Source organism: Glycine soja, chromosome 5 (genome assembly GCF_004193775.1).
Source record: "Glycine soja cultivar W05 chromosome 5, ASM419377v2, whole genome shotgun sequence".
In the NCBI taxonomy this organism is placed as follows: domain Eukaryota; kingdom Viridiplantae; phylum Streptophyta; class Magnoliopsida; order Fabales; family Fabaceae; genus Glycine; species Glycine soja.
In genome coordinates, this window is record NC_041006.1 from 35,758,446 (window position 1) to 35,877,204 (window position 118,759).

At 33.6% G+C, this 118,759-nt stretch overlaps 10 protein-coding genes and 5 pseudogenes across 13 annotated transcripts; 11 read left to right on the plus strand and 4 right to left on the minus strand.

The window, feature by feature from the left end:
* Window positions 1–1,288: 1,288 nt before the first annotated feature.
* LOC114412799 (two-component response regulator ARR11-like) lies at window positions 1,289–6,122 on the plus strand. 3 transcript variants are annotated; one of them, XM_028376850.1, is made up of 5 exons: window positions 1,289–1,517; window positions 3,449–3,601; window positions 3,724–4,116; window positions 4,241–4,314; window positions 4,861–6,122. In XM_028376850.1, exons 1-5 carry the CDS (start codon window positions 1,388–1,390, stop codon window positions 5,860–5,862), a joined length of 1,752 nt encoding a protein of 583 aa, XP_028232651.1. In that variant the 5' UTR covers window positions 1,289–1,387; the 3' UTR covers window positions 5,863–6,122. The 3 variants fall into 3 exon arrangements, with proteins under 3 accessions (XP_028232651.1, XP_028232650.1, XP_028232652.1); XM_028376849.1 differs by having other exon boundaries at window positions 1,293–1,517; window positions 4,238–4,314; XM_028376851.1 differs by lacking the exon at window positions 1,289–1,517 and adding an exon at window positions 3,154–3,212 and having other exon boundaries at window positions 4,238–4,314.
* A 2,092-nt stretch (window positions 6,123–8,214) lies between these two features.
* LOC114412800 lies at window positions 8,215–10,164 on the minus strand (annotated as a pseudogene).
* Window positions 10,165–13,742: 3,578 nt separating this feature from the next.
* LOC114412801 (signal recognition particle subunit SRP72-like) lies at window positions 13,743–19,495 on the plus strand. Its single transcript, XM_028376852.1, has 6 exons — window positions 13,743–14,003; window positions 14,087–14,223; window positions 15,761–16,113; window positions 17,518–17,614; window positions 17,692–17,973; window positions 18,092–19,495. Exons 1-6 carry the CDS (start codon window positions 13,874–13,876, stop codon window positions 19,079–19,081), a joined length of 1,989 nt encoding a protein of 662 aa, XP_028232653.1. The 5' UTR covers window positions 13,743–13,873; the 3' UTR covers window positions 19,082–19,495.
* Window positions 19,496–26,646: 7,151 nt separating this feature from the next.
* LOC114412802 (F-box protein SKIP14-like) lies at window positions 26,647–30,523 on the plus strand. The gene is made up of 2 exons (XM_028376853.1): window positions 26,647–28,218; window positions 29,282–30,523. Exons 1-2 carry the CDS (start codon window positions 27,361–27,363, stop codon window positions 29,813–29,815), a joined length of 1,392 nt encoding a protein of 463 aa, XP_028232654.1. The 5' UTR covers window positions 26,647–27,360; the 3' UTR covers window positions 29,816–30,523.
* A 3,580-nt stretch (window positions 30,524–34,103) lies between these two features.
* Window positions 34,104–36,289, plus strand: LOC114411350 (annotated as a pseudogene).
* Window positions 36,290–36,609: 320 nt separating this feature from the next.
* Window positions 36,610–38,593, minus strand: LOC114412803 (annotated as a pseudogene).
* A 5,397-nt stretch (window positions 38,594–43,990) lies between these two features.
* On the minus strand, window positions 43,991–45,016 carry LOC114412804 (zinc finger BED domain-containing protein DAYSLEEPER-like). The gene is made up of 3 exons (XM_028376855.1): window positions 44,430–45,016; window positions 44,258–44,326; window positions 43,991–44,184 (listed from the first exon to the last, which is right to left on the minus strand). Exons 1-3 carry the CDS (start codon window positions 44,974–44,976, stop codon window positions 44,108–44,110), a joined length of 693 nt encoding a protein of 230 aa, XP_028232656.1. The 5' UTR covers window positions 44,977–45,016; the 3' UTR covers window positions 43,991–44,107.
* A 12,904-nt stretch (window positions 45,017–57,920) lies between these two features.
* Window positions 57,921–64,373, plus strand: LOC114412805 (putative ABC transporter C family member 15). Of its 2 annotated transcripts, none has more exons than XR_003666826.1 (11): window positions 57,921–58,047; window positions 58,199–59,092; window positions 59,219–60,648; window positions 60,742–60,828; window positions 60,914–61,507; window positions 61,609–61,773; window positions 61,975–62,269; window positions 62,675–62,894; window positions 63,137–63,195; window positions 63,272–63,335; window positions 63,465–63,542. XR_003666826.1 is itself a non-coding variant. In XM_028376856.1 (11 exons), exons 2-11 carry the CDS (start codon window positions 58,249–58,251, stop codon window positions 64,038–64,040), a joined length of 4,359 nt encoding a protein of 1,452 aa, XP_028232657.1. In that variant the 5' UTR covers window positions 57,921–58,047; window positions 58,199–58,248; the 3' UTR covers window positions 64,041–64,373. The 2 variants fall into 2 exon arrangements, 1 of the variants encoding a protein (XP_028232657.1); XM_028376856.1 differs by adding an exon at window positions 63,922–64,373 and having other exon boundaries at window positions 62,675–63,195; window positions 63,465–63,704.
* Window positions 64,374–67,496: 3,123 nt separating this feature from the next.
* On the plus strand, window positions 67,497–70,966 carry LOC114411351. The gene is made up of 5 exons (XM_028375056.1): window positions 67,497–69,111; window positions 69,180–69,283; window positions 69,347–69,433; window positions 69,513–69,857; window positions 69,938–70,966. The coding sequence occupies exons 1-5, from the start codon at window positions 67,497–67,499 to the stop codon at window positions 70,964–70,966; spliced, it is 3,180 nt and encodes a 1,059-aa protein (XP_028230857.1).
* Window positions 70,967–71,089: 123 nt separating this feature from the next.
* LOC114411352 (uncharacterized protein K02A2.6-like) lies at window positions 71,090–72,100 on the minus strand. The gene has a single exon (XM_028375057.1). The coding sequence runs from the start codon at window positions 72,098–72,100 to the stop codon at window positions 71,090–71,092; it is 1,011 nt and encodes a 336-aa protein (XP_028230858.1).
* Window positions 72,101–86,232: 14,132 nt separating this feature from the next.
* On the plus strand, window positions 86,233–89,605 carry LOC114412806. Its single transcript, XM_028376857.1, has 2 exons — window positions 86,233–87,370; window positions 88,179–89,605. The coding sequence occupies exons 1-2, from the start codon at window positions 86,654–86,656 to the stop codon at window positions 89,484–89,486; spliced, it is 2,025 nt and encodes a 674-aa protein (XP_028232658.1). The 5' UTR covers window positions 86,233–86,653; the 3' UTR covers window positions 89,487–89,605.
* A 2,658-nt stretch (window positions 89,606–92,263) lies between these two features.
* On the plus strand, window positions 92,264–93,999 carry LOC114411539 (annotated as a pseudogene).
* Window positions 94,000–95,701: 1,702 nt separating this feature from the next.
* On the plus strand, window positions 95,702–102,902 carry LOC114412807 (annotated as a pseudogene).
* Window positions 102,903–105,777: 2,875 nt separating this feature from the next.
* Window positions 105,778–109,158, plus strand: LOC114412808 (ATP-dependent DNA helicase Q-like 5). Its single transcript, XM_028376858.1, has 7 exons — window positions 105,778–106,114; window positions 106,339–106,441; window positions 107,188–107,316; window positions 107,622–107,791; window positions 107,902–107,926; window positions 108,016–108,131; window positions 108,462–109,158. The coding sequence occupies exons 2-7, from the start codon at window positions 106,394–106,396 to the stop codon at window positions 108,547–108,549; spliced, it is 576 nt and encodes a 191-aa protein (XP_028232659.1). The 5' UTR covers window positions 105,778–106,114; window positions 106,339–106,393; the 3' UTR covers window positions 108,550–109,158.
* Window positions 109,159–109,853: 695 nt separating this feature from the next.
* Window positions 109,854–111,990, plus strand: LOC114412809 (uncharacterized membrane protein YuiD-like). The gene is made up of 4 exons (XM_028376859.1): window positions 109,854–110,162; window positions 110,482–110,646; window positions 110,911–110,961; window positions 111,611–111,990. Exons 1-4 carry the CDS (start codon window positions 110,061–110,063, stop codon window positions 111,677–111,679), a joined length of 387 nt encoding a protein of 128 aa, XP_028232660.1. The 5' UTR covers window positions 109,854–110,060; the 3' UTR covers window positions 111,680–111,990.
* Window positions 111,991–118,759: the final 6,769 nt, after the last annotated feature.

Consider the following 118,759-nt stretch of genomic DNA (forward strand, 5'->3'; position numbering starts at 1 on the left):
CAATCACTTTCTTAATTATAATCTCATAGTATGTTTCATAAGTTTTATTTCATTGTAATTTATAAAATTCTAAATACTTCTCTTTGTTTAAAATTGGTTCTTACTCTACTCATATTTTTTAAGACCTCAAAATCCCATTAAATATTCACCCAAACAAATAACACTTTGTTCTTTTACACCTTACGCTGTGAATTTTGAAAACTGACCACAGTTAAAAGTAGATAAAAAAATTTAAACGCATAATTACATTATTATTATTTTTTTCAATGATGACTTATTTCATCAACTTCAAATTTTAGTTTATGAGGGGGGAACCCTAAAATAACTCCTACATATTTTGAAAATTATTCTGATAACCATTCCTAAATTATAAATTACTTTTGCAAGTGTTCATAAAAATAAATTAAATTAAAGAAACATAAATATAAACTGATCATGTTAACTTGGGTTCCAATTAATGTCTTGGCTTGTCTAACCATATTCTCTTGTCTCTAGAATGCATTCCACGTGCCTTTCCACAACGGTTTATCTTCTTATTTTTCCTTTTCACAAAGATACTACTAACAGACAACATAGAGGTGATGTTTTCTTTATGTATATATCTTGTCCCCTTTTCTGATAAATTCCTATCTCCAAACATCTTTTTTCATAAAGAATACGGCTTGATACTTGTTTTGTTCTTGCTCTTGCAATTTAAACCGTATATCACCCACTTCAACCTCATTAACAAATATGTAAAGAAACAGAAACCAACCCGTTAGCTATTATAAATATTATAAACTTACCTCTTGAAAATTAGAATAGACCTTATTATAGATACAGTTTGCAGAAAAACCATAACCGCTAATAAAAACACACTCTATTTTCACACCATTTTCGCAAAAATGAGCCTTTTTTTATTGCATTTTAAAAAGCATGACTCTGTCTTTTTTCTCCTGAGATAACTTTTTCAATTGAACAATCTTGTCATCTAACTTTTTTGTTTATTTTTAATATTAGTATCGCAAAGCAAAAACCAACCCAATATTTTCTTCTAATTCTCATCATCTTTGTACATTGAATTTGCCATCTTTTCATAAAATTTAATCTCATCCTCACCATGCTTTTTTCTTTTTTATGTCTTTACTCCTTGTTACTCAAAACAACTTCCTTGTTCCTAGTACAGTACTATTCTTTTCAGCACAAAGATTGGAAGACCATAACGTGCGCCACTGGGACCGTTAATATTCGTTAGTGCTTTTTGTCAGTGCATGAAAATATATACATATATAAATATACATATATTCCCTTCACCTTAAATTTTAATTAAAACCCAATCAAGCCAACCCCATTTTTCTCTTGAACTCACAAGCAGTGATCCACAGGACTCGTCTCTCTAACTAACAACATGGACAATGGTTGCTTCTCTTCTCCACGCCACGATGCTTTTCCAGCTGGTTTGCGAGTTCTTGTTGTTGATGATGATCCAACATGGTTGAGGATCCTTGAAAAGATGCTCAAGAAGTGCTTATATGAAGGTTGGTTTGTTTTACTTCTGTTGTGGTATTGTTTTGTTGCCCAAAAAAAGGAGTTTGAAATCTATACTATGACTGTTGCTTTATTCTATATATCTTCTATAATTGGTTGCTGGTTTTTGATTTATTTGTTCTGAATTTTGAGTGTGTGATGAGATGTGCTCGTGTTGAGTTGTATTATGATGGTTGCATGCGTTTTGGCAGCTTATTTGCTTTGGTCAGTTGTTTCTTTGTGGTTTTAAACTTAGTGTTTCTCAAAGTAGGAAGCTTTTCTTTTCAGTTTTCAATTAAGAGAAAAAAGCTGGGAAGTTTGGATGATAAAACTTATTAAGGTTGAAGGGTGTTATATACTTATAATAAAAGTATCAAAACTTGGGGGGTTTTCTGTTGCCATGAGGCTTCGGCAACATATGGTTCCCAGTGAAGTTTTAAGGAACAAATTGCCCCTACGAAAAGCCATAGAGGGGAAAAATGAAGTCTATGGATCGGGCCGTAGGGTCCGCAGTTCGTGTGGGATCAATTGTTTTAAAAAATTCATGATTATACAGGATTTTAGGTCCGCCCCGCAGGATATGCAGGTTTGGTCCATGGGATTTGTGGATTGGCCCGTAAACCTATAACCACCCGTTAAATCCAACCCAAACCCAATTAATCTTAAAAGTTTAATCCAAAATTTCTTTGCATTTATGTTGAAAATTTATTTGATTGTGTTAAAACTTTTGTAATTAAGTATTTGTTAGAGATTTATTAAGAATTTTTTTAAAAAATATATATATAATTGAGTGTAATTGGCTATCTTTTTAAGAAAAAAAAATATTTATTTTAAAATTATATTTTTTTTTTATAAAAAAATACGTCCGTGGATCCGTCTGTTTGGCCCACGGAGTCCACAGGACGGGAACGATCCAATATTTTAAATCCATGTAAGAGTGCGGGGTGGACTGACTCGGTCTACTGCCAATGCGAGCTTACATAGGTGGGCCTTACGCGGAACGGCCCAGCCGCTTATCCACCCCTAGCATTGTATCGGTGAAAGGATAGTTGTGCACAAGTAGTGGCATTTGAGATTAGTTCTTACGAAATACTAGCAAGTAACTGAATTAATCTGAACAAACAAAACTTTGTGTACACTTTTTGTGGCGGTTAGAAATCCCGAATACTTATGTGTGCAATATAATTGTGGAAAGACCGAGCATCTGTCCTCTGTAGTTGAGTTTGAAATCTCCTGTCTTTAAATGGCAGGTGGAGAAATTCAGCCTTGTGTTGACTTTTATTCATTATGCACCTTTGCACTTCGGGTTCAATTACTTGCACGGATAAGTTGCGCTGAGCTTCAATACTTAGCCTCCTTAATTAGAGAATGGAAATCAAGGATAAGGTTTCTTCTCAATTGCTACCTTTATGGGTACCTTGTAAGATGATAAATTAATGAACCGAAGTTACCAACGTGAAGCGAATGTTTTAATTTGACTGGCCACAATTAAGCAGTAGAAACTGATTTACAAGCACATACTATATATGACACATAAAAACCCCATGCCACTTGAAACATTATCCAATCAGTGATGTGACCTCTAGAGAATGAATGATTTAGAAACCATTGCTTGAGTGTTATGTCAGTCAAGCACTCAAGCTGTTCATGAAGTTGGATTGGGTTGGACTATCCAAAAGCCTGAGCTCAAGAAACTGAGGCTACATGTAATTAAATAATAAGATGGAGGTGTTTCATGCTTTTTATTCGGTGGACGTCTTTAGTAACTTCCAAATTCAAATCCTCCTTCTACCTCTCCTTTTGTTGTTGTTACTATGTTCATGTTAGCAAATTTTCATGAAATTAGCAAATTTTGGAAGCAAGCACATCTTGTGTCTCTTACGTATGCTCTTGTTATGACAACAATTGTTTCCTTCTGACTCATTTCTATTATATGCTTCAGTGACTACATGTTGTTTAGCAACAGAGGCCCTGAAAAAACTTCGTGAAAGGAAAGATGCATATGACATAGTGATCAGCGATGTGAACATGCCTGACATGGATGGTTTCAAACTTCTGGAGCAAGTTGGACTTGAGATGGATCTTCCTGTTATCAGTCAGTTCTCTTTTAATAATACATTCAACTTTTTCTTTAAATGATATCACTATAATTTATTCTTTTATCAAATTGACTTAAAAAGTTCATGCTGACAAGTCACACTTGGCAATGTTATACAGTGATGTCTGTTGATGGAGAAACAAGCAGGGTGATGAAAGGTGTTCAACATGGAGCATGTGATTATCTCCTTAAGCCTATAAGGATGAAAGAACTGCGAAACATATGGCAACATGTCTTTAGAAAAAGGATGCATGAGGCAAGAGATTTTGAAAGTCACGAGGGTTTTGACTTTGAGGGCATTCACTTAATGAGAAATGGATCAGATCACTCTGATGATGGTAACCTGTTTGCTGTAGAAGAAATTACCTCAATTAAGAAAAGAAAAGATGCAGATAACAAACATGATGACAAAGAATTTGGAGATCATTCTCCCATGAAGAAAGCTAGAGTAGTTTGGTCTGTGGATCTTCATCAGAAGTTTGTCAAAGCAGTGAATCAAATTGGATTTGATAGTAAGTTTACTATCAACCTTCCCTACAAAGTATAATTGTGAATTGTGATCATACTGTTTTTGTTAATGTTAACCATCTTATCTTCTATGTACAAGAATATAACAGAATTTCTTTTTGGCAGAAGTTGGTCCCAAGAAAATTCTAGATCTGATGAATGTTCCGTGGTTGACTAGAGAAAATGTTGCTAGTCACTTGCAGGTATATCACTAACTCATATGCGTTGCTTAAGTGATACTATATTAACAGTCCTCAACTATTATGATTGAAAGACTGCCAAATAGGACACTTCAGTCATAATCTTTATTTCAATAAACAGGGCATCTTAATACTCCATATTGTGAGTGATCATTTCTGATTTGCTGTTTCTGTTAGACCTTGAATCATTACGTAGATTCATTCTAAGATACTGTGTGGTTGGAAGAGAAATAAAAGGGAAGGATATGGGAGAGATTTTGATAAAATTTCCTTGTTTGGTTTAGAAGTTTGGAGGGGAGGGGAAGGAAACTCCCCTCTCCAACTTTTGCTGCTACTATAATGTTTGGAAGAATTTATTTTCTTCTTCTCCCTTCCCTTCCTCTGAGTCAATTGGTATATGTTTGTTAGATTCAGAAATATTACAACATAGATGCTGACCCTCATTAAATTAAATGTGAAGAAAGAGAAATAGGAGAGGAAAAACTGTTTAGTGGTCTTTTAACTTTGAAATTCTTGGGGTTCCTTGATAAGAAAAAAATTGTCCTGCAGAAATACAGGCTCTACTTGAGTAGGTTGCAAAAGGAGAATGATCAGAAATCTTCCTCAAGTGGAATAAAGCATTCGGATTCACCTTCAAAAGATCCAGGAAGTTTTAGTATTCTAGACACTGCAAACAAGCAACAAAATGATGTTGCCATTGACAGCTTCAGTTATTCAGATGGAAGTTTACTACTTCAGATGGATGCCACTAGTCATGAAGGTAATCTCAAGGGAATTGTGTCAGAGCCTACAACAGAAAAAAGAAGAGGTTCCACTGGTGACATTCCTGACCCCAAGATACAAAAAAGTTCACAGAAGAGCCTCAATCAACCTTTTACATCTGTAGAGTCATCAGAAGCAAACCATGCAGTCTTTGATTGCACCATACCAACACAGTACTCTTGGAGTGAGTTTCCAAAAGGGCCACTCAAAGAAGAACAGAAGACACTTGTTCAATTAGAGGATAGCCTCAGCCAGTTGCCATTGCATGGTAATGGTACACAGCATCACATTCACGTTGATCAGTCACAATCAATTGCCTCAATTAATTCCAATCCCTCTATAACAGAAGAAGAGGTTGCTGCCAAATTAGAGACCAAACCGTTGTATGCTGGTTACGAGAGTGATTATGTGAGTCCTGTGAGTTCAATAGGATCTGCAGTTGAAGTCTTTCCTAGTCAATCCAAAAGCCTTATGGTGAATGATCAATCTTCAGAGCCCACTTTCACCTCAAACTTGAGCTTGAAGGCTCAGGGATTTAATCGAGATTGCATTTCTGATCTGGATTTTTACCAAAGAAACCTATTATTGGGTGGTGAGGTAGCTTCTGCACCTTTGGAGGAGGACCTGAATTTCTTTTTGCTACAAACTGAATGCTACAACATGAATTTTGGCCTGCAGAATATAGATATGTCAGAGTATTATGATCCAAGGCTTATTGCTGAAGTCCCTAGCCACTTTTATGATTCAGCAGATTATTCATCAGTAGATCAAAGTCTATTCATAGCATGATTGGTCTTGCCCTGCCCTTTTCTGCATCTTCAACAAAAATCCAACTAAATGCACGAAAGGACGATTTACTGTTACTATTTGAACTTTTCTTTTCTTCGTTTCCAAGAAAATCAACTTTAGGGGGCTGGGGTATTCTTTTTTCCAATTAGAAAGGATTTTGATATTTAAGCACAGATAAAAGCGGATGATGTGTGATGACAAACATTAAGCTTATCAATAAGCTTGCTTCCTTTAATAATAACTGAATATTTGGAGAAGCATTTTCTTGTGTTTGTAAGCCCACAGTGGTTCTCAGCAAAGAGTTGAAGGTAATTTTATCCTTGAAAATGCAAAGTAATGCAACTAAAGATCGTTATATATATGTTCCTATATCCTTTGCATAATCAGATGAAACCTAGTTCAGTTGCCGAATTTGTTCAAATTTGGAAATACTCCTTTCCTATGACAAAACTTATTGAAGCCTAGATGTAATTTGTATTTGAGAAGAAAATAGGTCCACAAAATTTTCATTTGAATTTGCATTTTGCCGAGAGTCTGAGTACTTGAGTAGACATTCTAGAACAGGTGTGTTAGTAAACGTGATATTACCTGAAGCTCGTTAATACCTGAGTTTTCTTCAACTAACTTAAAATGTTTAGGACATAGAGGAATTTACTATTTTTTAGATTCATTTTGAAAGATAAAAATGCTTCCAACTTCATAACACTGTCTAAATCTCTTTGATCAACTAGCTTAACTGATGGTTTTTCGCTTCTGTTGCAGTTCATAGTTCATAGTTCAATGCATATTTTCATGATTCCTAATAAGCAGTCAGTTCCTGCCATAGAAAGCTCTGGTGATCCTAATCAAATGGTTGTCCTATGCTCACCATAATTGAAAGATCCTTTTACCACTTCCAGAATAAGAATCCCTGAAATTATAATTGCAGATGGTTATGCACTTATTCGCTGACTTTTTATCCTTCATTAACTTAATTTTACTAAACATGGTTTGATTTAATTTTTTTTATTAGCATTACTTTAACATGACTAAAGCTTAGAAACACACCATAAGTTGGGGTTTCCTTAGCAGAGATAGGGATCTAGTACCAAATGAACTGTTTCACAGATTTGGATTCTTCCATCTTGTTAAATAAAAAAATATGGTCATGAATAAAAAAATACGATTCTTTATCAAGAAAAACTAATGATTAGTTGTAAGACCTACGAAATTACATGTGATAGTAAAAATTATGTTTTTCTCTAACATGACCATAACTTTTTGATAGACCAAATTCTTAATTCATTATTTGTGCACATTGCAATCCAAGGATTTGTAAACTCTTTCTTAGTTACTTTATGAGTTTAATAGTTACGTACTATCATTGATCATTACATTATTATTTAATAATAAATCATCATTGTTATAATTTTTAAAAATAATTATTATAAAAGTCAACAAATATCATCTAAATGAATACTGATTAAATGACAAGATTTTACAGACCTGAATCCTCTCCGGCTCATTCTTTCCAACTCTCTCCAGCCCCTCTATCTCTCTCTACTTTCTCCTAATCTCTCTCTCATCCATTTATTTTTTCTTCCGTTTTCAATTTTTTTTCTGGAGAGGAGGGAATATGACTGTTTGAAAAAAATGGAGAAATAAAATCATTGATACAAGTTTCAACGAAGTGGAATAATCGATCTTGATCTCAGCTGAAACAGGACCAAACGGATTGTTTAACATATTTGGACTCTTTCATGTTGTTAAATAATACTACTAGTATAATATGGTCATGAAGAGAGAGGCACATTTTCTTATCAAGTAAAGACACAATATGATTAGTTGTAAAACCAACAAATTAGTAATCCTAAATAGTTCAGACAAGTGTCTTTAAACTTAGATATACCTTTTTACTTCAACAATGTCAAAGTTAATCCAATATATATACCGAGGTTATTTGGGCAAAAAAAAAAAAAAAGACTTGATTCTTAAAAAATCTACTCTTACACGACAAATGAATAGAGTTATCCATGACAAAATTGCTAGATGAGATACTTGCAAGCTGTGATCTCATTTCTTTTTTTTAATAGATCCAAATTGACCCCTTGATTAACGCATCTGACATCTGTTCAAATTAACATCAATTATGTAAATTTCGGCTTCAACGTACCAAAAACAAAACCCACTTATGCGTGCAGTTAATTGATCAATTTTTTTTCTGTTTTAATTCACTGTAAAGAGAGAAAAGCGTAGCTGCAGGTAAAGGAAAAGATTTTTCAATTTCTTTAGAAAAATGCATTGATCAATCTCATCCTTTAATTTTTTTAGTGCCACATGCATAGAGGCCTAGGTGAGTCAGGTCAAACTCTCTTAACAAGTAATAAAAAATTAACAATAGCATAAACAATATTTCTCCAACTTAACAGACCAAATTCTTCTTTAATTATTCGGGTACACGTTACGTTGCATTGCAGAGATCTCCGATCTCTTTCCTATAATGACTTTACCAGGGCTAATTAAAGAGGTGTTTGGGTTGCCGGTAAGCACATTCCAACTTCACGTTTTCAAAAGTAAAGAATAAGACGTACGTTTGGATCCAAAGTACGTTCGATCAGTGTCTTAGCACCGGTTTTTCAAACATACACTAAGTGTCAAATATTGAGTGCATGTTTGAAAATTCAATGAAAATTTCCTTTTGAGATAAATTTTTTTTTTCATTTTATTTTTAGTGGTTGGATCTGCATTGAAAGTGCGTCAAACACGCAGTAGATCGTAACCTTAACTACCATGTCCAACCGCAGGATTAAGAGAAGCATATTGAAGAAGCTCCACGTCACGCTCAAACCTAATCATGTCTTGCTCCTCCATGTTCACAAGCGCTTCAATCCCACCTCCATCTCTCGTATCCATCAAAACAATGCTATTGGACTCACTAGTGGTGAACCACACCGGTTTTCCCCACCCAAAATCCGCTTCGTACATCGGAAACCTGCACCAACTCGCACAACAAAACATAGTTACTATTTGACTCTCCTCATCATCCGAACCACCAGCCTCGGGAACCGAAGCAGCCTGCTTCAGACACTCCGAGACGAACGGCATGTCCTTATCCTTCGCTCCAAAACTTCTTCGCGTACGTGCCACAAAACTCTCCCAACTCTTGCTTCATTTTGAGCACCTACTCATGCAGCTCCGCTTCCGAAGGGTTAAGCACTAACAGGAACCAAACCAAGTTCCCCAGGCTCTTCTCCGGGAGCGGCGGAACCGTTCTATTGCGGAGGTTCACGGCGGTGCGGAACGACGTCGTCTTGAAACTCAACCCTAGAGCGGAAACCGCGCGCTTGTAGATCAACGCGCTGACAACTTCCACGCGCGTGGGGTTTGGAACGTTGTGGGAGGACACTATGGCTTTGAGGGAGTCGATCTCGGAGGCCTCGAAGACAAACCTTCTGCAAACGGCGTCGTTTTCCACGAACAAAACTTCTGAGAAAACAGGTAAGTTTTCTTGCGGGAAGAGTGAAGCCCCGGGAACTGGGAAGGCAAATAATGACTTAGCTTGTTTAAACAGAAATAATTTTAAAATTAGTGTTTCTTAAAAAAAAAAAGATAAAATTTGTCTAAAAAAAATTACTTATTTTAAATTAAAGTGGTTTAATTTAGACAAATAAATCAGAAAAAAAATTATTTGAACAACTCACATTAGAAAAGAAGTTTATCTTATTAAAAAACTATTTTCTTAAAAGAAAAATAAATTTAAACAAACTCACTCAATGTTTCTGTTTCTTCTTGTTCTTTTTCGCGGTTGAGTGGCCCAGTCATTGATGAAGTTTGAAAGACTGACACATGCACACGCTTATTGCTATTCCTCCGCATGCAAAACAGTTTATTTGAATGGCTACTATAGTTGAAGTTGTGTTCTTCATAGGCTTCCACTGTAGTTCATCGGGGAACAAAGGGTTCAACGATGCTCCCGTGGGGTTCTGGAGAATTGATGATAGTTTGCATCTCAGCCTTGCGACTAGAAAGGACACTCCTTGGTCGTTGCAGTCGATGGAAACTTGATCTCTGTGTTTGCCTGCAAAAGGGTAGTACCGGGACAAGACTTGGGATAAGGATTTCTTGAGATTTGATATTTTGGATGTTTGGCCATGGTTTGTGGAGGAGTTGTAAAAGAAAAGTAAGGGGATGTAGTTGCGAAAAACGATGTGATCTATGAAGGACAGGGGATGAAGGGTTTGATTGTTTCTCTTGATATCAACTCCATTTCCATGCTTTGTATGACTAAAATGACTATGGTATATCAATGGATGCTTTGCCTGCAACAAGGATAACTACTGCTATATATATATATATATTACTACTATCATTAGAATTATATCAATCATCTTAATATTATAATGAAGCAAAGGTAGCTGCATCTTAATATTAATTTTTTAATTATAAATAAATAAATAATGTCTGGTTTGGACCTTTGTTTTTGTTCGTTTCTCGAAGAACCTTCTGTAAGTCGAATCGACATTATTTTCCAAGGCTCGAAACAGAAGAGTGTTGTTAAACTAAATACTAGGATAATTATGTTTAGTTGTTTAAAGTTTAAACACTCCTAGCATATGGCTGTTAAGAAAGGGGAGAAATAAAAAGAAGAAAAAAATTGATACAATAGAGTGGAGAATGAGATGAAGAAATACAAAGAGATCGAGAGATGAAGATGAATGTAGAAAAATTGGGATGCATTTTCTTGTCATTTTTTGTATTGATTCATACAAATCATTGTATAACTTTATTAATGAAATTTATAACAAAATTTATATATAATATTATTTTTTAATTCATATGAATAGAAGATAAATATAAAAAATTTTATAATAATTTATGAGCTGAGTTAGACTCCTTCCCTTAATTAGATATAACATTATAGGTATTACTAATATTATCTTTAATTAAATTTGAAAATTAATAACTACAGTACTATAATACTGGTCTCGGTAGTTAAATAAAATACTCAATTTAATTTAAAAAGAACATTGTAAATTATGTACCATTGGCATTAATGTACAAAGAGAACTTCAAATTGACACTGATTATATCCACTTGCACATTTATTAATTACCAATGATTAATCATTAATAAATTATTTAAATAATAATTAATTGAATCAACTGGTCTATTATTCATCCGCAAGTGGACCCAATGAACATGATGAGGGGTGGTAGTTTTTAAGAATAATTTTAAATTCCCCAACAATATTTTTTATTAATTTTTATTATATTTAAATACTAAATATTTATATAATTTTAAGATGATAAATATATTATTTTTTATTCACTTTTTAAAAAAATATTAAGATAAATAAATACAATTGAAACATTGAAAACATGTCTACTCTAAGAGTGCGTTAGTCATTTTTTAAAAACACAAAATAATAAAAAGTTAAAACTGAAAAAATAAGGATACTACAAATAAAATATAATATTCCATTAGAAAATTTAAAATCATAAAAATATATGTAATATAATAGTATTTCATGTCATAATCAACGCTATTTTATAATTTTAAAACGAGCCGGCCTTGTTTTTCTTAATTATTTTACAATTATTAGTAGTAATAATTTTTTTATGGGCAGTAATAAAAATTTAAAACGACTTTAGGATAATCTCAATATATATTTAAATTTTCCTAATAAACATACTTCTTACACTAGAATTGCACAAGAAAGCATTTTTCTTCTGTCTTTATTGACCGAATATTGAAAATAATAACTTTTGCCCCATTATCTGATGCGCCTTATTTAGATGTGCCAAGCTAGGAAGAGTGGTGTACCAAGTTGATGCACCTTATTTGAATGTGCCAAGCTAGCTAGGAAGAGAGGTATACGGTTGCACAAGTGTAATAAAAAAATACATAAAAAGTGTAAAAACAAATAAATTGTGGAGAGTTTTTTTGTCACATAGATTGGAGGAGATGTTAATCTAAATAGAGATTCTTGTTGATAGTTTGTCATGAGAAACATCATTTGGTTAACTGATTTTCACTATGTGCAACTAACTCATCAAGTTGTTAATACTCAATATACGTGTATTTGAGTGTTTGGGGACACCATTTCATAAGGCACTTCAAATTGATGCTACCATTCACTTGAGTTTCTATACTTTAGACATCATTTAGTGGTGCATGTGCCTCTCAATTTCATAAAAGGGGTCAGTAATTGAGTTTTAATCTCACTCAATTTATTTTAATTGTAATACAAGGACCTTTATTTTACATTAATCTGTGTATTTGACTATTTGGGGGTGCCATTTCATAGGGCATGCACCTCAAATTGATGCTATCATTTACTCGAGTTTTTATACATTAGACATCATTTAGTGGTGCATGTGCCTCTCAATTTCATATAAAAGGTGTCACTAATTGAGTTTTAATCTCACTCAATTTATTTTAATCGTAATGCAAGGACTATTATTGAAAGTTTTCATCTACTTTTTTATTGCAATTAAATTAAAAATAATATAAAATGTTTTATTGTATATATTTGAGTGTGTGAGCATCATTTATTCAGTTTCTATACATTAGAATCCATTTATAGCATGTTTGGATCTGCGTTTATCATCTACGTCTTGCTTATTTATACTTCAAGTTTACAGAAAACGTAGAAGCTAGTGTTATTTCTGCGTGAGTAATGAGAGAGTATTATACATGTATTATAAATCTTTTCCAAACATAGACTTAGTGTTGTGCCTCTCAATTTAATTCGCAAAGGTGTTCGTAATTGAGTTTTAATCCCACTCAATTTATTTTAATTGTTATACAAGGACTATCATTGAAAGTTTTCATTTACTTTCTTTTTTATATTGAAACCCTCCATCTCTCTCTCTCCACACGATGCATCATATAAGAATTTTTTTAAAATGATAATGATTAATCTCAATTATTAAATTAAAATAAAATACTATTAAAATACTTACTTAAAAATTAATTAAAATCTCACGACCCTCAAATTTATAAAAGATCTCACTTAATTATAAAAAAATGATCTCAATTATGTAGGAGAAAGACAAACCTTTAGGTTATATGTTTTGTCAATTTAGAGTTTTCTAACCAATTAATCAGTTAAAAAATTGGTGATAAACTAGTCTATTTTTTTTATCATCACTTTTATGCCACACATACCTATTAGAGATGAAAATGAGTCGAGTCGCTTGTCAAGGGCTTATGACTCAGCCTATCTAAGGTTCTGCTCGGCTTGTTTACTATAAAGGTCAAGGTCAAACTTTTTAGAAAGTTTTTTTAGATAAAAAAGTCAAAGTCAAACTATAAAAAAAGATTGTTAAACTTGACAAGCTGACTTTTTAAGTAATAATAATAGTAAGAAGAATAATAATAACTATTATCTATACTATTTTTATGGCATTATGAATAACAGGATGAAGTGACATAAAGTGCTTAGATAGTTCACTTGTGCATGTGCAAAATTTTCAAAAAGAAAAAAACTTAAGTTAAAGGAATAATGCAACCAGATTAATACTTCCAAAGAAAAAAAATATTTTGTAAAGATATTTTCAGACAATTTAAATATTTTTATTTAGCTATATTAATATAAATCATCTCTAATCTATATATTTTTTAATATTATGTTCTTTTTTTTCATTTTCTTTTGATATACTTTATGTTTTAATAACTTAAATTTAATATGATTTTATTTATCAATTATTTTTGAATTTGTACATTACTTATACGAAATTTTGTAACTTTCTTATTTGAAAAAACAGTGGAAGAAAATTAATAATAATACTGATTTATTGCATTTTTTGAAAATTCGAAAATAAAATTTTATTTTTTCATTTTTTTACACAAATGTTAGAATTGAAAGATTAAATTGGATATTAAAAAAAAAAAAGTTAGGCAACACAAAGAAAGCCCCCGCAGCCAAACCCGACCCGTCTTCTTTCCCGACTGAACCACACAACTCAACAGAACGCAAGTCAATTGGCGTTGGCACGATTCAGAGATTTGGTTCGCTGCCTGAAACCTAATGGCTCCGAAGCCCAAACCGGCGCCGTCGCAGCCTGCTCCTCCTCCTGCCCTCGAAGATCTCTTTACCACGCTCAACCGCCACATCCAGGCTTCCGCATACGACAATGCCGTCAGGCTCACGGATCAGAGTCCGTCAATTAATCTCACTTCTCTTCTCAAACGCCTTTCGTTTTTATCATATCCTAAACCTTCCTTTGTTTTCTCATCGCAGTTCTCGCCATTGCTCCCGGCGACGAGGACGCGCTCCGATGCAAGGTCGTCGCGCTGATAAAAAATGACCGCGTCGAGGACACACTCTCCGCCATTCGGTCCTCTAAGAAGCAGCTCGATGATTTTCATTTCCTCAAGGCACGTCAATTTTCCGCTTTTGTTTCTGCTTTTTCGTCGGTTAATTGTCGAAATTGAAAAACGGATCTGACGATGTGCTTATTGCTATATGAGTTTTGTAGATTTCAAATGTTTACGTGTGTTTAGAGGTTAGGGATTGAATTGGAGATAAATAAAATAAAATAAAAAGCTGGTTGAAGTGCAAGAAGCATGGAATTGCGGGATACTGGATGGAAATGGCAAAAAGCATGTTAATAAGTGTTGGGTAATGAACCCTCCGACAAACAAAATTACGCACACCCACAAAGGATCGTGAGAACACAACAAATATTACACCATAGAAATAATAATAACAAACACAAGAATTAACGTGGTTTGACACCTCTTGTCTATGTCCAAGTAACTGTCTCAAAAAGTATTTCACTATCACAAAAATGATTACAAAATTATAACCCACCTAAATAGTGTATCACTCTACAAATCCGAATACCTCACTCAATGGTTACAAGAAATGATAACACTTTCACACAAAACATTTTTCTCTCAACAAAATGACTTTGTTTCACACTCTCTCTTTTCACACAATCTCTCTTCATGTGTTATTTTTCCATTAATTCACTTTTCTATTTATAGTGAAGATTGTTACCAACTATAGTAAATAAGTTATCTTGAAAGTTAAAACAAAAACAACTCTCAATGCACATATTTAAATAATCTTCATCTAGTAAAATACAATCTTTCACTTTGCATTTAAGCCACCTGAACCTTAGTGATAAAAATTTAATTCCCAATATGCATATACCTTATCTTTTGGGTTGAAACTCTACAATAAAAACGGAGGGTTTTAGGTTAGTAGACAAGGAAGGGTTTTACAATTAGGATGGAAAGAGAAAAGGGAATAATAGTGCAGATTATCCTCTAGTGTCATAGTAAGTGTGAACTTGTGACTGCAAGAGAAATTGAGGAAGGAGGAAGGAAAAAGATTTAGGCAGCATTCGTCCAATCAAACTCAAACAAGCAAATTGTTATTAAGTCATTATCAAATGTCTGATACTGAAGTCTGACCTTTTTGTTTTGAGTTTTTTTTTATGAAATTGAACCATTCTGCTGCTGTATGTGGGACTCTTAGCAGCTTTTTCCAACTGATGTTTGTTATTTGGATACTTAGACGAGGAAATTATAAATGAGTGAACTCGATTGTCAAGAAAAATAGTTTGATTTTTAGGTGATTTGTTATTTTTTGCACGTTCGTGTTTGATGTATTTGTTTTCCATTTATTTGATTTACTTAAATTGGTTATATTAATTGTTTCAGTATTTCACTGTGCCTGTATAATTTGTTTTCTTTTTACAAATTCAAGTCCATATGCAGGCTCCACTTCTTTTAAAAGAAAACCATACAGATTCAATTGTTTTGAAAGGTTCATGCACTCAAGCATGTAGATATTTCACAGAAAACTTTGTTTGAGTTCTTCATACCATTGCTTCATGCATGATCTAATAGAAAAGATGAATGCTTACCATTGATTGCTGTTTTTTACTTTGTTGTTTCTAAATAGGCATACTGCTTATACAGACAAAACAAGTTGGATGAAGCTTTGGAGTCTTTGAAAAGACAAGAGAGCAATGATGAAACAATGCTTTTGGAATGTCAGATATTGTATCGTCTTGGGAAAATGGATGCTTGCTTAGATATCTACCGCAAGCTCCAAAATTCCAAGATTGATAACATGGAAATAAATTCTGTTGCTGCTCTAGTTATGTCTGGCAGGTCATCTGAAGTTCAAGGAATGCTGGATTCACTTCGGGTTAAGGCAACAAGCAGCTTTGAATTGGCATACAACACTGCTTGTTCATTAATTGCAAGGAATGAGTACACAGATGCAGAACAACTCTTATTGTCAGGCCGAAGGTGATATGCTATTTTGATTATGGAAATCATGATATTGAAGAAATTTACCTGCATTTTCATGGTTAATATATAATACTAATATACTATAGTATAACAATCTCCTCCCCCCCCCCCCCCCCCCACCCCACCCCCTCTTTGTCACTGGAATGTGAGTGTGGCATGTCTGACTTATCAGTTGCTATATACCATATCTACGGCACTTTTGGAGCTTGTACCTGCGAATTCTAGAACTTTCTTTAGAAATTTAATGCACTTGAAAGTTATGGTACAAACTTACATTTTTTTTATCTTCACCAATAGTAATTAGGTCCTTTAAGTTGGGAAATCAAATATGATTGGAATGTGGGGTGTGAGTAAAGAACTCTCACGTTGGAAAAGCATGGACAAATTGAGGTCCATATAAAGTGAAAAGATCCATGAACATAATGCCTCATGGTTTTGGGTTGAGATATGGTATCTGGCCCATTGCTGTGATCTTGGCAAGCCCACTGGATTCAAATCTCCCTGGTGTTTCTTGAATCTGGATGCCCTCGATCCTAATAAGTGGTATTAGATTTGATGGTTTGACTTGGAAAAAGATTGGATAAACTGTAGTTGATGAATGGTGTTAAAAGTCATGTAGCTTGTTGTGTAGCAACATGTTGATTAAGATGTGGCTCTTGTTAAAAGTGGATTTGATGCTCAGTAAAAGTTGAATACCAGAGGAAAGGCTTCTACTCGAGGGGTAATGTGAAGGACATCTTAGAAGCATTAATGGTGACAGATAAGGTTATGTGTATCTAGTAGTGAGTAGAGAGACCGTAAGTATTTATTTATTGTTTGTGATTTTTGGAAGATAACAATTCCTTCTTCCATTTGATTTTGAGGAGCTTGGTTCTCAAGCTGGATCTGTTATAAATTTCCAAGACATTCATCAAAGTAGAGATTTGTTGAGATTAGGATTAGTTTTGTGTATGGTTAGGTTATCCTTATTAAGTATTGTTGGCGATTTAGGAAATCTAAGGAGGTATTTGGTTTGACTGTTTTCTGTTTTCATTTTCACTGGAAATAGAAAATGATTTGGCTGTTTTCTGTTTTCATTTTCACTTGAAGTTCTATAGTGTTTCTATCTTAATTTTCTTGTTTGACAAGTGTGCGAGTGAGAAACTTTTGACTGTAATTTGGGGGACATCCGTCCAAACAAATTTGTACCAGAGCTCTGATCTGGGAGCTATGGTTCTGGATCCAAAGGTGAAAAATATGGGGAAACTAGAAATGAGGCACAATCTGAATTTCATAGTTGATTGTTTTAATTTAAATTTAAATTTGCTTTGATGTCATTGTTTGTTTTACTTCCTTACTCATTAATTGATAACCTATTAAGTTAAGCCATATACTTATGTTTATTCATATATTTTGGATCAGAATTGGTCAAGAGGTCCTGATGGAAGATAACTTGGCTGATGATGAGATAGAAATTGAATTGTCTCCTATAGCTGTACAATTAGCCTATGTTCAGCAGGTAAAAGTTTATTTCTCCTTCAAACAAGTATTATTTTTTCAAAGAGCTGGAAATATTAATTTATCATGGATGAACAGCTTCTTGGGCGTAAGCAAGATGCTATTGAAGCTTATACAGATGTGATTAAACGAGATATGGCTGATGAATCATCAATTGCGGTGGCCGTGAACAATCTTGTTTCACTGAAAGGTCCAAAAGATGTTTCTGATAGCCTAAGGAAACTTGATCGATTAAAAGACAAGGAGAATCAAAGCTTTCGACTAGCTCCTGGACTAGACTTGAAACTTTCAGCAAAAGAAAAGGAAGCAATATATGCAAATAGGGTTCTTTTACTTCTTCATGCCAATAAGAATGAGCAGGTCTTTCTTCTTTCTCTGTCTTGTCCTTCTTGAATCATCAATTGTGTATCCGTTCTTTCTTTTGAAACTGGGCAAGGGAGCATACTGTTGATCATTACTGTACTATTAAAATTTGTAGGCACGAGAACTTGTTTCTGCATTACCAGACATGTTTCCAGAAAGTGTCATACCAATATTTCTGCAAGCTGCCCTCTTGGTTAGAGAGAACAAAGCTGGAAGGGCTGAGGAAATACTAGCACAGTTTGCTAGTAAGTTCCCTGATAAGTCCAAAGTTGTTCACTTAGCCCGGGCTCAGGTAGCTGCTGCTGCTGGCCACCCACATATTGCGGCCGATTCTCTGACTAAGATATCGGATATCCAACACATGCCTGCTACTGTTGCCACCCTTGTGTCTTTAAAAGAACGAGCTGGTGACATTGATGGTGCAGCTGCTGTGCTTGACAATGCAACTAAATGGTGGTCCAATGCTATGACTGAGGACAATAAGCTCAATACTATAACGCAAGAGGCTGCTTTGTTCAAGCTGAGGCATGGGAAGGAAGAGGAAGCTGCTCAACTCTATGAGCAGCTCGTCAAAAGCCAGGGTAGCATAGAAGCACTAGTTGGGCTGGTAACAACAGTTGCCCGCATGGATGTTGCTAAGGCAGAGCTTTATGAAAAGCAACTGAATGCTCTACCTGGTTTAAAGGGAATTGATGTGGACAGCTTGGAGCGTACTTCTGGAGTGAAACAAGTTGATGCTCCTCGTGTTAGTGTCGCTGAAACATATGAGGAAGGAAAGAATAAAACAAAATCTAAGAAAAAGAGAAAGAGAAAGCCAAGGTATCCTAAAGGTTTTGACCCTGCAAATCCAGGTCCTCCCCCAGATCCAGAAAGGTGGCTTCCCAAGAGGGAGAGATCAACATATAGGCCCAAGAGGAAGGACAAAAGAGCTGCTCAAGTGAGAGGGTCTCAAGGTGCTGTAGTTAGAGATAAGCATGATACTGGTGCCTCATCTAACAGTTCAAATCTAAAATCAAACCAGGGAACCTCCAAAGGAGCTGCGCAGAATGCAGTTTCCGAGCAAACCAAGCCTTCATCCAAGTCAAGAAAGAAATCGAGGAATTAAATAGGATCATGGTTTTTGATGAACTTTTTTATTTGACAATTTGTTAATGCTGTTTTCAATGACTAAGATGAGGGTCCATACATACACTGTGGTCTGTGGGTTCTAATTCAAAACCGTCAGTTTTGGTTCAAGGAATGAGTATATCTGTTAGATGCAAGCATCAATGTGCAAGTTTGTCGTGCGTAGTTTGTTTGAGTTTATGGGAATCATTGAAATATCACCTTTCTGTTGCTGAACGCATTATTTTCTTTGATTTGGCTGTGCTCTTTTCCAATGCCTCCAGACCTCTAGTATATTGTGGGCGTAAACTTGCACTATTCTCTAATTATATATTACAATAATGTATCAAAGTTTGAATACTTAAAGATTGTATATTATAATACTTATAGGATGTCGCATTGATGGTTTGTCAAATGAATGTTATATTCTTTTGCAACATTTTTTTACTAATTATTTTAAGAGTGTAATTTTAATGCACTGAGTAGGGGTAATCATATATTACCGAATTAGTATAAACCTTATCCATACGGCTGAGATCCATATAAGTGACAACCCTAGAAACCCAAAAGGATAGTCTCTTTTTGTGCGCGCCATAAAGAAAAATTACCACTGCTTATCAACTACCTGTGTATTGTTACTCCCTCTATAGAGGTACTACGAATCTCAGGTATTATCACCTTCTCATTGACTCATTTCTTGTGTCCCTGTTTAGTAAGTGTCAAAGTCTGGATTGACTTTATGGGGGCATAGTTGTCGAGACATAGCAACTTTTAATGAATCATCTTGACACTAGATCTTCAAAACTCCATACTGAATTGGTAGCATAATCAGGGTCTCTTGTTTTTATTATTGTTACTGCAATTTTATTGTTATTACTGAATTAGGTAATATAACCTCAATTTTGGTTATGTAGCTTTAATTGGGCTGTATAGCTTTAGGGAGACTTTTGTATCACACTTTTGTAACATGGCATAACTTATGCTATTGCCTATTGTCTAGCTTAATTTGTTCTACTTTTAATGAATTCCAATTTTCATACCATAAAAAAAAGTCAGTGTGTTGTAAATATGCTAGTTCCTCCTTTATCATTCTCTGCTAACTCAAAGTAAAAGAAATTCTTAATAGTTAGTCAATGGAGACGATCGAGGTCATGATCATCTGCTTGTATCAGAATCTACACTCATATCACTAATTATAGAGCAATATATATTTAAAATGTAAATAAGTTGGTTTTTTTAAAAGGTCTAGAATCTCGAACAAACAAATAGAAAGTGTATTCTCCTCATCATAATAAACTAATATAGTTTAAGAAAGAACTTGGTCTACTTTAATATCATTTTTCTCTAGGTCTAATACTAAAGGGTTGTGTATTTTTCTAGAATTAAATCGACTTATGAGTTAACTTTGTACCCCATATTTAAAGATTTATTTGGTTTTGGACCAATAAGTATGTTTGGATGAGCGTGAGAAAAAATTGCTTTTATACGTAATTAATTTTATAAAATTGATTTTGTTTAAAATGAATTTTGTATTGATATGATTTATGTGAAAGTTTTTGGATCTAAATCAATTTCTTAATATGAAAATAAAGATGTGAAAATTTATGTAAAATCACCTACCATATTTTAATATGATTTTAGATAATTTACCGTATGTTCTGGATATATAGTCGATCGGTTATATTATTGGGTTGAAAAATGACCACTTAACATCACTGTCTGAAAAATTAGCATTAGCTTACAAGAGTCATCCATGAATTGAAGTAAGTGACTGTCTTTTGATCCAAGCAAGTATTAAGTAATTACTCCCTTGAGCACTTGACATCCACGAAAGAGGGGAGAATACAATTTTGAACGAGTCAGACATAATGAATCTTCATATCGTCTTCTAATAATCTTCCGTGACAGGAACAGGGAAAAAAAAACTTCTTAATAACAAAATGACATTCTATATATACCCATGAAAGGTATAAAAATAAAAATCGATAATTTCATGTTTGCAATTCATTATCCACACATACCACATTCTAAGCATGCATTTGATTACTCCAAAAAAAAAAAAAAAAGAAGCATGCATTTGATTATCATTTTACTAAGGCCATCTTTCATTGGGGGTGTTTCACAGTTTCTTACATCGAGTTTTCGTGTCCCGACTTCCAACGTGTTGCTACCTTGCCTCTGCAAGCAACCCAAAATGTGGAATACAATAATACATATCATGAACAAAATGTTATTTTCTTTATTAAATTTATAATAAAAGATTAAAACTTAAATTACCAGACATGCTTAAACAATAAAACCAATGTCTTTTTCTTCCATCAATCACGTTATAATCTTAAAATAAACAATTTAAATGTATTCGTGCACGCATTTGATCATCGTTTCACTAAGAGCATAAGGAAGTTTAAATGTGTCTAGTTTTGGTTTAAAGTAAAATCATTGGATATATTATCATTCACCCAAAAGTTGGACTCTTACCTAAACTATTTTTCTAAGGGAAAGATATAAGGCACAAATTTTTTATTCTTAAAAATATGAGTAACATGACGCCATGATTGTCAGGTCTCCTTATGTGGTGGCTCGTGGTCCACAGGTGTACCCCTCGAATCTCCCTAATAATTGATATCAGAACCAATGGTTCAAGTTGATGACCGGCTCAGACGAGTATGCAAGTACCGCAGGTGGCTAGAATGGCTAGCGGTACAGCGTGCCCCGCAGGTGGAGCGGGGTGGCCAGAATGGCTAGCGGGCAGGGCAAGTATCGCAGGTGGCCATGGCTATACTCGTGAATGATAAAAGACTTCCGCTCGAGGGGAGGCTACCATGTGGAAGAGACTCACACTTGAGGGGGAGATGTGTTGGGTTACAAGTGTGAGGTGAAGTCCTACATCGAGTAGAAGTGGAAAGGTTCACACTTGAGGGGGAGATGTGTTGGGTTACAAGTGTGAGGTGAAGTCCCACATCGGGTAGAAGTGGAAAGGTTGAGCACCATATAAGTGAGGAGAAGACCCATAAACCTGAGCCTTAAGGTTTTGGGTTAGAGTGTGGTGTCAGGTCTCCTTATGTGGTGGCTCGTGGTCCACAGGTGTACCCCTCGAACCTCCCAAACAATGATTCCTTCATACTTCTTCTAAAGGGTATTTATATACATTGTGCCTCTGATGAAGAAAAAATACTGAAAATCATTTCTCTATTTCAATCACCAATGAAGTTTGCAAGTCTTTGTCAGCTAAGCCAATTAAGTTTCCTCTCTAATACAATTTGTTAATTAAGCATTCAATGTGGTCACACAGTGATTTTGGAAGTGCAAAGCTACTCATTACATAAGATGGGATGGGAAATGCTTGGGCAATAATATAATGCAATTTATTATAACTTCTTCCTATTCTAAATAACGTCTTTCTCCTTCCAACCTTTAGTTTCTTCTTGACTTTGTCCAACACAAAATCAAACACTTGGTTGGGAAGTCCTAAGTATTTTTTTTCCCCAAATTTTCAACTGCATTTACTCCCAAAACCATCTTCTACTCATTTAATATGGAATTACGCAGTTTATTTTATTTTTTACTTAATTTGTCCATTTGCTCTTTCAAAAGTCTTCTGGATCAAGCCTGTCTAGATTGCCTCTTACTTGGTAGCCCCGGAAAATAATAATACAATCTTCCGCAAAACAACTCACGTGAGATCACGGGAAATTAAGCTTCAATTTTTATTCTATGGAGAGAACCATTTTCTTTCACCTTATTAAACAGTAGTTTTACAGAAGGACACTTTTTTTTTTTTTTATGAAGTACAGAATGACACTTTTAATCACTTTAGAGTAACGTTAATATTATTAACTCAATTGTTTTATTTTTAAAAAATTATATTAATCACTAGGTCTTTAAATTGTTTGCAAATTTTTAATTAAGTTTCTAAATTAAAAGAAAATTGTAATCGGGTCCTTGAGCTTATAAAATTTTATATTTAGATCCTTAAAATTAGATAATAACAACTTGAAAACACTAAAAAGTGTCAATTTGTGATGGTTTTAAATTTTTGGAGACTCAATAATAATAATAATAATAATAATAATAATAATAATAATAATAATAATAATTATTATTATTATTATTATTATTATTATTATTATTATTATTATTATTATTATTATTATTTTGCAAAATCAAGGACTACATTACAAGTAATATCTCCTAAGCTTTAATTAAATCACGTGCAATTTCACCTTTTTTGTTTTCCCTATACTAATCTTGCTTCCTTTAAGTTTGAAAATATTACACAGATACTTCTTAAAAGAGAGATGAATATAATAATTAAAAAACATGTGATACTTATATATATCATTACACAAAATCTAGGAAGCTACTGTAATTTGCTAATTGTATATACTAGTTTATGAATAATATTTCTATTTTTTTGTGTGTCTTGTAAGTCAAGAAAATTTGTCAATAACCACATTAATCATTTACGTATGACAGTATCTTATTTCTTTATAACTTTTTAAAACCTCAAAACATATCAAGTAAGTAAGATTCTTTTAATTGAATCTCTTTAGCACAACAATTCTTTTTAACCCAAAAATAATTTTATTTTTAATTAATTTTTATCAATTTAACTCACGAAAACAAGTAAACAAACAAATAATATTTTTGACAAATAAAATAAAATAAAATAATATTAATTTATACTCAAAATATCATACAAATTTATAATCCTATACATATAAATAAAAATAATTAACTAATAAACTAAAATGAAAAGAATCAGTAAATCACACAAAAATTAGAATAAAAAATAATTAATTTGGTGGAATTTATGTTAAATACACGGACCAGCATTAACTTGCGAATTAAATTTGTATTCATTTATATAATTTTGTTTGAAGAAAGACAAATATATAAACCTTCATTTTTAATATACTTTATTAGTTTTCTATTTTAAATTTAATTACAGGATTGATGATAAAAGATTGCATAATTAACTAACAAACGAACAAGTCGTTCATGATAATAAAAAAACCAACCGGTAGTTAGTTTTTGTGACACTGAATTTAATTTAATTTTCTTAAGTAAAGGGTCGGTTTCAGTCTTTTAAATGAAACAAAATATAATTAAAAGAAAAGATTTCAACAGTGATAATTAAACTTTTTAAAAGAGATTAATCACACTGATAACATCTTAAAAAAAAAATACAGATATCAAATTTTAAAATAGACATGGCATCTGTCTGACTATATGAATTTGTTTAGGAAACTGGTGGGAGTTTTGCATATAATGAATTCGATAATTGAAACCTACCAAACCTTAAAGTTGGAGAAGGTAAGAGACAGACAAAGAATCAACTCCAATACTACAACCTCATAGTGCACCCAATGTGTTTTTCTCGTACCATATTGATTACACTTACACCCACTCCTGTCTCTTAACCATGAGCCTATCCTAACACCTTCTGATATTATGCTTCCAACTTCCACAAACTAATACACGGACCCCAGAAAAACACAAACAAACATACCCCAAATCTCAAATCTAAGACATTTATTCTTTTAATAATACTACATGTTACGAGAATATGAAAATTGGTATCTACAATCTAATCAATTCACAAAATATTACATATAATAAATTTATTAACTTTTATGATATAATTAGCAAGAATGATTTCAAATTAATTGGTAATATAAAATTTTTCAATGCTTGCATGCTTGTTAAATTCTTAATATACATTAATGATAAAGCTTTAATATCAAATTTTAAAACAATGCTAAATGTTGTTAATTTTTCATATACATATAATTAATTATCTTTGCTAGATCACATTCTCGCTTCAATACGAATTTTTTTTATTTGAATTTTTTAAAATGATTTTTTTTATTAAAAATAGGTTTGAAAATATTATAATTTTATGAAAAAATATATGACTAAAAAATAGTATTTTTTATTTAAAATATAAAGAATGAATGTTTTTTTTTATTCATGTTATCATTTTGAGTAAAAACAATTTAAACAAACTTTGTGTCAATGAGAGTAAGGCGGACCCTCACATCGCCCATGACATTTTAAAAAATTACTATTACTTATAAAATCGAATTCAAATATTTTAGATAAATAGCATGCCCTGTTAATGGCCAGAAAAAATATTTTACGATTCAATTTTCATTTTGAAATATTTTAATATACGAATACAATTATACTGAAAATAAAAAATATTTTCTTTTTACATTTTATGATTATTCTTTATTTTTTAAATTGTTTCATGTCGTTTACCAAAAATAATAGTAATACTTAATTGATTTGATTCATTTCAACTTACTAATTTACAAAAATGCAGTCAATGTGTTATTGTAATATTTTATTTATTTTACTTACATTTTAAAATGACACGTTGAGCGATTCTTTTTGTAACTCACTTAATATTAACTTTGCAAAAGTGAAGTTTAATTTAAAGATATTCAAAGAAGGTATAATATTAAATTTAATTGATAAACAAACAAATTAAATTTAAAACATCGACTAAATTCAACCCAATAATAATAATAATAATATCTGCCATTTTAACCGTAGATTTATGTTATTTTGTTTGCAATTACAAAAGTAAGAAGATAGTATTTTAAAATTTTAATTTTGACCTTTTTTATATTTTGTTGAAGTAGAATGAAAGAGCAACACTAACTATAACTTTATGAATAAGTTATTGGTCTGAATAATTTATGATTGATTTCCTTGAATAATGTCTCATATTTGAATTGTGAATAAAAAAAAATATAATTAAAAAAAATATTTCACTAAAAATAATAAAATTGATGAATATTTTATACTAATATCACAATAACAAATATCTTATTTAAAAATTATCAATTTAACTGATTTTATCAGTTTATTTTTATACATTTTACTTATTATCTCTAAAAAACTAAATCAATGACAGTTGTACACATAAAACTATTAAAACATTTTTTTATTCATATAAAAGAGTAGGTTTAACAAATATGCAACACATTAGGAGGAATCCATTTACCTTACAAAAATCAAGTTATCAATTTTTAGAAACATTAAATATCATTTCACAAATAACTACAAAATAAAATATCATTTCACAATATTTGATCTTACAAATTTTCACATTTCAATCAATTATGAATCTTTTCTTTTGGAAGATTATCTTTAATAGATCTTTCAAGCATATATTTTGATTCATAAATTTAAATTTGAGTTATTATTTAAAAAACTGAAACTCAATTCTATTTGAATTTGAACAAAGCACTTGTCGATAATTATTCAAGATTGGCTAATAAGAGGAAAAAAGAAAAGAAAAGAAAAGAAAGATTAGGAGAAGCGTGAAGGTAGCTACAGAAGAAGGGGTATTCCTTCTCCCGCCACATACATAAGAGATGCGAAGAAAGTGTCTAAGCACTCTTCTTTTGCCGCCACGTGTTCCCTCCCACACACCCTTCTAAATCTCCCCGTATTACACTCGACATTTCACCGTTACCCTCTCTCATTTTTTATCTTGGGCCCCACCTTTCTTTCTTTTTTATTCCTCATAATATATATATACTATATTCGTTTTTTCTCTCTCTCTCTCTCTCTCTCTCTCTTTCTCTCTCGCTCGCTACCGCGAACTCGATCGGCATCGGCACCCACCCGAGGGGAAACGCGATTCCCTTTTCCCTTCGCAACTCCTTCTTCAGGATTCCAATTCCATCCCTATAAGCTTTCTTTCTTATTTTCAATTTAGGGTTTCTCTCTTATTTCATCTTCTTCCTTTTCGTTTCGCACGCAAATTCTTTCGTTCTTCTCCTTTTCCCTCCTTATCTTATCTTCTTTTCCCCTTCCCCTTTGAATCTTCAGACCTATCGGTTGTTGACGAGACCAAAAAACAAAAACAAAAAAAGAAGAGAGAGTAGGGATTTCGATTTGTAATTTTATTTTTGTTGTTCTGTGGATATATTCGATTCTATTTTCCGTCCTCTGATTATATTCTAGCTGTTGTTTTTAGGGAAATTATTGTCAATTGGGTTATTCGCAAGAAACTCTGTGAAGTTTTTGGTGCGTCGTTTTAGTTTGCCATCCGAAATCGAGGGTTTTCTTGTTAGATCTCTGCTAGTGCCACACTTTTTTTTTAAATTTTTTTTTAGGTTTTTATATTTTTTTTTCCTTTTCATCTTGTATCCTTCTGTTATTCTGAGAAGGAAAAGAAAAAAAAAAAAGCGTCTCGAAAAAAATTAGGGTTTGTTTATTGATTTAGGGTTGTGTACATAGATAGGTAGATAGATACATGCGATGGCGTTGAATTTCTCGCATCGACCGATTTTTTCTGAGGATAATTTGGTTTCGCCGATGAGGATGGGAATTCCAGAGAAGAGTGTTGTTGACAATTGCTTTGATTATGGGAGAGAGAGGGGTGGTGGTGGTGCGAACCACGATGACATTCTCGATCTTTTGCCTTCGGATCCCTTCGGCATGGACATCAGCACCACCGTCACAGCCATCACCGGGTGGCTCGAGGATTTGGAGATTGTTGATTATGGTGGGTACCGAAGGGATGAGCTTGGGGCGAGTGATGGCAATTACCAGCTTTTTGCTGGGTTGAATTTCATTTGGAACAATGCTATGAGGTTCCATGCTTCTTGTGTTGAGGAGAAGAGAGGGTTTGGCGAGAGTTGTTCTGTGAGAAATGATGGGGCTGCTGCTGCATCGAGCAATTTTGGGTTTGGATCTGTTAATAATTATGATGAAGTGTCGGGTTTGCCTGCTATTAGCAGGTCTGGTGATGTTGTGAGACGGGTTGGAGGAGCAGGCAGGGGTGATGTTGCGAGACCGGATGGAGGAGGAAGTGGGGGTGAGGAGCTTGCTCCTCACCCGGCCTTGAGTTTTTCTCTTGGTTACCTGGGTTTGTCTGATCTGCTTGTTGTTGAAAGGGTGTGTAAATCTTTGCATTCCACGGTTTGTGGGGATCCGCTTTTATGGAGGAGTATTCATGTGGATCCGCCTTTGAATGAGAGGATTACCGATGATGTTCTTTTCCAATTGACCAACAGGGCTCAAGGTCATCTTCAGTGCTTGAGCCTGGTCGAGTGTACCAGGATAACAGATGATGGTTTGAAGCGGGTTCTTCAAAGCAATCCCAAGTTAACCAAGGTGAGCATGCACTAGCAATTTGTGTCTGTTGGTTAATTTCAAATTGAAATTTAGATTCATCTAAAGTATGCAAATGTGGTTTTATGTGTAATTGGATCATGTTAGCTGGTGCTTTTGCTTTATTTTGATTAAATGTTGAATGTTGTTCTATATTTTTATAGCAGATGCTTAAAAGTGTCTTTAGGACATTGGTTAAGGAATCAAACGTGAGAAGATTTTATAAGTGTCATTAATGCTCCTTCACTGTGATTTTCAATACACTAGGGCACTGTAATAATAATTTACAATTTGGTTCCTGATAATAATTTCTATTTATTGATTTTTTTACCCTTAGGGCACTTGTTTGCACGTCTCTTTTATAGTTTGGCATGTCTGTAAATTGTGCGCAGAACATTTGACCTTTACACCATCTTCATTCATAAGTATTTGTTTCTGGATTTCTTTTTCTGTCTTCCATTACAGAAAATCAATTTGGGGTTATTTTAGAGGTATGTAGGTATATGAAATACTTAATTTTAGTCAAAAATAATTAAGCAGTATATGCTTGACTCCAACTGTATGAATGTGTTGGTAATTTGCCGACCTTACTGTTCTAATATTCTATTGTTTTGCTCTTTGTATCAATGAATGCATTGTTAAAAAATGTGCTATACTTTTTTGTGGCTTGTATGGGAAGTAAATCCCCTATTTGAAGGGAAGAATTAATCGTTGATCTAGTTGGGGCAAATTAATTCTTCAACTTGTATAAAAAAAAATTCTTCAACTGTCAACTTTGATTCACACAAGCTTCTTTTACTGCTTAGATGCCATTCAGGTTAAATAATTCTTATGGATTTTACAGATCTTGGATCGTTAAAGTAATTTTGACAATGTTTGTTATAGTTTCATGTATCATGTGATTTATTGTTTCCTTGTTGGTCTGCTTGTTAATCCCTGGCCCGTGTCAACTTTTATTGCAATAACTTCTCTGAGCAATTGAATACTTGAGGAGCTCAGCTCAGGTTTAGATTTTTTTTCTGTACCTATTTTACTACTAAGTAATTTTTCCCACAAAATTATGCAGTTGAGTGTTCCAGGATGCACAAGACTCAGTATTGAGGGTATTGTGGGGATTTTAAAAGCTTACAACTCTATGGGTACCCAAGGGTTGAAGCACTTACACATAGGTGGTCTTTATGGTGTTACGCAAAAGCATTTTGAAGAGCTGAGTTTCTTGTTGGGGGCTGATGGTCCGCTGCTCCAGCACTCTCACAAACCACACTATTATTGCAGGGGCAACTTGTATCTTTCCTGTGATGATGATCGAGTCATAGACATTGAAGTTTGTCCACTATGCCAGAATTTGAGGCTTGTGTATGATTGCCCGGCGGAGAGTTGTCAAGGGGTGGAACACACTACTCAGATTTGCAGGGCATGCACTCTATGCATACCCAGGTGTAGCCAGTGTGGTTGCTGCATCAATGATAGTGAATATGAGGAAACATTTTGTCTGGAATTGCTTTGTTCTTCTTGCTCTAAGCAGCTAGTCAAATGTTCAGAAAGAGAAGATAGGAAGATTGGGTCAGATAAATCAGCTGTTATTCATGAGCAAAGCTAGGTTTGTCATAGTATCTTGTTGAAGAAGTCTTTGAGGAGAAAGTCTCCTATGGAAGTCCTATGAAATGTTGGGTGCTGTTGGAGTTGTGTGGCAATCTGTATTTGGTCTCTTGGAAGTGGGATTCATTCAGGGATTGTTCTCTTGTAGAGAAAGTGGGAAATGCGTTCATTTTTTTTTGTTTCCTGCAGTTACTAGAGTGTAACCTGCAGGAACCAGATGATTACCACGATTATTATTGATCACCTACTGCATACAATGGATTTTCAGTTACGTGGCGCGTTGTGATTATGAGGTTATGAAGGCTGCAGTCGGGGCGTTGTGCTTTGCAACATCACATTCTAATAACATTTGTGATTGGCTCTAATGCATGCATAACCAGTTTGAACACTCTGATCCTTTAGACTTATGGTTACTTTTTCATTAGCTGTATTGATAAATTCACTAATGCCAGGCTGTGGTGTATGTACCTTTATTTTTTATTTTTGCCATCCTTGGAGGAGAAAATAAGGAAAGTGGTATTATGATGTCTTTAGATATCCATGCTTATGTCACTTTTAGCTTTAGCTTGTATCAAGTGAAATTCATTTATGGTGGACTTAAGACCTTAAAATGAATACTATTTATTTTATACTTGAGTATGTTCTGGGAAATTTGTTTCTGTTCCTATTTTCCTGCTCCGTATTGAAAGAGTTTCTTGTTATGTTGGCCTCTATTGTCTCTTAAATAAAGAATGATTTAATATTTTGATTATGAAGTCTAACCTGTTGGGTAATTGTGTTGGACATCTTCAAAAATGGAATGATTCCTGTGTTTACATGTATCCTTTGATTATTTTTATCTAATTTGTATGATATCTAGAATTTCTCTTATAATTACAATCGTGCACCTTGAAATTGACATTTATCCTGATTTATTCTTCCTTAACTATGAGGGATCCATAAGGATAATGACATTTTAACAATTAGCTCTCTTCCTTTTGCCCAAGATGAGTGCATTAAAACAATTAATTGATGCTTTCTGCTGCTAGGGAAAATGGAGAAATAAACTAAGGCATAGCATAAATGAAAAGGTGTGGTAAAAGTCATTCAAAAACCATAAATTACGTTTTTGTTGCCTTGTTTTGGTTGTAAGGTTTTGGGAGGAGTGCTATGAATGTGCATGCTTTCACGTTCAAACCACCTAAAACCTCATTTGCGTTCAAAGATGACCTCAAGTTTTGGTTGCAAACTGAGTTTGGATTCCTTACGCCAAGGAACATCTTGTTATTTTTGTATTAACAAATGGCTTATGTGTTTATTAACAAAAGTATAATTTAGTATCACTGCAACAAAAGATGCTTTTGGAAACATTTAAAAAATATCATAAAATTATGAACAAATATTGTTATCATACTTTTGCGACATTTCACCGAGGTAGGATAAAGCCTAAGTCACTAAAGGCTTTTAGAGACATTTTTGCATATTAATTGCAATATTTTAAAAATGTTACCAATCAAACATTTTGTAACATTTAAAACATGTTGTGAAGTTATTGTAACATTTATAAAAATGTTCTTGTAACATTTTAAAAAGGTTGCCAAGTTATTGCAATATTTATAAAATTATTTTTGTAACATTTTAAAAATGCTGCTAAGTTATTGAACATTTATACATATGTTGCTAAGCTATTATAACATGATAGTGTACATAGTTGAAGGTTCATCTGCTGGCTTATTCTTGCACTCTCCATTCTACACATATCATGAATTCAATGAACAATTTGATGTATGAAAATTGAATAAAAATATAATAAATTATTGGTCAATTGTATAGTGTATGCGTTTGTCTACGAATGATGAAAAATGAAACACTAGCTAGGAGGAGCATAAAAACATGGGCTGTGTTTGATTTAGGATAGAGAAATAGAGACGAATTTTAGACTTTTCATGTTTTTATGTGAGATTTACATCTTTTACAATGTGTTTTAATTATAAAAAAAAAAATCTTCTATTTCTACCATCTAAACCAAACACAAGAGACACAGAGGAGAAAAACGACAAAGGTTAAGTTGAAGAGAAAGGATCTGCTTCTACTTTTTCTGTTTGTATGCTTTCCTACTTTCTATTACAATTTTTTAGCAAAAGGAAAAGTTGCTTGTAAATGTTTTCTAAACCAGCCACTTGTTTGACACTTATTAGGTTTCCGATTTAAAAATATATTTATTGGCTTGAACACTTAAGTCGTTACCTTTACACAACTAATACATTAAAAAAACATAGAAAATTGGTTTAAAAATATGAATATACCATCAATTTAGATATTTGTTATATGTTACTTATATTTCATTTCATTAGAATCTCTTTCTTTGTGTGTGTATGCGGTGTTCCCGTATCCTATATTTTAGACATTACCTATGTCGAAATGTCTGTGTCGTGTCCAGTGTATCTATCTCTATCTGAGTAGTATGCTTTCTATTTTTTGAGCAATTTTGAATGCAGTTTGACCGATTTTACTGATAACTTGTCCTAGAAGGGATCATGGCTTCCTGTATTTGGGTGGCTAATGCAAGCAAATGCAAATGATAACTCCCTCGAAACAACCATGACAGAACCCAATAAAGAGGTTCTGAACAACACTCTATTCCAAATTAAGTGGAGAAACTAAAAAGCACAATTAAAATAATGAGTATTGTGCTAGAAACAAATGCTCCAAATTTAAAAAGATAGAACATTTTCACCAAGTTTTTGCCTTATTTCTTTAAATTCAGTAAACCTTACCAGCTGATATTGTTTGTGCTCATTTGGCTCCAACCAATCGAGGTTTGTTTTGATGGGGTACTTGTGGGAGAGGCCAACTTTCAATCCATGTTGTAGCAGGTGCGATGTGAAGCTACATTAAATAGCGTTCAGATACTGCAGCATTGAGTTTTTATGGCTACATTACCTTGGAGATAAATCAAGTCCTGATACACTAGGTTTGAATCATTGTTAATTTTGCTGCAAGTGTTGTTGCTTCACCAATCACGAGTAATTATTCTAATGATTGATTGTATCAGTTACTCTCTTGGTGTTTTAACAGTAATTTGTTTTTAAACCTCTCATTAGATTTTTCTGCTATACATAATTGAAAGTTGACATTATTGTTTTCCCATCATAATGATGTTTTTTTTTTCAAGAGCAAATTGTTAAGCTGGGAATAAATGTAGTGAGCAGCCCAGCACTCTTGAAGAGGCACTGCAGAGTCAAGAAGTGAAAGCTTAAAAAAGCTTCTTCATGTGAAGGGAGCACTCGATGATATGAACCTTGAACTCGAAAACTCTATAAAGAGGATGCAGGATTTGCCGCTTGAGCTGCAAATTTCAACAAATGAGGCATCGAATTTTGAGGAGCTGCATAAGCAAAGTGGTTCACGATTCACATGCTGAATCTGAGGGAAAGAAGGCCTTAGAATTAGTACTTTTCTTTATTTTACAATTGAATATGTATATCTCTTGGTTTAGTTGCTACTTTATTCACAATGCATCTTAAGATGCAATTACTAAATAAAGTCTTTCTTAGTCAATTATAGTAATCTATTAAACACTTCATTATTCACTACATTTTTAATGTAATTTATATAATTCTTATTTTACATAACAATAAATATTACGGGCTGATGTGTATATTATTGCTATTAATAGCTATGTGATTATCTGTAATGTAATCTCTGATGTATTTTTGGGATAGAAAGGCAAATCAGTATTTGTTTGCTAATTGTTAGGAACATATCAATTTAGCTGCTGATTGATATGCACACATCAATTTGATTATTGAGTAAATATAATATTTGTCATATGATGATCTTTTTTATCTCAGCAAAACATTAATGAGGGTACCAGTGATACCATCAATCAAATAAAGTTATTAGGCACAACTGCCACAGTTAGATAATATTTAATTATTTATATCCAAAAAATGAATACAAAAGTGTACTAACCAAGGAAAAGTGGCCTGATACAGACAGAAACAAGAGATAAAATATGTCTCCCCTTAGCACAATCATTTCCCAATCATGGCCCTTTATACTCCCTGATTGACAGTCACACGTAAGTTGAGCAGCTAGAGCATTTGTATCAATTAATTCCATGCATCCGAATATGTCAACACAGTATATAAAGCACAGCATTAGTTTCCCTTCTTAGAGATTTTCCACCTGATGATGATTGACTGTAATATAATCACGCAGGTTATATATACTCCCTTCCACAACCAGTTTAGTCATAGCAATTTCATTGAGATTTTCTTATTCCCTAACATTTTGGCTACTGTTACTTCTCATATTAAGAAAAATGTCATTTGAGCAACCACAACCAACAAGGGCTCAAGCTCAGGAGAACAATGAACATCCTCAGGAAATCACCAATGAGTTGGTGTTGGATGGTGACTTCCCATTGTGCAAATCACCTTCACATGATGAATTTATAGTTCCTGATATCGTTCTTTCATGTTTGCATTCAATTGTAATGTTACATTTTTAAAGATTAGTTCTTTTCATATAATCCCATGCAAAGTGACGACTAAGACAATTTTTTTTTTCTCTCTCCAAAAAATAGAAATTATTATGGTGAAAGCGAAAGACAAGAATATGTGGAAGAATTCTATCAACAACACAAACTTATGAATTTGTAAGCAAGTTTGATTTCAACAATGTCAAATAATTGTGTGTTTATTTTGTATTTCAGTATGGTATTATCAAATATCAAAACTTAAACTTAATAGCATACACAAATTAATATTTACAATGACTCTTAGGTGATATCTTATATCTTATATGTAACTAAATTATTGCAGGCTAAGAAGATGAGGGAGGAGTATGGGAAATTGAATAGAGTGGAAATGGGTATATTGGAGTGTTGTGAGATGCTTTTGATAAAATTGTGGATGCCAGGGATCCTAATTGAGAAGAATCTCAAATTCAACATGTCTTGCAGACAGCTGAAGCTACTAGAAAGGACTACCCTAATGAAGATTGGTTGCATTTGACTTCTCCCATTCATGGTACCCATCACACATATATAAACTTTATTTAAATACTAATTCTTAATTAATCATATTACTTTCACCTATTTACATTATTTCAAAGAAGCAAAATTTCAACATAAAAAAATGAGAAGAATTTTATCTTGAAAGCAATATTGATCATGACTTGATGGTTTTCGTTGGTTTATAGATCTCGGAAAGGTTCTTCTCCTTCCCAAGCTTCGGTGGACTTCTTCAATGGGCTGTTGTTGGTGAGAGTTGTTCACTAATTAATACTATTCATGATTGACCTTTCAACTTATTTTCTTGACTATGTAAATGGAATTCGTACAAATAAAAAATTCTGAAAATCACACACACACACACACATATATATATATACACACACGTATGTATCGTATGTATCTACTGACAAACCAAAAAAGAAAAATAATCAATTTACCATTTTATATGTTGTAGAAGATTTGTTTCCTCTTGGTTATGCTTTTCATGAAGCTAGCAAATACTTACTTTAAGTTATGTACCTACTAATTTTCTCAATAAAAGAAACCTTATAAATGAAAAATATTTGTGATTATATATTCAGCTAAAAAATATTTCTTTGAATTAATTGTAGTACTTCGAGGACAACCCAGATGGCAAAAATTCAGCTTATAATACAAAAAGTGGTATATAAGCCGAAGGATGCGAACTGGACATGCAATGTGATGATGTCGTGGGAACATGATGAGTACATATATTTGGTGAGTCTATATGAACATGCAAATATTAATCCGACATCCCATACAGATGTTGATGTTATAATAAAAAAAAATGAGACGGAAATGTTATATATTATTCGTGATATAATTTATGCACTTAATAACGCATTGAGATCTATAAGCAGGTTGCTAGGGAAACACCACCACTTTACCGTTCTAAGGCATTGTTCCTTATCCGATATCACTCTTTTCATCATACGTATTTTTACTAAATTCTACTATGAACTAATATAAACCTTCTCAAATATATAACAATATAACATGAAATTTACAATTTATATATATAATCTTGCAACTTTGTACCAGACAGGAGCGTACAAACACCTGTATAGTGAAGATGTTAAGAATTTGAAGTGGCTAGAAATATTTCAGTAAGCTAATTATTTTTCTTTAGGTTTTAGCATATCAATTTATATCTTGTGTTCACCTTAACATGACGACCGAACATATAACTGATTATGTTTCTTATAAATTATGCAATGCAAAACACAACAAATATGATCTCTACAGTAAGAGCAATGTGCAAATTGATGTTGAAAAAGTTAAGCCATACTAATAAAAATAACTATCCTTTATGTTTCTTATAAATTATGCAATGCAAAACACAACAAATATGATCTATACAGTAAGAGCAATGTGCAAATTGATGTTGAAAAAGTTAAGCCATACTATATGTCGCTCATTAGATATTGTTTAATAAAAATAACTATCCTTTGACTGCTAGCTATTTTCAGTACTCATTTCTTTCTTCTTGTGTTTGCAGTATTTCTCGCCAAAGCTCAAATGGTAAAGACAAAGGAATGTGGAGATGCAAGTCAAAAAAATCTCTTTTTTTTCGATAACAGTCAAATTAATCTTTTCACCGGTTTATCTTGAGAGTATTTTTTGTTTAAAAAATATTTTAAAAATTTAGTAATAGTTACACTGTTTTCAAAAAGAGAAAATTTTCAAAATAATAAAACCACTTTAAAAAAAGTTCCTCAAAAAATAAAATAAAAACAAACAACTATATCACAAAAGCTTCACCCAGAAACGTCTTAAGAGTGTAAAATGCCGTTAGCTTTGAAGAACAACACTATACAAATGCTGTTAGCTTTGAAGACAATAGTGTGCCAAAGGCAGTAGCTTAAGCACCAATTCCGTCTCAGATAGCAACTAACACATTGGGAAATGAAAATGTTTTGGATACAAAATGAATGCTTAACCTATTACTTCTGAACTCTAATCAGCTATAAAATTCAACATGGCCTGCAAGTTCTCTGCAAAATAGCTTTGTTTCATGAGCTAATTTTATGCTTTTAGCATTTGCTAATCCTGTCTTTTGGTGAGTAGATGCAGGCTTATATGATTTCACCACTTCTTCACGACCCAACAGTAGAGCTTCTCTCGCCGGAACCACGTTTTCCTACCAAAACTCACGTACCATATCATGTATCAAGTTCCAATAGTCACGTTCCCTAAGCACAGGAAATATAGTACTTCCGTTTGGCATCCAACAATACAAACCAACTCATTCACAATCCATTATTTCCATCTGGCCCTGGACTTGAGGCATGTAGTAGAAAGGCATTCTCAACCAAGGCAAGCCAGCCTCAGGTTTGCCCTTGTTATATGGACAGTTGACTTCCAGTATCCCAAGAACACCATCAGGGGAGGCACCAAGCCAGTAACAAGACTGCTTCAAATGAACTGCAAACCCCATTGAGCTCACCTCATCACCTGTGATCTTTTTATATTGTTCTACAGCTACTGCTTCTTTGAGTGTTCCCCATGCCATGGCATTGTTTGCTTCCATAATTTGTGCCTCCGATGCAAACACTTTCTCTTGCCAGAGCTCAGGGCGACGACTCCCTTTCCAGAAGCCCAATGCAGTGCCAAATGTGCCGGTAGTAAGCTTGTCCTTGCGAAGGGCAAACCACTCCTCTGACCGTTGGGGGTTGGGGGACATCGGCCAGCGAAAGATTGGAAGGCAATACTTGAAGTGAAGGGGAGTGAACAATTATAGGGTCAACTAAAGGAATAAATGGTGAGGCACATATGGTAAAATTTCTCGAGATTCCTTTTGCATGCTTCCTCTTGGGAGATGGTGATACAAATGCTGTCTGGATAATGCCTCTGAATCTAATCATGCTGGAACAACAAACCGAAGTACATAATTTGATTTCAAACTTATGGGAGAAGGTTCAAGTTCAATTCGTTTTATCTTCTTATTTTCTTCTCTTATGTAAGTGTTTACAAATCCAAACAAGACCTAAATTAAAAGAGGAACAACAACACAGCAATGCATAAACTATGAAACATTTGGTACACTAGCTGCTGTTCTCATACTGACACTCACATTCACACAACACAAAATAGAAATGCCAGATTTTGCCACATAAAATGTGCATTTACTTCTGCTCAACTAAAAGCACTTTTGTTTTAATCAGAGTACAAAACAGAAGTATTTATAATTCATCAATTCAGGTTCTCCCCAGACCTACCTATGACCCACCCAAATCTCCTAATTCGCTTAAAATCCTCAACCATGGAAAGCAGAACAATGATAATGGACCCAATTCAACTTCACAACTACGGCAAAATCAGATAATTAGAAACATTAAAAAATCAGAGACGGAAAGAACGATAACAATAATAATGAAAATATATTTCTCATTAGTGAACACACACACAAAAAAAAAATCAACCAGATTTTCGTGGATGCTAACGTAAATCAAATGAAACAAACAAGAGTACCTAGGATTCGTCGAGGTGTAGAAATCCTAGGAATGAGTTACAGAGTAGGTGGGGTTGACTTTTCGTGGGGTATGAAGCAAAGAATTAAGTGATACAGTTCAAATATCAACCCAATCTGTGATCTCTTCCTTTGCTTGAGCCACCGGTAAACCCTTTTTTCCATTGGTCTGGACCAATTAGTCTTGGACTTTTTTTTTCTTTACTGGTTAAGCAAATAATAATATCCATTGTTTCATTTTTGAACCATGGAAACGGTGACACTGCTCTGGCTAAATCTTAGAACACTTTATCTTAATTGGGCATTATCTATTTTTTTTTATATAAGTAATTTTTTAAAAGTCTACTTTGTTTTGAAAAATTATTTGACAGGTTTCCCTTTGTCGTAAAGCCTTTGAAATTTGAATAGATGTATAAATCATGGACCCAAAAAGAGAGAGAGAGAGGCTAAGATCTCATATAAACAATATGATTTTACCCAGATTAAAGACTATGGGACATCTTTCAGGTTTGGGTTTTCTTTTTAGTATTTTGGTTCATATCTAAATTAGTTCTCCCAGCAAAATATTTTTTAAGTATTAAGAAAGATCAAGGTAGAAATAATCTGAGCTAATTTTTCATAGGTAGAAAATACCAGGCAAACTAAATTTTATCCTTTTGAACTTGAGGTGTTTTTCAAACTTAATACGGAAACTTTGAAGTAAGTAACTAAACATCTTACATTTCAAACAAGACTGTTAAGAACATACATAAGTCTTGTACAGGGGAATTTATTTTGTGAAACATATTAAGCAGACACTCACTCATTTCTCATGCATTTATTTGTCCACTAATGATATAAGTTATACTAATTTGTGGACATGTAACCTTACTAAATATAGCCATTACTTATTTGTCAAAAACAAAATATAATCACTACTTAAATCAATTAATTTAAGGGGTATTTTTAAAATAAAATAAATATTTATGATATTATTAATTATAACTAACTGACTTAACTATTTTTATTGATCTTGGTAAATTAATTATTTGTTTCTTATATAAAATATCAAAATATTGGATATTGATACACAATTAAGCTTGGTAAGTTTAATCTCCAATAAGAGATCTTGCAAGGAGATCTTAGCATCAAGACCTGATCTTGTTAAGATCCATTATTGGAGTAGGATGTTAAACCTTTATGTGAAGATTTAGTTCTTATAAAAGAATGGTCAAGATCTACATCCATTTAAAAATAAATAAGTTTTTTAATCTCTTCACAAAATTAATTTGCATCCAATTCTTGTAGGACTTACAAAAAATGATTTAAGATCTTAAAATGAGATTTACTATTAGACTAAAAAATGGAGGAAATCTTAAGAGTGGTGTGGGACCGTGGAATCCACCAAAAAGGTAGTTAAGATCTCAAAATAAAATATTCTATTAGAGATGATTTAAGAGATAAAAGAAGTTAAAATTTCTCTCAAAATTCTATATATTTCTCTCAATTTTTGTACAACCAAATAAGAGGAAATAAAAAATAAGTTTCTTTTCTTTCACTTTTTTCCTTTGTAAACAACTTATAAAATCATCCCATTTTATCACACTCCTACTCCTCTCCTCCCCTTTTATGTTATCTCCTAAATCAAACATAACATAAGGTTTGAAAGAAATTAAATTAAACCTTACAAAATATACATTGAATTTACAAGTAAAAGTTGATTCTTTAGGACCTGTTTGGAGGTTGTTGTAAGTTTTTTATTTTTTTAATTTCCAAATATAATTTTCAAACAAAACATGTTTGGCTAAAATAAAGATAAAATGATTTTTAACTCAATTGTAAAATATTTTTGCATTCATTTTTAAAACTAGAAGAAATTATGAATTTAATTTTTAGTTCTTAAAATAATATACTCTTGCTACTTTCTTACTAGTTGAACAATGACTCTTTCAAGTTATCACCACCACCAACATCACTAACATTACTAACATCACCACTATCAACAACAACTTTCTTGACACCACAACCACCATCACTAGCCCTGCGAGTGACATCACCTCCATCATTGCTAACATCATCATTGTTATAATTGTTGTTATCATCATCAATAACATTATCATCATTATTGTAATATGAGAAGCATATCCTTAAACAAATTTTAACAAAATAATTTTTTTAAATGAGTTTATTTTAAAACCAAAAATAAAGGAAAAATAAATAAAAATAAATTATAAAAACTAAAAACTGATTATAACTTGAAAACTTTTAAAATTATTATTAGAGTCTAACAATCTCAGAGTCTTTTCGTCAATCAATTTGTGTAAATTTAGATTAAGATTCTATTTGATATTCATTCTCCAATCTAGGGATAATAACATGTAAGATATGGATAATGTCCAATAGTACCCGTCCCATATTTGTGTTTAAAAATAATATTGTATCCGGTCAAATTCGTGGACATGTAGTAATTTTAATCTTTCATCCCCATATTTATATATCCATATTCACACACCCGGATCTGTACTTTACTTATATATAAAATTAGCACTAATAAATCAATACAAAATTACTACAATTATAGTGAAAAATTATTCTTAAATAACCTAAACATAACATTAAAAGCAACACAAGTAATATTAAAAATAAACAAAATATAATATTGGTTCATACAAATTTAAGTTATAAATAAATAAAATTATATAAAAAAAATCTAATATAATTATTATTAAAGTTAATATTCTGATCATTTAATAAAAACTCAAATTAAATATTTAAGATTTTTTAATCTCTGATAATCATCCAACATAATAATATAAGATTTTTCACTCTTTAATAATGATATTATTGGAAATTAGAGATTTAAAGTGTTAGTCATAAAAATATAATTATTTTTTCATAAAAATTATATATATATGAGATACGTAGGGATGGGATAGATGCGATACTCTAGTTTTCCCACGCATATCTACATAAATTTATGAGTGAATATTCATCCCATATCCAAATTTAATATTATGAGTAATTATTCATTTTACTTGCAGATATTTTTCCAAGTATCGATATAATCTGCATACAGTTTATCTTTCCTACTCCACTCCTGTCATTCTGTCGACATTATGATCCCATTCCATTCCTTGGACCATCTCACTGCTTGTCACATTACTAAATAGTCTGCAAACCGGAAAACCGAATAGGACAAGAGTAATTATGTATTTGGATTCTACTGAGTAATTATGCTTCGTCTTCCTCTTTCATCCCACATGCCTCCAAGTCATGACATGACAATACTTCAATTAATGACAAGATTCTACTTCTCATTTAATAATACTCCTTGGACTAGTAGTAAATGTTGCGGTCGGGATTTAAATATGTAATAACGCTTTCATCAACACAATATTTTTTTTATTATTAATTTTTTGCTATATTTTATTGCTTAACAATTTTTCTATCCTATATATATTAACTTTATTAGTTAAGAGGTTAAAAATATTTTTATTCCATGATAAAAAAAATAAATTTATTAATAAAGAAAACCCAATAATAAAAAATTATTTATATTTATTATATTAAAAAAATTATCTCTTTAATTCATATGCTAATGTAAGTATGAGATAGAAATAAAAATCCATGTTAACAAGGTAAAATTATATTGCAGGAAGTTTACATATTTGAACAGTTTAGATTGTGTAAAGTTTAACAGTTTTATAATTAAATAGTTTTAACATTTCACTATCAATAAATAATATGATTAATTTCATAATGTAATGGATTTTAATTAGAATTCAAATAACTTTAATTTTAAAAACTTATTTTAGTAATAGTAACACTTTTATTTTGGTGAAAGTAGTAGTAGTAACACTTATACTTGTAAGTATTGCTAACATTTTTTAATAAACAACGCTTATATTTAGAAATTAATCTTTTAATATAATTTAATGCTTGTAGTGGGTATTAGTTTTTTTTAACACGTTCTTAATACTTCCAATTTAAAAATAAATTATGTTCATCTATATATTAGACTTCACCAAAAAACTTGAAGTATTTTTAAAATTATTAAATATTTTTAACATTACTCTACAAAACAGTTTCATCTTTTACAAACCTTAGTCCCTTTTTTCCAAATCACAAACTTGAAGTAATTTTGAGTAAATTTTATGTTGAATAAAAAAATTATATTAAGTTTTATTTCTCATTTAATTTTATAATTAAGATATTCAGACATAAATCATGTTACTTTAAAATAATTTTTAACTAAAATTAATTTTATCAACATTCATTTAAACATGTACTTAATCTTGACTATTGGTTGAGGATATCCTTGACGCAAAAAAAAAAAAAAACCAACAAGATCTATATATTTATATTTAAATTATATTTTTTTATGATTATCTTTAAATTATATAATCTTACTAATAAAGTTAACAGTAAACAATATATTATAAAACAATAAAATTTATTATTTAACCATTTAAATCAACAAAAATCTTTTAAGAGTGTATTCAAAACATTTTGAAGAGACCTTAAATGATTCAGTGGCTTAAATGATTGTTTCATTCTTTTTTTCTTCCTTTAACTAATTAACCACGCTCAAGAAGACAATGAATTGAAAATTGGTTATAATAATTTGCAAACAAAGCAAATCAATTTTTTAACTTTCAAAGGGGGTAAGATGGTACTTATAGTTTTATTTTAAGAAATAAATAAAATTAATAAGAACAGAATTATGAATAAAACTTGCCGTCTGTTTCCCCAAGTATTCCAAGAGCATCCAACGATTGGGTACCCGGTAAAGTAAAAAATTTCATTAAAAAAAAAAAGGGTAACGTCAAAATTAACTCTGTATTTTACTCGCCTTAATATTAACACATGCAAAGTGCAAACCTCTCTCGTTTTGATTTTTGACACAGTACAACTGAAGTCGCAATTCCCAAGGCAAAAAGTATGAAGACAGAGTTATATCGACAATCATTGGAAGTGATTTCTGACTAAAACTAAATGATCAACATGCAAGCGAGCTCATTGATAATTAAAAAGTGTAGGTTTAATTATTTACTCAACATAACAAGACCACCTGAAACACACACACAGAATAAACAAATAAATTAAAGAGGGCCAACTTTAATTTTACGTAATGGCCACATGTGTCATATGGGTAAAAAATATTGGAAAGGTAAAAATTAAAATCTACAGACGTCTTATAGATTAAACAAGACTAATAATATGTTTTCACTATAAAAAAATAAATTTAAAAGTTTGATTAATATTTATTGACTTTATTAATAATTAATTTTTACCAATTAGTTCAAAAATACAAACATATTACTGAACCAAAAGTCATTAGACATGACAACGGGGCGGGGCGGGGGCGGGTTTTAACATACCCGCCCCCGCCCCCGCTTCACTGTACCCAGCCCCGCCCCCGCCCCCAAACCCGTCGGGGATAAAAATTGTACACCCAGACCTGCCCCCAACGGGGACGGGTTTCCCAGCCCCGCCCCAACCCCACCCGCGAAAATTGTAGTAAAAAAAATTATTTTTTTCACAGTAACAAAAAGAACTAATAACAAAAGCTTCTAAAAAACCTGTTTAGTGAGAAGATAATTAAAACAAAAGCTTCTAACAAGCTTAGAACATCTTCAAATTTTGTCTAAATATTATTACAACTCATAACCAATCCATATTCAAAATGACAAAAGCTTCCAAAGAGCTCATAACATTTTAAGTTCGTTCTCAATATCATTCTAGCTCGGAACCAATACATATTCAAAACAACAAAGTATTTCAAATCATCAAAACAGAAAAAAGTTCCAAATGAACCAAGTTTAATAAAAATCATCATCTTCAAGGCGGGAGATTGCAACAGAAGTAACGTCAGTTATCAATGGTTCTGTCGGTTCACCTATATTGAAAAATAAAAGTTAGAATATAAATATTTAACTTGACAAATTTAATTCAATCTTTAAAAAGAATACCTTCATCATCAGACTCCATTTCAGTGAGTAAAATAGCATTTTCATTTCCCACATTAGAATTAAAATTACCTATCAATATAACACAATATAAACAATGACAATCTTTAAAATATACAAAATTATTAACTAATTCAAATACATTCATATTTAAATGAATAAATTAAAAATTTACCCGAGTTCTCAGCACTCCATAACCAACTTCTATCACACATCAAAGCCTCTAAAGTGGTCCAATGAAGTCGGCTTCGATGAGGGCTTACAATATAACCGCTGGTACTGAACGCAGATTCAGAAGCTACAGTAGAAACAGGAATCGCCAACACATCTCTTGCAATTGCTTGAAGTGTTGGATACTTGACACCATTCAACTTCCACCACAATAAAATATCAAAATTTGGACTTCTTGGTAAAACTTCCTCATCCAAATAAACATCCAACTTTGTTCTAACATATGAAGTTCTAGCTCTTTTTTTCTTAATCACAAACAAATCAAATTTTTTCAAACCATCACTGCCAACATTACCAACATTAGCTTCCAATATTTGAGAATCACCACTAGAATCATTGTTCATTCTCAATTGATAATCATAAAGCAAGTCATAACACAATTGTCGGATTGACTTAACTTGATGATCAGCATCATTTCCATAGAAGATTGCATAATAATATTCAAGCAAATCAGTTTTGTACCTAGGATCCAAAACAGCAGCGACACCCATTATTTCATGAATCACACTCCAATACTTATCAAACTTTACCAACATGTTCTCAGCCATTTTTTTTATCAATTCATCAGAGGATTCAATCCACTCAAGTATTGCTTCTTTGATCTCACAAATCTTAGGAAAGTATTCATTGGCAGTTGGATACTTAGTGCCAGAAAACACTTCAGTGATAGAGTTGAACAATTTCAATTTTTCACAAATATCTTTTGCAAATTTCCATTGTGAACTTGTTGGCAAACAAGTGTACCCATTTCTCCGAAGTGCTAATCGATTAAATACATCTTCATACAAAATGGCAACTTCAAGCATCTTGTAAGTGGAATTCCATCTAGTCGGACAATCTAAAGCCAATTTCTTGGTGCAAGAGATTTTCAACTGATTCGCTGTCGACTCAAAATATTCCTTCCTTTTAGGTGTTGCAGTCCAAAATGCAACACTATCCCGGATCCTCTCTACCCCATCTTTCACAACTTCTAAGCCATCTTTTACAATCAAATTTAGTATATGTGCGCAACAACGCATATGAAGTAAGGCCCCATCCCTTAATAGTGAATCTGGTTTCAGCCTAGCCTTAATTTTTTCAACCATTGCATCATTTGTGCTACAATTGTCCAAAGTGATAGTAGACAATTTTTTTATCAATGTTCCAATCCATCAAACATTCAACCAACACATCACTAAGTCTTTCACTTGTATGAGGTGCAGGAACATAAATAAACCTAACATAATAAGATTCACTATAATATTAATGAAACTTAAATAAGAAAGTTAATAAACCATTTACATTAATGCATGCAACAGAGTACTAATGAAACTTAAATTTTCAAGAACATACATACATTCACATAAGTAAACTATTTTTTGAAGAAAATATAATTACCTCAAAATCTGACTATGCAAAGTCCAATTTCCATCAATGTAATGAGCAGTCACAGCCATATACCCTCTTTTTTTATTGCTCGAAGTCCACATGTCAGAAGTAATGGCCACTCTTCCTTCAAGCCTTTCTATCAACTTCAAAGCTGATGATCTCTCACATTCGTACACTTTGAGTATCTCCTTTTTTATAGTATTTCTACAAGGGACTTGAAATAATGGTTGGAGAGAAGCTGAGTATCTTCTAAAACCAATATGATCCACAATCGAAAGTGGATATTCATGCAAAATAATTGCATGTGCAAGCTCTTTCCTAACATTTTCAACATTATAACTCCAAGTACCCAACTCTTGTTTACCTTGCAAAGTTTTAGCAGTAAGAAATGTCTGTCCTTTATCCGTTTTACCTTCCAAAATCTTCTTGTGAGGACAAATCAATAAATGTCCTTTTAAGTGTGATGTCCCGTCATTTGATGATCCACCAAGATCTTTCTTGCAATAATTACATCTAGCCTTAACTTTTCCATCAACAATGATCTTTTCAAAATGATCCCAAACTTCACTTCTACGCCTTTTTGGACGGTTTTGTGTTGCTGCACTATCAACCTCCACAGTATCGGTTGTTGTGGGAGTAGGAGCAACAATTGACGGGTTAGCACTTTCATTTGGAGTTGGTTGATGTGAACTTTCTTGTCCATTTGGAGTTGGTTGATGTGAACTTTCTTGTTCATTTAGAGTTGGATGATGTGTACTTCCTTGAGAAATGAGTGGACATTGTGGTTGAGAGGTACCTTCATTTGCCATCTAAAACCAATAATTCATAAAAAATCTATTAGAGTCACATTTCAATAATTCCTAATGAAGCAAGAAATGATAGGAATATTACAGCAATATCAACATTGAGCAAGTAAAAAAAGGAAAAAGGGACAGTTGAAATATGCTTAAACAATAATGTAGACCTTGGTAATACTCACCTTTAAATTGTTGGCTCAAGTTTAAATACTAATCACTAGTCTCTATGCTTATAATACTATCCCCTGTAATGGATGACCAAAAAGATAAAACAATAAGGGTTAAGAATGGAAATGGAACATATAAATAAAGTGATAAAACACAAACACAAGCAATCAAATTAATCATATTCCGATGTTAGACAAATTCATCATATTTGTTTGAGTATGCTTACTTTCAATTTCATAATACTATGAATTATATCAATAATGCAAAGTTTATTTGTTAAATAATAAGATCTGAAGCATTTGAAAGTGTTAAGACCTATAATAGTAAGCTTCTTCGAAAAAAAAGATCTTTAATAGTAACATAATAGTAAGAGTCCAGTTATATTATAAGGCTTTTCATGGTAATTCTTAACTTACTAACATAAATTATGAAATTCTATACAAGCTACTGTTAGAGCCATCAAACAGGTCACAAATTAAACATTGATTGCATTGAAGGAAGAACCCAACTCTTCAAACTAATTGCACATAATAAGTTTTTTATTTGGCTAAACTGTACACACTAAGACAGGACAGGCAGCAACAAAAGATAGTAAATAACTTAGATTCAAAATGTCAATCTCATCACTTTGCACAATGATGCTAAGATAAGTAGTTATCTTAGATACTTAATCAAACAACTTCAGAAAATTACAATTGAAAATCTCAGCACTAGTAAAAAGAACATGACACTCCGTCACAAGATTACATACAACCATGTCTTGTTAACACAGGAAAAGGGACTCTAATTAATGTTAGCTGAAATAAAAGTTGAAAAAAAAAGTTCTAAACAAATGCACAACATAGGAGTTTGTCTACTTTTCATGTTTTCTGTGTTTGTTTTCTCAAAAACAAAAAAAAATGTTTCCTGTGTTTGTTTTCACTTTTAATAAGCATAAGAGAATGTAGATCAATATTTTCGCCATTTTTTGAAAAAAGATCTAGCATTTTTAGAAATTTAATAAATATCAAAACATTGTTTTCATTATTTCTGAAAATGTATTTATAGACTTCCTTTCATCTTTTATAGTCTGCTTCCATTGATGCACACATAAACTTTAAGAATATAAAAATTAAAAGTACCAAAAAATACATTGTTCTAACTCTAATTTTCATTCATGAGAGAAAGAAAGACCTTAAGTTAGAGTATTCAAAGAGCTTGCCAGTAGAAGAGAAAATGATGAGAGCAACATCAGCATCACACAAAACTGAGAGTTCTTCAGCCTTTTTGATTAATCCTCTTCTTCTCTTCGAAAAAGTCACTTGCCTCGCCGTTGCGTTTTCATTTCAGCTAAGTAAATAAAGTTATCAAGTACAAAACTTCTCACAATCAAAAACTGAACAGGAAGACGGTAAGCTAGCTCAACACATATAAGATCCTCTTGATATATTTTCTATCCCTTCATAATTATTTAAAAAAAAATGGATCTATTGTAGTTGTGGTTGAAGAGATGCAGAGAAGTGAAGTCAAGTTTTTACAGTTTAACAAAAAAAGCACAGTGTAATCGGAGGAGAATCAATAGCGACGGTGGACGGCGGAGAAGGGAGAAACAAGTTGACTCTGAAATTCCATTAAAATTAAAGCAATTAAATTGGAGAGAGAAAGAAACGGACCTGCACCGAACAACAAGGAAGAAGCAACGCAGAGGAGGCTGATGAGTGATGAAGGAGGAAGCAACGCAGAGGGCTGAGCAGAGGGCTGCGATTTGGTGAACAGTGAAGAAGGAGGAAGCAACGCACGCAGAGGAGGCTGATGAGTGATGAAGGAAATTAGGTTTTCACTTTTCAGGATCCTTCTCCATATATACTTGCTAATTTAAGGGTAAAATAAGGGTAATTTGGTAAATTCGCGTATACGGGTGCGGGGCGGGGGTGGGTGCGGGGCGGGTGTGACTACCCCCCGACCCCGGCCCCGGCCCCGCATTAAAACCACGGGTTTTCCCCGCACCCGCACCCAGACCCAGTTAATTCGGCTTTTCCCCGTTAAAATCGGGGCGGGGGCGGGTGGAACCCGACGGGTGCGGGTTGTGTTGCCATGTCTAAAAGTCATTGAGTTGGTTTGACTTGAACACTATGAAAATCTACCTAGTAGTCCTTGGTCAAAGTTAAGGGCTAAAGGGCATAACAATTCCATGTGTAGCCTATGCCCTCTTTTAATGTTGGCTTAACAAATTTGGTATATTAGGGGATTCATTGCATTTAAGATATTGTTTATTTTGACTTTTATAGACTTTTAAAATTATCCTTTAAAAGATATCTCAATAGAATAAGAGAAAATCATATTTACAATCTATCATGGACTTTTCATGATACTAGAAGACTTGACAATAACACATATGACTTAGGTCTTCTTTCTAAGACTAATGTTCCACTCAAATTGCTCAAATATGTTGTATTGTTTGGTTCGTCTTATTTGAGATATCGTCTATTTTAACTTTTAATCTTCAAATATTTGTCTATAAAGTTTCATGTGTGACTTAGGTCATTTTAATACAAATGTTCTACTTAAGTCCAATAGCATATTATTAGGATCATTTGATATTTGTCACTTTAGTTATAATGAGTCTTCATGATTTTATCTTTTAAAATAAGAAGAATTTGTTTATAAATTATCTTTGACTTCAATTTTTATTCAACCTAAGACATTTTAGTGGGATGGAATAATGACCTCTCAATCCAGGTTAAAAAGCTAAAGGGCTTATTAATTAATAATCTCATGTGTGAGGTTCATCTTCTTTTTAGAACTAATGTTTCATTTAAATATGTTACATTATTATATTTATTAGGAAATGTTCAAGTCTCACATCGGTTGTCTCAATTCTTGGAGTGTAACTTATATATCTGTTGGACAACTTCACTTAATGTCAATTAGTTTTAAGATGAAATCTAACATAATATCAGAGCAAGCTCTGATCTGAGACCTCGTCCTCGCTTCCGCTGCGACGAGCACTCACCATTTGTTGTTCACGCATCAAGTTCAATAAGTGTTGGACATGATTCCAAGTTCCAACTATGGTTGCAACAACTCTAGTGGGTCAATGACACTTCTCCCCAATCACAAATGACAATAGGATTAAGATGGCATCCTGTTCTCCAAGGTGCTTTCTTCCACAGATGGGGCTGTACATGGATAGCCAATATTCCAAATGCATACATCGACTTTTCTTTTTTGATTCTATTATTTATACTACTTTTAATTTAATTATGATATGATTAAGTACTTATCCCGTTTGGATGATATATCCTGAGACTTTTGCCCAATGTCTTTTTTCTTACGTTGTTTTTTTTTATTAGCATGTGAAATTATAAATAAAGAAGACTTTTATAAATTTTACTGAACTTAATTATTTATGGTCATGTCATTTTTTTTTTCTAAACCACGTATATCTTTTACTAGAAAGATAATTCTATTTGAATTAGATAGGATGATTATAGGTAATAAGATTATCCTTTTAAATATTTAATAAAATTATCCCTTTAAATATTTGAAATGATGGATTAAAGATTTTTGGCAAGTTGTGCAACGATGGCTGGCATCATGGTGGCTTTAATTGAAATGAGATTCCAGAGGCAGGGGAGATTGGAATTGCATTATAATGAATTGAAAGATTCTGATATGATTCGTGAACTAACTGACTCAGCAATTATATTTATCCTTTAATCGAAAATAAAATCACGTGTTAGTGTGGGAGTGATGGTTTGGTTTGGGATTGGCCCCACGAGACTCACACACAACAAGCGTAGGTAGCTGTTGTGCGCGACACACGTCAACGTCCAACAAACACATGCTCGCCCGTTACAGCTAACGACACTGTGAAATCCACACCGCCAAATCATCTCTCGTGACATGGAAGTCATGGATAAAGACTAAAGAATACCCTCTCTCTTTTCAATTCTTTTTAGTGTTTGCTCATTTTGAACACTTGATTTCCTAGTTGCTAGGACCGTGCCACAATATCTGCTAAGGATATTTGTCCCCGCTTTTGAATTTCGATACTATTCATTACTTTTTTAGCCTATACGGACGTACATTTTTTAGAATAAAATATAATAACTTAATAGTTGCGAAAGTGAGATTTCATATCTAGCTATTTGATGATAGCTACGTGACTTCGGCCTTCAAAATTAAGTATAATATATAGCGCTGCTTACTCTTCTCTCAATCCATTCTGACATTGTTTGGATGCGGACATAGAGAACATATATTTTTATAGGCTTTTAACATTTGGATAAAAAAAAATTGGCGGGAGGAGGAGATAGAGGAATTAGCTAAAATTTTGTCTCACTCCATTTTGACACCTTACAGTTAGGAGATTTAAAAATGAGAGAATTTTTTTATATTAATTGGACTAAATTATTCTGAATTAAATAAATTTATCTAACCATTACACTAAATTTGTTTTTTTTTCCTTCTCTTTTTTGCCCTGCCCCCATAAACTAAATAAGATATTTCTTTAACTCATTAAAATCTAACTTTTTTTCTTCATCATCATTAAAATTATTCTCTTTCTTCTTTTAAACCAAACAATACATGAAGAAGCCAAATGAAGTCACAGATGTAGAAATGTGTGTCTTTTTGGTAAGAGGATGACAGTGATATTTGTAGGGGGCAGTTTATAATATTTAGCTATTTGTAACCAGCGGTGATGTATGAGCTGGAATGCTGGACTGGTACGTGCTTACACTACATATGGATATGGCTCACATGTGACATGCCATGTGAAATAATTCGAATTCTCTTTTTCTTTTTTTGGGTACATAATAATGCAACTGCAGCAGAATGTTTCTAAATAAACAGGTGGAATAAAATATGGCTAGTCTCACTTTCTCAATTACGGCCATATATATTTATTGCAAAGTGGACACTTTATATTATCTTATCAAATTGAATATCTAACACATAAACCTACCTACATCCAATACTAAATCGCTCAATATACATATAGTCATGGAATATGGATGCTATATACAAGACATTCATCAAACGTGTGTTTAATAAAACCTTCCACAAATAAACAAAAGATAACCCCTAAAGGCATCAGTATCCTGGGACCGTAAGGCATGGACTCATAACAAACCATGTGGCTGGTGTGATCAGTGATTTAAATTATTGCATAAAGAAAGCTTGTCTTTTTCGTCATGTTAAAGTTTTGTTTGTCCACTTTGCCCTCCACTCACCATACATGTGTGATGATATTGATACATAATATAAATTAATTAGATAAGATCCCCTCACTGAATCCATTGCCAAACTTCGGTCCAAAATACTGTCAGAATATCACGCCAGGGCACGTACTGGTACTACTTGCTTGTGAGTTTTTTCTTTAAAATTAATTGCACTCCGTCTGGAGTAATATATAAATTAAAATAATTAATTTTATATTAATTAAGAAAGTTAATTGATACTATTTAATTTTATCAATTTTAAGTAAGAAATAAAATTGTACTCCGCCTGGTGTGATAATGCATATTTCTTTGTGGACTTGCAACGTAGCTGAGTAACACATCAAATTATACAAGGTTGCAAAGCAGGATACACCTGGGGAGGTGAAACTTGAATGGTTGGCAGAATGGTGGAGTGCATGCAACGAAGATGAGGGATATTGGCTGTTACGTGTGGATAGATTTTGGGTTTTAGTTTTTTTTACACAAATTATAGTAGCTAGTACCACTATATACTGAGGGATGCTTTAAAGTTTAAATGGTATGGTGTTTATCTAATGTTTGGTGGTTGGTCACATTATATATATTGTAACCACCAAGTAGGTTTTTTAAATATTTTTGGATTCATGACATGTAAATGGGTTGAGTATCCCTTATAAGTTATAACCAATGTTAATACATATAAAGTGGAGGGTGCATAACAGCATAAGTAGAGGGTGTGCTTGACTTAATTTGAAAAAAAAGTAATCAGTGTTCTAATTCTAATATTATGGATACATTGCACAGCAATACTGACTACTACATGTTGAGAAGTTGTGATTGTTTGTTTCTACTTTGAATCAATTTTCAAATAAAGTTCAAATTTAATTTTACCTCTTCGATTCTTAGTTTCCCACAAACTTCCAAAGGACGACGAAATTGACAAAAAACTCGGATTGAGGCAACTTTCTCTGGTTGGCCTTTGAGATAAAGTTTCCCCTTTCCCTTCACTTCAACCATAGTTAGATCTACACGTCATTAAATGTAAATATGGATGACGACATTTTTTCATGACTTTTCTATATTTATCCATGTTTGGTGGGGTGTTCAGTAAAAAAAATGATTGGTGGGATGTAAGAAAAGAATATGAGGAGAAGCAAAAATTTAAATTTAAATTGGAGATAAAATAGAGAAAAATAGAAATTGAGTTTTATTTTGAATTTTTTTACCTTTTTAACAAAATAAAAGAATATACATTTTCTCTGTTTCCCCCCTCTATTTCCCTTCTTCTTATCCAAACTATTGTTTTTTTAAGGAATTATCTAAACTATTATTTAAAAAATTAAGAACATGCTTAATTTAGATGTACATCATAATTGATTTAAGTGTGAGAGTAATATTTTAAAATCAATTGAAATAATTTTTAAAATGTGATAAAGTATATGTTTTTTTTATAAAAAAAAACATAATTGCAAAGAAAGAGTTTATATTGTTAGAATTAAAAAAAAAAGCAAGGATCATTTTGTGATTAAATTACCAGTGATTATAGTTACACAAAAGGAAAAGCGAAAAACATTGTTATAAATGAAGGTATATTTAGTTTAAAATTAAGTGAAATTAATTTAAAAGTATTCAAATAATTAAAATATATTTATGTTTATTTCAGTCACAAATTTTATTTAAAAACATGCGTGAAAACAGGAGAAATTAATTCTGAATTACGACCAGCCGCTTTAACTAATAAAAATGCAAAGGTTTGTATAGAAGTGGAAGAAAAAAGGAAGTGGAGTACACTAGTACAGTGATGCAGTAGTAAATAAATAAGGCAAATTTACTGTAGGGATATTTTTAAAAACTAATTAGAAAAAAATGTCTGTTTTTAAATTTTTTACCAGCGAGTCTGTTTCTTCATGCATGTTGTCAGAAGAACTAGCTATATTGGTAGAGGGTGTTGCCACCATGCTGAAATGCCACCAATACAAATGACGATTATGCAGTAAATTATTATAATGTATATTACAAACATTTACCTATTACGTTGCTTTTCCATTTTCAAACTGTTGACCCACTCAAACACTTTTTGTAACTATTCTTATAATATATATAAACAATTTTCAATAAGGGCTTTGATAAACAATTAATTAAATATTTGTTATAATTTTTTTAATTTATATAGAAATTTTTATAATTAAAAGAACAAATATTCAAACTATTATTATGTAAGTTTTAAGTTATTTTCATAATCATAACAATATTATTAAAATAACTTATATAACTTTCAACATAAATTATTAACACAAATTTATTTTATAAATAATTTTCTATATAAATAATTTATATAATTAAATATTTGTTAATAATTTTTTTTAATTTGTGAAAACTATTATAATTTTTTTAATTTATTTATAATTATTTATGATATATCTAGGAAAATTATTTTCTATATAAATTAAAAAATATATCTAGGAAAATTATTTATAAAATATATTTGTGTTAACTTTAGGAGAATTTGTAAAAATAGTTTATGGTTTATCTATAAGTTATTTTAATAATATTGTTATGATTATGAAAATAACTTAAAACTTACATAATAATAGTTTGAATATTTGTTCTTTTAATTATAGAAATTTCTATATAAATTAAAAAAATTATAACAAATATTTAATTAATTGTTTATCAAAGCCCTTATTGAAAATTGTTTATATATATTATAAGAATATTTACAGAAAGTGAAAAAGCAGCGTAATAGGCAAATGTTTGCCTATTTGTATTGGGGGCATTCCAGCATGGTGTGTCTTGCTTATGCCAATGGTGATACCCTTCAGCTCAGCATGCTTCTCGTCATCTGCAATAACGGAACACCTATGTCACCGATTCTTCTGGTGACATCTATGAAGAAACAGATCCCCTCATAAAAAATTTAAAAACAGACCCTCTTTCGTAATTAGTTTTTAAAAGTGCCCCTACAATAAATTTGCTAAATTACGTGTAAAGGTAACAAAATAGTTGATACAAGTACGGATGTTTAAAATTGAATTACACTAGACGTCAAATCAAAAATCGACAAACGGTGATTATTGATTTAATTTTGTTATTTTTAAACCGTACGGTTCGATTTGACATAAATATATTTATATTTTAAAATTCTATAAATTGTTAGTTCACTTACTTGCTCCAGTCATGCGTAATATACATATACGTACACAAAAATCTTTCAGCAAAGGTTGGTGGACTGGACAGAGATTCCCGTGATAGGGACATTTACGAATTACAAATTTCTAAATTTGTTTTGAGTATAATTGCTGTGAAAGCCTTTTGATTTTGTATAATATTTTAAGGATTTAATATATTACTATATTTATATATAAAAAAGAGATTAAAATCTTAAGAAAAAAAGAGAGAATAAAATAGTAATAAAATTGTTCAAATTTAGAAGATGTTTAATTTGTAAAACTTAATAAGATGTGAAAGTTAATGTTTATGTTTAAATATTAATGCTCATGAATTTAACAATAAAATCAATAAGATTATTCTTAAACTAGTTTCAGTATAAGTTTTCCTAGGATTGGGGAGACCTTGTGTAAAATAAAAAGATTTGAGAGACCTAATCAGAGGATTCAAGTGTATGTAATCTATCCCTCCTTAGATTTATTCTTGGATATACCCCCCTCTTGCCCTAATGTGCACCTTGATATCCTTAGGGATGGTTTCACCATATTCTCACTTAGGCATTATCCCAAAATCCCATGATATGCATCCCATTGCAGTTACACCATTAACACACAACATGACTTTGCGATAAAGCTAAAGTGTTGACCTATGTTGATCTTTGTTGCCCTAGCAAGGTTGGTCACACTTGAGGCATAGATCAACAGGCAACTAACCATAATCATTCCACATATGACCATGAAGGTACATAAATATATTTCTTTTGATACATTCCACAATCTTTAATATAATTGTAATTGCAAACCTATCTATTCCTCAAACTAGAATTTAATGTAATTTTCCTACTGTAGTGCTATAGAGGTTGCGGATATGAGTGGACAATGGTTGTAGTATTTTATTTTGGTAGTTATGAATTTTACAAAAAATAATGGATTATGAAAGTAAGTGTGATTGAAGGAATTTTAAAAAGCTTCCAGTAATTATTTTAAAATTTAATATAATATTAACGTTTGCTAACAAAAATTAAAAGAAAAGACTAAAATGAAACTTTAAAAAACATAAAAGATCAAAATAAAATTTTTAAAAACATAAAGGACAAAAGTAAAACTTTTATAACTTAATATATCAAAACGAAATTTTTGAAAACACAAAAGATCAACCTAAAATTTTAAAAAACATAAAGAATTAAAATAAAACTTTTAAAACTTAATATAACAAAATAAAATAACACTAATATACAATGAATCAAAAGTCACATTTAATCATTAAAGACTTAAAATATAAAGACTTCTTTGAACGAAATGAAGTCAACTTGTATTTCTTCTTTATTTTTATAAAAAAATCAACCCTTTGTATGGAAACGACAAACAAAAATCATAACATTCAGCATTTTTATATTATAAACTTAATTTTTTTTTGTGATAAATTTTTTTTATCAATATTTTCTTTTTCATGTAAGCGGAACATTTTTTTTATCATGAAAATAACTTAAATGGAAGATTGTCATTCACTTCTCTCATATGAAATATTTACATAAAAATCACTAAAATTTAAAAACACTTAAAAAGAAAATTTTGTTAGTGATTGAAAAATGAAAATTTAAATATTTACATATTATATATATATAAGAAATTTAAATATTTTAGTGATGTTCTTATATTTTTTTCTTCAAAAATTTATAAGGGCTTACATGATATAAGAAATTATTCTAATTCATAAAATACAGTATTAAAAAATATTTTAAAACATTAATTAAGAAATTTACAGTGAAAAATTATAAAATACATTACTAATTAGGGTTTGCGTTTTTATGCTGATTTTATTGACTCTGTGATAACGAAATTATTTCCATTTCTCTATATTCTATTTCACCAACGTGAATCACATGATGCATTTCTTAAAGCTACCGTTATAAAAAAATAAATATTATAAGGGTAGCTTTATAATTTTTATGACTTGAAGTCAATAAATTTTTTGTCACTAATCTGAGGTGTGTTTATTTATTAATTTATAACAAATACTTAATAAAATTATAATAGTAGTGAAATATAATTTCATTATATTAGACTCAATTAGAAAATAATTACTTATGTTATATTAGTAAACAAATCCATTATATTAGTGGGGATTATGAAATCATCATTTAATTTTTATTATTAGTGAGAAAATATTCATTATTAATGATTTAAAATATTTTTGTCAATTTTTTATCCAAAACATTTTAAGTTGAATACATCATAACAAGTTATCTTATTATATTATGTGCTATTTTTTCTTCTCAATATATATATACACACATTATTTAAAAAAACATTTAATTTATGCTGGGAAAAAAAGACGTCTCATATTTTGATAGATAATTTGTGTAATTAATGTTTTGAAACATTATATTACCAAGATTTTATATAAAAATTTATGTATATATATATATGTTTAGACAAATTTTTGTTTACATATTCCGTTTTCTTGACATTGAATACTGGTTTCGTCCATGTATTATGTACTTATCTTTTCTGAGTTGGTTGGATTTCACTAAATGCGATTTTCAACTCACTCTTATGAATATATATCTTATGAATATATATATATATATATATATATATATATATATATATATATATATATATATATACCTGTTGATTTGTCTTCCAAAAAAATGATAACATTAAAAACGATAAGAAATATTCAATTTAATTTATTAAAGTTTGGTATTGGAATGTGATTCTATAGCGTTCTAGTCCTCTGTTCCTGTGTGTGCTCCATATATATAAGTCTCATCTCTGTCAGAATCCAGTGCCTACTACTGTCTACCGACTCTACCGTCAATCATCACTAACACTTGTAAATTCTCCCTTGGCTTCCTTACTATTTCCATAGCCAGGTGTGCCAATGCTTTTCATTTTTCTTTCAACGCATTATCATCCTATGCCATCTTTACATCACATACATATCACTTCTCTTTTCACATTTTTTTTGTTTCTATATTTAAAGTAATTCAATAAGGCATTTTTTTTTTTTTTACCATTCTACAGTTCCTGCCTTTTGTTTCTTCTTCATCATTACACCATCATCACTCAAAAGCATGGTCGTTTTGGATGCTCTGTTGGGAACGGTCAATGTGGCATTCTTGTATGCCATTTTGATATGGCTTTTGGTGGATAGTTTGAGACAAAGCACTCTTAGCCATGTTCGTGTTGTAGATTGTTTCAAACGAGGACCAATGGTTTTCGCTGTATCCACTGTTCTATCCTGTGCTGTTATTTCTGTTATGAACATGGCTCTAGCCTTTTACCAATACAGCTCTAGGAAAATAATTGGATTTAACTCTGTTTCATTGGCTCTAACTTGGGTTTTGGCCACTATAGTTTCGTTTTATTCAATGAGGACTAAAGTGAGGGAGAACAAGAGGTTCGGGTTCCCTCTTGTTCTGATCCTATGGTGGGTTTTTGCTTGTAGCATAGATGCAATCTTACTGTCTTTGAAGCTGGTAAAAGGTTTTGAATCAATCGACTTGTGGTTTTTCTTGTCAGAGGATAACGTAGTAGATTCGGTTTCCTTGCCTTTGTTGGTACTTCTTTGTTTCAATGTGTGTGCAAGGGAAAACAGTGATGTGGAACAAGAACAACAACTCTTACTAGAAAAAGAGGAGGAATCTTCTATGGAGGAGGAAGATGAAGAGGCTTTTACGAATGCAAGCATGTGGAGCAAACTTGCATTTCGATGGTTGAATCCCATTTTTAAAGCCGGTCGGATTAAAAAGCTTGAACTTGGTCATATTCCTCCTGTTCCTCCTTCTGAAACGGCAGAAAATGCTTCTTCCGTGTTGGAAGAATCACTTCGCAAACAGAAACTTGAAGGGGGTTCCTTGACAAAAGCTATTGCCTATTCTCTATGGAAGTCTTTGGCCTTAAACGCAGTTTTAGCTGGTATATTTTATATTTTATTCCGTATCACTACTACTGTTCCTTTTTGGTTTTTCTGTACCTTTATTCAACTTTAGTCACTCATGTATTAATTACTAAGTAATTTATCTGTTTTGTTTACACTTGTAGGTGTTAACACAGGTGCCTCCTATATAGGTCCCTTGTTGATCACAAATTTTGTGAATTTTTTATTGGGGGATGATGGTGATTCAAGCATCCAATATGGATTGCTTCTTGCATTTATTTTCTTCCTTGCAAAGACTGTGGAGTCACTGAGTCAAAGACAATGGTACTTCGGTGCTCAACGAATTGGAATCCGGGTGCGTGCTGCTCTCATATCTCTAATTTATGGGAAGTCCCTATTGATGAAGTGTGCTGGACCAACACAAGGTAGAATCATAAACTTGATCAATGTGGATGTTGAAAGAATTGGGGACTTCTGCTGGTACATTCATGGAGTTTGGTTGCTTCCAGTTCAGATCATTTTGGCCTTGGTAATCTTATACATAAATCTGGGTGGTACTCCTTCTTTTGCTGCATTTGGTGTCACCATATTGGTCATGGTGTGTAACACACCTTTGGCCAATAAGCAAGAAGGTTTGCACTCCAAGATCATGGAAGCTAAGGATTCAAGAATTAAAGTGACATCAGAGACCATGAAGAACATCAGAATTTTAAAATTACATTCATGGGAAACTTCATTCTTGCAGAAACTTCTCCAACTTAGGGAAATTGAGAGGGGATGGCTACAGAAATACCTCTATACATGCTCAGCAGTAGCCACACTATTCTGGACATCTCCAACTTTAGTTTCTGTTGTCACCTTTGGTGCTTGTATACTGGTGAAAACAGAACTAACAACAGCTACAGTCCTCTCAGCTTTAGCGACTTTTCGTATTTTGCAAGAACCAATCTACAACTTGCCAGAGCTTATCTCCATGATCATTCAAACAAAAGTCTCTGTTGATCGAATCCACGAGTTCATCAAGGAAGACGATCAAAACCAATTCATAAACAAGCTTACTTCAAAGATTTCAGAAGTGGCTATTGAAATTAAGCCAGGCGAATATGCATGGGAAACAAATGATCAAACTCACACGAAACCAGCAATTCAAATTACAGGAAAGTTAGTGATAAAGAAAGGTCAGAAGGTAGCAGTTTGTGGGTCAGTGGGGTCTGGCAAATCAAGTTTGCTCTGCTGTTTGCTTGGGGAAATTCCATTAGTTTCTGGGGCAGTAACCAAAGTCTACGGGACTAGAAGTTATGTACCCCAAAGTCCATGGATTCAGTCTGGAACTGTAAGAGAGAACATATTGTTTGGCAAGCAAATGAAAAAGGAATTTTATGAAGATGTTTTGGATGGTTGTGCTTTGCACCAGGACATCAACATGTGGGGTGATGGAGATTTGAACCTGGTGGAGGAGAGAGGCATAAACTTGAGTGGTGGGCAGAAACAGCGGATTCAATTGGCAAGGGCTGTTTACAATGATTCTGATATTTATTTCCTGGATGATCCTTTTAGTGCTGTTGATGCTCATACCGGAACTCATTTGTTTAAGGTTAGAGTGCTATTTTTTTTTTACTGATGCGCTTTCTGATGTAACGTTTATTTCTTTCAATGAATTTCACCAAGAATTGGAAATGCTGTGCAGAAATGTCTCATGAAACTTCTATATGATAAAACGGTTGTTTATGCTACCCATCAACTGGAATTCTTGGAAGCTGCAGACCTCATTTTGGTAAGCTATTTGAACACTAATCTTTAGCAGATGAAATTGCTTTACAAGTGTTTGACCCTTCACTATTAAAATACTTTTTTGGCAGGTAATGAAAGATGGAAAAATAGTGGAGTCAGGAAGCTATAAAGAACTTATAGCATGTCCCAACTCTGAACTTGTTCAACAAATGGCTGCTCACGAAGAAACAGTACACGAAATAAATCCATGCCAAGAAGATGATTCTGTTAGCTGCAGACCCTGCCAAAAAAATCAAATGGAAGTTGCTGAAGAAAATATTCAAGAGATCATGGAGGATTGGGGGAGAAGTAAAGAAGAGGAAGCAGAGACGGGTAGAGTGAAATGGAGTGTTTACTCAACATTTGTCACATCTGCTTATAAAGGAGCACTTGTTCCGGTTATTCTTCTCTGCCAAATTCTCTTTCAAGTTATGCAGATGGGAAGCAATTATTGGATTTCATGGGCTACAGAGCAGAAAGGCAGGGTCAACAATAAACAGCTTATGCGAACATTTGTTCTTCTATCTTTAACCGGCACCATCTTCATACTGGGAAGGACTGTTTTAATGGCAGCTGTTGCTGTGGAAACTGCTCAACGCCTTTTTCTTGGAATGATCACATCAGTTTTCAGGGCACCTGTTTCATTTTTTGTCACCACACCTTCAAGCAGAATTATGAGTAGGGTCAGTTTCACTATTATTTCTTTATTTGATAGATTATTGCTATCTTTTGATTAGTATCAGCTTTAATCAGATTTCAATCATTCTCTTCTTGATGATTACAGTCATCAACGGATCAAAGTATCGTAGACACAGACATACCATACAGATTAGCTGGACTAGTATTTGCACTTATCCAGTTATTGAGTATCATTGTGCTAATGTCCCAAGTTGCATGGCAAGTCATTCTCCTCTTTTTTGCGGTGCTTCCAATTTCCATTTGGTATCAGGTAAGAACTGTATCAATCTTTGACAATGTACACAAATTAAATCATGTCATTTTCCTGTCAAAGTCTTATCAGCATGAACTAAAAAGATTATAGTGTAGCTCGTGTCATGCTGAAGGCTCATCTTGTCATAAACCTTTGCATGTGCGAACTCTTGCATGACTCAATCTAGTATTCTAGTGATGAAGTTATTTATTTTTGTAGGCTTATTACATCACAACAGCCAGGGAATTAGCCAGGATGGTTGGGATTCGAAAGGCACCAATCTTGCACCACTTCTCAGAATCAATTGCTGGGGCTGCCACAATCCGCTGTTTCAATCAAGAGAAACTATTCTTCACCAAGGTTAAGGCTCTAATTGACGATTATTCTCGGGTAGCCTTTCACAATTTTGGCACCATGGAATGGTTGTCTGTCCGAATCAATTTCCTCTTCAATTTGGTCTTCTATTTTGTACTTGTCATCTTGGTGACTCTTCCAAGGTCTACCATTGATCCAAGTAAGCTTCTTCTTCCCCTATTCATCTTATCAGCAGTGGTGATAGCAGTTACATGCATACATGTGAGAACCACTTTTCTACAACATTATTTTAGGAAGCTCTAAAGAGGGACACTTACACGTTATTGATTAACCTAAGGTTACAACTTTAAAACCAAAAAGAAAAATAACTTGTTTGTATTAGATCCTTCTGGATGTAACTATGATGCCATGATGCTCACACACTAGTGGTACTTTATGATTGATGCATGTGGCAGTACTCGGTGATTGAAATATGCTTCTCTTTCCTCTCTCACCAATTCCTTCTCAATTATACTTGTTAACGAGCAAATGAAATAATTAAGATTTAAGATTAGATCCACTAACAAGTTTATAGGATTGCTAAGTTGCTTCTTCTGATTTTCAGGCTTGGCGGGTCTGGTAGCTACTTATGGTTTGAACTTGAATGTCCTTCAGGCTTGGGTGATATGGAATCTTTGCAATGTTGAGAACAAAATGATATCAGTTGAGAGAATATTGCAGTTCTCTAGCATACCAAGTGAAGCGCCATTGATTATTCAAGATTGCAGACCTGAACCAGAGTGGCCAAAGGAGGGAAAAGTTGAACTACGTAACCTTCATATACGGTATGATCCTGCTGCTCCTATGGTCCTCAAATGTGTCACTTGTGTCTTTCCAGCACAAAAGAAAATTGGTGTAGTAGGCAGGACCGGGAGTGGAAAATCTACTCTGGTGCAAGCCCTCTTTCGAGTGGTGGAGCCTTTGGAAGGATCTATACTTATTGATGGTGTAGATATTTCCAAGATTGGTCTGCAAGATTTAAGATCTAAGCTTGGCATAATTCCTCAGGATCCAACCTTGTTTCTAGGTACTGTAAGGACTAACTTGGATCCACTAGAACAACACGAAGATCAAGAACTCTGGGAGGTTAGCATTAGCAGTTAACACACTTTCTTGAAAATGCCAATGTCTATCTTATTACTGAAAGAACTACTATTTTCAGGTTCTCAGCAAGTGCCATCTTGCTGAAATAGTAAGGCGGGATCAAAGACTTCTTGATGCACCAGGTATAAATATGTTAAAAAATTGCTCCATTCAGGTGTATAACTTTAATAACCGTACGTCCAACTCCACAGTTCTGGTGCTTTTCCACCCCAATGCTGTTATTGATATGAAATATTCTTTCACTGATGTAGTGGCCGAGAATGGAGAGAATTGGAGTGTTGGACAAAGGCAGCTTGTTTGCCTTGCTAGGCTACTACTGAAGAAAAGAAGAATTTTGGTCCTAGATGAGGCAACTGCATCCATTGACACTGCCACTGACAATTTAATTCAGAAGACAATTAGGGAAGAAACAAGTGGATGTACAGTCATTACGGTAGCACATAGAATTCCTACAGTTATTGATAATGATCGGGTTTTGGTCCTTGATGAAGGTATGTACTTCAATACATGTGATCATACCATTAATGATTATGAAAACATTATCTCATAGTGAAGGTTATCATCCAAAAGAATTTAATGGGGAGGTGGGGGACTGAAAAAGAGTGTTATGTTAGGTTGAATTTAACTTGATTTTTCAAATTATCGTAGCATATTATTGCACCCCTTTGTGTAAGCTGCTGACAAGCACTACTATTTTGACTTGTACAGGGACAATTGTAGAGTATGATGAACCGGCTCAATTGCTGCAGAACAATTCTTCTTCATTCTCAAAGTTAGTCACAGAATTTTTTAGGAGATCATCCCAAAGTAACTTTCAAAAAAGATAAACAATGGGGACAGGCATAAGATATTTTCAGGAGAATATAGCAATGACAGACCACCATACTGTACATAGAGATAAGTTAGGCGTTGGACCGCAGCTCAAGAGACACTGACTGATTACATTAGCAACTTAAGGATTAAGGTTAACGTAGATTTGGGGTTTCTAATCATACGAGTGTATTCTTAGTTGCTGTTGAAAGGGAGATATAAGATGGGTTGGATGGTTGAGAAAGAAGGAAAGAGACAAAAGGTCGTGGGTTCGATCCTCCCTCCTAATAAAATTAATATTCTAACAAATTAATGTTTGCAGATAAAAAAAATTGTTCTTCTACTGTCAAGAACTTGACTGATTCTCTAACCTAATTTTCCTTTTCCAAAAGCAAAAATTTATTTATTATGCATTTTATGTTGTATTTGTTAAATTATATGTTTTTCTTTTTTTTAAAATATAAACTATAATATAAAACTATAAATTATATTAATAAATTATTATATGTTATTTAATATTTATTATATATTACTAACTAGGTTTGTGACTCAAGTCCATTTGATCTGTCGGAGGTTGAGTCAAATGCATTATTTTTTAAAGTTTACCTTGACCCTAATTGCAGGTCAAGTCCATTTTGCCGACCATAGTAATAGTTAATGATTCATATTTAGTTCACTTAATCTCGTTGAGAAAAAAGAGACAAAGATAGGTCACTTGATGCATCCCCCAAATGTGAAAAAATAAGAATAAGAATTAATTTTATCCATTTAATTATATAGAAATATTGAGTTTAAATGTTTTAATTCTTGGGTCAAAATCTATTTTTACGATTTGTTCCTTGAAATGTTCGTTCGTCTTTTCATTGATTCAAATTCTTTCTTTAATATGAGAAGCCTAACAGATTTGACCTTATTATTGCTGTCAAGCCCATTTTGGATCTTGTTCCACACCTATTATGATTTTGGTGAAAATGTGATCTGAAATTCCTGAATGCATGCAAGTGATAGTTTTATCTTTCTTTGGCTTCTCTTTGTCATAAGCTTTCATACAAGCAATAGTAGGATTTTCTTCCAATAGCGGTGTATCAACTTTGGAGATTACAACGTTCCATAAACTTTGAGATCTTAAGGAAAAAAAAACTTTAATTATCTTCACTACTCAAACGTGATAGTTTTCCCAATTAAACATTAGAATGACAGATGAAGAATTATCTGAAGTGGACATATTTGCACCACAACTGCCTGGAAATTGGATCACTCAGCAGCGTTTGCACTCAACCTCATTGTGTTTAGCACTCAATCAAAATTTGCCTTAGCCCATAAGAAGTAAGCTCAGATATCGCTGTTGGGAATATTTAGTGAAACATAGAAACATTAGAACTTGCAGAGAAGATGCAGATGTTAAAATTAAATCTAATAATTACCATTGAAATTCATAAAATGAGAATGTATATGTATATATAGGCTTACATTCAATTTGAAATTCCTAAAAGATATAATCTGCCATCAAATTTATTTGAAATTACATTACTAATTGAAACGAAAGATAAAAGATAAAATCTGCAACAAAACAAAAATTCTATCTAAACTTTTTTCAAAAATCAAATTTCAAATAAGGCAAAATCTCATGACTACAAAATCATACAATTTTTAGTCATAAATCTTTGCATGTGCTAACTCTTGTATGACTCAATCTAGTATTCTAGTGATGAAGTTATTTACTTTTTGTAGACTTATTACATCACAACAGCAAGGGAATTGGCCAGGATGGTTGGGATTCGAAAGGCACCAATCTCGCATCACTTCTCAGAATCAATTGCTGGGGCTGCCACAATCCACTGTTTCAATCAAGAGAAACTATTCTTCACCAAGGTTAAGGCTCTAATTGACGATTATTCTCGGGTAGCCTTTCACAATTTTGGCACCATGGAATGGTTGTCTGTCCGAATCAATTTCCTCTTCAATTTGGTATTCTATTTGATGCTTGAATCACCATTATTGCCCAATAAAAAATTCACAAAATTTATGCTCAAGGCAGTGTAGCAGTGCAGCAGTGATGTGATACTTAAAAAAATATAAAAGATACCAGCTAAAAGAGTGTGGAAGGTGTTTACGCTGAAATTTGGTAAACAATCGCTAGTCTAATCGAGTTGCTTGCGAGATCGACTAGTGAATCTCAGGAGCATGTCAATTGTGTGTTCGCTTTAGATGTAAAGCTTTGAATGTTCATCATTACAACGAGTTCATTGGAAGAATCGAAATGCTGGAAGTAAACTAACAAGGGAAAGGTAAATTGCAGAATTTAAAGGAGCAGTGAGTTCATTCGATCGAATGAACCATTTAAAAGACAGGAATTCTAAAGTGAAATGAAAAATGCATTGCATTCGAAATGTAAAGTTTACAGAAACTTAAAATGGTTCACAATCATACATTTTCCTTGCGTACTCGTTTCTCTCTGCGCTGGGTACTTTGAGTATATAAGGATTTTGTAGAAATGATTTGCGACCTTGAAATCTGACTAAAAAACTGCTATATATAGACATTCGAAAATAAACTGCCCTAACGGTCGAACACTATCCTAATGCCAAGTGTCCTGCTACGTGCACCTTACATGCACATAACTGCTCCTTAGAACGGTTATCCACATTGCTCGAAGTCGAACTGATTTTGTGAAGTTTTTGTCAGAAATTGCGCTAAGTCCAGAAATCTTGCTGCCTTGACTTCGATTCGACCATATGCCAGCTCGATTCGCCCAATGGTTCGAAGCCCTCTTTCTTGTCTTAGCCTTATACTTCGTAAATACTTCCTCGAACCTGTGAATCCCTTTCAATAGACTCTTCTTTCTTTTCGATTCGAGCATAATCTGGCAAAATTCGTATTTAGAGCATATTTTTAGCTCATCAAAAATATGGGCTAACAAATTGCCCCCAAAAAATGTCTGCTTCGATTCGAGATCGAAGGAAGATGAGAAGTTGACATTTTCTCTCTTCTTCTAACAGTTTCCCTGGAACGGCGACACGATGGCACCTTTAATGGTAACCGTCGCCTCGATCTCCCACTACCCATCATTAATTCCACCTTTCTAGGCAGAGTGGGACACGTGTCACGCTGGGGAATAAAAAGGGAAGTCTGATGTGATTGATTTCTGACCCTTGATTCTTATTATATTGTTTTCCTTTTTTTTTTAAAGTGAAACTCCATAAATAGCGCCAGAACTCCAGACAAAAACCCCTTCAGCTTCTTCCAAAACCTTTCTTCTTCTTTACTTCCGAAACCTTTTCTTCTTCTTTGCTTCCATTATTTCCGGCGAAACTTTCCTATTTTCAGATAACAACTTGCTACTCCTTTCATCATCAACCTTACCGTATCTCTGAGCTTTGCCATTGTTCTTCGTGAGTCCAAGCTTTTACTCACTGATCCTATCAGTTACCAAACCCTTCACGAGAAAATCATCCCTTTTTAGATTTCTTACAATGTCGCAAGGACAAGCAGTTCCGTTTGCTGGGAAGTGGCACCATTTTACAGTCAGGACTGATGGAGAAAAGGTGGTTCCAGAACCACATGGTGACGCCGAACAAACAGAAACCTGGGAATCAGAGGTGATGATCCCTTTCGCAGTGGAAAGAACAGTTTACGCTTTCGGTGGACCCCTGCCAGACCAAGAATCACTTTCGAGTACAATGAACAAGGTATTTCCCTGCTACCCAACTTGCGAACCTAGGATTTTTTATAGTGAGCCTTACAACTTTAATTGTTTAAGCAAACCCCACAAATTCTTTCGATCCGCCCCGTCAATAGCCCATAGGGATTACCTACCTTGGCTTGATCGAGTCGAACAAGCGTATGAGGATTTCTGGAAGACATATGGCATCTTTGATTTGATACAATTCTCTCGATCTGGTCCTGAATATCGACCAGAAATGCTGATAGCAGCTATGCACTTTTTCGAGTCTTCTACCAACACCTTTCAATTTAAATGTGGTATGATGACCCCTACTCTCTTAGATGTAGCCGCCCTCACAGGCCTTAGGCCTAACGGAGAAACTTATGACCCCACTAATTCTAGTGACAATATCAAGCTAGTATATAAGGAGAATACCTTTTCCAAATATATAGCTGAACACAAAGGACCCGTCGAAGAGGAGGTTTCTGATGAAGAGCACATAGCCTTCTTAACCCTGTGGCTATCCCACTATGTCTTCTGCACGAAATCCTTGCAAGTAGCCAAAAGATTTATTCCAATGGCATTACAAATTCATGAAGGTCAGAACTTTGGATTTGGACGCCTCTTGTTAGCAGTGCTATACGAATCGCTTGGTGAGGCATGCGATGATCTGAAGAAATCGAAGGATGGGTCTTCCTTCTTAGTGTCCGGGCCTATGTGGCTTCTCCAATTGTGGCTTAATGCCACTTTCGAACAAGAAATGGGATTAATAATCCCACAAGATTATGCTGAAGAAGTTGCGAATCGCTCGATCGAAGGCCAGAGAGCACTTCGATTAACACCCAAGACCTTAGATCAAAACCCACAAAAGCTGTTCCTAAAGTACATGAGGATTTTTCTGAGCTTTGACAAGTTTCTTCCCCAACATGCTCCATTCATTAGTCGAGAGGTTGGCCCGGCCTGGTTCACTGACTATTTTCCTGCTGTCGATCCGGACAATGAAGAAGAAGTGAACGAAATATGGTCATTTTACTTGAATCCACAGATCCTGTCTTGTCGTACAGGTGTTCAATCGAACTATTTAGGCTTGGTTGGATACCAGCCTAATTTGGTTTCAAGACAATTTGGCCTCTCGCAAATCCGTCCTAAAAGCTTGTTCGAAGATCCTCGAGACGTTATAAGAGGGGCCAATCTTTCGGAAAAGACTTTCAAGAAGTTTTTGAAGATTTCTCTTGATGAAAACTATAACCTGCATCCTTTTGAGTTCAACCATTCCCACTTCTGCACCATGGGGTTTGTTACCTGGTGGGAGAAATATTATTCGACCCGTTCAGTTGGAGACACTACTATCATGATCTCCAGACTTGAGAGTGGTTTTACACAACCAACGGTCGAGAATATCCGCTCAAACCTTCAAGCTCGAGGTATTAAATTACTTTTGACTTTCTAAATTGATATGTATTTTTGCCTTTTCTAATATTCTTACTTTCAGGCAAAACAATCATGACGAAGAAAAGTGCTGAAACATCTCGAGCTGATGTGAGACCCAAGAAACCCACTGGGGTGAAGATCCAAGAATGGAAACAAGAAGAGAAGGTGACTCTTCTGAACTTATCTTTTACTCTTAACGTCTTGCCTCATATTTCTTTATTTTTTCAGAGTCAAAAGAAAGATGATAGCATTGATACTACCACGACTTCAAAACGCTCGAAGCATGCGGTCGTCGAATTAGACGAAGAGAAAGATGCAAGTTTTATTTCTAATGTCAATATCATAGCTTTCTTTCAAGTCTATATTCTGACAATTCTTTACCCTCGTAATGCAGGAAGAAGAGGAAAGACCTCTTATAAGAAAAAGAAAGTTACCTGCGACTTCGACCAAGTCTGCTGAACAAACAGAGGCAGGCAATTCCCAGGCTCAAATGCCTAAGAAAAAGAAAGTGAAGCAGGTCGAGCCTGAACCTTCTGTGGCTGTTAAGGGTGGTGAGCCAATCAAGAAGAAAAAGAAAAAGACCAAGCCTTCAAAAGAACAAGGTGACAATCAACCTGTTGACGTCCAACCACCTTCGACCGATATTGACGGCACTGAAGTAGAGGCTACTCCTTCTGTTGCTGAGATGGGCAACCCTGTCGATCAACCGGTCTCACCACAAGAACAACCTGCCGTCGAGGTATCATCCTCTTAATGTGTTTTAAATCATAGCTTATACGAAACTATTTGTTAACCTTTTTCCATGATAACTCGAATCAGGTACAACAAAATGTTTCTGTAGAAGAAATACCCTCACATGCTCGAACATCTCCCGCTCCTGAAACGGATGCAGTGAATGTTGAGGAACAGGGTGAAGGTCAAGGCATTGGATCCAGCAGTCCTCATGGATCGAGTCAGAAAAGTTCATCCGAAGAAAACTTTTTCGATGAAGAGGGCATAGAAGAGGCTGAAGCTGGTGGTTCGGACATTTACCCGGCGTCTTCGACATCTAAGCTTTCCGCTAGCATAGGGATCGCAGAAGATACATTCATTCAAATGCAAGACGAAGACCCTGCTGCAGCCCTTCGACTCCTGCTAAACACAAGTCAAGCCAACACCTCAAGTGAAAAGATTCCTGGTGCTTCGTCCTCATCTGATGCCGAAATAAACTCTTCAGTGCGCCAAGATTGCCTGCTCCTGAAGTTATCAATGGAATACGCACGGGAAGACGTACTTAAATCCATTGAAGAGAACCCCTCTGCTGCTTTTGGGCACCTGAACTTTTTGAAGAAATTGCACAACCCCCTTACCTCTGATGAGATTCTAGGCAAAGTTATCCAAATCGAGTCCATTATCGATCAATTTGCAAGTACTGTGCAGAAAAAACGCGAAAATGGCGCCAGACTAGATGCCCAGAAACAGGCACATATCCTTCTGCTCGAGAAAGCCCGAGCTGCTCAACATGAAGTCGAACGTCTTACCAAAGAGGCGAAAGAAGGATCTTCTGAGATCAAAGCCTGCGATGATAACATCTCCTCCTGGGAAGCAACTATTACGGATTTGCTGTCTCAGGTCGATGATCTAAAGCAAAAAATTGTGACAGAGCAGGCCAAACGCAAAGAACTCCAGGAGAAGGCCGCTAACTCGATTCAGAAACTGGTTGCTGAAAAAGGGAGGGAAGGCCTGAAGGCCTTTAGCGCATCTCAAGCTGTAGCAGATGAGGCGAGAGTTATGGAGAGTGCTGACCAGGTCTTAACTAAAGAGATGGCCACCTTGAAGAAACTATATGAGGACTTGGTCATGCATTAGTAGAACTTATAATTTCTTTATTTCGAATTCTGTATTTCGATTCTACTTTTCGATGTAATATTGACACATGCCCTTTCGTGGCAATTTACTGTTATCGCCATTTTTATGTTTCCCGTATTTCTCTTATTCTATGCTTATTTTAACTACAAGCAGTGTTGGTTTATATTTTTTCAAATACTTACCATTTATGCTCAAAGTACGTTTCTGAGTGGTTAGCTCCTCTAACTCATAAGCACCATTCGAATAGATCTGAATTATTTTATACGGTCCTTCCCAATTTGGGGACCATTTGCCCAAGGCTCGATCCTTACTATCTATGGGCAGGATAATCTTCCAAACTAAATCTCCAACATTAAAAGTTTTTGACTTCACTTTCTTATTATAAGCTTTAGCAACTCTTTCTTTTTGTTTAGTCAAAACTTCTAATGCTCTTAATCTCTCCTCATCTAAATCAACCAACTCATCTGACATCATTTTCCAATAATGGTCGATTGGAATGTCCATTTGTTTTTGTACCCTGGCTGATTGCAAATGTATTTCGACCGGAAGTACAGCATCATGCCCATAAGTCAGTCGAAATGGGGTAGTATTAGTTGATTCCTTAGGAGAATTTCTACATGCCCATAGAACTTGATCTAACGTTTTATTCCAATTTCTTGGCTTTTGGGCAATGTGTTTTTTAATCAAGTTAATTACAATCTTATTGGCTGCTTCGACCTGACCATTTGCTTGCGCGTAATATGGTGTTGAGGTTAATAATCGAAAGCCAGTTTCTTTGGCAAATTCTTGCATTTTCCGTCCAGTAAAAACTGAACCTTGATCAGTGGTAATTGTTTCAGGAATACCATACCAATAAATAATATGATTTTGAATGAAACTAATTACTGCTTTCTGATCAACATTTGGCAAAGGGACTGCTTCGATCCATTTTGTAAAGTAATCGATACCAACTATAATATAACGCTGGTTCTTAGAAGAAGCAGGTTTGATTTCACCAATTAGGTCCAAAGCCCATCCTCTGAAAGGCCAAGGTTTGATTATGGAGTGTAACTCACTAGCAGGTACATGCTGTATTCCTGCATGCTTTTGGCATTCCTGACAGCCTTTAGCAAATTCTATGCAGTCTTTCAACATCGAAGGCCAATACAAACCTTGTCGAAATAAAAGCCATTTCATTTTATGGCCTGCTTGATGTGATCCACAAGCCCCACTGTGAACATGGGAAACTGCCAAGTATGCTTCTGATTCACTTAGACATTTCAACAACACTCATTCTGCAGTCTTTTTAAACAAATCATTTCCCACAATCACGTAATTTAAAGCCCTATATTTGATCTTTCGAGCCACATTACCCATTGGATTTTCCAAATATTCAACAATGGACTTTCTCCAATCATTATCTAACATATTGTCAATGGCCAAAATTTGAATTTTTCCCTGGAGATCATCCATGCTTTCATCTTCATTATTTTGTGGTGTAATTGCCCCCACAAGTTTTGGCATTGGCAATTTAGTACTTAATGGCTCTGGTATCACCAGTTTATCTTTTATTTCGATCAACTGAGTTAATTTTTCCTTCGACATTTTGTACCCTGAAGCTATTTGGGCTAAATCATTTGCTTCTTGGTTTTCTTGTCGAGGTATATGCTCAATGTTAATGTAATCGAAATGATTCAGAAGAGAACTCGCCATAACAAAATATTTTGCTAAGTGTTCATTAACACATTTGTATTCTTGTGTTAATTGCTTCAATACTAATTCTGAATCACCCCTTATGTTAACATTTCTTGCCCCCAGGCTAATTAAAATTTCAAGGCCTGTAATTAGAGCTTCATACTCAGCCTCATTATTAGAACAAAGCCCTTTGATTTTATATTTGAACTTAGTTGGAACTTTATTGGGGGATATTATTAAAACTCCAATTCCAGTTCCATGTTTGTGTTTCGATCCATCGAAATACAAAATCCAAGGCTCTGTATCGACATAGTCTTGCGGCATCTCGATCACTGAGTGATCTACAATAAAATCTGCCACAATTTGACCCTTAACAGATTTCAAAGGCTTGTACGTTAAAGAATATTCTGTTAATGCTAAAGCCCATTTTCCAATTCTACTGTGTAAAATAGGTTTTGACAACATGTGCTTAATAATATCATAATGAGAATACACATAAACATCAACAGGCTTTATATAGTGCTTAAGTTTTGCACAAGAGAAATACAGACAAAGACAAAGTTTTTCTATGGCAGTATATCTAGTTTCTGCATCATTTAGTACACGACTAAGATAATAAATTGCATGTTCTATGCCATCATCATCTTCCTGAGCCAACATGCTACCAATGGTCTTGTCAGACGCAGCAATATACAACTTCATAGTCTTGTTTCGACTAGGAGGCATTAACACAGGAGGCTTGATCAGATATTCTTTAATTTCATCGAAAGCCTTTTGATGCACTTCATCCCATCTGAATGGTTCATCTTTCTTGAGTCGAAGTAATGGCGAAAAAATTTGAGCTTTGCCACTTAGATTCGAAATGAATCGCCTCAAGAAGTTGATTTTTCCTAGCAAAGACTGAAGCTGTTTTTTGGTCGAAGGAGGCTTCGTCTCAAGAATAGCCTTTGTCTTGTTTTGATTTATCTCAATGCCTTTTTTATGCACCACAAAACCAAGGAAGTCTCCTGCACGCACACAAAAAGCACACTTTAATGGATTCATTTTTAATCCATGTTTCCTCATTCGTTCGAAAGATTGCCTAAGGTAATCCAAATGGCTATCTTCTGAGGAGGATTTGATGATTATATCATCAATATAAACTTGCATAAATGTGTCAATAAAATCATGAAACATGGAATTCATGGCCCTTTGATAAGTGGCCCCAGCATTTTTCAACCCAAAGGGCATAACCACCCATTCATAAGTGCCTAAAGCACCAGGACATCGAAATGCTGTTTTTGACACATCACTTTCAGCAATAAATATTTGGTTATACCCAGAATAACCATCTAACATGCTTAAAAATTCGAAGCCAGCTGCTGAATCTACCAACATTTCCGCTACTGGCATAGCATATTCATCTTTAGGTGTAGCATTATTTAAATCCCTAAAATCTATGCATACTCTAAGAGTTCCATTCTTTTTAATGACAGGGACTATATTTGCTAGCCATTCGACATACCTGGCAGATCTGATGAATTTACACCTCAGCAGCCTTTTGATCTCTTCCTTAATTTTGGACATGATTTCTGGTGCGAATCTTCTTGGTAGTTGTTTTACTGGTCTTTTTCCCTCCTTAATCGGTAATTTCATTTCGACATTTCTCTGCTTAACCCAGGCATTTCGTGGTAATCCCAAGCAAAACAGTCTTTAAATTCTCTAAGAAGAGGCACCAGCTTTCCTTTTAGACTTGAGGTGATATTGGCACTGATATATGTTGGCCTTTTCATCGAGCCATCTCCAATGTCGATTTCCTCCAAAGGATCTTGAGCCTGCATCTTTGGCACCTCACTTACGGGATTTTTCTCGAAACCCAACGGCTCATCGTCATAAATGCAATCCAGTCTTCGATCCTTTGTTTCTTTGTTTTTATGATCTTCGATCTTGGCTTCAACTGCCATATTTTGTTGAGATTCAGCCTCAAAGGCCGTATTTAGTCTATTTTCGGCCATATAAGCCGTAATTCTGGCCCATGTAGTGGCCTCAGTCATATTAATCTTCATATATATTCCACCCAGTTGGTGGAATAACTCCATCTTCAGAGGGAACAGCATCAATTTCCTCCCTCTCCCATATAAACCCATAGGTAGGATGGAGTTTGACAGAGTGGATAACATTGTCACTTGATTCGACAACAGCCTCCTTATCACCACAAGGTGCTATGTTAGCCAACTTTTTGTCAAAGGTTTGTGCAGTAACATTATCGACCTCTGACTTATAGAAGCTTTGATCCGCCTCTATATTTTCAACAATCCCATCCTCCCTCCAGATAATGAGTTTCTGGTGAAGGGTAGATGGCACAGCCCCAACTCCATGAATCCATTCCCTTCCTAATAGCAAGTTAAAATTAGCCTTAGACTGTATCACCAGGAATAGAGTTGGTCGAACTATACTGCCTACAGTAACATCTACTTGAATGGCTCCCAAAGAATAGCCAGTTTTACCCTCATAATTCGAAAGCACAATGTTGTGGGCAGATAGATCAGTGTCATGTTTCCCGATCTTGTAGAGCATAGATCGAGGCATTAAGTTGACAGCCGCTCCTCCATCAATGAGCACTTTGTTGATTCCAACATTCTCAACTTTTGCTCTGATGAAAAGAGGTTTGAGATGACTTTTCATCTGAAAATCTGGCTTTTCGAAATAAGCTAATTGCTCTTCCACACAGCCATTATTCATAACATAGTAACATACTGGCTTTGGGTCAGCCATATCAAAATGATCGAACTCACTTTCGATCTCAGTAACTTCAGATTGGACATCATATTCAGATGGCAAGATAGATATCACACAGATGACATCAAAATCTGGTTCAGAATCCAGTATATCCTCATCCTCCATCTTATCTTCATCCACTGGAGGCAGGAGTCTCTCCTTTACTGGCCTCCTAGATACTTCTTTATACTGGCCCGTTTGCAGATTCTGTTGGGCCAATTTCTTCTGACGCTGGAACCTACGCCATTGGGTCCTCGTCATAGGATTCTTTCCTTTGTAATTGTTCCTATAAGAGTACCTATTAGCCTCCTGTGGGCCAATTTGCTTTGTTCCACTCAAACCACCTACTTCCATGGCCCCTTTGTTAAACCTTATGAGTCCCTGGTGCATCCATTTTTCGACCGGAACTGAACCAGGAGGAGCGAAAGTATTCCTTCGACCAGACTTCTGATTACTGTTCGACTGCATCATAACCCTTTTGCCTTTATCGAAACGTTGGTTCTGCTCTGCCCCCTTGTTAATAACTTGGTATTTTTTAAGGCCCTCAGTAGCCTCCCTATCACATACTGCACTGCAGCGAGGGCAGAGCATCACACTCTTGTTTTCGAGTTTGCATCTGTTCAAGAAATCAATTAAATCCTCCTCAGCCTGAGGATACACAATCTTCATTTGTTCGTTGTAATCCTCTTCAGATATGCCCTGAACTTGCACCTGAGACAACTCCATTGTTTCGACCATCATTATTTCTTGGGGTTCTGCATAGAGAGTTTCAGCAGCTTTGGATGTTTCAGCATTTGCCTGAGCAACCTTTGGTTTCTCACCAAATTTGAGCCTCCCTTCGTCGAGAGCCTTTTGAACCAAATCCCTGAAAAGAACACAACGTGAGGTTTTATGGCCAAGGAAATTATGAAATTTACAATAACCCCTTTTCTTCTGTTGTTCGATTGGGGGTACTTTCAAGCCCTTAGGAACAACAATCTGGCCATCTGTGACTAATAAATCAAATATTTCATCACACTTAGTTATGTCAAATGTATAAGTTTTAGACACAAATTTATCATTTTTAGGTTCAACAGGGTTTTTTCCATTGGAAGGTCTAAGGAGTTTACAAACATAAGGAGGTCCAGGTTTTAATTCTGCTAAATCAACCTCATTGTCTTCGATATCTTCATAAATAATATCGAACTCCTGGTCACTGTCATTGGTTTCGACATATGCAACCTTTTCCTTCTTGTGGAATTTAGAATTTCTAGCCTTTTCAGCCTTCAATCGTTCGAGTTGTCGAACTCTATCAGCCAATTGAGCCATATCCCTTAAATACTGGGTATCTAATTTCTTTCTAATCGAATAGTCTAGGCCACCAGCAGCCATTTCGACTAATTCATGTTCAGGGACTTGGGTGAAACATCTTGCCTTTAAGAGTCTGAATCTGTTCAAATAATCATCAATTGATTCAGGTGCCTTGCGTCGAACGCTGGCTAACTCTTTAAGGCTGATCTTAGACTGTCCCATATAAAATTGCTCATGGAAAATCCTTTCCAATTGGTTCCAATTATTTATGGAATGAGGAGGAAGGGTTGTAAACCATGTAAAAGCATTTTTAGTCAAGGAATTAGGGAAAAATTTCATTCTTAAATTTTCATTATTAGCCAAATCCCCTGCCTCGACCAAATATCTAGCAATGTGTTCGACAGTGGACTCATTTGTCTCTCCTGCAAACTTAGTAAGCTTAGGGATTTTCACACCCCTTGGTAATTCTGTCTGTAACACATACTCAGATAATGGAGACACAAAATTAGGCCTGTGTAATCCTAAGTTCAAACCATTCTGCACCAAAATCGTTTCGACCATTTGGGCCAGGTTATTCTGCCTATCGAAATGGTTTTGTTGAATATTCCCTATTACTTCATCAGCATTTTGGTTCCTATTTACCAATACTATACCAGGGTTTGGTTCGACCTGTTGGGCTGGTGGCTCTATGCGTGCCAATGGTTGTGGTGCTTGAGCCATTTGCATCCCTGGATTGTTAGGCATCTGTATCTCTTGGACAGGCGCCTGTATTTGGATCTGTCGAATTGGTGGTTGCTGTATGGGTGGTGCCCCAAAAAAGTCAGCAATTCGACTTATTTGATTTGTTAACATTTGGTAACTGTCATTTGTATTTTGAATTAAGGGGTTAATAACAGTTCCTATTTGTTGTGTTAACATGTTAACCATATCATGGTTACTTTCATCCATTTGTTGTCTGAGTGACAAAACGGATGTATTGGTTAAATGTTGAGGAATTACCCTACCTTGATTGCCCGCTACAGATCCTGATGGAGAGGACATATTAAGATTCTCTATATTTGGTTGAGAGTTTTGCAACCCTGCCATCAAAGATGTAGGCATGCCATATAGAGGGTTTTGAGGCGGTCGAAAGGGACTTCCACTGGGATTCCCTAAACTAGGGTTATTCCATGGGGCAAAAGCAGACGCTGACGTGGTCGAACTTGCCAACGTCATGTTGGTCATGGGAGAAGTTACCCCTGTCTGATTCATAACCGTCGAAGCGGTCGAACTTATCGTGCCAACAGTTTGGTCAGGAATTGCTCCTATGCCAGAATTTATATTGGCATTACTGACAGATGTCTGCGTTGGTTGCCCCTCCATATTTGGAAGGTCATTGTTTCGATTACTTGGGGGTGGTCTAGCCATCCTTGTACGAGTTTTGAATTTTGTTAAGTGTGGAACAGATTTCCCACTTCTTAAATGCATACAAGATCAAAACAATTAAGAATGCAATAAACCAACTGTACTAAACAAAACTTTAATAATAATTTAAAACCAAAACACACAATTGACCGGTCCCACCGGGCGTGCCAATTTGTTTACGCTGAAATTTGGTAAACAATCGCTAGTCTAATCGAGTTGCTTGCGAGATCGACTAGTGAATCTCAGGAGCATGTCAATTGTGTGTTCGCTTTAGATGTAAAGCTTTGAATGTTCATCATTGCAACGAGTTCATTGGAAGAATCGAAATGCTGGAAGTAAACTAACAAGGGAAAGGTAAATTGCAGAATTTAAAGGAGCAGTGAGTTCATTCGATCGAATGAACCATTTAAAAGACAGGAATTCTAAAGTGAAATGAAAAATGCATTGCATTCGAAATGTAAAGTTTACAGAAACTTAAAATGGTTCACAATCATACATTTTCCTTGCGTACTCGTTTCTCTCTGCGCTGGGTACTTTGAGTATATAAGGATTTTGTAGAAATGATTTGCGACCTTGAAATCTGACTAAAAAACTGCTATATATAGACATTCGAAAATAAACTGCCCTAACGGTCGAACACTATCCTAATGCCAAGTGTCCTGCTACGTGCACCTTACATGCACATAACTGCTCCTTAGAACGGTTATCCACATTGCTCGAAGTCGAACTGATTTTGTGAAGTTTTTGTCAGAAATTGCGCTAAGTCCAGAAATCTTGCTGCCTTGACTTCGATTCGACCATATGCCAGCTCGATTCGCCCAATGGTTCGAAGCCCTCTTTCTTGTCTTAGCCTTATACTTCGTAAATACTTCCTCGAACCTGTGAATCCCTTTCAATAGACTCTTCTTTCTTTTCGATTCGAGCATAATCTGGCAAAATTCGTATTTAGAGCATATTTTTAGCTCATCAAAAATATGGGCTAACAGAAGGCTAAGCATTTCCATATAGAATAGGCAATGGCTTTTGTCAAGGAAACCCCCTTCTGTTTCTGTTTTCTCCACATTGTTGTGTACATGTGTTATGAAGGCCTCTTCATCTTCTCCTTCCATGTAAGATTACATCTCTTTCTAGACTGGAGTAACATATCATTTTTCTCTCCTATCAATATAAATCAACCAAATATTTTAACAAATAATAATTCAAACTTCCATAATCAACTATGTTATACTCTGATATGAGAAAAACACAAGTTCATTGATTAGAAAATTTTTAGCAGTTATAAAGACAGTAAGATTCGTGCACCTATGACACAAGCAAATACCTACCATAAAACCAGAACTAGCGGAAACCTTTTGCTTTTCCTCACTCTGGTCCTCTTTGAATAGAACAAAGTCATAGGCACAGTGTTAGAGCCACAGACACAGAGTCCGAATTCATATCAAGAATGTTACACTGCCACACTTGCTTTGTCTAACTCACTCAGTTGAACCTTATAAAGAAGAAATCAAAGCAGAATCTGCAGAATGTTAATGGCGTATTCAATGATTGAATATAACGCTATATATATAAAGATGGCACAGGCACTGGTTTCTGACACATATAATAAGCCATCCACTACATTATTGGGAGCTCACGTACGTCACCAGATTCAATGATTCATGCAGTATTTTCACAACTATATCCATACCAATTTTTTTTTTAGGGAATATCATACCAATTAATCATCTCCATTTTGAGGCATAATTGTCTTTTTATAATGAAAAATTATTGAAATGTGACATAGTTGTACATGTAATAAATTATGAGAGAGATAGACAAAAAAAAATTGTTATTATACAAATTGTTGTACACGTAAGATTTCTCAAAAATGTTTTTGCAATCTATCAGCAGATTTTAATGGACTGTTTTCTATAAAAATATTTCTGTATAATATATCAGCATATTTTAATAGTGTCTCGTTATTAATTAACTCCTCTAACTTTGGCCACCTTTTATTTTTGAAGCGCTAATTCTTGGTATATTGTAGCCAACTTTTCATTTTCCCCGTAGTGGATCTCATTATTGAAATCATTGAGTGACAACTTTTCATTGTTTGCACTAGAATGGTGTAGACAGTTCTGTATACAACCAAATCTATTATATACACTAGAATAGTATACAATGCATGGCAGCCCTTGTATATATGCCAATAAATCAATTATATAACTGTTATATTGTTATATATATTTATAGTGAGTTTCCCGCCTATAATGAAAAATATTTTTGTATAATGTATCAGCAGATTTTATACTTATTATTTTTTCTATTATAGCTGACTATTACCTTGTGTTTGGATGGGGTATTTAAATAAGGTAATTTATTTTTTTAGTGAATTTAAAATACTTCTATCATAATTTACTTGTTTGAATATAGAATTTCAAAAAATTTAAAATGACATCATTTTTAAAAAAAAAAGTTAATAGACTAAAATGATAGGAATTGAAATTCTATCCTAATGGTAAGAATTTGAACTTTTCTCCTCTCACATAGTAGCATAGGCCCTTTCGTTCTCTCTTACACCTTTTTTTTAGGAGACAACGCATTCTAGCTTGATCCTAGAGCTCTTATCGGAGGAGCGGGAGGGCCAAGCAATGCTGACGACGGTGCTGGTACAGTGTGCTTCTTACTCTTCTTCGATTTGGGAGCGGGAGCGGGAACCTCAGCGCTTGGTGCTATCACGGGTGTCGGAGTTGTCGATGCCAATATACGGGGAGAGCTTACCGGAACAGGCGCTGGTGGAGAACTCACCGGAACTGGCGCTGACGGTAAGCTCACAGGTGTCATAGCAGGAGATGTGGCCACCGGAGGAGTGGTTACTGGAGCTGGAGCAGCAACTTTAGACGAAGGAGATGCTACCGTGGGAGACAAAATAGGAGGGGTTATAGTTGCAGCATTGGGGGATGAAGCTGGTGAAGATGAAGTGGGAGAAGCTATAGGACAATTGATTTTGGTTTAAAAGGGGTTGTGATTGGCGATGCTATCAACACTTTTTTTTAAAATAAATATTTTAAAATGAAAATTTGAATTTCATTGAAATTGAAATGCTTTATCCAAACAAGAAAATTAAAATACAAAAATTTAAATTACTTCATCCAAATAAAATATTTATAAAATGAAAAAAAATTAAATTAAGATAATTAAAATATTGTGTATTTAAATTTTTTAAAAAATTTTAAATTCTACCTCCAAACACAAGGTTAGTGTATATCGTTGATTGCATTGATATCATCTAGTTACAATGTCATGCGAGCTAGCCTTCCGAATTATTTTTCTTATCTATATCCATCTGTTTATTGCTCTCATTCGCTTTCTCTAACTCGCCCTCTCTTCCACATGGTTCCTTTTTCTTTTAGTTGTTTTGCCGCTACTTTGAATTTTAATATGGCATTAGTTCATAGCTAGGTAAGGGAGGAATAGTTTTTCAAAATAATTTTCCAAGAATATTCTAGGCATAATTTTTTTATAACGTTATTTTTTTAATGCACTAGTTTTAAAACTGAACGTATAAGTATATGGTTAATGAATTAACTTAAACATCTTTTAATTGAATCAGAACATGTTAGTCTTATCCTTTGTTTGATAAAGATTCCAATTCAACAGCTAAAACATAAGGGCCCCAACATATTACTGCGCATTAATATTGAGTGGTGTATGAGACTTTCTCATCAAAATACGTAAATATAAAAAAAAATTATTTACATAAAAGTATAGTTTGAAAATTGCTTACGTGACATACATCCGTCTTAATTATAACTATATAAAAAATGACCTTTTATATTAATTAAAAATATAACCGATGTAGAAAATAAAAAATCATTTGTGTCCTCATCAATTATTTTTATGTAAAAAATTTGGTGCATGTTCTTACTTACAAGTGACAATCCGTACTTCAATTCAACCTTTTTAGTACCTGCTTCAACCAATGCCCAGTACCTAAGTATCTTATACTGTACATTATCATCAACGGTGACCAGTGAAGAGCCTGCACTTCAAGACAAAGGGAACCCGAAAATAAAAAGGGTTATTCTAGGGGCACCCAGCATGAAACACCCAGCAAAACAATGAAAGAATGAAAATGCCCTTCACTTTTTCACGGATTACTGATCGGTATGATTCATACGGATTGACGATCCTTATATTTCATATATATCAACAATTCGTATGAATTTTTTTTACTAACTTGTGTCTCCTGCATTATTAATTAATAGAACACTCAAATTAACTGAGCTAATAGACACATTACGTTATAAACAAATAGTGTCGCTATATATAATAGACACAAATTATATAATGAATTTTTCAATATATAAAATATATTTTTCAAATATGTTTAAAATTTAGTAATTTTGTACTTTACAATGCTAAATCAACTATTAATATTTAGTTTTTTTTAAAAAAAAGCAATACCCATTAAATCTAATAATCAACTACTAATTGTGTAAATTACACTTGAAAGACACCTAAAATTCTAAAATATATATTGTTTGAAAATAAAGTAATATATTTTTGCAAAAATATCCTTAATTTAGTATCAACTTTTAATTACTAGCTTTTTAAAAATGTTCTGAAACCCCACAAAACTAGGGCCTTAACGACACAATTTATATACTATCGTGATAGTAAAAAAATTTAAATTTTTTTTAAAAGAAATTTTCTATTCATTTACTTTATTTACAAAATTTGATAATTAAATAAATTTGATAATGATGTATTTAGATGTTTATTATAATGATTAAAAATTAAATAAACATGATATTTAATTGAATGATGTATTTAGATGTTTTTTTATAGCAATTGATAATTAAATAAATTTGATATTTTTTTACATATTTAAATACTTATTAAACCTATGATTTTTATTTATAATTTATATATGTAAACAAATAATTATTAGATAAAAAATAATCATCACAAAATTTAATATGTAAATTTACATGTACATTAAATATAAATTAGAAATTTTAGTGTTATATATAACGATATTATTTGTTTATAATATAATATGTCTATTAGCTCAGTTAGTTTAAGTGTTCTATTAATAATACAAGAGACAAGTTCAATCCCTGAGTGAAAAAAAAAACTCATACAGATTGCTCATATGTGTGAGGCATATGGATAAGTGATCCGTGAAAAAGTGATGTCCCAACCAAATTAATTACAATAGTTGAGAGGACTCAATTAACAATTTACTCAATTAAATTGTAATCAAAATTGCACAACTACAATACTTGGAAAAATAAAAAATGCATTTAAGTCTTAAAAATATAATAATCAATGCTATTTTAAAATGATAACATGAATAAAAATATATTTTTTTGAAAAAAGTTATTCAAAAGAGAGAAATAAAAATGGGATATGTTGTTTTGAGGCCAAACTAATGTCTGAGAGGACTAGGGATATGGTTTGATAAATTTTTCCATAAATATTTATACAAGAAAAAATAAATAAATAAATTTTTGCATAAGTTAAAATTAACTTAGACATAAATTTAAAATAATTTTTAGGAGATATTAATATGAGAGAGCTTTTATAAATTAATTTATGCATAATTTAATAATTTATCTTATGAAAAAACTTATTTTATTTTTTCTTCCTATTTTTTTTTTCTATAAGTGATTATGAAAAAAAAATATCTTAACATGCCCTTAAATTATTGGATTATTAGTTATGAGGTGTTGTATCTTCTCACAAATTCTCTTTCAATCCAATAAAAAATATTAAATAAAAAATAATGTATTTAATGTCTTGAAAATATAAAATATAGTTAATAGTTAATACTTATAAAAGAAGTAAAAAGGTTAGTCAGAAAAAAATTTAGAAAAATTTAAAATTATTCATTAGTTAGAACAATGAAAAAGTATAAATCAACCCTTAGTCTAGGGGTGTTCATGGGTATGGGTCACTCGTAAATCCAAATTGACCCAAACCGATTAGAACAGTTTGTATGGGGTTTGATCATTTATGTATTTGGGTCAAAACCAAATTAAACCGATTAAATCCTTTCATGTACGGATTAAGTCACGAGTTTAGATTTATAGATTTGATCAAAACTGATAAAAGAAATTTAGAATTGTTTAGTTTGACTTTAAATACAACTACTATTAAGATTCCAAGTATTAGAACCACAAGTGTTGTGACTGCTATAGTTGAGACTTCTTAAAGTATTACTTTAAAATACATTGTTATTTGTTTTACTTTTTTTCATATTTATTTTTCTATCGTGTTTATAATATTGATGAATCATATTTTTTTCATTTATTTCAATAAATTTGGTTCTAACAAATCTAACGGTAACATATCTAGTTATTGTATAGCAAAATTTATGGTAAGAAATTAGTTTGTAGAAAATAATTGTGATCCAGACTATTATAGTATATCCCGTTTAAAAATATTTTGTTTTAATTTGTATTAGTCTATTTTAGAATATTATGTTAATATACTAAATGAATCAATTTTACTATTTTCAGACATATGATAATATTATGTTAATTGTATTTGATATTTAGATGAATCATGATATGAAATAATTGTTCTAAGAAAAAATAAAGATAAGATTTAAAGAGATAATCCGTTGGCTAAAATCAAATCGAACTATCCATAAAGTTGGATTGAGTTTAAAAAAAAATTATGAAAATCGAACTGAACCAAGCTAATTAAATTTAATTGAATCGAATATTAAATTTAACTAAAATCAACCAAAACCGACACACAGAGATCATTGAATCTTAAATTTGACCACCCTAGCCTAGTCTTAACATGAATAGTAGTAAAAAAAAAAAAACCTTTCGTTGTGGCAAGCGACATCTACGGGTCTCGTGCGTTTCTTCCGTTTTCATCGAGTTTGAGAGAATCAGAATATGACCGTCTTCTTTATCTTTTCCTCTACAGTACAAAAAGTAGGTTGTTTTGTGTCATTCAATCCCAAGGGGAATGTCCATAATGCAGGCCACACTATAGTAATTTGTTTAGACGCAATAAAGAAAAAACAAAAAGAGTAACTAACTAAGATACAGAGAACTTTATCTCTTTAAATTATATCAATAGTTTTTTTAAAAAAAGGTAATCGTATTTAAAAATTCACCATCATAAAGTCTTCAAGTGACGTTCAGGATACGAATTTTGTGAACAGAACAAAAAAAAAGATATATACAGAGATGAGAGAACTTTATCTCTTTTGTAATAAATTTCTTTTAATTTGTACAAGATCGCATAAAGATTTTCTCTTTTATTTTGTACTCCACAAGATTGCATAAAGATTTTAATTTCTTCCGTTAAATTCATATGTAATTTAACAACTTTAGCTAATCAAATTTATTTTACTTCTCTAATATTTATACATTTTTCTCACCTGCAAGTGTATTAGACGTATAGTCAATTTTTTCAATTAAAAAGGTAAGTATATTTTACAGGAGGCAATACGTGCTATCTCTTTGGCATGTATAGGTCATGCCATTTGAGTCTAAGATGGGTACCAAGAAAGGACAACCATATTCATTACAGAAACTGTAAGATGTGCATAATTATTAAACATTATTATTGTTATCTTTTTTAATACTACATGCATGCATTCCATTTAGCATATACACAGACAAAATGGTTAAAGTGCCTTTCTTTGTTCCCTCCCCTCTTTTCCAAATAAGCCACAAGGCGTAAAACTCACGTTGTTATGTCCCTAGCGGCATCTCTATTTCTGGTATGCAAAACTCACGCTCCAAATTGCTAACACCACAAAACTTTATGGCTACCAAATTTCAGAGCATGCCGATAAATTTCGATGTCCAAGTCTTGAAAATCAATTATGTATGGAAGGCAAAATTGCTCCTTAAACTAAAAGAACAAAAAAATCTGTGTCCCTTCTAAATCTCTCATTTTAATGTGCCCAGCTAAATGTGTACAAATAATGACACGATCCTTGAAATTTCCTAAGTGAATGAAAACAACCTCCAACAAGGTGGGGTCTACGGAATTTCAATAATTTTAATAAAAATATCATCTTTGGCTGTGAACTCACGGACCAGAGAATCTCAATCTTTCTAAGCCTTTTTTTTTTTTTAACTTTTCCCAAGTGCGTGGCCTCCCTCACAAATCCTATCTAGTGGCCATTTTCCTCTTGTCATCTAACACATTGCCACAACAGTTTATAGTTGGTGCTATCTCTTTTTTCTTCCCTTGAGCGTTTTTGCTTTTACCACCCCAACTTCAACTTCAGCCAGAACACTGTTTAAGTTCATGCCATGTTGGCCAACTACGGATTCCAACTTTTGTTTCCTTGTACTTCACTGTTTACAAGGTTAATTAATCTCAGTTCCTAGAATTTCTCATTTTCATTTTCATTTTTCAACAACTTCTAGTCCAAGAGAATAAGCATATATTCTGTTAGTGGTGTGTGCTTTCACTTTTTGCTTTTATGAGGGGTCTTAAAGGCATCTTTACAGTGCTGCTTGCAACTACTAGAATTGAACAAAGTGGTAGTGAGTCTCCTTTGTTGTAAAAGGGTCATCTCTAATTTGGACTACTACTACTATGCCTCCTTCAAACTTCCCTCTTCGTTGGGAGAGCACAGGAGACCGATGGTGGTATGCATCTCCAATTGATTATGCTGCTGCAAATGGCCTCTATGATCTGGTCACTGAGCTTCTCCACCTTGACACCAACCTCCTCATTAAGCTCACTTCCCTTCGCCGAATTCGCCGCCTTGAAGCCGTGTGGGACGATGAGTCCAAGTTTGAGGATGTTGCCAAGTGCCGGTCCAAGGTTGCAAGGAATCTTATGATTGAGTGTGAGACAGGAAGAGGGCACAACTCTCTTATCCTTGCAGGCTATGGTGGATGGCTTCTCTACACTGCTGCTTCGGCTGGGGATGTAGACTTTGTTCTTGAGTTGTTGGGGAGAGACCCTCTTTTGGTGTTTGGTGAGGGAGAGTATGGTGTCACTGACATGTTTTATGCTGCAGCCAGGGGCAAGAACTGTGAGGTCTTTAAGCTCCTGCTTCATTCTGCTCTTTCAAGAAAGGAGTGCCTTGGTGGCAGTGAAGCAGAATTGGAAGAGAAGTTGGATGAAGGTTCTAAGGTTTTCAAGAGGGATGTGATGAATAGGGCCATTCATGCTGCTGCCAGAGGAGGGAATTGGGAAATACTGAAGCAGATTCTAGGAAGTGTTTCTGTTTCTCAGGTTTTGTCTTATAGAGATGCCCTAGGATGTACTGTCTTGCATGCAGCAGCTGCAAGAGGCCAGGTTGAGGTGAGGCACATTACTTAAGAGTAGAGTGTGTTTGTTTTATCTCAATTCCACTTTCCAAGGCACGTTTGAACACCAATTCCTCTCTCATGGATTGTTGGCGTTCAACATGAGTAAATGGAAGTTCAAACACAGCCTTAGTAGTTGGTGCATGTTTTGGTTTTGGTGAAAAAGTCCCAAATTATGGTTTGGGTGAAAGTAACTTATGCCTAAATCATGGTTTGGAGATTCTCAAAGGAAAACCAAACACACTTTGAATGTGCTAGTAGAAAATTCAGAAGCCCTACGTGTTTAATGGTATTGTTATACTTAGAAGTCCTAAGGACATAGATATTAGATCCTTAATAAATTATGGAAAAGCCTGGTTTATTTTATGGATCACTGGAATGCCCTTTTTTCTTCATTTGACCAGGGAGGCTTAATAACTACATAAGTGGAGTATAAAAAATGTTTATAGATACTACAGAACATCTAGTTCGTTGAGTTATCAAGCTTCGCAATAGATCAGGCTCCTCAAAGATGAATCTGAAATATAAAATATTTAGTGAACTGCTCAGATAGTACTACACACAATTGTGTGAATTCCTCTTTCTGTGATTCTCAATGCTTTATTCCAATTGGCTCCTTTTGGCACCTGACTCGGGGTGCAAACCTTGGAGTCTTGTATAAGAGACTAAAATCAGAGTTAAATGTTAAATATTTCTGGGGGCAGTTGATGCTACAAATGTTTTGTATGTCCAAATTTTTTTGCATCTTCTTCGTGGTTAATAAATTATTGTTACTTATTTTCATTATTTTAATGATGATGTAGGTGGTGAGAAATCTAATTGAATCCTATGATATCATCAACTCAGCTAATGCTCAAGGCAATACAGCATTACATGTGGCCTCTTACAAAGGTTACTTACCCGTGGTAGAGATTCTGGTTGGAGCATCTCCCTTGTTAGCAACGTTAACCAATCACTATGGAGATACTTTTCTTCACATGGTAGTGGCTGGTTTCAGAAGCCCTGGTTTCTGTAGACTGGACAAGCACACTGAGCTCATGAAGCAACTGACAAGTGAAAAGATTGTGAACATGAAGGACATCATCAATGTCAGGAACAATGATGGAAGAACAGCTCTTCATGTTGCTGTGATTCATAATATCCAATGTGATGTAGTGGAATTACTGATGTCTTTTCCATCAATTGATTTGAATATTCGCGATGCTGATGGGATGACCCCCTTGGATCATCTTAGACTAAAATCACGATCAGCATCTTCTGAAATCTTAATCAAGCAGTTAATTTCAGCTGGAGGGATCTCTAATTATCAGGACTATGTGACGAGAAATGCCCTTGTGAAGCATCTTAGGACTCATGGTATTGGAGGCAGTCCCGGAACATCATTTAGAATACCAGATTCTGAGATATTGTTATACACAGGCATTGAGAATTCATGTGATTCCAATTATGATCAGGCAAGTGTAGAATCAAATTCATGGTCAAGTGAAATAAACAACTATGACACAGCCAATTCCCCATGTAACAGCAAGTCTAGTTCTGTCAATTATGGTGCAAGGCACTTAAAGTTTCTGCTCCAAAGTTCTAGAAGAAGAGACACAAAAGAAGCAGCCTCAGATTTAGAAGATGATGTTTCTGTGAATTCCTTCGGTTCAAGGAACAACTTGGAAGACTTTCCAATCCCATTGAGGCAAAGATACTCAAAAATGTGTTCTCTTCCAAACAACAAAAGAACACTATCTATAAGGACTTATCTTCCTAGTCCTTCAGCCAAAAAACATTTTCATGCAGGTCTAGTACAAGGTGTGATTAAGGTAAAGCCACAAATGCCTCTACCTGTTCATTCAACATCTAATCTTTTTCAAGAACTATCTATCTCTTCTCATTCTTCGAATAATAAGCAAAAACGTGTTGATATAATGGGACCCTCTTGCTCCAATCGACCAATGGATGGTGATGGCACACTACAATTGAGCTATAAGCAGGGCTCTTTCAATAAGAAACTGATGAATCGATATTTTTCTTTTGGAGCACATGGCCAGGCTTTGGAGGATGCAAATAGCTGCACGATGTCAAATGGCAGTTCCAAGCATTTTAGTTCTTTAGTTGCATAAATGTTAAATAGGAGCTTTGAAAAAGTTTGTGCTGATCACGTTTAAAAAGTTCATGTGGAATATGCAACAATAATAATTAATATTAATGATACTGATAATATATGTTCTGTGTTCAACTATACTTTGAAAGTTAACTGCCAAGTCCAAATTCGACTACCAATGTTAGCCAATGCTTCTTAAGCTTTTCTTGTCAGAATTTGCCACTTAGCATGTAGTTGGCAAGTGCTTTTTGGAGATTCTCTAATAACCTGATTTCTATCAAAGTTGTAAAAAATAAAAATAATTATTTCTTTAAAATAAACTCAACTAACTTATATGTGTCTACCCTACCACCTGTTATTTTCAACCATAGTTTCAAATTATGCATACTCCTCTCTCACTCATCAGAAAATCATGGTTGAGACTTTGGACCACGCCATAAGCCATACTAGAAAAGCTTGCTGCAATATCCGTAGCAGATGAAATCTTTTGAGAAAAGAGTCTATCATTGCTCCATAGCAACATGAGAGCCACAGCAAAAGTGATCGCCCAATAATGTGAGTATCTGCACAAAATTACTACCAAAATAAGCTGTCTATTGTTAACAGCGACATAGTTGTGACGTGTTTAACTGTTGAGGTGATTCAAACGTAAACATCTTTTAAGGCAGAATTTTCACTGTTGTTTCTTCTTGAAAATATAGAATTCGTGATATAGAATCAATAGACTTAGAAGAATTGGTTATGATACTCCATTTAAATCAAAAGTTCAGTCGTTCTACTTATAATGAGGAAATGCACTTTAAGCATATAATGATAACCATTGATCATACAACATCTTTATCATTGAGATGTCCCACACACAAACTGAAATTCCATTGTATACTAGATTGAGAATGTTTAAGTTGTGTTTTAGATTTTTCTTTCCTCCAATTTTTAGTTTTGACAATTTATTGAGTATAATTTTGTGAGCAAGGATGTGTCAAACTTCGGTCATTCTTAATCTCTCATCCTTATAGCTAGCACTAACTTACCATGTTTTGAGGGAATGCAACTCAGCTGCTGACAAGCTTTAGTGTAAAATGGCATCAATCTTGACATGGGGTGGATATGAGAATCTTTTAAATTCTCCATAGCGTTACTTTCTGTGAATATTCAAACTGACATGGCAGCTACTGTTTTCTAAGATTAGGATAGTGCTTGTGATTTTGGGCATTTGTCGCATTTGCATAGCAATTTTTTTTTATTAAATTAGAAGTATGTAATAAAATTATAATTGTTAATTTAATTAATAATTATAAATAAACTTAAAAAAATCTAAGTTTGAATATGTTTTAGATCTTTAATAAATGATTGATTTTTTTAGGCCCCTAATAATTTTTTTCAATGCAAAGGATTCATGATAAATCAAAACTTTTAGCCAAAAACAAAAATTGATCATTTATCAAGAATCTAAAACAAAAATTGGTTATTTATTAGGGACATAAAACATATTTTAGTCAAAAATATATTATAAGATTTTTATATAAGTTTTAGTTTTGTTTCATAGATAAAATATATTTACATAACTATAGTTTGAACTTCTAAATCAATTTTAAATTTATACCCTTTTACTTTAATGATAAAACATTTATTAGAAATTAAAATAAATAGTATAAATAATGTAACAATTCAAATGATAATACTAATAATATTTATATTAAGAAAATGAAATTTATTAAATATTAAAGGTAAAAAAGCTAATCATGAAGTGTGTGTATGTTAAAACTTACAAATAATCTTATAAACTAATTAAAAAAATCATAAACTAATCAAAATAACAAACCATACATGGTCTTCTATTATTATATAGAAAAATAGCACAAAGCAAGGTAGTAGACCAGAATTGGTAAAAGGCACCGCAAGCTCTGGCTAGAGAGGAATGGAAGGAGAGAAGAAATGGGGAAAAAAATAAAGCTCAACGCAAATCTTATGTTTTGGATGTAGGAGTGGAATGGAGAGAAAGGGGAAAAGATTCTCTCACATGGAAGAAAAATTGAGATTTTCAAATGTTAAGATTTCACTAAGAATTCTTTCTAACTTCTCATTTTATTATAACAGTATTATATAATGGTATTTATTAAAGGACTAAGATCTCATCTAGTAACGTTTATTTGGAGAGGATCCATCTCCAGGGTTTAAAAGGAAACAAACACAAGAAAAAAGAAACATAGATCGATATACTAAATAATGTAACAATAAAAGAATAAAAAATGAGATTAAAAAATTGAGATGGGGATAAGATGAAAGCGAAGTTGGATATATAACAATAATAATAATAATCCAGACTTATTAAATCGCCTATTATCCATCATGTCACCAAAGACGATTTCCTTTTATCCAATAAATAAATGAAAAATGTTTGTTTGTGCAAATTCATGTAGTATGAATAGTGTAATACAGAGAGACAACTCCTGAGAAATAGAATAGCAGAAACAACGCATGTGCAGATAAAAGAACACGTGAAAAATGCTCTCAACTCCGAACTGTGACACTACAAATCGAAATGCATGTTTGAATGAGTGATCATACATTCAACGTGAAACTAGCTAGCACAAGTAGATCCACCATACGTGCTAGATTTATAGTTATGTTTCAACTACCATGTACTTTCCGATTTTTATGGGAATTGTGGGTTTAAATGTGTAAGACTAGGTTGTCAAAATTACAACTTACAAGCATCAAACTAGTGTAAGACCTTTGAAGTGGTTCGTTGGGTAGGAACTAAGAGAAGGGGGCAAAATGGTGGCCACTGAAACTGAAATTGCTAATGCTGATAGAAAGGCCATTAATGATTGGCTTCCTGTCACTGCCTCCCGAAATGCCAAATGGTGGTACTCAGCCTTCCACAACATCACCGCCATGGTTGGTGCTGGTGTCCTCACTCTTCCTTATGCCATGTCTATGATGGGTTGGTACGTACGTCCTCTTAAACTTTAAACTATGATGCTAACTTGTACCTAGTCACACTTTCAATGACTGCGTCATATATTGAACGATTGATGCTTTATAGATGATATGGAATTAACATGAATTGTGATGCATTAACAAGGGTCCGGGGACAGTTATACTACTCTTGTCATGGGTGATCACGTTGTTTACCCTATGGCAAATGGTTGAGATGCACGAAATGATACCTGCATGGTGTGAGATTGGATAGGTATCATGAATTGGGGCAGCATGCCTTTGGTGAGAAGTTGGGTCTCTACATTGTGGTTCCTCAACAACTACTTGTTCAGGTTGGCACATGCATTGTATATATGGTCACAGGAGGAACATCGCTAAAGAAGTTTCATGACACGGTTTGCCCCTGTCAAAACATTAGGACCTCCTATTGGATTGTTATCTTTGGTTTTGTAAACTTAAGCTTTACGGGTTAAAGTGTAGTAGTGTTAAGTTTCCTTATGTGGTTGTTTATGATTTATTGGTGTAAATCTTTTCAATGTTTACTCTCCTCGAATTCTCCAACAACTGATATTAGAGTCGATGGTTCGACTTGGTGATCAGTTTAGACGAATAAGAAGGCGACGATGAATCCTTAATCTTGGGGATCTCTTGTATCGAAAGTCTTCCTGACAACGGTGCAAGTACCGCAAGTAACTAGAGCATGTGAGCTCTAATGGTTATACTCGTGAATGATAATGACTTCCGTGGGGAGACTATCATGTGAAAGAGACTCACACTTAAGGGAGAGATTGTTGGAGTACAAGTGTGAGGTGAAGTCTCACATCAAAAGTGAAAAAGTTGAGCACCATATAAGTGAGGAGAAGATTCATAAATCGAAACCTTAAGGTTTTAGATTAAAGTGCGTGTCAAATTTCCTTATGTAATTGTTCATGGCTCGTTAGGTCTCTACATTGTGGTTCCTCAACAATATTGTTCAGGTTGGCACATATATCGTATATAAGGTCACAGCAGTCATGTCTATCGCGTAATCTAACTCCTCTCTACCTTTCAATTTTATGTTTATGCATGTTGTTTTGGGTGTACTAATTTGATCCTTTTGAAAATTCCTTACTAGTTGTTATTGTTATAATATTATGTACAGTTACTCAACCATTGCTTGGGTGGCTTCCATTGGCAAGGGAAAACTACCAGATGTGGACTATAGCTACAAAGCCCACAGCACTGCCGATGGTGTATTCAACTTCATGTTGGCCATGGGAGAGGTGGCATTCTCGTATGCAGGTCACAATGTGGTTTTGGAAATCCAAGCAACAATACCTTCTACTCCTGAGAAACCTTCCAAGAAAGCCATGTGGAAAGGAGTTATAGTTGCATATTTAGGAGTTGCCTTTTGCTATCTTCCTGTGGCCTTCATTGGATATTATATATTTGGCAACTCTGTCGACGATAATATCCTCATCACACTAGACACGCCCGCTTGGCTCATTGCTGCAGCTAACATGTTTGTTGTTGTCCATGTTATTGGAGGCTAGCTATCAGGTAAATTTCAATTTGTTTGTTATATTGACATAACCAATCAATATAAATACTTTAGCACTCTACCTTTATCATATATTCCATTTAATTTCAAATTGACAATCAAATCCTCATATGAACAAGTATTCAAATGTCCTTCAAACTTCTCCAAACAATATGTGCACTTGATTCTAATACCAATATATTGATCACTGCACTCAAATCATCACTAAATCAATATATAAGTAATTGCTCTGGATTTAGCCACAAAATACACCATTGATCGACCCCTCAATCAAAAACGATCTTTTATTCCATAACTCTTAATAAATTTTGTTATCATTATAGACCTTTTGTTATGATTACAAATCGAATGACATTCAATAATATGACATAGGCATTCTCAGACTTGGAAAAATTTACTCACACCTCAACAAAAGGAGAAAAAAAATTATACAATGACAAAAATGAGAATCGAATATAAATATTTATGCATTTATCCCAATTTCTGACTACTAGACGTGGAATGAAAAAAACTAGTACAGTAGTTTATATAACATTGATAAGCTCCCCTTTAAAGATGGTGAATATTGTGCATTCGCCTCTTGTTTTCTCTGCCCTATTGTATTGTATTTGATGGAAAAACAAATGTCCACGACCGTTGGCAGAGTTAAACGAGGCTTGGGAAAGTGTGTTTATGACCAAACACGAGATAGAGGCATAAGGCAATTGAAATCATTAGCTTAGTAGCCTTTTAAGTTTCCCTTCATCACCTACCAATTAAAGTGACATGATTCGATAATCTTCGCATTAGTGTACTCAGCTAGCTATTGGTTAATGATAACTCAGTTAAGTTGACTTTATCCTACCTTGCCCCACTCAACTCTTTTCTGTCTTCATTCCTTTCCTCTCAAGTTTTTTCTTTCTTGGCCTTTTCGTTTGTCACCAATTCACTCACTATTTTATAAAATAAGATAGAAACCTTTGGCCACAAAAAAAACTAATTAGGACATATCAACTTGTTTCAAATGCCAACCTCACCAAAATGATACCCCTGATCGTGATGGTTCAGTCCTCTTGGGATGATGGACTTTATTATACACATATTGGGTGTCTTTTGCCGTGTCTTAAGATTGTTATAAATTATGCTAATGCTAAATAGACGAATCTTTATAAAGCCCCATTATTTTGTCCATTAGTAGTCAGAAGTTGAAATTTAGAAGAATTTTACTACGAGTATAGTACTCCTTTTAGGGTGTTCAACAAGTTAAAACTTATTGGTTGCTCTACGGATCTACGTGACGTACATTTACAGAATGTGATAAGAAATTTAATAGCTTAGTCCCAAAAATTGACCCCAATAAATTCCAACGCCATTAATATTACGTGGTCCGTTCATGCGATGAAGGGTCCAAAAGTCGAAACTTGGCTTCAATGTACTAGTACTATTAGTAGTAACACCGTAGGCATTAACGGAATATTCACACGACACATAACATAACCTTCGACCAGCACAATTATAAATATTGATTAATATCTCATTGAAATTTCAATCCCATTTATGTTGGCAATTAAAAAGGTAGAAAACAGTTCATAAGCTATAATAACAAGTAGAACTAAAAATCCAAAACATCAAAATCGACTAATTAGCATTTTAATTCTTATACGCAAACACAAAATTATAAAAATAAGAAAACAAGAAATTTAAAAAAAATGAAAAGAAAAGGTTAAGAGAGAGAAGAAAAATAAAGGGAAAGAATGCTTGCTGTTTAGGAAAAAACAACAAATGAAATTATCGAAGGACAACAACAAAGGTTTTCGTTGAGTACTTGAGTATTAATATTGTTATTTTTTCAGAACTGAAAAAAAAAAAAGGATTGTGTGGGAGAGATAATAATGGATTTTTTTTAGAGTTTGTTGGAACCGTTGGATCACACTGGTTCTGATTTGTACTTTTTGGTTGCTCTGAAGAAGCCATGAATGCTGCTGTATAGCCAGGTGTCTGAGACAACATTCGACGCATTGTAATTGGCATTTAAGCTCTATTTTTTTGTTTTTGTTTTTATTATTTTTTTGTCTTTTAATCTTCGAACTTGGGTGAGAATTTGGTGAACCAAGTCCGGCTGTGTTCTCTGAACTTGGCTAAGTGGGTGCTCAAGCTTGAATTTTGCCGTTTGAATGGGCTACCCTTTTGGCCGGTATTGGCAACGGCATAATTGGGATTTGCTACTGGCAAATGTTCTTGGGTTTCAGGTTGAGGGGTATCTTCAATATTGGTTTTGGATGCTTATTGCATGAGTGCTCAGGAGTGTTAGCCATTGCGTTTTGAATGGTACAGTTGTTTCTGTTACTGCTTTAATATGCCAAAGTAAGTTTTGTGTTTTGGGGTATGTGGGTTGGTTGACTCAGTCACACTGGGTATGATATAAGTGTTTAGACAAGGAGTAATGAAACCTGAGGAGAAAGTTTATGGTGAAGGAAAGTGGGGTTTTGCTGATATTGTTGTTTGGAGATTGAATTTTGGTGTGAGCTTGTGGTATGTGTTAATAATCATTGGTTGTTGGTTAGGGTGTTGAAGGTTTTTGTCTTTGGATTGTATGGAGAACTTGAGGTGACACTTCTTGTTGGACACTGCATTGGGTAGTGGAGATGCCACCTTCCCTATCATTTAGAAGCTCTCCCGGTAGAGAGCCAAGATCAGACAGTCACAAGCGCGGGCGCAGTCTTGAAAGCGGATTGCCCTTGAGAGAGAAAGATGACGATCTTGCTTTGTTCAGTGAAATGCAGTCCAGAGAAGAAGAGAGTTTTTTGCTTCAGCCATCGGATGACTTGGAAGACTCATTTTGTAATTTGTTTTTACTCTCATCTTGAGAAGAGAATGTATCTTTTTTTGTATTGCTGTATTTGGGTGATACTCATTCATTTCTCCCCTTTGTTTTGGATATTAATTTACAGCGTCAAAGTTGAGAGATTTTCCTGATATCAAGCTTGGGATATCCATTCCCGGTCGAGGAGAAACCAGTGAATTGCTTAATACAGATGGTAACAAGAATGACTATGATTGGTGTGTAGTCTTTTCTGTCTTTTGAATTTTTCCTTGTTAAATTGCATTTGTGTTGTATGATCAAATTTAATGATTTCAAGTCCAACTGTTTGCAATTGTGTTTCTTTCACATTAATAGTGCACCATTTTGTCTGGTCAATAATTCATTTTTGTTTTTCGCAAAGGTTGAGAATTAGATTTTCATATTACTTTGCTGATGCCGCGTTTCTGTTTTAATCATTGAAAGGTTATTGACACCACCAGACACACCACTATTTCCTTCTTTAGATGACGAACCGCCAGAAATAAATGTTGTAAGCAGAGGAAGGCCAAGAAGTAAACCTATTTCCATATCAAGATCATCTACGGTGTGCTTTCAAATCCATTTTATGCACAAATGCCTCTTAAATAAAAATTCCTTGTCTTTTTCTCCTCTTTATGAAAAATTTAGTTATTGTTTTACTCATTATCCATCTTTTGTTGGATGTCCTCTTTCAGACAGAGAGAAGTTACAAAAGCAGTAGGGTTAGTGCAAGTCCAAGTCGTTTAAGTTCATCCCCTCATTCTGGGAATAATACATTGCAATCGAGGGGAAGGTCTTCATCAACACCAAATTCTAGTCCAACTCAAGTTTTACGACATGCTACTCCAACAAGAAGACCATCTCCACCTCCAACTAAGCCCACGACACCTGCTCCTAGGCCTTCCACTCCTACTCCTCGGCAAATCCGCACTGGCTCCAGTAGTCCTGCATTCTCATCGGGGATTAGGAGAACTTCCCCTGTTAAGACAAGCCATGGAAACTCTGCTTCACCAAAGATAAGAACATGGCAAACTAATATTCCTGGTTTCTCTTCTGAAGCTCCTCTCAATCTCCGTACCTCTTTGGCTGATCAACCAGCATCATATGTGAGAGGTTCATCTCCAGCATCAAAAAATAGTAGGGATTCTACTTCTAAATTTGGTAGGCAATCAATGTCTCCAACTCCTTCCAGGAGCAGCAGTTATATTCGTAGTCATGATCGAGACCAGTTTAGTTCATGCAGCAAAGGTTCTATTGTATCTTCTAGTGATGATGATCTGGACTCTCTTCAGTCCATCCCAGTGGGTAGTCTAGACCGATTTGCTTCAAGAAGGGATGGTTCATTTTCCAACAGCAAATCTCATTCAATTTCCAAGAAGTCAGCCAGGATGGTGTCCCCAAGTTCTGCTCCTAAAAGATCTTTTGATTCTGCTATCCGGCAAATGGTATTTTGTTGCATAATCCCTTAACTTCCTATCATAATCATTCCATAGTTTGCTGCTAATGTGCTGGCAAGTGATCATACCATATAAATCTTGAGTATTCCTATTTGGTAGTTGCCCTTCCTCTTCCGAGGACTCTTTTTCACTCATTTTCCACGCACACAGGAGCAGGGCTGGCCCAAGCATAAGGCAGGCCAAGTCCTTGTTTTAGGCCCTTCAGAAAAAAAAAAGTTATTTAGTATTAGTATTTATATAATTTTTATTGTTAGTTGGTCTAGTTTAGTGGTAATTAAGGTGCAATTTTGTCCTTGGTGAATGGGTTTGAATCCTGTTGGAAGAAAAATTACTTTTCTTTTGTAAGGTCCTTAATTTTTTTTGTTACTGTCTCACTTAAAAATTAATTAGTCATCAATTTCAACTAAATAGATTGTTTCTTAATATATCAATTCTCACCAAATTCAGCCCATAAGACGTTCCTAAGTTGGCTATATCAAATTTGTTTTAGGCCTAAAAATATGTTGAGCCGACCTTGCACATGCGTGCACACAATTTTCCTCCGTTATGCACTTTCCTTTTGATATATGCTAATAAATTAGAACATTGTTTTTCTGTTCAAATCAAAGCAGTCTACAATGGAAAGTGGAGTGAACCAACCATCCTAGATTATTCTAGGCTACCTATGATCAAAACTCTGATATGATATTTGCTTTATTTCTCTATATAATCTTTTTTAGGTACAATGCTTTATTTGGTTCTTCTTGTGTGCATGTTTTCTTTCCTCAGTAAGTTTATTTTTAAACTACACATGATAAGACAATTATTCAAGTAAATGGCTTCAATAAAGTCATGAATGAGTTTGTTTATTGTGCTACATATAAAATGACATGCACACACTTACATGATTATCAATTTATCATAGCAAGGTTAACACATTTTCTGTTCTTAGTCATGAGTTTTTATTGTAAAAACTTGTTCAGTAATCCCTATTCCCCTCACCTTTTGCCCTGATCTTTTCTCTTAATGTCTTCAAATAGTTGGTTGGAATCAAACTTCTTACTTGCAATGCTATGCAGGATAGAAAAAGTCCTCAGAACATGTTCAGGCCCCTTTTATCTAGTGTGCCAAGTACAACCTTATATGTCGGAAAAGCAAATTCTGTGCAACGTTCCCTGGTATCTAGGAATTCCTCTGTCACAACAAGCAGCAATGTGAGCTCTGATCATGGTACAAGTTTTGCCCCAGATACTGAAGGGAGTGACCACAATCAAGATGATGTGGCACGTGCGACTGAGAAGATATTATACACTGATATTTGTGAAGTATGTCCTCTGATAAAATTGATGGATTAAATACAAGCATTGGGCATGAGATCAATGATGAATCAGCTGACATCCTGCACACCAAAACTAGAGGCCCTGTGATTGCTTTAGATCCTATTGAATGTGAGGCTTCTTTTAATCATGGTATTGACAAAGAATTCAATGAAAGTTTAGAAACTTTCCATGTCATAGGTGACATTTCTGAAACTGGTGGTTTTGAGAATACAATTTGTTCCAACTGTGGTTGCCCTCTTGAGGCCACAGATCAAACTGAGAAGAATCTTAGATTGTGTCCAGAATGTAGCAGGAAAACCACATTGTTGAGACATGTCATCCCAGAGGCAAATTTGCAATTTTCCAGTGACAATTCAGTGAATTCTACCAACATTCCTGCAGAAGAAAAACCATCAGCCGAAACAGACCAACTAACTCTTCTGTCTGAACTGCGTCAAGAGACTGATGTGGGTAACACGAGGTTTCCCCTTGGTGAACCAGATGCTGTGGAAAGTCAAACTTTTCCCAGTGAATTTATTCAGGACCGCTCGCAACAAAATTCTCTCTCCAGTTCACTGATGGAGCGAAGTAGGCAGATGCCTGCCAATCAGCTTGAGGTGGACCAGTCAGGGGTTGATTACAAAAAGCCTGATAATCATTCTGGCGATCAGCAGTTTTATCTTTCCAACGACCACTCAAATTTGAAAGTGGACCTCTTGGAAGGCACTGGCATTTCTGTACTACTGAAAAGGTCAAGCAGTAGCAAAGAACATGTAATTCAGGGCCGGACTTTTACTGCCATGACGCTATCTTACAATGATCTGTCTTTTGCAAGACGCAGCATTAACAGTATTAGAAGCTCAACTGGGCGTAGCAGTTATTCTACCTCATCATCTGCCGATTTCAGCTCAGCAAGACATTCTGATTTTCATGTCCAAAGGCAGTCAAGTGGCAGGAAATTGGATGTAGACTATGGATATGATGTTAGGATCAGGCCTCCAAGCCCTGGTTCATCTTTTTCTGGAATGTTAAACTATTCTTACCATGGATTAGGTTTTGCTACACAACAAACTTCTTCTGGCAATACAGAATGCAGCATCCTGAAGGAGATACCTCAAGATCTACTAGAAATGCAAGCTTCCGAAAATGCAGTGGCAGATGCAATTGATTCTTCCTCTATGGGTTCAATTGTTCTCAGGGAAGATAATCTTGGATATCATGATTGGTGCAGAACAACTGATGCTTGGAGCTCAGAATTAGTAAGCCAAGCTACTGGTGTTCAGCATGGCGACAATTCAGTGTCATCATTTCCAAATCATGGGAGTTCTATTTCAAATGATAGTATTAGTGTAAGCAGTGTCTTAAATACGGAAACATCAGTTAAGGATCCAGAGTCATCCTTTGACGAGAAACTTGATATGGAGAACTCTAATGTTGATGGACTGAATGCTTTGGTAACTATCAACACTTCTACAATTGAAGAATCAGAAATAAAAGTGGAAAACTGTTGTCAGAAGGATACTGGTGTGGTGGATGTTGATCCATCGCTGGTATCAAAGAGCCCCATTGATGACTTTCAGGAACATTATGTTCCAAATTCTTCCAGTGATTATCTTGCAGCTTCTGTTTCCGAGCTCCATGCCTCCAAGTACTCCCTTGGCATAGGTATGATGCTTGTTGGATGAAATTTCAAACAGAAGATATTGCCAATGATGATTGAGTTGAAAATTTTCTATAAGAATCTTTTATTATTCTCTTGTATCTCTCAAATGCACTCGTCCATAGCGCACACAGTTTGTCATATGTTAACTTTGGGCAATTTAAAGGGATACATAAATTTATAGAATGACTGTCTATTCTAGGTTCTCCTGCTCTATCTGATATTAATAGTTTGATCTACTCAAATTTTATAGTTTTGATTTCTAAGAGAGTGAGTTAGGATGCCTTGAAAGGTTGTTTCTTGACATATTTTTTATAACAGGGATAATACTCTTGAGTGATATGCCTGATGTATTAGGATATGGTTATGTTGCCTTAAGATAGTCAGCATCAATTTAGTAGTGTAGTTTCTAACTTATCAGTTAAAAATTGTGTTTGGATTAACTTTTTTGTTTGGCAAACGCTAACCAAGGGAACTGGTTAAGGAATCAGAATTCAATTTTTTTATTAGAAAGTGTAACAATGCATTCCCCCATGATTCCCAATGCAACCCCTAGGTAATTTTCAATAAAAACATTTTATTTATTGATTCCATAACCAGTGCCCTTAGGGAACTTGTAAGCAGGAACCTGTGTGTTTCATACTACTAACATTGTGGCTGTATTTTGCTATCTTTTTTATGAGCTTTCTGAAATCTGATCAAATACTTTATTATTAGTGGGGGAGGATAAGTTCGCTTCAGTTTTCTATTGAAAAGAGATTCTGCTTCTCTATGTTGTACATGGTTTCTTTAGTGCTTGTAATATATTTTATCTGCTAAAGCTTTATGTGGAGAAAATATTAGTACTTGGCAAATTTCTGACAGATTTCTAATGGTTTATGCCAGAGGGATCCACAGTTAGGTTGGAGTGTCAAGATAAAGGAAATACTAGAAGCCTGACACTTGAAGAGGCAACGAATACTATACTTTTTTGCAGCACTATCATCCTTGATCTTGCATATCAGGCTGCAACGATAGCAATGGAAAAGGAGCACTCAGAACAATTGGAAGGTTCTGAGCCAACGGTGACTATATTGGCTAAACCCAATTCCAATACAAAGGACTCACGCAGCCGAACTGCTGGCAAGCGTGCTATGAAACCCCAGAAGGCAGCAAGGTCAAAGATGGTGGAAACCGATGTAAAATCCCCTTCCAAGATTGAGAATGATGAAAATATTGATGAGTCTTCGACACGCAATGTTGGGCTTCCAAACAAAGTAGACAACATGAAGCCTCTTCCAGATAAGCTTGAAGCAAAGTGTAATTGCATCATAATGTGAGAGTTCAAAGTTCAGATTGCCCTTACAATTTGTGCCAGCATTTCTTCTCTTCCCGTTGGCCTATATATACACCCGAGCAGAGCTTAGCCAAATGCTTGCGCATGGCTTTAGGTTTATGGCTGTTTGGGATAGTAGCCAATTGTTATTTGTCGGCTCCAATATATATCGTAAGATATGCAACTTTGTGTTTAACATAATTGTAAAGTTATTTTTTTCCCTTCCTTTTTTGTGGGTAGGCCATTTAATTTGAGGCAATTGGAGGATTGTGCTCCTCAAGTTGCTCCATTCTTGTTATCTGATTTCCATTGAGATGAAGTGATTCATCAATGGAAGTGTGAAGTAGAACTCATTCATATTCGTTAATATTGTGAAAAGCATACTGATTTCTTTGCTAGAAGTTTATCCGTGTGCATCATACCTCCCCTCTTATAAAAAAGCAATAGAAAGAAAACAAAAACATGAATGAAATAACATATCAGTGGGAATTAAATTGGGGTGACTTTTGTTTTTCCACCGGGTAAAATAGGAGTTGGGTACTGGCTAACGTTTACTGTTGATGGTATAATTTTTAAATGCTTCTGGTTAAGTTTTTGAGATGTAATTTTATGATAATGAGAGTGAGAATAATTTCTAAAAGCATTCTTATTCAAATAAGAGAATTCAGATTTATAATATAGGAAAAATTAAATGATATGGCATGCAATATGTTTGGCCTAGTATTTTTTTTAGCTTAAAATTTGTTTTAAAGTTAAGGTTTAAAATAAGAAATATAAAAATGAAGTAGAAAATGTTTGACAGTTTTTTAAATTGAAAACTCTTTAGATTAGTTTAAGATGAGAGAAAGAGGTTAAAACACTTATACGGTTAAAGTATACAATACATTCTTAAAAGCTACATTTTCCTCTCTTCTTGTATCAATCAGCTTATTTTGCAACTATTTTTTCAGCTAAAACCAGGGATAAGTAGAAACCCTAAACCCACCACAAGCTTTTTCGGTTGCAGACCAAATGGAACCATGCAAAAACAAGTTTTTTTTTTTTTATTGTTGTCAAATAAGACAATCCAAAATTGCAATCAAACCAACAAGTCGTTGTCGAGTGGTACCGGACTCGATTATCTTAAGTAAGCTTTCAAATTCAAGTTTTATAGATGGAAAAATGTGATTGCAAGAAGAGATCCTATTGAAGATGGTTAATCAGATTCTTCAACGAATATTAGTCGTCAACAAAGTTGATAGATACTTTTTTATCAATGTAATGGTGGGCCCAGGCTACAATGGTCACTTAAATTCCTTGTGTTTTGTGGTCAAGGAAATACAAACTGGGTATCGCAAGTGGGTTGGTATTTAAAATTTTTAACATTTTATTTAAGTTAACATAGAAAGACGATTTTGTCATTACTTTAATGAAAAGACAAGAATGCCATTTACAAACTTCAAATATTGTTTTGCCTTTCCAGACAGAAAGATAAGCCATACGTTGTCTTTGTAGGGTTTTGTTTTGAAGATTAATTTCATTGAAGATGGTTGATTGTTGACATTTTTAGGACTCTATCATGTTGATTTAGTTGAAATAGAGGCGTCTTTCAAGTTGTAGGAAATTGAAGGTGGTGATTCTGGGTGTTGACTTAGGAGGTCGGCCCCTTTAATTTTGTGTTTGTTCTTGTTTGGTTGTTGCTGTTTTTTATTATGCTACCATTCGTAATGACTATGTTTTGCCAATTGAATAATTTTTTTTCCATATTTTCACAATCGAAATGTGTATTCAATAGATCATTAATTTTTTTCTGCATTAACACATCTTAAGTTATCTGATAACTGCTAAATATGAGTTATTTTTTATAATAAAAATATATTGAAAATATCTTTAAAAATATTTATTTAACAGTTATTTTTTGCTTAAATGTTAGGAATTGATATTTTTCTTATTTATGGCTTGCAAATATGAAAATGTGGGATTAAAAACAAAAAAGATCCAGAAAATATCAAAAATATAAATAAGGAAGATTTTTTACATCAGACACAAGTCCACTCTAGCAACTATAAAAAGGCAGTGAAGTCCAAGTTCACTCTAGCAACTATAAAAAGGGAGTCAAGTCAAAGAAAAAAGACACACGGAGTCTCAGAGCACTCTAATACACACCCAAAGCCTAAGAACTTTCCCTTAAGGATTCTTTCTTCTCTTTTGTCATTTTTTATTCCCTCTTTTCATCTCTTCTCCTCCATTAGTTCCTATGCTCCTTTTCTAGTGTAAGGCCCCTTATGACTATGAGAGGCTAAACCCTTAGTTAGGGTCTGACAGGCCTAAAAAGTCAAAAAATGTATTGTACACTTCATATTTATCAATGCAAACAGGTTTTTTTTTCTTATTATTTTTTCTTACTTTTAATTCCAAGCATCATTCATCCTTGCATCATTTTTGGGGGTTAGGTGCTCGACAAAGGATAATCCTTAATAGAAATACAAGGAATGTCTTGCATGCATATGTTGTAGGAATTAGTCGCTCGACAAAAGATAATTTCTAATGGAACTAAAAGGAAATGGTATCTTAATAAAATCATTGTTAGACATAGAGTGATTGTATTATGTCCATGCATCAAAACAAACATTTAGAATTAAAACTTCATGCATTTTATCTATTGACTCTTTGCAAAGACATTTGAGAGATAGATATGTAAAATAGACTTGTCATCGTAAGACATCATGGATAAGTATTCTAATAGATGTAGGTAGGATAAATTCACTTGATTGATAGAGAAAAATCACAAATAATACATCTTAGGTAAATAAGGCATGTTAGGTCCTAACATTCCCATCTCATTGAATTCCCTACTATTTCTTTTGTTTTCTATTAATAGTTATTATTTTATACTCTGTTATTTTAAATTTATCTTTTATATCTCATCTTATCTTTTCCTCTAATAAATTGGAAATTATCCAACACAAGTACAAAACAAAGTCCTTGTGAAAATCGACACTCGGACTTTCGAGTACTTTACTACTTGTGACCGTTAACATTGTCCTAAGAAACTATTTTATTTATATTATCATTGGAAATTTTGAATGTGAATGAATTAGGATAAGTGGTCTGGTGTTTTAAAGGTTGCCTATGGTGGTATTGTCTTTTGGTAATGTTCGTTGGTGATTGGTGTTTGACATTTTAAAAAGTGTGGCATGTAATGTTGTATTTTTTCGGCCAATTGGTATGTGTGTTGTTTAATCAACAGAATTTGCCAGGTGATGCTTACACTTTTGACACGCTTGGAGTTGGGTGATGTACAGTACTTGCAGTTACATCCACAAATAAATATAACTTGCACTTTGAATTTTCACAAGGTGCGTGCCAGACTCACCTTTGCATGTAGAATTTGCCACGCAAGATAGATAAATTTGAGTGCCATCTCTCTAGATCTAGATATTTAAACTTGAATTTTCAGATAGGACATCTCAATCTTATACTACTATTTGTTAATTTTTAACTGAAATCTAGAAAACTAAATATGGTTTCAGTAATTATTTAGTTGCTTGTATTTTTAACTTTTGGCACTATTGCAGTCTCCTCCGCCATTACTTGCTCAGAAGGTTTCTGCTATAGCTGTAATTCTAAAAAGGTAATAATAGTAAGCATATTACATTTCTTGGCCTTTCACCTTTTCCCCTGTTTCCACTGGATGGTACTGTTTTCCAACTGAGTTATGTTAATGTTGTAAACCTCAACATGGAGTCTGGCTCCAAATTTTCAATTTCTATAAAGCGAAGTTATATACAAAAGCCGTTTAATTCTACTTACACTCATACTTCTGTTTAATTGAATCTTTGTTTTGTGATTTTTCAGATCTGAAAACAAGCATGGGCAATATATTTTTGACATTCCAACTGTGGCAAATGACATGGGGGTTACAGCAGTGGAATTAACAAATCAGTTATACGACCTGAAGGTTTGGACTAGGGGATATATTTTTTTCTTGAGTTTGAATGTGTGCTTAAGAAATATGTTTCAAAAGTGCACAAGTCTTCTTTCTTCTGAGTTTCTACACTTCAAGGGAAGATGTCAGATGCTATGATTGAAGGTTGATATGGGAAACATCTTCATATCACTATGTCATTCTTAAAATTTTCAAATGAAACTGGGAATGAATACAGTAATGTAGTTACCAAGTTTAGATTCTGAATAGTAGTCCAAAGGACAAATGCTTCCGATACTTGCCCCTGCATTAAACCTCCAATTAGCCAACAGTACTCATGGTACATACTGATGAATGTGATTGAAAGAAAAACAAAGTTATTATATTTTAGATTTATAATATTTTAACCATAAATACTTACAACGTGATTTATGTATTGATTATTGTAATCATCTTAAAAACTCTGCTAGTTTTCCTTGTCTTGAAAATCTTTGGCACAATACATGATCCGTTCATTAATCAATACACTGAAGCTGTATATTTTGTTAAGATCTGGAAATATAGTGTGTCTGTGCTTGCATAAAGGTTTAGCCGAGTAGTGCATTTTTTTATTGAGATTAATCTTGCCCATAATTTTTTTCAAAATATGTTTCTAATCTGATTCTGATTTGGGACACCTAACCCATTTGGCATAGGCACATAGCTCTCTACCCTTGTGTGTGGTACTGAAGCAATAATATAAATACAATCTGACCTCATTATTTGTGAAATGTTCTCAGTTGATGGGAGAAATAACTTACGAAATGAAGGACTTGGCCTACTGTTATAGGATCATTGAAGTCCCAACAGACCTGTTATCTCTATCAGCAGATAACACCCGATGGTTATCAGAAGTTGAAAATTGTAAGGTAAGCAAATTCTGATAAACTTGGGAGATATTTATTTATTTGGGATTTTTTTAAAATATGTTTGTCTAGAATGTTGTATCCTTTGTTCAATTGTTTTCCTTTTGGGGGTTCAAAAATTGAAATGTAATGTTGTTATGACATTGTCCCATATTCCTCTCATAATCAGAAGCCTGAACCTTGAGTTAGTACTTATTGGATCATTTGTTTTAGATGAAATGTTGCATCCATTGGGTTTGTGTAGTCAAATTTCATGTCCAAGTTATTAATGATTGATTCATTTTCTCATGGTTCTATTTTTTGAGTAGGTACGAAAAATGGATGCAATGTTTAATGCTGCATATTTTGCATTAAATCTATGTGATAATATGCAAGGTTGCGGTGGTGCCAATCATACACCATGCTTGCAAAGGAAAATATTGGATTACTTTTCTGGAGTTGATAATGCTGATTTCTGCAAGAAAATCGGTCAAAGCAGGTTATTTCTAATTTCTTTGAGCTAAGCTCTTTACTATAGAACAAAAATTTAACCTAGGACTTATATGCTACATTATCTTGTACTAAAATTGGTGGTATTTACATGTGCAGTCCTTTCCTGCGGGCAGATCTAAAGGTAAGCTGTCATTTGAGCATTCTGATAATCTTAAAAAATTTTGGAAGAAAAAGTTTTGAAATCTTACCTGTTCCTTTGGGTATCACCAGGTCTTCCTGCAGAGCAATTCACATGCTCGATTTACACCAAGAGCCGTTGCGAGGGTAATGCATGGAATTGCAAGTCCAGCTTATCCTTCAACAGCATGGAGTAAAACTCATTTCTGGTACATTGAAATTCAATTTTTTTCTACTTTATGACCTTAATACTGCTCGAAAATAGGAAATAAATTGGGCGAGTTAGAACTGTTGTGCGTTTAGTTTAGTTAGAATTGTGTACACACATGCGTCAATATCTCAATAGACCAGCATTAGTCATGATTTGCTGTCCCAAAACTTAGCTTTTGTTTGGGAAACAGAAAGAGGAGGAAAATCTAGTGAGCAGCAACCGTTCCTTTCATATTTTCCCCTCCTATTTTTGTTTTTTATGGTGTGCAGGTTTTATATCATTCATTAGAACAAAGTGCTAAACCTGAACATTTAATCATGGATTGCAGGGGAAGGTATACGCATATAGACTTTAAGGAGGTGATGGAAGCAGCAAAGGAAGAGCTTAAGAATTTTGTTGGAAAAGATACACTATAGCCGTTTAGAATTGAGTTTACCATCTGACAAATTTGGATCAGGGGTCACCCAATCTTTAACAGAATCCGTCCAAGACCTGCATTGATCCAAGGCCCAGAAAAAAAAAGCTCAATTTTTGTGCCCTATCAAGCGGTTGGACTCCAACTGGGTAGTTCCGTGGCATGTTATTATTGCCGTAAATGTGGCGCCAGCACATGTCTGTCATCACAGATTGAGACAGAAGCGAAAGGAAAATTGAACCTCTGCCTCATTTGTGTCATTGATTTGCATTTTCCAATTGTCCGTCGGCATAGCATGCACCTTTTGGTTGGAGGAATCAAGTATTTACAATCCTTTGCTGTCTGATATTTTGTTGTCACCTTGTCCAAAAGAGCAATCCCTCTGGTCTTATATTTAGTTTTTTTCTTCTTTTCTTTTCCAATAGCACAATACCAACAACGGCTTAAAGTTGTTATTATTTGCTTACACTTAGATATCTACTTTACCAAAAGATGTTGGCATAGAGTCATTTGAGTTCATAAATTAAGGTTGGTTCAATTTTTGACTTGAACATAGAGTCCTTAAAGATATTATTTTATTCTAGAATGGATCAGATCTAGTAGAAGGAAATTGAGTGTGAAATAAGAAATCTTATATACTTTTTTATGAGTATTTATTGTATGAAAAAAATATCAACAGATGGTAAACTCAGGTTATTTGACATGGCCATGTGTTGAAGAAAGTTTTTAATTTTTTTTCTTCTTATATACATGTCAAATATCTTCAACACATAGCCAAATATTTTTATGTTAATTTTTATGTAATGTTAATATAATAATTTTTATATCATTTATATGATTTTTATGATAATTATATAAGATGTGATTTTTATCTATTTAAATATTAAATAATAATATATTATCTTAATCATTTGTATTAAATTTTATTAAATTAAACAGTAATACGAATATAATTAAAGAATTTTTATTTTCATATGTTTAAAAATATATATTATATTGATAAAGTACTAAATGTTTTTAACTAATTTAAAACTTTGAAGATAAAATATATATATATATATATATATATAATAATAATAATAACATTAAATTTAATATTGTGTTTTGAAGTATAATTATCAAATATAGCCTTGTTACTAGATGAATTTTTGAAGAGTAAAATAAAATAATCAAATTGCCAAACAATTTTAACTTTAAATTTAAAGTTCTTATTTTCTAATTTAACTTTAAAATAATTTTAAAAGTTAAAATAAATAAATAAGTGAGGCATATTATACTTGAGCATTCTAAACAAGAGAAGTTTATTCATGCGTGAAAGCCAAAGCAAGACCGTTTGTTAGCATTTGGAAGAAAAAAGAAGCAACCCTACCAACCAGTGAGAAGACATCATTTCATTCATCTTTCTTCTCAAATGAGTCTCTGTTTTTGTTCCTTCCAAGGCTATGCCTTCCTAGATCCCTTTACTTTACAGATTCCAATATTGCCAAACTTTCTTTGTTTGAGGCTGCAGCCATGCATTCTAAAACCTCATCAATCTCTTCCAATTACCCAATCATTTCTGCCATTTTTGCTTTTGCAATTGCTCAATCCATCAAGTTCTTCACCACTTGGTTGGTATTCCCCTTTCTTTTCTTCCTTTGTTTCCTTATCTGATTGTTATGGTTCCAACATGTAGTTGTAGTTGTAGCTAGTGCAGTTTAAGACCTCAAGATTCCACATATACCTTTGATATCCATGGAGATGTGACGTTTTTTAATAAACTAAACTCAACTAGATGTATATATGTATAAAAGTGAAAACTAGAGTGAAAGGGCATGTTTGGATGTAATGGTACAAAAGAGAAATGGTTAACTTGTCATTTTGAAGTATAAAATATGTTTTAAAAAATACGTAAAAGATGATCAGATGGTTTAAAAGTCTTGATGTTTCTTAGATATGCAAGTTTAAGGAAAGAAGATGGAATCTGAAGCAATTAGTTGGGTCTGGTGGAATGCCATCATCTCATTCAGCAACTGTCACTGCTCTTGCAGCTGCCATTGGATTGCAGGAAGGCTTTGGAGGACCTCTTTTTGCCACTGCCTTGGTTTTTGCTTGTATTGTATGACTTCCCTCTTTAGTTCTTCAAATAAATCAGTAGTGAAAATCTCTTAAAGGACTTAATATTTTGGTTACTAATTACTATGACCTGTGATAGACATTATTCTAGCTCCATATATGCACCGGTAGGAATAGACATTATGTTACTGTTAAGAAAGCATTTGATTTCCCAAAAACAATTAAAAATGCACCTAGTTTAGACAATCAGAAACTAAATTAATGCTGGTTATGTAAAATAAAGTTCTGAAAAAGAGATTGGTGGCAGGTGATGTATGATGCTACTGGTCTAAGATTGCAAGCAGGACCCCAAGCAGAGGTTTGATGCTTGCCCTTCTACATTTCCACCTATGCCATTGTTTGTCATTTCCTTTACTTCTATGCAATATTCTTTTTTTTTTCTCACCACAGATGTGAGAGATAAAATGCCATGGAAGCCTTTTTTGTTTGCCTATGATTGCAGTGCATTACAGAGCTTTGCTCCTTTGGTTTTAGTGGATCTTATTGAATTTAAATGAATGAATATTCCCAGGTTTTAAACCAAATTGTGTATGAACTTCCTGCTAAGCATCCTCTGACCTCAGTTAATAATTAACTATTAAGCTCATCTACATTTACATTACTAAACTTTGTACACATGTTCCACTTCCACAGTATTATTTTTTTCTTCCTCATTTTATGTTTTATGTCCACTTCTTCCTATGTCTTTCCAAGAAACCTTTTCCTTTACCTCTAAGTGCTAGTTAAAGTGAGCAGATATAATAAAAGTCATTAAAAATTGGGATAAGTAGATTAACCACAGTAATATATTTAAAAATTTCTTGCTGAAAGAAACAACTAGGAGACCAAGTATGTGCTCCTTTTATAGAGGTTAAAAAGAATAGTTGAGAATGATCTTCTTTGTAATGGTCAATTCTTTTACCGCTGATGATGTTCTTATTATGACTATGTTCTCCTTCATACTGCAGGTCATTGTCGGTGGGATACTTGGACTTTTAACACCTATTGGCCTTTTAAGACCTGTGACTAAGAATTGAGGCCTTTCTTGACATTACCAACGGGGACAACAGTGTCAAATCTTTCTTCTTGACTACAGCTGTGGTCTCAAATTCTTCACTCAAAAATATAAGTCTTGCATTTTCATGAACTTCCATCTGGTGTCAACAGCAGAAATAAAAAAATTTAATTTTAGACTGCATGTATTAAAATCTAATAAACTGCTTGTGGATATCATATTAGGTATCTAAAAAGGACTACTGCATATTATTCCCAATGGACATCAGTAGGACATTATTCAGTGATCAAAATCATTTGATTTATCAAAACAACCGTGTGCCTTATTTTCAAACTTAATCTGTAGAATTTTTACCAATCATCCTAGAGGTATCATTTAGCTGGATATGAGAAAAAAACTTAGCAAAGGGAAGTGAAGAGAGCACTCTGAAATGATACCTCTGGAAGAACACTAAATGCAAACTATCACAAAATTCACGGGGAATTCCTGTTCGCAAGGAAAGATTATCCCCTTATAGATTAATACCTAGGGTGAATCAAAGCATGTTCAAATTGGTAATTATATTTTTCTTTTCTTCAAATCAAGGTATTTCTACAATCAAAAGTCTTGAAACTAATCTTCTAAGGAAGTAGAATCCAACTCCTATCATATGCTTAAAAGGTTCAAGCTACTAGTCACTTACACCACACTTTCTTAAGAGTGATAAGTATACGTTAATCCCAACATTACAGTCTATTTGATTTTTCGTTAGTGTAAATTCACAAGCATGCAAACAGAAAAAAGAGAGGGAAAAAAAACCTAGCTGTTTCCTGGCAAATTTATATTCGCTCACTTTTAGCAAGAAATCAAAATATCAAACACAGTTACAGCACTTCCAACGCTCATTGTTAAACGATTTGTTTATGGTTAGACACCATTGCTTATTATTTTTTTATCATTGGAGGTGTGATCTACGTGGCATGTGTCACATTTGGTTACTTAAAATTAAGCTATGATTGTTTATATAAGTAACTGTTGCTTATGAGTGAAAAAATATTTTCTTGTTATTTAATAATTATTTAAGAGAGTAATTTAAATGTTGTTTAAAACTACTATTAAAGTAAAATATATAAGAATTGTTTAATTATAATATGACATTTTAAGAGATCAATTAACACAAGATAAAAAAAAACTCTAAATAGGTTATTTAAATTGCACCCACAGAATATCTCTTAACAAAACTTAAGAGTAAAATCAAAATAGCAAACACACTTAACACCTAAGAGTAACAAGCAAGTATGTTTTGGGCTGGTAAATTATTGACCCAACTTAGCCTGTATCGTTTGCTAGTTATCACACTTAGCACGTTGATGTAAATTTTTTTATTTATATAATTAAAGTTTAAAAGCTATTAATGTTAAATAATTTATTTAATTCACTTATATTTAAAAATTTAATTAATTTATATTAAAAAGTTAAAATTAATTATTTTTAAAAAAATATTAAAGTTTGTTTAAAAATAATATAGAAATAAAGTTTTTTTTGTGGAGTGAAGTTTGGTGATGTTAAAAATTAAAAATTAGTTATAATAATTTCAAGCTTGTGGACTAAGTTATCGGGTCGAAAACCTCTTCTTCAATGTTATTGCTACAGTCTGTATATGTTGTTGGACTATTCAAATCGATCCATCAAGTTCCAGTAAGAATTACATGGATCAATCATTAATGAAAATAAGAATTAATATTTTAAGAGACATGTTATTCATATAATAATTTATATAATATTTTTTTTATCCATTTCTCTCTATCATACTATTTATTAGATTTCATACTTCTTTTTCTTTTCTTGTTCTCTCAGTTATAAAATTTGTTGTACAAATAACATTTCTTATGTTTTGATAGGTAAAAATATAAAAATTAATATTACATTTGGCAAAGAGTAGTTAATACTGAAAGTTGTTTAGCTGAAAGCTGTTATCTTTTAAGTTATCTTATAAATTTGAGTGTTGGTAAAATTGTGTTGAAGTAGCTAATGTAAAAGTTGCAGAAATAGAAGTACTTATATATTTTTATATAAATTTTATTTTATTTTATTTTTTCAATTAATTTTGTAATTTCATGAATTTTATATAAAAAACAATTATTTTAATTAATTTTTAGTTTTAAATGAATATGAATAAACTATTGAACATCAATTGATAATTATTGTTTTTTAAAGACAATTGATAATTATTGTTAGAGACTAATTATATTAACATTTTGTCCGTATTAGACTATGTGTCATGATTTTTATAGTGGCTCAAATGAAAGAAACTTGGTGTAACTAGGTCCAAAATTCTCCCCTAAAGATGTTGAATGTGAGAGAGTTCTAATAATTGTGAGTCAGTTTCCATGGTGAGATTTTACGTAAACTTGGAAATGTTAAGTGTGTGGGGACGGGGAGTGTGCGAGGATAACATTTAATCTAATGCTTAAATATCTTTTTTATGACTAACAATTTTTTTTTTGTAATTGTATTTTCTTTTTTACAGTTCTTGTAAATGTTATTTTTTGTTTTAAATTGTTGATGACGTGATATTTTTTATAATTTGTATTTCTTATGATAGAACATTACTCCAACTTATTTGATTATGTAATCATTGGTGATGTTGCACTCAATAACACTATGTTAATGTCACATGACATCATCATTGTTAGCTACATAAGCCTTTTTTTTTCCGAGTTAGAGGAAGGGGCTAAAAATATTAATGTCGGAGTTAGAAACCAAATAGAAACAAAAGGAAATAATAAGTATCAAAATCACAAAAAGTATATTCGAAAATATATTTAAATTGTTGTTTTTATATGATACACAATTCATTATAAAAAAAAAAGTAAGTAATTTCAGTTGTCGCTAACAACATCAACTACGTGTATAAATCATCAAAATGTTAAAACATTAAAAATTGATTTTCTCAACATTAATTGATGTTTTTTATTTGGCTTAAATATATTTTTAATTTTTAATATATACTTAAATTTTGTGATTGATTTCTAATAATTTTTTCTTTTGTAGTTGTTGTCTAATATTTAAATTTTTTTTATTTTAGATCACGATTTTAATGTTTGATTTTAAAAATATGTTTTAAAAAAAATCTTAAACTGATCTACCTCCTACTCTGTTGTCTCCATTCCAACCAAATCCATAATGTATCTCGTCCTAAACTAACCCACATCCAAACCCGCCACCCCCACATTGCAACCCTAGCAACCACCATTGAACCCGATCTAGCACCACCAACATTTGAAAGTTCTGGTGATGACTCTAGTGGAAGCAAAAGCAAAGGGATCGTGTTCTTCTTCTTCACCTAGCAAACCATCGTGCCTCCGTGACAACCATCACAACTTTTGTTATCATCGACAACATGCGACCTTTACACTTTTTTTTCCATTCTGACTTGAAACCCCACATATCTGACTCCACCTCCTTTTGTCATGATCTAGATCTAACTTAGATATAAATTTTTGGAGCTTTTGCGGTATGGTGTGTTTGTGATTCCAAATGCTCTCTCGGTCTCGCAACTCCTCTGTGCATGACATCCTCACCATCGCCCCTACTGTCTAGCCCAAGTAGATGTTTGTTGCTTCTTTTGAGCCTCCACTACCATCCTTTGCAACGTCAGTAAGGAGGTCGAACTCATCTTGATTTGTTCATCATTATTTGTGCCAAACCTTCTTTGATTTGGTGCCCCTTGTCCCCATTTTTGCCCTTGGTCCACATTTTGCATGGTGAAAATATTGTAGAATTGATAGTTGCTCTGTTCTAGGTTTTGCGACAATATTTTTTACGATTTGTTGTTGTATTTGATTTGATTAAGATTTTGGTTTGTGAGGAGAAACTTACACTTGAGTCTAATATGATTGATGAGTTGTAGATTTGGTTGGTGTGGCTTTAGATATGGTTTTTTATATGTCTTCTTCAATTTAAATTTAGTTTTTACTTCAATTGATTTTTGCAATTTTTATCCTAGAAAATTTAAATTTGATTTTAAAATAAATGTTGTCGGTTGTTGAGTTGTCATAATTCGCGTTATCAAATGTTTAATGGATACATCATCACTTAACAAATAACAATAATCTAAAACAAAATTTTTTAAATATGAGGCAACAAATATGAAGGAAAATTTTTATCAGAAATCAAATACAAAATTTAGGTATATAGCAGGGATCAAAAATATATTTAAGTTTTCTTATTTTAATTTCACTCATTTTAGAGATTTTTTAAAAAAATATATTGCTTTCAAAAAATATGAATAAAGAAAAAAAAAGCCTAACAAATCATACAAGTCCAAATTTCATATTGGGTTCACCTCATATTAACTGGACCTTTAAATGAGTAATAAAGTTGTCATAGTCACCGGTTGTAATGACTGCAACTCATCCTCTCCCTCAAAGTCAAATTTTGCTAATTCATCTCAAACAGACTACAGCACCAGGGTACACTTACCATTCAATTATTTTCTCTTGCTATAATTCCATTCCATAAATTTCACAACCACCGTACTTCACAACTTGGATCTCGATCGGATCTCTCCATCAAAGTATGTGAAGCAGATAATTGTTAATAGCATCTCATACTTCCAATTTTATTGTGCTCAGAGGAATATAAATATCTCATCTATAAGGATCCAATCGTTTTAGATCTTATCTGTTTACCTGATAATTTTCTTTTTGTTGTTTTACTTACTCATTTACTTTGCTGTTTCGGCCAACATTTTGGCACTTCTATAGTCACCAATTATGTCATCCATATTTTCTTATTGAGGACCCTTCAGTTGGTAGCTGTCTATTTTGTTCTGCATCACAATCTAAATTCTAACATGATCTATTAAAAATAGAAACAGAGGAAAGGGGGATGCAATTGATCAGAACTCGTATCATTTTTCAGGTCAAAGACAATTTACCACCCAATGATTTATGAAGAAAAACCTATGACAAATGTTAAAACAATAAAACGAAAGGTTTTCCTATTTGGATTGGAACATTTTTTAGGTAAAAGAACCATCTGATCCAATCCTTTTTAAACTTAATCATTCATTCGTTTTGAAATTTTTTTCTCCAAATGTTATCCAATCCAATTTAAGTCAATTTGATTTGAATTAATTTTCGGTTTTTAAAAAACCTATAAATATTACAACTTGTTAATCAAATAAGATATAACAAATGAACATTTTAAATAATAAAGTAAATTATAATACAATGACTTAACTAGTAAATCAAATAAAAAATCTAAAAATTCCATATCAATTCTTAACTTTTGTGAGTAGTAACTTTGTTTGTTTTTACACTAATTTGCGATCAGAAATTATGAATAAAATCATAATCATATGTATTACAAATTCAGTTTTTATCGGTATGTTTCGAATATAAGTATCTCGGAGTTTATAATAACTTAGACTCCTTATTCAACCAGCAGCTGAGATAGACTTCATTAATATTACAAATTAAGATTAAAAATATGAAATATTGTCAAAATAATTTGTTTGGATAAAAACATATTTACATTGCAAATATGGAGCGCATCATATCAACAAGGACAACAGAGTAATTTTAATGTTAATAAGAGTATAAAAATTTGATTCCATTTATATTATCCAATAAAATATTGAATTTTATGCAGGTTTTAAAATTTTCTTACTATATGTTTGGAAACACATTTCCTAACATCGTATCTACAATCTACATCAAGGCAGAAGCTACAACGAGTAGCTAACTTCTGCGTTGTTGTTTTTGAGTTGTTTGACGTAAAAATTTAACTAGACTTGCATTCATGATATATTTCCAAACACATTTAGTACATGTTTAGACATGGAACATTCTTTCACACTTTTCAAGCAAATAAGGAAATATACTAGTGGATTGGAAAAAAACAAGGGTTACGATCAACCCAACATTTTTTCGTTGCAGTTTTTTGGTTATATTTTATAGATTGGATGTTGTAATTGAAATTGAATGGGATCATTAAAACACCTTTATCACCTACGTTCCATTCTGCCTTTCAGACTCTTGTGTGTATACTTACGTTCTCTTAACAGTAGCTATTAGTTGTTATTTTGTTAATTCATTACTATCTTCACACGCCAACTAGACAACACAATGACGATCCACTCACAACCCCTTTTAGAGTCCGTAGATACTAGAAAGAAAGAATAGAACAGTTAATTTATACTAATAAAATAAATCCACTAAGTTTGTTGGGTTGGGGGAATGGAGCAAGCATGGGTAAATAAACAGAGCCATCTTGTTTCCTCTTCTCGCAGAGGAAATTTCCTTGTTTGTATGCCAGTTCGGTCAGTTGGTACTTCCAAGATGGCAGATATGGTCCCAAACAATTCCAATTCTTCACATTGCACCATGTGATTTAAAACTTACACTCACTTACCAAGTTTTGATGTTTTGAGAGTAACTTTAAAATATCTTAATCAGTTTTTTTTTAAAAAAAAATTAATGATTTTAAGATGTAATTAATATTATTAATCTCTTCTCATGATTAAATCTTATTCAAATATATTGTTATAGTCGTAAAATCTCATATTACTGGTCAAAACTAAAGATTACTTATAAATATCATCTTTCTTCTCAAATCTCAACTCACAGTATATCTTTTATAAGAATAAAATTATAAAATATATCAAATACAAAAATAATCTGACTTGAGGTTGTAACAAAATAATATTGTTTTAAAAAAAATAGTTGTAAACTGGCAAAAAGATTATTTATCTTAATACACCCTTTAACACTTTTTTTTTTTTTTTTTATCTATTGATAGTAATTGTGAGTGGAATGGCATAAGATAGTTTTTGGTGAAGATGGACCCATGTGAAAACAATCAAATTTATGAAACTGTCCGTATCATCGGAAGCACTGCTCTCTCTCATGGGCACGTGAAAAGGTCAGGAATCAGGAGTATCACAGTTCGTCTATGTTCTTGCAAGCATCCCACCGTCCACGTGTCTCCTCTTTATATTATTTTTTCTCAATCTAGTAGCCGTTAAAAGGACAACCAAAGTTTTAACCTGCTGTCTCTAGGAAACAGTACTATATTATTTTCCTTCACAGTGGACATCTCATGGACACTTCAACCC

Bases quoted from the DNA above. Each gene is read 5' to 3' on its own strand.
- LOC114412799 (XM_028376849.1), top strand. From the start codon at position 1,388: ATGGACAATGGTTGCTTCTCTTCTCCACGCCACGATGCTTTTCCAGCT. The intron at 1,518-3,448 runs GTTGGTTTGTTT...TATATGCTTCAG, and splicing joins CAAGAAGTGCTTATATGAAG to TGACTACATGTTGTTTAGCA. The intron at 3,602-3,723 runs GTCAGTTCTCTT...AATGTTATACAG, and splicing joins GATGGATCTTCCTGTTATCA to TGATGTCTGTTGATGGAGAA.
- LOC114412801 (XM_028376852.1), top strand. From the start codon at position 13,874: ATGGCTCCGAAGCCCAAACCGGCGCCGTCGCAGCCTGCTCCTCCTCCT. The intron at 14,224-15,760 runs GCACGTCAATTT...GTTTCTAAATAG, and splicing joins ATGATTTTCATTTCCTCAAG to GCATACTGCTTATACAGACA. The intron at 16,114-17,517 runs GTGATATGCTAT...ATTTTGGATCAG, and splicing joins CTCTTATTGTCAGGCCGAAG to AATTGGTCAAGAGGTCCTGA.
- LOC114412802 (XM_028376853.1), top strand. From the start codon at position 27,361: ATGGCGTTGAATTTCTCGCATCGACCGATTTTTTCTGAGGATAATTTG. The intron at 28,219-29,281 runs GTGAGCATGCAC...AAAATTATGCAG, and splicing joins GCAATCCCAAGTTAACCAAG to TTGAGTGTTCCAGGATGCAC.
- LOC114412804 (XM_028376855.1), bottom strand. From the start codon at position 44,976: ATGGGTGTCGCTGCTGTTTTGGATCCTAGGTACAAAACTGATTTGCTT. The intron at 44,327-44,429 runs GTAAATTTTTAA...TTATATTGATAG, and splicing joins ATGGAGTGCTGAGAACTCGG to GTAATTTTAATTCTAATGTG. The intron at 44,185-44,257 runs GTATTCTTTTTA...TTTTCAATATAG, and splicing joins AATGGAGTCTGATGATGAAG to GTGAACCGACAGAACCATTG.
- LOC114412805 (XM_028376856.1), top strand. From the start codon at position 58,249: ATGGTCGTTTTGGATGCTCTGTTGGGAACGGTCAATGTGGCATTCTTG. The intron at 59,093-59,218 runs GTATATTTTATA...TTACACTTGTAG, and splicing joins CTTAAACGCAGTTTTAGCTG to GTGTTAACACAGGTGCCTCC. The intron at 61,774-61,974 runs GTAAGAACTGTA...TTATTTTTGTAG, and splicing joins CAATTTCCATTTGGTATCAG to GCTTATTACATCACAACAGC.
- LOC114411351 (XM_028375056.1), top strand. From the start codon at position 67,497: ATGTCGCAAGGACAAGCAGTTCCGTTTGCTGGGAAGTGGCACCATTTT. The intron at 69,112-69,179 runs GTATTAAATTAC...TCTTACTTTCAG, and splicing joins CTCAAACCTTCAAGCTCGAG to GCAAAACAATCATGACGAAG. The intron at 69,858-69,937 runs GTATCATCCTCT...AACTCGAATCAG, and splicing joins AAGAACAACCTGCCGTCGAG to GTACAACAAAATGTTTCTGT.
- LOC114411352 (XM_028375057.1), bottom strand. From the start codon at position 72,100: ATGTTGAAAGACTGCATAGAATTTGCTAAAGGCTGTCAGGAATGCCAA.
- LOC114412806 (XM_028376857.1), top strand. From the start codon at position 86,654: ATGCCTCCTTCAAACTTCCCTCTTCGTTGGGAGAGCACAGGAGACCGA. The intron at 87,371-88,178 runs GTGAGGCACATT...ATGATGATGTAG, and splicing joins CTGCAAGAGGCCAGGTTGAG to GTGGTGAGAAATCTAATTGA.
- LOC114412808 (XM_028376858.1), top strand. From the start codon at position 106,394: ATGGGGGTTACAGCAGTGGAATTAACAAATCAGTTATACGACCTGAAG. The intron at 107,317-107,621 runs GTAAGCAAATTC...TTTTTTGAGTAG, and splicing joins CAGAAGTTGAAAATTGTAAG to GTACGAAAAATGGATGCAAT. The intron at 107,792-107,901 runs GTTATTTCTAAT...TTACATGTGCAG, and splicing joins AAGAAAATCGGTCAAAGCAG to TCCTTTCCTGCGGGCAGATC.
- LOC114412809 (XM_028376859.1), top strand. From the start codon at position 110,061: ATGCATTCTAAAACCTCATCAATCTCTTCCAATTACCCAATCATTTCT. The intron at 110,163-110,481 runs GTATTCCCCTTT...GATGTTTCTTAG, and splicing joins AGTTCTTCACCACTTGGTTG to ATATGCAAGTTTAAGGAAAG. The intron at 110,962-111,610 runs GTTTGATGCTTG...TTCATACTGCAG, and splicing joins AAGCAGGACCCCAAGCAGAG to GTCATTGTCGGTGGGATACT.